Here is a 144179-nt window from a genome sequence, read left to right as displayed (position 1 = left end):
CTGACAAATGAGCATGCTGGAAAGGCAGCAGCTGATCGGCATCCAATTAGTGCTGGGGGGGCCCCCCAATGGCTGATTGCATTGAACCGTGCTGCAATGACATGCATGGGAGCGATGTCCTTGCATCCCAGCTTTTCAGGCGGCTTGAGCCCAGAAGGAAGACCGGGCAAAGATGAAAGTGCTGTCAGCACTGAAGGGTTCCATTTGACAGGTAAGGCAAGCCATACAGGGTATGGATCAATAGTCAAACCCTGTATGGGCAGGCTAGATGTACCAAGTTGACCGCTCAGCTACAACCAGCATGTGTAGTTTTTCCTGGGATTATCACTAGTGGTTGCAGCTGCTAGCGTTATTCATTAGTCTTCAGTTGGCGGGGATGGCTTCCAATTCTTCAGGCAAAGACCGTGATCCTGCAGGAGGGGTTCCCGCATCGGCGCTGTGTTGAGGGGTTCCCGCATCGGCGCTGTGTTGAGGGGTTCCCGCATCGGCGCTGTGTTGAGGGGTTCCCGCATCGGCACTGTGTTGAGGGAATCAAGCAAATTTCCTTCCTGCATTCCATGGTTGCAGGAAAGAAATTTGCTCCCTATGGCTGGCCATGTGCTAGTGTGGCAGGGTGGATTTGATTTAAATCAAGGCAATTTAAATTCCGATTTAAGTCATGATTCTTAATGAGGCTTGACTTAAAGCAGAGTTCCAACCACAATTATCTTTTAAATGTGTCTCCTTTCATCCTGCGTTTTTATAATATAAATCTGGTCACTTACTATTTTACAATCCGCCGCCGATCCGCATAGATATTCAAAAAAGATAGTTTATAAAACTATGTCTACACCGTTGTCGTTTTGCTTGTGGGCATTGTGAAGCCTACAGGCACTTACTTCCTGGAAGTCTTGGATGGGGAGTGATAATTGGACAGCGCACTGCATCCTGGGAAATGATGACACACATTTCCCAGGAGCATTAGAGGGAGATGGTGTCAGAATCCTAGGTGGTTTCAAAGGCAGATTTCATGGGACTGCATAGCAACAGGCATTTCCAGATGAGTAAAGCTACAGTTTAAAGCAAAATTGTTTTTTTTGATGGAACCTCCACTTTAAATCAACTCTTCTTAAAGCGGAGCTCCATCCAGAAGTGGAATTTCTGCTTTAAAGCAGAGGTTTACCCTAAAACAATTTATATACCATTACATCCAGCATACTGCTGACATCTACAGTATGCTGGTATTTTTATTTTTTTTTCCGCGCTACATACCTTCTTATATTTCTTTTCACCCGGCTTCCGGGTTCTCATTGCCCCGGGGAGTAGGCGTTCCTATTAAGATGTGTAGATGATTGACGTGCGGGTAAGGCGCATCACGCATTCCTGAAAATAGACGATCTGGGACTCTGCATTATACGGCACCTGCGCAGTCAGCTCTACACGGCAGGCGCCGTATAGCGCCGAGTCCTAGTTCGTTTATTTTCAGAACGCGTGACGTGCCTTACCCGCATGTCAATCACCTACCCCTCATAGGAACGCCTACCCCCCGCGGGAGTGAGGAGTCGGGTGAAAAGAACTATAAGACGGTAGGTACAGCGAAAAAAATAAATATAAGCATACTGTAGATGTCAGCAGTATGCTGGATCGAATGGTATATAGATGATTTTTAGGGTGAACCTCCGCTTTAAGTACTCCTCGCCCCCTGACATGCCTTAATTGGACCTCAGGTAAGTATTAGAGAGGCTGCTGCACACAGAAGGGTTTTTATCTTGACGCATAGAATGCATTAAGATAAAAAAACGCCTTTACAACCACTTTGTTTGGGTAGAGCTATCTGTGCCCCTATTAAAGCAGAGTTCCAGTCTTTTTACACTTCCAATGTTTCCAATGCCCCCCCAGCTGCCCCAAACTCTTGAAAAAGAGAAGTGGGTTTCAGATGTCCTCAAAGGTGGCCATCTGCCTGTTTCTGAGATCATGTACATTTTTAAAGATTTAGAATTAATCGGCATGACTAGTGTTTTAACAGTATTCTTATTTAAAGGGGAGGTTCACCCTAAAAACCACTTTCTCTAATTACACTGGCCCCCCACATTACAATACGATTATGCCTGTTATGTTTTTTTTAATGCTGTACATACCTTCGTACAGCTATTCACCCGTGGCTTCGGGGTTGCGAGTCCCGCGGGAGTGGGCGTTCCTCACATGCTGGTGATTGACGTTTTGACAAAAAACCAGCTCCCCCCCGTCGCGTAAGCCACGTCACGATTGGCGAAAGTAGCCGAACGGCGATGCGCAGTATAGCGCCGACTCGCTGTTCGGCTCCTTTCGCCAGTCGTGACGCGGCTTACGCGATGGGGGGGGGGGGAGCTGTTTTTTTGTCAAAACGTCAATCACCAGCATGTGAGGAACGCCCACTCCCGCGGGACTCGCAACCCCGAAGCCACGGGTGAATGGCTGTACGAAGGTATGTACAGCATCAAAAAAAATATAACAGGCATAATCGTATTGTAATGTGGGGGGGCCAGTGTAATTGGAGAAAGTGTTTTTTAGGGTGAACCTCCCCTTTAAATGTACAAGTAACACCGGGGCAACTTTAAAAAAGGGACATTTTTCTAGTTCTAATGACCTGGGTATCCCCAAGAAATTCCCTTATTTTGCAGGGATTTCCTCACTTCCTGTTTGACTATGGGACAGGAAGTGAAGGGAAATCTCTGTAATGGGACACGGTTGGTGAAAATGACAGCTATTATAACCCTCACTTTCTCTATCCAGAATGAAAGCTTTGCCCATAGTTCTACATGCAGCACAGCTGTGGCATGCTTTTGGAAAAAAGTGCAGGTGCTTTGGTGCACTCGTAGCACTTTTTCTAACCCATCGGCTTCAAATGCACCGTAAATGCGATAGAGAATTTTGAATGGACAGCCACACTCCAAAAAACCTTGATGGTTGTCTTTTTTTTTTTATTGTAAAACAGATAAAAAATGGCACTACAAAACACAGCGAAAGATGGGGATAGCAGCCTATGCGTTTCACACTATCGAATAGTGCTTAATTATGGCACTAATCGATAGTGTGAAACGCGTAGGCTTCTATCCCCATCTTGTGCTGTGTTTTGTAGTGCTATTTTTTTTTTATCTTTTACAATAAAGACAACCAAGGTTTTTTGGAGTGCGGCTGTCCATTCAAAATTCTCTACTTGCTTTGTGCATTGCTGGCACCCTTGATCTCCCGAGAAGACATTGATTGTAGGGTTGTCCCGATACTTTTTTTTATGTACTCGCCAATACCGATACTTTTTTAAATGTCCCCCACATATTGCAGCCATGTCCTACATACCTTGATGGTGCCGCCGTTAATCAGCGTGTGGGGAACATTACAGCTTTCGTTTGAATAGCTGTATCCCCGCCGCGTATAGACACTCCCCCTTGCGCAGGATTGGACAGATCATCCGTCCAATCCTGCGCAAGGGGGAGTGTCTATACGCGGCGGGGATATAGCTATTCAAACGAAAGCTGTAATGTTCCCCACACGCTGATTAACAACGACGGCGGCGGCTTTGCGGTTTGTGGCGGCGGGGGGGGGGAAAACAAGTATTCTATTTCAGTATCTGGTATCGGGACAACCCTAATTGATTGCTAAGCATACCCACCTGGAGCGGTAACTCCCTTTTCTCGCAATGTCGCAGTCCTGCTAAAAATCACATCGCTGCCATTACTAGTGAAAACAACAAAAAAAATTCCCTAAACCTATCATAGTTTTGTAGACACATAACTTTTGTGCAAACCAATATTGTGTTATTTTTGGTAATACATATTGGCCTAAACTGATGAAGTTGTTTACTTTTGGATATTGTAGCAAAAAATTAACTGCAGAGGTGATCAAATGCTGTCAAAAGAAAGCTCTATTTTCTTTTACCTGATTATCCTGCCAGTAAGTCTTTCTGTCCTAGTGTCTATACCTACTCACTGTACTGTTATGACGGAGCAGTGTTGTCAGCCTAGGAAAAGGTTACAAAACTCAACTGGCTGTAGGACAGATGGCTTGGAATAATAGCTGATGAGAGTGCAGCACATTAAGTTTTCAGTTTTCTGGCAGGATCAACAGGTATAACACTTTTCATGGAATGTTAACAGACCAATAAGTGTTTATTTTTACACTTAAAATGCTAATGACATCACCTTCATTTGCAGATCAACCCTTAAGTCTGTCGTCTCCTCCTTCTATCTCACCATGAGACATGTACGTACCTCTCCTCGGGCCACAGTTACTGCTGGCAGCGGGGTGAAGAACATAGTCAAGGGACATCAGCACTCAAGGGTTGTTGGAGCGCACAAGCAGCGAATCCCTGAGAGAGAGGTTCCGGCAGCCAGGACTAAGGTGGCAAGGACAATCAGCCTCCAGCCTCATGAACGCCAGGCCTTCTATCAGCTCTTGGGTAAGAAACTGTTTTATCAGTCTTCCAGGACAGTAACCTGAGATGAGCTGTAATAGGATTCTGATTGGTAGCCTGCTTTTTGGTTTCAGTGGTAGAATTTGTCATGCCTTACCTGCAGCCAGTCTGTTTTAGCGTTATGGTGTCTTATGTTGCCTTAAAAGTATGGATACATACATTTCCTTTGATTTGCTCCATGTTGTAGGGCATGTGCAAATGTCAAACCTTTAGTTCCTGAGTACTCTGCAGATGCTTTGTTCCATCTGGAAAATATCTGAATTGTATAGGCCTCTTGATGTACACACAGATACAGTAAAATCAGATTGCAAGTAACGTGGTTTACAAGTGTATTGGATTAAAAGCCTTCTGGAATGGACCATGCTTGTAATCCAAGGTACTACTGTACCTATCATTCCAGTGGATCTATGCTACTGGTGTTCTGCTATGAGGAGACACCACTGTTTTTTGCCCTTTCCTTTTTTAGTCTGTCCACAGAATCTTGAGTATTCTCTAGGTTGCTAGCTTATATAATTTTTTTTTTTTTTTTTTTTTTTTACAATGCTAAACTGGTAAATTGTATTTAATCTGCAGATTGTGACATCATTCAGCAGTTCCTGTCAATGGATATTTGCCTTCGGATCTCTGACAAGGTTGGTTTAATTATGGTAGCAGAAAAGATCATGTTTGTTTCCATACAGCAGGGGGTCTCAAACTGGCAGCCCTCCAGCTGTTGCAAAACTACAAGTCCCATGAGGCATTGCAAGGCTGACAGTTACAAGCATAATTCCCCCAGGCAGAGGCATGTTGGTTTCGCAACAGCTGGAGGACCGCCAGTTTGAGACCTCTGCCATACAGCCTTTTATGGTAACATGTCTGTCTTTCCAAACTGAAATGGCTGAACCACATCTTTGTTTTCATGCAGCTGGGATGTAAGGTCTTGCCATTCATTTTTCTCAGTAAGCATCCCACAGCCATAGCAGTGCTATCTGCATAGGGTCTACATGCCCCCTTCTGAGCTCCAATTTGCAGAGATAACAAAGCAAGGGACCTGCTCCAAGGCATGCAGGCTGGGGCAGTTCTAAAGACTGCGGCTGCTTCTTGGACACTGAAGCTTCTCCAGTTTTGATGCAACTAAAGTATATATTTAACAGACTTAAACTGTACAGTTGGGCTTTAGGATGTGCTGCCAGCCCATTTAGAATGAATGGGCTGTTTACACAGCATGCCTTAAAGTATAGCCAAAGCTTTTTTGGCAATACTTCTATATCTCTCAGGAGTGCAGTTTGTTCTGTTGGCCAACAGCAAACTGAAGCCCACTGTCTGTCGGACCAGGCTCAGAAAAGGCCCCAACCATATGGTGGCTCTGCCCAGAAGGCTGGATTGACAGCTGGCCATTTTGACAGTCCTGGCTCTGCTTACAGAATGCTGAGAACTGAGCGATCAGCTGTTTGTGCAGGTAGGGGACAGATGTGGCATCAGATCAATGCAACATCTAATTATGTGAGTAATGTTAAACTGTCCTAAGGAGTATGGGGAGGCTGAAGTAAAAGTGTTATACACTTGATTGTGCTGGCTTTGAGATTAAATAAAGCTAAATTGCCAGTTAAATTACTTTTCTAATGTGCTTGTTCACAAACTATATAATCTTTTATTCTGAACTGCTTTGTTTTACATGCAGTATCTAATAGCAATGGTTCTTGCATACTTCAAACGAGCAGGCCTGCGAGTCAGAGAATATACAGCAATGAATTTCTTTGTTGCTCTGTAAGTATATATATTTTGTCACTTGTTTTTTTGAAAATGGATAAAATACCTATGCATTGTACAGAATCAAATCTTTTTTTTTTTTTTTTCGGCGAGCCTAGAGAATAAAATGGCGGTTCTTGCAATATATTATGTCGCACTGTATTTGCAAAGTAATCTTTGAAATGCATTTTGGGAGGGGGGGCGTGGGTACACTTTAATAAATTAAAATGGCCTGTAAAGTGTGTGTGTGTGTGTGTGTGTGTGTGTGTGTGTGTGTGTGTGTGTGTGTGTGTGTGTGTGTGTGTGTGTGTGTGTGTGTGTGTGTGTGTGTGTGTGTGTGTGTGTGTGTGTGTGTGTGTGTGTGTGTGTGTGTGTGTGTGTGTGTGTGTGTGTGTGTGTGTGTGTGTGTGTGTGTGTGTGTGTGTGTGTGTGTGTGTGTGTGTGTGTGTGTGTGTGTGTGTGTGTGTGTGTGTGTGTGTGTACCCAGCAGTTCAACCCCAAACAAAAACCTGACTGCTCAGCTTGGAGCCACTGTACTAACAATCTGTTAGGGATATCATCTGCTGTTGCAGGGGGACCTAAATCTTTTACTTGCCTTTTCACCTTGGTGATGGTGCTTCTACTGTTGGCTGCTTAAGTATTGCTGCTTGAGCTGGTCTTTTCATATATGGATCAGCAGCAGCTTCTCAGAGGCTGTACAGTGACGCTGCTTGCCGAGTACAAGGCTAACATGGCATGTGACTTTTGGACACTTGGCTATGCATTTGCCACTTTTCAGACCAGAGGTATGGTTGGTAAAAGCATTTGAGGCTGTAGCACTGGGAGCTACCTTGCTATTGCACCATTTTAAGCTTTTCTGTGGCCACCATGGTAACTTGGTAAGGGTTAAAGGGGTTGTAAAGGTTTGCTTTGCTTAGTCCATACTTTCCTCCCCTGTGCAGCTCGTTTTGCACAGTGGCCCCGATCCTCATCTTCTGGGGTGTCGGCTCCTCCCTGCATCAGCTAACCCTCCTGAGAATCGCTCTCCCAAGCGGGTTAGTTTGCGGTTTGTGCTCCCAAGTCCTATATTCAGCGTCCATAGCCGCCAACTACAGGACTCAGCCCTGCCCCCCCGGCCCTCTCGTCATTGGAGTTGTTTGACAGCAGCACAAGCCAATGGCTACTATCAATCTATCCAATGAAGAGCCAAGAAGCCAGCGTGTTCAACACAGGGCTTTTGAGGGCTCAGGTAAGTGAACAGGGGGGGACGCATTGGAAAGTTAAGTGTTGCAGCTTCACGGCCTGGTTCCCTACTGCGTGTGTGCGTCCTCACTGGTCCCTGCTGTCTCCTGGGACCCAGTGTTTCCCAAAAGACAGCAGGGGGGATGGGAAGGGGAGTGACTCTTGCAGGAGTCTATTCCTGGAGGTGGGACAAAATGTGACAACGGAGGGGGGTTATGAAAAGCATAGGTTCACTTTTTGTGTGGACCTCTGCTTTAAGGTTAAAAACGAGAAGCTTTACAACCCCTTTAAGGTGTGACTAAAGGCGAACAAATGTCCCCATTTTGTGTTTATAACATGTCGGTTTTTGCCATCTTTGTCCCATAGTGGATGTTTTCTGTCCATAGCAAAAACAGGAAATTTGAGAATTCCTCCATCCAAAAGTATCACCAGAGCTAGTGTCACAATTTGAAGATTTTCCCCATTATCACTGTTCTGGTGTTGACCCTAAGCCAGGGGTTCACCAGCACCGGTGGCTTTCCCTGCTCGCACCTGTACACGTTCAGCATACTGACAGGCAGCGCAGCCCCAGACCGGGTGCCGTTAACTTCACCCACTTCTTCTGACTCGAGTCTCGGTGCTGCTATTGCACTCCTCCTGCCAGATGGAGGGCAGAGAGACACCCTCATCTAGAAGACCCTGCCCCCCTTCAGCCCTTGAGGTAAGGATTGCTGGATCAGCTGCAATGACAGACTTGATTAAACTCCAGTTCAGCAGCACACAGACCATTGCTGACCTGGAGAGCGTGTGATGAAAGGTAGCTCAGAGAGGAGCCAAGGCCAGCAGAGGGCCCAGGAGTAGTGTGAGTGGCACAGGTACTACCACAAATGAAGATCTCACCATACCATCTCTATGGAAGGTAGGACAAGTAAACTGCTTTTAGCTTTATGGTGTCAGAATCTGGCTGTGAATTATTGTACCAGTCCTGCCCTTGTGCCATGCCTGCACTCGGACCAACCATCTCTTGTGCCATGTTCAGTCTCTGCCCATCTTTTACACCATGCCCACATTAATCACTACTCTCTGAATACGGTCTTTTAGACAGTTTTCTATCCTTTTACTAACAGATTTGTCCAAACCTGTAGACTTAACCTTACACTTTAGCTGTGTAAAGTTGTCCATAGGTACAAGCAAGCCGATACACTGACATATTTGCATGGCAAAAGCAATATGCTGATCACTGGTACAATGCTTTACAGGCTCCTGCAACACAAATTGCCCTTTTTGCAGAAAAGTGCATTTATGTTTTTGAAAAAGTAAACTTATGCTTTGAAAGACGTACAGATTATCCCTTTAGGCTTCATGTACACGGGCGTTTTTACAACCTCTCCTGAAAGATTTAACATTTAAAACATCAGTTTTTCTGCGTTTGGCTGTGTTTTGCTATGTAAGTGTTTAGAAGCGTTTAAAAATAACCAAAAATAAAAAAACCATGTAAACCAAATGCTTCTAAACATGAGTTGCCGTGCTTGTTACTTGAAATGCCTCTAAACTCAACTTGCTAAATACCACCCTGTGTACATGGACAGATAAGATAACATGGAGAGTTCAGGGGCAGTGGGAAAAAAAATGCCCAACTGCTCCTAAGCATGCATTTATGAGCAGTGTACATGAGGCCTAAGGATCAAGAAGTCCCTGATGGAAATAGTAGTACTCTTGTGCTATCTGGGGGGGCACTGCTGCAATCGCCTTAAAGTCTGCCTTACACAGAAAAAAATGCAAATATGGAACGTGATGGTGAAGCGCTGTGAACTAATAGAAGGGGGATCTCAATGCCTAACAAGTAACCCTAAAGTGAAATGCATAAATAAATTGACACGAATGTACCAGGCTGGATAAACCAGAAACACAGTGGTAAAGGTGCACGGATGTGAACCAAACAGTAGCTTACACAAATAACTGTACAGAAATACGTGAAAAAGGGTTTATTTAAAAGTGACATCCCAGAAGACCATTTTAAATGTGAGTTTTTACTTTGCTGCTACTTGTACCCTAATAAATTTCATAAGATACTGCACCATGGGCCTTCCTCTCTTTTCTTCCATCTTGTACCCCCTGAGCACTGGCTGATACTACGGACAGGAGGTGGAAGATACAGAGAAGGTGGAAGTGAGTTGTTTGGTCTGTCAGTGATCCTCCAGCATACCAGTTCCGGATACAAATGCGGTGTTCGTGGAGATGGGTCCACTATCCACAGCCTCAATGTGAGTGCGTGTATATGTGATATATAATTTCCAAGGTTTCCCACAGGATTATGCTATTATCCATTTATTTTTGCTTCCATGTTTGTATGAATATTTGATGAGGAGCCCCCTTCATCTCAACCTCAATCCGTGTGACTGCACCCCTAGGGAGACATTGTTTGGTACTTTGAGCCATCCGTGCTATGGCTCTGAGGTGAGCATCTAGTACAGAGATAAGCAATTGGCGGACCTCCAGCTGTTGCCAAACTACAAGTCCCATCATGCCTCTGTCTCTTGGTGTCATACTTGATGCTGTCAGAGTCTCGCTATGCCTCATGGGACTTGTAGTTTGGCAACAGCTGGAGGTCTGCTAATTGCATATCCCTGATTCTAGTACCACGAGGTGTGCGCACCAAAGTCTGCCAACTTTCACACTGGGCTGTCTTCTGGGACGTCACTATTTTAAATAGACGTTTTTCACGCATTTTTGTTATACATTGTTTTTGTACACAGTTATTTCAGTTTGTGTAAGCTACTGTTTGGTTCACATCCGTGCACCTTTACTACTGTGTCTCTGGTTTATCCAGCCTGGTACATTCGTGTCACTTTATGTTCACATTATATGTTTATTCACCTTTCTTTCCCTGTAATAGTCACCTAGTATTTATTTTATTTATGTATTTCACTTTAGGGTTACCTACTTGTTGGGTATTGAGATCCCCCTTCTATTAGTTCACAGCGCTTCACCATCACTTTCCATAAGTCCCTGATGTTTTGCTATACTTGGCTGCGTGGCATCACGCTGAATGTTTGTCTGCTGTGCCTCCGCAGATCCAAATTTTCCACCTGCATTGGTTGATTTCTTAGCGTCGGTTAACTATAAATGAGGGACCTAGGATTTTTCTCGCACTGTTCAATACCCAATGTGTTGCACACATGGGTGTGTGAGGAATAAGGGGTGCTTTAAACATTGTAATGGAACTGAGAAAGTGACGGTAATGTTTTATTGGAAAATAAGAGTCGGCAGGGAAACCTTCCCACAATAGTCGTGTAAAAGCGATTTTTAAACAGCTCTTCAGCCCAGATTTTTATAGGAAAACACACAGCCTGCTAATGCAGAAAAACTCGTGTTTGCTACTTTACCTAGGAACTTGTTAAACTCTTTAGACCGGGGGTAGGCAACCTACCCACAGATCAGATCTTTACATTAAAATATTTCCACTATATACCTTTTTGGCTGATCTGTATATCACTGACCATGGTATACAACTGCAGTTTCTACAGTGCTTGAGAGTTCAGGTAGGGGGAGATTTCTGCTTCAGACTGTACTAGCCCACATGTGTGGTGCAAATATCATGTGACCTGGCTATCTCTAAGTAAATATTCTCTCCTGCATAAGACAAAACTGAGCATGTGCAGGTTGGCTACCCGGCCTGTTAGCTGGCTTTCCCTACATAGACTGTGAAGGAGCTGTGCATACAGGATAAAACTGCATTTTTACACAATGCAGAGATTAACACCTTCAATTCCCAAGTGAGTATAACCAGCATGCTATGCTGCAAATGCAGATTTTACTGATGTGGGTTTAGTAACACTTTAATTTTGATATTGGAGAATTCAAATATACTCAAATAAGGCTAAGAAAAAAAAAAATTGCATTTGGATTTTTTTCAAGATACCTTGCAAATGACATGGAGGAGGATGAAGAGGATTACAAATATGAAATATTTCCATGGGCTTTGGGTGAATCGTGGCGAGACAACTATCCCCAGTTTCTACAGCTCCGAGACCACTTGTGGGCCAGAATGAAATACAGAGCAGTCGTGAGCAGGAAGTGTTGTGATGAGGCAAGTTTGTAATGCAGCTTTTAGGTGTTCTGATTCACAAGGATAAAAAAAATTATTTTATCTTCTGCCTTTCAGGTGATGTCTAAAGATCCCTCTCATTGGGTATGGCTCCGTAACCGTCCAATACACCATAGTGGGGCACTCAGGAGTTACCTTCGAGATGAAGATCTCTTTCCTAGAGGTCCTGGTGTGACTCCAACCAGCTGTGTTCTGTGCCGGAGGTCCAGCACTGATGAATCTGATACAATGACTAGCAGCAACTCTTCACCAGAATTAAGTTCATTTGCTTTTTCAAATTGTGAATGGTCTCAAGACCTCATCTTGTCCCCACCTATGCTTCTGGATCCAGAGTCTGTCTACGATATCAACAGTGAGTTAATTCTTTGAACACATTGCCTGGCCTAGTCTAACATAATCCTTGAATTGTGCAAAACACATTTGAGGCTTTGTAATTGGTGATTAAACTGAGAAACGGCCCACCTATTACTGTGCCATATCGGGGACAAGGAAGTTCATCACGGCTTTCTTCAACAGACAGATTGTGGCGTACTGTCTAGCACAGGGGTGTCAAACTGGCGGCCCTCCAGCTGTTGCAAAACTACAAGTCCCATGAGGCAATGCAAGGCTAACAGTTACAAGCATGACTCTCACAGGCAGAGGCATGAGGGGACTTGTAGTTTCGGAACAGCTGGAGGGCCGCCAGTTTGACACCCCTGGTCTAGCACCTTGCCTGGGTGTCTGTCAACAGATGCATCCTTGCTACAGGAACAAGGTATTATAGCTGAACTGCACCCAAGAACTAGCTTGTGTGCAAACAGGAGCTACTTTATTGAACGTGTGTGTGTGTGTACTTCAAAAATGGGGTGGGGGGTGTTGTCACCCTAGAACAATGCAAAATTTAGAATATCAATACATCTAATAAATGGCTAATTGTGATCAAATAACAGTAAGCTAATCAGCCAGGCACCCAGACGAGTTTGGATCAGTCAGGGAGCACATTGCAGACAGTCTGGCAACAGCAAGTCCACAGTCCTGGATTCACATGTACATTAAACATGCTGTCTTTCAGCTGTTTGGTTGTCACATGTGTAATCTGTCGACTAGAAGTCATTAAACAAAACTATGTTCCAGCAGTCAAAGTAAAATGTATCTTGTGTTTTTTTTTTTGAGGGATATTAAATATTTCTGTCCCAAGTAGAGGAGCTTCTCAACCCATTCTGTAAGGGTGCCACCATATTTTGTGACCATTAACCTGTACAGGATTAATACACATTTCCATCCACTTCAGGAAGGGAAGCTTTATTGTCTTCGGAGAATTAATCCAAGCCTCGCTCTCATTGTTAATCACATTGTTAATCACATTGTTCATCACATTGTTCATCATTTGGAGAACAATCTGCACTTTTTCCATTCTGACTGGGAGAAGTGGACAAAATCCCTTGTCTTCATGGACCATCTTCAGTGAGTTAGAAGGCTGGCCCCTAATCCCATTCCAAAAGACCCTGTCCCAAGTCTACTTGATATTGGAATAATGGACTGAGCAGCTTAAAGCACATGTAGATATTTAACCACTTGAGGATCGCCTAACGCCGATATGTCAGCAGAATGGCACGGCTGGGCACAATCACGTACCTGTACGTGATAAATGCCCAGCCGTGGGTCGCGGGTGTGGGACCTGATCGCTGCCGGAGTCCTGCAAACGGTCCCCGGAGCTGAAGAAAGGGGAGAGGTGTGTGTGTGTGTGTGTGTGTGTGTGTGTGTGCATTACACACCTTCCCCATTCTTCACAGTGGCGCTGTCATTGATTGTCTGTTCCCTGATATAGGGAAAGGCGATCAATGATGACACACGTCCAGCCCCCCTACAGTTAAACACATATGAGGTCACACTTTACCCCTTCAGCGCCCCCTAGTGGTTAACTCCCAAACTGCAATTGTCATTTTCACAGTAAACAATGCATTTTTCCCCTCCCGTCTTTCAGGACAGCCCACAATTGAGAGATACTCCTCCTCTTCCTCTAGGAAACACTGCGCCAGCCCATAAATTTCTCACTCCCCCTGCCAGACCTCAGTATTAGTGTTTCCTCCGGTGGGGAGACACTGTGCATGGGAACCTAGGCCAATTCAGGCAGAGGACTGAGGCCATCTATTTTACCTTAAGGAAGCAGAGGCTTCCAGGTGAATCCTGGTGCGGTGCAGGCCCACCATTAGCCACCCCTTCCACGCCGAGCGCGGCTCCTGGTTGCGGGGGACCCCTATCTTGTCCAGCGGGGCGCAGCGGGGGGGACATCCAGGCTCGCCCTGTACTACAGGCCGCAAAGAATTTTTTTGAACCGAGCGGGCTGGACGGCGGGTGACGTCATTTCCGGCGTAGAGCGGATGTCTCCCCTTTGAACCGCGACTTCCGGTTCCGGGTCGCGGTGCTGATAGGAGGTCCGGGCGGACGCTGGAGGGAGTCGGATCTCGCACAGGCGAGGAGAAAGCTCTCAGCAAGCAGCCACCTGCAGTCATGTCGGCAGCATCTCCACTGACAACTGACGCTACCTCCAGCGAGCCTAAGGTAAGAGTACCCTGGGGAGGGGCGCTCTCTAGCTTAGGTTTGCCTCTCCATGTAGGGTTCAATGCATGGGGAGGCAAGCCCCCTGGGTGGCCAGGGGAGGGGGAGTCCTTAGTCCCAGGGTTTATAGGGGGCTAGGTGCACTCCCAGGGTTGTAACTAAATTTTTAAAAAATTTTAAATTTTTTTTTAAATTTTTTTATTTTTATAACTGTTGTTTTCTGCCCTTTCTGTGTTTCAGAAAGCCATTGAAAAAACGGGTAGTGGAAGGCATAGCTCAAAGAGGAAGTGTGCCTCCTGTAGGGATGTCCTTCCAGAAACATGGACTAAGGTCCTGTGTAGGGATTGCATTCAATCCCTGGTCAGGGAAAATGAATTAGAACAGGAGTCAGGACTTGCAGCCTCTGTTAAAGAACTGTCATCCACGTTCTCCTCATTCAAATCTCTGTTTGAGAGATTACAGCCTTTGGCTGTCCCTACCCTGGTTACAACCCAGCCACAGGCTCAGGGTCCTGCTCCTGTCATACCCATTGCAGCAGCTATGGCAGATGTTTCCGCAGGCCCTTCCCAAGAGGAACAGGTTCCTCCAGATAGTGCCACCTCTGATTCTCAAGAGGGGTCAGAGGGAGAGGACCAGGACGGGGAGTCCAGGAAGCCCTCTAGGTACAAATTGTCACTGGATGAGGTAGAGGACCTCTTAGGGGCAGTTTACACAACCCTTGGTATCCAAACCGACAAGAAACCTCTTACCCTCCATGATCGAATGTACAGGGGTCTGGAGGAGCAAGAGAAAAAGGTCTTCCCAGTACATGATATACTGGTTGAGACCATTAAGAAGGAGTGGCAGGATCCTGAAAGGAAACCCTTTTTTTCCAGATCCCTAAAGAGGAGATTCCCTTTCTGAGGATCCTTTATCTGTTTGGAACAAAAGCCCCAAATTAGACGCCGCCTTCTCCCAAGTGTCCAGGAACACGGATTTAGCGTTCGAGGACATGGGGGTTTTGTCCGATGTTATGGACAAAAGAATGGATTCCCTATTAAAGAAATGTTGGGATTCTACTATGGGGAATCTTAAACCAGAACTTGCCGTCACGGTAATGGCTCGCAATCTGGAGCATTGGCTCTCTAAAATTCAGGAGCACATTGAAGCTGGTACGGATAAGGAAACTATTTTAGCCTCCTTCCCTACTATCCTGCAAGGAGTCGCTTATATAGCGGATGCCTCAGCGGAGTCAGTCCGCATGTCGGCCAGATCGGCGGTTCTGGCTAACTCGGCCAGAAGGGCCCTCTGGCTCAAGACTTGGACTGGCGACAGCGCCTCTAAATCCAAGTTATGTGGTATTCCCTTCACAGGGGACCTGCTTTTTGGCCCAGGCCTTGAAGCAGTACTAGACCGCACGGCGGACAAAAAGAAAGCCTTTCCTCCTAAAAAGAGAGTCACAGTACAGGCAGGAAGGGGGTTTCGTCCGCATAAGCAAAAAGGGGCCAAACCAGCAGGCCAAAAGAGGGTTTGGACCCCCAGGGGCAGAGGCAGAGGTGGAGCGATTTTTCACCCTCCTGTCCAGCCCCCTAAAAACCCATGACTTGTTAGTCAGGGTGGGAGGAAGACTGGGGACTTTTCTCCCACAATGGGAATCAATCTCCCCAAACCAGTTTGTCCTGGCGGTCATAAGAGGGGGATACCGACTGGAATTTTCATCACCTCCCCCCCAGAGATACCTAGTCACCCATCTACCCAGGGACAAGGAGAAATCCGAAGCCTTGTTGGGAGCTCTAAGGGAGCTAGAGGATCAGAGTGTCATCCTCAGAGTTCCAAGGGCAGAGGAAGGAAGGGGATTTTATTCACACATCTTTGTGGTAAAGAAGCCCTCGGGAAAATACAGGTTAATCCTAAACCTAAAACCTCTGAACAGATCCATTTCATACAGGAAATTCCGTATGGAATCAATTTATACAGTCAGAGCCCTCCTTCCCCTCAATTGTTTCATGGTATCTCTGGACCTCAGAGACGCATACTTACACGTCCCGATCGCAGAGAATTCTCAGAGTTATCTGCGATTGGCCGTGGACCTAGAGGGAACGATTGTACACCTCCAGTTCCAGGCTCTGCCATTCGGGCTATCCTCCTCGCCCCGGATTTTTACCAAAATCCTGGCAGAACCCTTAGCGTTTCTGCGACTTCAGGGAATATCCATCATAGCCTATCTGGACGACCTGCTACTTTTCGCAGCCTCGCCAGAGCAGCTATCCAGGGACCTGGAAGTGACCAAGAAGGTTCTAACGGACCTAGGGTGGTTACTGAACCTAGACAAGTCCAGTTTAATTCCATCCCAACAGATCACTTACCTAGGGTACCTGCTGGATTCTACTCTCTCAAGAGTGTTCCTCCCGGTAGAGAAAGTCAAGAAGTTGGACAGAGCAGTAGCTTCCCTCCAAAACAATCAACAGGTGTCACTAAGGTCCCTGATGTCAACGCTAGGTCTGCTGACATCTGCCCTCCCAGCCGTACAGTGGGCAGGGATTCACTTTCGCCCACTGCAGGCCTTCCTACTAAGGGTCTGGGATCACAGCCTAGAAACCCTAGACTCCTTGATTCTAGTACCCCTTCAGGTAAAGAGATCCCTCTGGTGGTGGAGAAAGGCCACCAACATTACCCAAGGACGTCTGTGGATTATCCCGGTGTCTCGGGTGGTAACCACAGACGCAAGGGCCTAGCCCTCAGGTTCTTTCAGGAGGAACTCCAGGGGCACCACATTCAGGTGAGATCGGACAATTCATCGGCCGTAGCCTATTTAAACAAGCAGGGCGGCACGAGAAGCGAAAGTTTGTCGGTCCTGACAGCAGAGATTCTGGGCTGGGCCGAGATCCACACCCTCTCCCTTTCGGCGGTCTTTCTGAGGGGAGAAAGAAACGTAACAGCAGACTTCCTCAGTCGGAGGCAGCTGAGGGAGGGCGAGTGGACCCTCAACCAGGAGGTCTTTCAGCTCCTGAACAAGAGATGGGGAACTCTGGAGGTGGACCTCTTCGCCTCAAGAGAAAATGCGAAGGCCCCCTGTTTCTTCTCCCTGAACAAGGGAGAAGGAGCAAGGGGAGTGGATGCCCTGTCCCAAAGCTGGAAGTTCGGAAGATGCTATGCATTCCCACCTCCGGTACTTCTTCCAGCAGTACTGAGAAAATTCCAATTAGAGCACACCTCTCTAGTCCTGGTAGCTCCTTACTGGCCCAAGAGGGCTTGGTTCTCAGTCCTCAAACAATTAGCGGCAGAACCACCCTTATTTCTACCTCAGCGGGAGGATCTTCTATCACAGGGCCCAGTCCTATGTCCACAAGTCCACAGGTGGAGGCTAGCAGCGTGGCTACTGAGGAAGCCATACTAAGATCCAAGGGATTTTCCGAAGGTTTAATTGCCACCCTCCTTAATAGTAGAAAAAAGGAGACCCGCAAAATTTACAAGAAGGTTTGGCTTCGTTTCAACGAATGGTGTGTAAATTGCCCCTGTTCTGTACAGAGCCCCACGGCTGTCTTAGAATTTCTTCAGTGTGGGGCAGATAAGGGTCTTTCGGTTAGCACCCTTAAAGGGCAGGTTTCGGCACTTACGGTGTATTTAGAAAAACCTCTGGCCACCAGTCCCTGGATAGTCAGGTTCTTTAAAGCACTATCCAGACAGAGACCAGCTCGAGGGCCACCCTTCCCCAGTTGGGACCTGTCTCTGGTATTGCGTACCCTAACGGGTACTCCCTTTGAGCCCTTAGATAATTGTTCTCTAAGGGATTTAACCTTAAAAACAGCTTTTTTGGTTGCAGTGACCACTGCTAGGAGGGTCAGCGAGCTAGAAGCTCTATCGATCAGACCCCCTTTTTGTGTTATTTTCCCGGATCGGGTCGTTTTCAAGACCGATCCAGCCTTTCTTCCTAAAGTGACTTCAAAGTTTCACAGGAGTCAAGATATAGTTTTACCCTCTTTTTGTTCCAACCCTTCGGGGGAAAGGGAACGACGTTTCAGTACGTTAGATGTTAGGAGAAGTATCCTACATTATTTAGAGGTGACTAAACCGTTTAGACGGTCAGACTCACTATTTGTTTTATTTTCTGGAACCAGGAAGGGATGCAAAGCATCCAGGCGCACTATTGCCAGGTGGCTAAGACTAAGCATTGAGCAAGCATACACTTTGGCTGGTAGGGATATCCCTACAGGAATTAAAGCACACTCCACTTGAGCGCTGGCAACCTCTCAAGCAGAAAGAGCGGGAGCAACGCCGGAACAGATTTGCAAAGCAGCAACATGGTCCAGCTACACCACCTTCGTTAAACACTACAGGGTGAACCTGGTTTCGGCAGGTGAGCAAGCCTTTGGACGAAAGGTTTTGCAAGCCATAGTCCCACCCTAGTTGGTAAGTTCTCGGTTATCCTCTCAATTGTGGGCTGTCCTGAAAGACGGGAGGGGAAAAATAGAGTTACGTACCGGTAACGTCTTTTCCAGTAGTCTTTCAGGACAGCCCTGGGTACCCACCCGAATAGAGGAAGTCTGATTTCAAGACCAGGACAGGATGTTGATATGTAATTGTATGTTATTAACATGTTCTTGTGTCTCCCCAGCTGACCGGAGGTGCTCGTATAAATACTGAGGTCTGGCAGGGGGAGTGAGAAATTTATGGGCTGGCGCAGTGTTTCCTAGAGGAAGAGGAGGAGTATCTCTCAATTGTGGGCTGTCCTGAAAGACTACTGGAAAAGACGTTACCGGTACGTAACTCTATTTTTTTGCTTGAAAATGACAATGGTCCCAAAAATGTGTAAAAATTGTCCGATGTGTCCGCCATAATGTCGCAGTAGCGAAAACAATCGATGATCGCCGTTAGTAGTAAAACAGTTTTATTGCATTTAAAAAAAAAAAAAAATATCCTTTATTTTGTAAACGCTATAAATCTTGTGCACTCCAATTTAACGCTTATTGCGTTTTTGTTTTTTTTTCCCCTACCAAAAATAGGTAGAATACATATTGGCCTAAACTGAGAATTTTTTTAATATATTTTTGGGATATTTATTTTAGCAAAGTAAAAAATGCATTTTTTAAAATTGTCCCATTTTTGTTAATAGCGCAAAAAATATAAACCGCAGAGGTGATCAAATACCACCAAAAGAAAGCTCTATTTGTGGGGGGGGGGAAAGGACGCCAATTTTGTTTGAGAGCCACATCGCACGACCACGCAATTGTCAGTTAAAGTGACGCAGTGCCGAATCGCAAAAAGGGGCCTGGTCCTTTACCTGCATTTTGGTCCGGGTCTTGAGTGGTTAACCATCACTGCTCTGGAAGCCACTTACCAATAATGGACAACATTTTTTACATTTCACACAGGTCTGTTTGTTTTATAATTGTGAATTTAAAGTGGTTGTAAAGGCTGATGGTGTTGCCTCCATGCATGAAGATAAAAAAAACTGTACTGTCCCACCCCCCCCATTACTCACCTGAGCCATGTCTTGATCCACTGATATGAACAAGGACCTACTATCCCAAAACTCCCTCTTGTCAAGGGCTCCCACTTGGCTGTCCTGTGCAGAAAGTAGTTGTTACCCATTGGCAGTGTTCCGTTATTGGTAGAAGTTCTCTGTAGGATGAATTTGCAGTGTGCAATGGCTAGATGTAATGAGAAATCCAGAATCCTTTAGGTGCCTCCCTCACACCGCAAAACAAGCAAGCATTGGTAATTGGTGACATGTAAAACCTCGGCCCATCATTGGTTGTGTGCCACTGAACACCAATCTCACACACTGGTGGTTGCCACAATTGTTCCCCAGGACACTTGTCTTGCAGGATGTACCTAGAGATCTTGGCTCAGTTCTAGTAGCAGCATAGAAAATGTGCTACTTGTGGTGTTCCAGGGGATGCATAATTTTTTTTTGTCTAGTTTTTGTCATATGCTTTTACATAAGTGTGGCCTGGAAAAGTCAGACAGAACTTTGCATTATTTGCCTTTTTTAAATACCTTGTACAACATTTGACTTTGGGTCAATGAGATCCTCCTGGCCCCTGTGTAACATCACACTCCATGTGGAGCAGAGGGGCATCATTTGAAGTACCAGGCATCCATCTTGATAATTTTATGTTTTTTGTTTTTTATACCTGCTCTGCAGTGGATTTGTAGAGTGGCCTGGATTCTCCTCTTTACGGGTGCCTCTTCTGTGCTCCTAGCCCCTCCCTCCTGTCAAGTGCACCCCCACAGCAAGCAGTTTGCTATGAGGGCTCCTGAGCCAAGTCGCAACTCCTTGTATCCATTCAGACACTGAGCCCCGGCCCCCTCTCCCCAATTGGCAAGCTGACTTTGACAGCGGTGGCAGCCAATTGGGAGGGAGAATCGTGCATGTTTGCAACACTCTTGGCCAGAGGGACCTCAGGTAAGTGTTAGGGGCGGTTACTACAGACAGATTTTTTTTTTTTTATCTTGATGAATAGAATGAATTTAGATAAACCTGCTGCCCTTAAACTTTCTAGTGTTTACCTCATGTGTCATAAACTAATTGTGTGGTGTTTTATTTTTTGTAGGACTGGAACCTGGAGGGACAACCCTGGAATGGTGCCTCTAGCGCTATGTGAATGCTTGATGATACTTTTCCCAAAGCCAGTATGCAAGAAACTTAAAGCACTTATCCTGTATCCTTCATTGCCTTGTGTAGAACTGGGGACCTAATTTGGGTCTATGAATATTTATCTAAATTATTAACATTATAGAATGTCTGTCTGTATTACAGTCTGTAAAAGTGGTATGTTCTGTGGGTTGGTCACAAATGATCACCAGGTGTATATTGAATTGGTTACTAAAAGGCATTGTAAAATGTTCCATAGTCACTATGGAGTCCCAAGTCTGAAGTATTGCACTTTTTACAACCTGCACTTTACAAAAAAACAAAAAATGAAGTCCATGTGATGCTAGCGATTCCTGCATTGGCAGTAACTGCAATCTTAAATGTGTGATTGCCACCAAGGTTGTGGAGAAGTTTTGCAGTAGTTTGTATGCTGTTCATGTATGTCCACTTTTAAATAAATGTTTAATGTCTTATTCTCAATCTTGTTGCCGTTAGTGTTTTGAAATACATCTGGCTTTAAATGTACAATTAAAGTGTGTGTATAAACACAAACATTTGTATGGCTCTGTCACTATATAGTGTTTTGTGTGTTTTATCTTGCAAGCCTTGGACCCTAAAGCACTCCAAGACTATCCAAAAGCCCCCTTCACATTCCCCACACTTTCCACATTTATACTGTATTTAAAATGGCACAGAACAAACTGATATAGCATGACTTTTTACACTTTGAAATTGTTGGCCTTTCGCAGCAATCTGTCACTCCCCCGAGAGCTTTCACACTGGAGCGGTGCACTAGCAGGACGGCTAAAGTCCTGCTAGCCGTATCTTTTGGAGCAGTTTGTATACCGCTCCTCCCTACTGAAATCGATGGGGCACCGCGGCTATACCGCCGGCAAAGCACCTCTGCAGATGCGCTTTGTTTTTAACCCTTTCTCGACCGCTAGCGACCAAATGGAGCCACAAAATTGACGGTAAAGCACCACTAAAAATGGCGACGCTTTACCGCTGATGCCGCCCCAGTGTGAAAGGGGCCTTAGGCCCCATTCACACCTGAGCCTTTTTTTTTTTTTTTTTTCTCCAGCTTGTAGCTCTAAAACACTCAAGCCGGATCTCATTCGTTTCAATGGTCCCTGTTCACATATAAGCAGACTTTCATCTGAAGCAAAGTGCCTATCGCTCAAAGTACATGAGCTTTTTGGCAGATTCATAGCACCAAAGATGGGTCCCATAGACTCCAATAGAAATGCCTGACCGTGAGCATTTTGTTGACCTTTTCTGCTCAAAGATGCAAGATCCAGCTTTAATTGTGTGAGCCCCAAAAAAAACATTGCATACTGCACATGAACGCTGCTGCCCCATGTATTTCTATGGGAAAACTGAGCAACTTAAAGCGGAGGTTCACCCAAAAATCCACTTTTTTACATTAGCTGTAGCATACTGCCAACATCTGCAGTATGCTTTTTTACTTGTACTTATCGTTATATGAGCCCTTGTTTTCCGGCTCCGAGCGGGAAATCCTGTGGGGAATGGGCGTTTCTAAGTGAAGAGGAGTTGATTGACGGCTGCTAAGGCGCGTTTTGGCCTCTGTTTAATCTTCAACTGCCATGATGCTGCACATGTGATCAGTTATGACACCAGCCATTGGATGGTTTGACAGTTTGGTTGAGAGCACAACCAATGTGACAGTTAGCATTCCCGGCATGCCAGGAATGTAACTGCTTTTTCAAACTGTTAAATTGATGGGTGAACCCCCGCTTTAAAGCGGGGTTCACCCTAAAAAAAAAATGTTGTCGAGCCATCCAGCATACTAGCATCGGCTACAGTATGCCTTTATTTTATTTTTTGCTGTACTCAGTTTAATCCATTAGTTAAGTTTCAGACTCCCTTGGGGTAGGCGTTCCTATGAAGAGGGAGTAACATGATTGACGGCCGGCTATGGCGCGCCAAGCTTCCCGAAAATAGCCGAAATAGGACTTGGCTCTTCACGGCGCCTGCGCAGTCAGCTCCTAGTCTGTGCGCAGGCTCCGTGAAGAGCCGAGTCCTACTCCGGCTATTTTCTAAGGGAAGCGTGACGCGCCATAGCCGGCCGTCAATCATGTTCCCCTCTTCATAGGAACGCCTACTCCCCGCGGGGACTCTGAAACTAAACTAATGGATTAAACTGAGTACAGCGCAAAAAAAATAAAGGCATACTGTAGCGGACGCTAGTATGCTGGATGGCATGGTAGAAAGCTGTTTTTTAGGGTGAACCTCCGCTTTAAGAAAGGCAGTATAAACTTTTCAGGTGTATTGCTCTGCAGCTCAGCTTTGAGCAGTTTCACACAGTGAAGATTGCTAGATCAGTAGGTGGGGAGATCCACAGCATCTTAATGATGCTGACGGACCGCATCAGGTATGTTGCATTTAGTCTTGCAGAGGGTTCCACTTTAAAGCGGAGTTCCACTCCTCACCTTGCAGCACTAATGTGCATCCTTAAAATAAATTGGCAATTTTTTTTCTGTTCACTTGCCCAATTAATGCCCATGCCGCATTGTACAACCTTTCTGGTTTTGCATTGGCTCCTGGGAGATCTTGGTCAACTTGGCACAGCTCCCATAACATTTAACATTGATGGCGATGGAAAATCTTGGTCAGCTTGACATGGCTGTGCCATGTCAAGCTGACTAAGATTGCACCACTGAGGTTGGCAGGTGAATGCTGGGTATCCAGCATGTAGACAGTCCAGGAAAAACACTGGCTTTAGATGCCCACACTGGAGATGGCCAGGCTGTCCAGGAACTTCACAAAGTAAGACAACAATGGTGTACAAATAGAAAACTGGGTGTTCAACTCAAATTCATCGGGGCCACATCAGCAGTATGGATGGTCTGAAAGGGCTAGTTTGTATCTGTAGGGCTGTGAAGGGAAGGTGCAGACCAAGACCACTTGCACTCCTGTAGCAGATGATGTACCCCCCCCCCAAAAAAAACCTTCCTTGCATCTATACTCTATTTCCTACCTTGCCCAGCTCTGGTACCTCCACCATTATAGCAATTCCTCAAAGCCTGCCCACAGGATGGGGAAAAAACATTGCTGCCCAAGCTGATGGGATTCTCCGCTGCTGACAGCTGTGCCGGGCCAACTGCACATGTGCTTCGAAAGCAGATCGAGTTCAGGTAAAAAGGGTGCTGCTGCACTACAGAAGCATTTTCAGCTTAATGCATAGAAGGTATTAAGGTGAAAAAACATGAGGTTTTAAACCCTTCCTGCCCAGGCCAGTTTTTGGCTTTTGTACAAATTGAGCTTTCTTTTGGCGGTTTACATCATGGATCTACTTTGTTGGCTGCTTAGAGTGTACCCCCAGCACGTGCCTGGGAGGATGTATGTGGACGCCCTTTTGGCAATTTATGCCCACTGTCAAACCATCGAAAGGCTAGTGTCATAGCTGATCACATGTACACCATGGCAACTGCAGAACACAAGCTAAAATGGCAGCCTCTTTGGCTGTAAAGTACAGGAGGATTTAGTTCTGCTTTAACTAAGCAGTGATCTGCAAATTCACAGAACATGTGGGCATGGCCATACAGGGCTCTAAGAAGGTCAATATTTAACAGCAAATTTTCTGAATTTCAATGAACAATATCTTGTTCGATGTCCCAAAATAACAGCAAAAGGTGTGTTTTTGTTTTTTTGTTTTTTAACTCACTCTTGAACCTTAATATGACAGAAGGTCAAAAAGTGCTTGGGAGGATACAGGTTTTTAATATAATGGCTCTTTTCCATTCATATCATTCATCAGCAACAGGAGTAATACACATGGAATCTACATAGAGTAAAGGCCCATACACATGATTGAACTTTTTGACAAACTTCAAAATGACCAGGTTTTCAGAAAATCCGACCGTGTGTACGCTCCATCGGACAAATGTTCGCTCTGCAAACAGACAAACTTTCCAGCAACAAAAGTCTGATGGAGCAAAGTCCGATCGTGTATACAGAAGTCCATCGGGCTTAAGTCCAAAGTACAAATACACATGCGCAGAACCAATGCAAAAGATCAATCAGCAATAGCAGAATTTGCCCAAAGGGTGGCACTAAAGAGCAGAAAAAACATATTACATCACTACGTTCATTGGCTGAAAAAGTCAAGTTCACGGCCAATGCCCTTTGAACAAAAATCCATGGAAAAAGTTTGTTTGAAGTCCGATCGTGTGTGTATAAGGCTTAATACTACTTGTAAACTGTATTCCCATAAGATAAGCATGCAACCAGCAAAGTTTTTGTATTATAGGACTTGCACACAGTATTTGGGCACTTTCACACTGAGGCGTCAGCGGTAAAGCTTTATCGGTGCTTTTACCTTTGCTTTTGGGGATGCTTTTAACCCTGCTAGTGGACGAAAAAGGGTTAAAATCAGCGCTGCCCATTAACTTCAATGGGGGGGCGCTTTAGGCATCGTATATGCGCGTCAAAGATGCTGCTTGCAGGACTTTTTTTTTTTTTTAAATGTCTTGCAAGCACAACCATCCAGCGTGAAAGGAGAGGTGCTATTTGTAGCGCTAAAGGGCCTGTAAAGTGTTGCAGTGTGAATGTAGCCTAAGGGCTTGTTATCACCTCAATCTTGCTAAACTTCACAAATCGGATGTGCTACACTTTGTGCACTACATTCCTTTGGGCTTAAAGCTAGGTGATCATGGCAGCATATAAACATTTACCAACGTTAACTGTATTCTTTGTAAAGGAAACCAGAACTCTAGTACATAGAATACTACCAAGCCTACCTATATATCAAGGGGGAAAAAAAATGGCAACAGATAATAGAAATTAACAATAATAAACCTAAAGGATATGATACTGTTAACCACTTCAGTCCTGGAAGGATTTACCGCCTTAATGACCAAAGGACTTTTTACAATTTGGTACTGTGCTGCTTTAACTGGTAATTGCGCAGTCATACAATGTAGTACCCAAACAAAAATTTGCATCCTAACCCCCTACGAATAGAGCTTTATGTTTGTGGTTTTTATCACCTCTGGGATTTTTTTTTTTTTGTGACGTAAACGAAAAAAGACTGAATTTTGGGGGGAAAAAAATAACTTTTCTATTTTGTTATATTAACAAAAATTCAATGAACTCCATTTTAGTCATACATTTAGGCCAAAATGGATTCAGCCACACATGTCTTGGGTAAAAAAATAATTATTCAATAAGCGTATATTTATTGGTTTGTGCAAAGGTTATAGCATCTACAAACTATGGTACATTTACTAGAATTTACACACAGCTTTTAGTTTGACTGCCTATCTCATTTGTTGAGGTGCTAAAATGGAAGTACAAAACCCCTCCAAATTTCCCCTTTTTGGAAAGTAGACACCCCAAGGATAGTATTTCTTGAAATCTGGGGCTGCTAATCCTCACAACCTTTTAGCTTTCGCTTGTGTGCCCAATAACCTTGGTAGAATATTCATTTTTTTTTTTAAAGCGTTAATTCTTGCTGTCCATGCAGGAGGCTTAGGTCTCAGGTTCTCCAGGTGTTCTTTAATCTTATTGAGTGCTGGTATATAATTGGCCTTGGATATGGTCCCTATGGATGCAGTCAATTTTATTCCCAAATACCCCAATCCCTCCTTACACCATACAAAGGGGAATTTAGGTTGGAATTGCCCGCTGTTCCTCCCTTAAGATAGTAATATTCAAAATTTCAGATTTAGACATATTTATTTTGAAGTTAATCAGTTTTCTGTATCTAGTTAACTCATCTAATATAACTGGGATCGTTATTGTAGGATTAGACGCATAGAAAAGCAGGTCATCGGCATATGCAGCTACTTTAAACTCCCTTTCCCCTACTTTTACCCCTCCTATATCTGGGTTTTTACGGATAGCCGCTAACAGGGGTTCCAATGCTATTACAAACATCATTGGCGACAGGGGGCACCCCTGCCTTGTCCTGTTTAAATAAGTCCAAAGGGGGGATAAGTTCCCATTTATTCTGATTTTGGATGATGGTAAAAGGCCAATATCCATTTCATAATTTTTACCCCAATACCCAGATGCTTTAGTGTTCCAAACATGAAGCCCCAGTCCACCCTGTCGAAGGCCTTTTCGACATCAATCGACAGGAATGCGACTGGGGTCTCCCCCCCCCCCCCTTCAGGCCGTTATCTTTTCCCTCTCTCCCTGATAGGGTTTGCCTACCTGATCATTATTTCCCAGCTTGGTAGTACCGTGTTTCCCCGAAAATAAGCCCGGGTCTTATAATGTGTGTGTTTCTGTAATATAATTGTGCCAAATACCTTCGTTATAGTGCAGCTCTGCGCTTCTGTGACCTGCCGGAGCTCTCTTCCCCGTATTTATATTACAGAAACACACATTGTACATTATATACTACTGTAATAGAGTGGATTATAGGATGTTACAAACATTTTAACTAGGGCTTATTTTCGGGGTAGGGCTTATATTGCAGCCCTCCTGGAAAATAACGCTAGGTCTTATTTTTGGGGTAGGTCTTATTTTCGGGGAAACATGGTAGGGACTTTAATCTTTCCGCTATTACTTTAGCAAAAATCTTTATACCTGTATTTAACAGGGATATTGGGTGATTAACTCGCTGGGACTGTTGGATCCTTCTTTTCTTTTAGGATGAGGGTTGTATATGCCACTAATGATTCCTCCCGCAGGGTCTCTCCTTCAGCCAGGGCGTTAAGATATTCACATAGTTTAGGGTTCAGAAACTTTTGAAATCTCTTATAATATAAGATCGCGTACCCGTCAGGGCCCGGGGACTTTCCCATTTATTACTCTTCTTACTTCTTCTGGAACTTCAAGTTGCTCCAGTACCTCCTTAGGCACCATGGGAAGGTCAAGGCCTCTCAGATACTCATACATATTTAAAGGAACGATTTTTTTCCCTTATTGCTCTAACCAACCACTTCCCGGATTTATTTCCCCATTGATACCTCTCTTTATTTACCATATGAAAGGCACATTTTTTCTCCTGTTCTAAAAGGTCCGCTAATTGCACCCTTTTTGTGACCAATTATTAAAATATTTTGCTCGTCTTGCAAAACGCTCTCAAACCAAGGTTTTACTGTATACCACTCGAGGGCTTATGCTTTAACCACTTAAGACCCGGACCTTGAGGCAGCTAAAGGACCCGCACAGTTTTTGCGATTCGGCACTGCGTCGCTTTAACTGACAATTGTGCGTTTGCGACGTGGCTCCCAAACAAAATTGGCGCCTTTTTTTTCCCACAAGTAGAGCTTTCTTTTGGTGGTATTTGATCACCTCTGCGGTTTTTATTTTTTGCGCTATAAACAAAAATAGAGCGACAATTTTGAAAAAAATGCAATATTTTTTACTTTTTTCTATAATAAATATCCCCCAAAAATATATAAAACATTTTTTTTCCTCAGTTTAGGCCGATACGTATTCTTCTACCTATTTTTGGTAAAAAAAATTGCAATAAGCGTTTATCGATTGGTTTGCGCAAAATTTATAGCGTTTACAAAAAAGGGGATAGTTTTATTGCATTTTTATAAATGTTTTTTTTTTTTTTTTTTTACTACTAATGGCGGCAATCAGTGATTTTTTTCGTGACTGCGACATTATGGCGGACACTTCGGACAATTTTGTTTACTGTGAAAATGACAATTGCAGTTTGGGAGTTAACCAGGAGGGGGCGCTGAAGGGGTTATGTGTAACCTCATTTGTGTTTCTAACTGTAGGGGGGTGTGGCTGTAGGTGTGACATCATCGATTGTGATTCCCTATAAAAGGGAACACACGATCAATGACAGCGCCAATTAATCTAATATACTACTAGAGGGCTTATGCATTAAAACTACCATAATACCAGTCTAAATGCACATTTTCTGCATGACCACTAGAGGGTCTCTTCACTTTCGCTTCTTTTTCATATACGAACATGGGACTTTTGTAATTCATGGTTTACATATTTCTTTGTTTGTCCTGCACATTTACATTTGTATCTGACTAATAACAAGCGCAGCAATTTATTTATTACTGTTCCAAGTTACCTCCAATTGTGGATAATGGCTCTCCACGTGGTTCAGTGGACTTCCAAAGCCTTAGAAATGGCTTTAAAACCCTTTCTAGACCGATATATGTCCATTTGTTCCTAATCTGGCTTTTTGTGATCTGTTAGCGTGCTTCACTTTGTCAGACAGCTTCTATTTATGTTATTTCTTGATTCAGCAGGTCTGGCAGCAATCAGGCCTGGGTGTGACAAGTGAAATTCAACTCGGCTTTCCAATAAATTGGGGTTAATCACAGTTCATTCATGTTTTTAGCATGGGAGGGGGCAGTTACTTTTTCACATAGGGCCAGGCAGGTTTGAACAGCTTTTTTCCCTTCATTTAAATGAAAAAAATATTTAAAAACTGCATCTTAAATTTACTCGGGTTATGTTTGTGTAATATTACAATTTGTTAGATCTGAATCATTTAAGTGTGAGAAATATGCAAAAAAAAAATAGGAAGAGGCAAATACTTTTTCACAGCACTGTATATTCCGCCTCCAAAACATTACATTTCCAATGTATTGGCTGTATTCCAATGTATTGGCTTCTTCCTCCCAATAGACCATGAACAGACTTGAGAGGTTAGGAGCAAATTTGGCTCACATAGCAACACCAGTCTGTTGCAAATAAAAATTCTGCCCATACAGTATTACAAATAATTGTGTTCCATTCCAAATTTAAGAAAATCCAAGATAAAGGATTTTTGTTGGGAGGGTAACCTATCGCCCAGATCCCAAAAATGCTTTGCTCCTTCGTACGCTTTGTAATGGGGAATTGTAGTATAAAGGGACCAGACATCAGCTGTAATAAGAAGAGCCTCTCCCTCAATGGCTATACCAGCTAATTCCCTAATAATCTGTGTGGTGTCGTTTAAAAAGGAGGGGGTAATCGTGACTAATAGTTGGAGCAAAAAATCAGGATTCTTATGAACCTTTGGAAAGTAGTATATGATCTGGATTCAGGGAGCCAAAGGAATCAAACTTCCTTATCTACAGTATAATTATGTTTTTATAACCACCTTTTGATGATCCTTTCAAGCAGTTTTTTATACTTACGGGTGGGATCTTGTTTCAGTGGCTCTATCAGTTGCCCATTTTTTCCAAATAGTCCTGTTTATTAAGGAGGACTATCCTGTATCCCTTATCCCCTGGGTGGATGATTTAATCCTTCTTATCACAAATGGATTTTTACTCCTTCTTGTAATCAATATTGAGGTTTGTGTTTAAACTGAGCTTTAGCGAGATCACGTAAAACCATTTTTTTTAAAACCGAAATATTAGAACTTGCGTTACCAGGGGATTGTACAAAGAGGCATTCCTTAGACCTGTGTGGATTGCCCCACCCCCCTGAGTCACATTGCTATTCCTAGTTATGGGATTAGATAGGAAATGTCTTTTGATTGACAATTTTCAAAATGAATTTTTGTATATCGCTGAAGATCTCAAATCTATTGAGAGGACGATCCGGTGCAAACTTGAGACCTTTATTGCAGGGGTCGACAATATCCGGGCTCCAGGTCGCAATTGCGACAAGAAATTGTGACCTGGCGCCCGTGACTGCCGGTAATTGAGGCTCCGGCTTTGCGGCCTACAAGGCCGCAAAGCCGGGGCCTCAATTACCGGCCGTCGCGGGCCTGCTGCGATCGCGCGGCGTGGGAGGTGAGGGCGCACGGAGGCACAGGATCCTGTGTCTCCGTGCGCCCCCACCTCCCCTGCCGCGCTATCGCAGGTAATTAAGGCCCCTGCTTTGCGAAGTCCCAAGCTCTCCCTTCTGTGAGCTGGTGCCATTTGGTGGTGGCCGTTGGCATTACATGTTAAACAGCAATTCTGAGTGAAAAATTACAATTTTCACTACCATCTCCTTTCCTCACATTTGAACCCCCAAACATTATATATATTTTTGATTCTAACACCCTAGAGAATAAAATGGCGATCGTTGCAATACTTTCTGTCACGCCGTATTTGCGCAGCGGTCTTACGAGCGCACTTTTTTGGGGAAAAAAATACACTTTTTTTAATAAAAAAAAATAAGACAACAGTAAAGTTATCCCAAATTTTTTTATATTGTGAAAGATAATGTTACGCCGAGTAAATTGATACCCAACATGTCACGCTTCAAAATTGCGTCCGCTCGTGGAATGGCAACAAACTTTTACCCTTTAAAATCTCCATAGGCAACGTTTAAAAAAAAAATACAGGTTGCATGTTTTGAGTTACAGAGGAGGTCTAGGGCTAGAATTATTGCTGTCGCTCTAACGATCGCGGCAATACCTCACGTGTGGTTTGAATACCGTTTACATATGCGGGCGCTACTCACGTATGTGTTTGCTTCTGCACGCGAGCTCGGGGGGCACGTTTTCTGGCTCCTAACTTTTTTAGGTGGCTCCTAGATTCCAAGCAAATTTGTCAAACCCTGCTTTATTGAGAACCTCCTTTTCTGATTGGGTAAGAACAACACAGCTGAGGTTAAAAATGCCTGTACAATTTAGTGCTTTCTTTTTTTGGAGTTTTCTCCTTCCTCCCCTACATTCTCTGATTTTCCTACTTTTGCCTTTCCCTTTTATGTGATCTCAGTAAAATTCAGTTTAACCACTTTATTACAGGGCACTTACACCCTTTTCCTGCCCAGACCAATTTTCAGCTTTCGGTGCTCTCACACTCTGAATGCCAATTACTCAGTCATGCAACACTGTACCCAAACAACATTTTTATCATTTTTTTCCACATAAATAGAGCTTTCTTTTGATGGTATTTAATCACCACTGGGTTTTATGGGCGAGATCCACAGCCAGCCACTGTAACTTAAAAATTCCCATTTAAGTTACACTGCCGAAAAATTTCTACCTAAGTGCCCGATCCACAAAGCACTTACCTAGAAATTTTCGGCTGTGTAACTTTAATCCGGCCGGTGCAAGGCGTTCCTATTCAAATGGGGCGAGTCCCATTTAAATTAGGCGCGCTCCTGCGCCGGACGTACTGCGCATGCTCCCGACGTCATTTTCCTGATGTGCTTTGCGCGGTTTTACGTTACGCCGAATTTTGTGAATCGCGCCGGGTAAAAAAAGTTGCGTCGGGAAAAAATAAGTTACGGGGGGCAAAAAAAAACAGCGTCGCGAGAAAGAAGGGTCTACTTTTACAAGGTGTAAACAGTTTACACTTTGTAAAAGCAGCCCTAATTTTACACATGCAACTTAAAACTTACGGAGTAAAAACGAAGCTGAAAAGCTTTGTGGATCTCCGTAAGTGCTAATTTGCATACCCGAAGCGGCATTTCGACTCGAAATGCCCCCAGCGGCGGATGCGGTACTGCATCCTAAGATCCGGCAGTGTAAGTCCCTTTCACATGTCGGATCTTCTGCCTATCTAGTGGAAACTGATTCTGTGGATCAGTTCCAAAGATAGAAACAGGGATACGCAGGCGGAACAGCAGATCCGCCTGCGTATCTCTTTTGAGGATCTGGCCCTAAATTTTTAGCGATTTAGGTAAAAAAAAGCGAAAATTTTGAAAAAAATAAAAAAGCGAAAATTTTGAAAAAAAAACTTTTTTTTTTTTTAGTTTTTATATAAAATTTTGCAAGTAATTATTTTTCATAAATTTGGGCCAGAATGTATACTGCTACACATCTTTGGTAAAAATAACCCAAATTAGTGGATATTATTTAGTCTGCGTAAATGTTACAAAGTCTACAAGCTATGGTGCAAATTAGGGTTGTCCCGATACCGATACTAGTATCAGTATCGGGACCGATACCAAGCATTTGCCCCAGTACTTGTACATGTACTGTCAGCGGTGATCAGTGCTTGGGGAAGTTCCAAGTTCCTCTTCTCTCTCTCCCCCCCAGCTTTCAGCTGCTTTAAAATCAGCGGTGATCGGTGCTTGTAACTCCCCCACACACGATCACCGCTGACTGTCCCGTGTCCTCCTCCAGCCCCCCCCCCCCCCCGTTTTGCTGCAGTCTCCCTCCATGTCCCCCGCCGTGTTTCTCTCTCCTTCCGTGCTCCTCCTCCACCCCCTGGAACTGTCAGGATGGAGAGCGGGGTAGGAGTCGGTAAATCCGGCTCCTTACTGCTCCGAATTAAAAACAAATTGTTAAAGATAAAAGAAAAAACCTACTGACACCTGTGCCGCTGTCACATGAGAAAAAAAGTATCGGTACTTGTACTCGGTTTTAAAAAAGTGGTATCGGGACAACCCTAGTGCAAATCATTAAAAATGTTTCAAGCCTTGTAAAACTTCCCATCCCTGCTGACGCCAATCATCGGTCACCCGGACTTTGTACCTGGCCTTACCGATCAGTCTTTTCACGCACAAGCCCCGCGGGGTCTCTTGAGGGCTTCCTCTTTCCTGCGTTCCACCGGTTGGCTCACTACAGAGAATTGGTTCTCAGGCCAGGCCCCACTTTCACTTGACCTCTGGAGGGTCAACCAGCTAAAAATCTTATTTTCTTCAGTGCCCCTCCCGAGACTAGACTCTGGATCCGCCCCTGAGAGATGTGTCCAAACATTTTGATCAATGCCATGACAGAAATCCTGTCTCCTTATGGGTGGTGGGCATTAAAACATATTCTTCTCATTGGAGGGGTAGCAATGTCAAAAGACAAATATCTCGTAATGAAACATGATAGATATTTGACCTAAAATCCTACCATCCTTGGGGGTCTCAATGTAGAATGGGATGTTAATTCCGTCAATAATAGTACATTTTCCACTTAGATCAGCTCATTATGTTTTTCCCTGGTGAATTATTACCATGGATTAGTTCACTCTATTTTATGTATTTTTGTCTATTTTATGTATTTTTGTCTTTTTTTTGTTTTTATTTCCACTAACATTTTTGCATACATATTTCTAGTATATTTATTCTCCCTTTAAAATGGTTGTCTATTCACATATACATGACGACAGATAACAACATATTCAATGGTGGCAGCACCAGTTAGTCACATCATTTTGGTAGTATTAACATTGCATTTATAATCTGTGTTTTTTTCTACATCTCATGTGTAATTATTTTTTCCACCTGCTAGGTGGCAACGTTATGTGCAAGGATTTTTTCTTCATTTTTTTTCTCCATTTTGTGTATAATTCATACATTATCCATTTAATATTTATTTCTTTATTTATATATATTTTTTTGTTTATTTTTGTATTTTATTTATATTTATTATTAGGGATGTGCCGAACAACACCGCACCCCCCCCCCCCCCCCCCCGTTCAAATGAAAGAAAGGGGGCACTAGCCAATAAACCATCTATGTGTGAACAAATAGATAATAATGTCAATAACAGTGATTCATTTAAGTGATGGGTGAATACAAATGTACATACTAAAATTGTCACAACAATATATTGATGTCCAATAAAGTGCCAACCCCCATTTGGGAGATAAATAAATAAATAATTAATGTGCAGAAAAAAAAGTCCATAAATTGAGGTAGATGAATAATATATTATTCATCTACCTCAATTTATTGACTTTTTTTTTCCTGCGCATTAATTATTTATTTATCTCCCAAATGGGGGTTGGCACTTTAACCACTTACCCCCCGGACCATATTGCTGGTCAAAGACCAGAGCACTTTTTGCGATTCGGGACTGCGTCGCTTTAACTGACAATTGCGCGGTCGTGCGACGTGTCTCCCAAACAAAATTGGCATCCTTTTTTTCCCACAAATAGAGCTTTCTTTTGGTGGTATTCGATCACCTCTGCGGTTTTTATTTTTTGCGCTATAAACAAAAATAGAGCGACAATTTTGAAAAAAATTCAATATTTTTTACTTTTTGCTGTAATAAATATCCCCCAAAAATATATAAAAAAAACATTTTTTTTCCTCAGTTTAGGCCGAGACGTATTCTTCTACGTATTTTTCGTAAAAAAAATCGCAATAAGCGTTTATTGATTGGTTTGCGCAAAAGTTATAGCGTTTACAAAATAGGGGGTATTTTTATGTCATTTTTATTAATATATATTTTTTACTAGTAATGGCGGCGATCAGCGATTTTTTTTCGGTACTGCGACATTATGGCGGACACTTCGGACACTTTTGACACATTTTTGGGACCATTGGCATTTTTATAGCGATCAGTGCTATAAAAATGCATTGGATTACTATAAAAATGCCACTGGCAGTGAAGGGGTTAACACTAGGGGGCGGGGAAGGGGTTAAGTATGTCCCTGGGTGTGTTCTTACTGTGGGGGGGGGGGGGGTGGCCTCACTAGGGGAAACACTGATCCTCTGTTCATACATTGTATGAACAGAAGATCAGCATTTCCCCCGCTGACAGGACCGAGAGCTGTGTGTTTACACACACAGCTCCCGGTCCCCGCTCTGTAAACGAGCAATCGCGGGTGCCCGGCGGCGATCGCGCCCGCCGGGCACACGCACGGGAGGCGGGGGCTCGCGCCCCTAGTGGCCGCTCGTAGAGCTGACGTTATACTACGTGCTCTCGCCCAGGAGAGCCGACCTGCCGCCGTAGAATGACGGCGGCTGGTCGGCAAGTAGTTAATGGACAATATACTGTTGTGACAATTTTAGTATGTACATTTGTATTCACCCATCACTTAAATGAATCACTCGTATGGTTACATTTCACTGTAATTTTTGGGGAGCAGCTTAGCATTTTACTTTATTTAATTACTTATATATTTTTTGGCGCGAAATTCTATCCCCCCCCCCCCCCCCCCGTTCGATTCGCACCAGAACCTTCGAACAGGCCGAATGTTCACGCAAACTTTTAGAACCCCATTGAAGTCTATGGGACTCGAACGTTCAAATTCAAAAGTGCTAATTTTAAAGGCTAATATGCAAGTTATTGTTGTAAAATGGGTTGGAGAACCCGGGTCTTGCCCCAGGGAACATGTATCAATGGAATTTTTTTTTTTTTTAAACGGTCGTTTTTTTCTGGAGCAGCGATTTTAATGATGCTTAAAGTGAAAAAAAAAATTGGAAAAATTCCTTTAAATATTGTACCTGCTGGGTGTTACTATAAGAAAAAAGTCATTTAAAACTGCTTGTGGCTTTAATGTAATGTCTGCAATATGGATGAAAATCATTGAGAAAAATAGCATGGGTTTCCCCGCCCCCCTCCCCCCAGGTCATTACCAGCCCCTTTGGACCTATATACTTTGAACAGCAGTATACAGGCGGTGGAAACAAGACAGGGGCTGTAGGTTTGTTGTTAAGTATAATCTGTTTGTAATTTTGAACTGGTACTTTTTTAAAGTGTAGCTCCAGCCAAAAAATCTATTTTTTAAGCTTTTTGGAAAACATAGAGAGGGGTTATCACCCCTGTAACATTTGTTTTGCTGTCTGTGCGCATCTCTTTAGAAGATTGCACCTCACTTTCTCCCAATGACAAATGATTTTTTGAAAATTCTTTTTTTTTGGTGCCCCTCGGCCTCCTGACTGTGTTTTAAAGGTTCAACTTCACATCTATGCGATGCATCAGAGTATGTGCCTTGCTGCAGAACAGCCTATTAATTTGAGAATGAACTGCCTGCCACCCCTCAATAGCACCAAATTGCACAGGCCTTTTTTTAATTTTATTTTTTAATGCCGCTGCATCAAAATGCATGGTGCTTTTGTTAACATGCATTTTTATTTTTGTGATTTTTTTTTTCTTTACACACATTATATATATATATATATATATATATATATATATATATATATATATATAAATAAAAAAAATATCATAAAAATGCATGCTAACAAAAGCACCATGCATTTTGATGCAGCGGCATTAAAAAATAAAATAAAAAAATGGCCCATGCACTTTGGTGCTATTGAGGGGTGGCAGGCAGTTCATTCCCAAATTAATATGCTGTTCTGTTTTTTGAGAATCGTGAGAGAATCCTGATCTTCATTCTAAGCAAAAGAATTGTGATTCTCATTTTTCCCAGAATCGTGCAGGTCTACTGCCCTTAGGAATTAATATGAGAAACACCAGCTTATCTATTGACGTAGCTTTAGGTGCACACTGTACAGAGGACACAGACAGTACACCACGTGAAAATACTGCAGCTAGCATAATCACCTGCCTGCCTGTCAGTAAATTAGGAAGAGCGGATCTAGCTAAACTCAATACAGTGTATAAATATATATACAACACCTGGGATGCATATATATCCTCTACACACTGTAACTCTAAGGTCGGACCAAACCGATGAGACTGGCCCGTCGGACCATTTTCATCAGTTCACCTCTGAAGTGGCCGTACGGCCTGATATGTGCACACACCATCAGTCCAAAATCCGATCAGGTCAGAACGCGGTGACGTCAAACACATGATGTGCTGAATAAAACGAAGTTCAATGCTTCCAAGCATGCGTCGACTTGATTCTGAGCATGCGCGGGTTTTGAACCGATGCTTTTCTGTACTAACCATCGGTTTGGTCCGATGGGGCAGCGGTCCATCGGTTCGGTTTTGAAGCATGTTTAGAAATTTTGGACCGAAGGAAACCAGACCGATAGCCTATACACACGGTCGGTTTGGTCCGCTAAAAATGAACTTCGGTTCATTCTCATCGGACCAAACCGACCGTGTGTACGGGGCCTTACTGACTAGCCTGCCTGCTCTATCTAACTCCAAAAAATGAAATTCTCTGTCTCTCTCTGTAAACCACCAACACACTACACAAGGCCCACTTCCAGGCAGCATTATATAGTGTGGGGCGTGTACTAAACCCCCTGAGCCATAATTGGCCAAAGCCACCATGGCTTTGGCCAATTATGGCTCTCCGTTTTTGCGCGCTGTGATTGGCCGAGCATGCGGATCATAGTGCATGCTTGGCCAATCATCAGCCAGCAATGCACTGCGATGCCGCAGCAATAACTCATCCATGTGGTCTTTTATTAAACGTTCCAGTATCTTCCCAACTATAGAAGTTAGGCTAACAGGTCTATAGTTATTTGGCAAAGACTTTGTTCCCTTTTTAAATATGGGCACCACATTGGCCCTGCGCCAATCCAGTGGTACTATTCCTGTCATTAATGAGTCCCTAAATATTAGATACAGTGGCTTTGAAATGACAGAGCTCAACTCACCTAGGATCCGTGGGTGGATGCCATCTGGTCCAGGTGCTTTATCCACCTTTATTCTGTCTAAATATTTCTGGACCATATCACTTTGAGCCATAGTTCTCTTGCCTTCTTTTTCCCCGCGCCTATAGATATTAATTTACCCCTAATATACACCTTATGGGCTTCCCATATTGTTGCCACACTCACATCTGGTGTATTGTTTATCATAAAATATTGTTCAATCTCCTTTTTTACTACCTTACTTACATCGATATCATCTATTAGTTCTTCATTCAAATTCCACGTCCCTTTTCTTTGCTCTATTTCATTAAACCGTATTTTTACTATTACCGGTGCGTGATCTGAAATTGAAATTATACCTATTAAAGTATCAATTACATGTTCCAAGACCCCATGGTCTACCAAAATATAATCTAGCCTTGAGTACGTACCGTGCACAGATGAGTAACATGTATAGTCTTTTTTATTTGGATGTGTAATTCTCCATGGATCTATTAACCCCCCTGACGGTAAACCCGAGCGTGACTCGGGGTTGGTTTTTCATGTTAGGATCGGTAAACCCGAGTCACGCTCGGGCTGGACGGGCTTACCTTTCGCTGGATCCACAGGCTTGGTTTACTTACCTTGTCCCTGGATCCAGCGATGCCACCCGCTGTGTGAGCGAGCGGGTCCTCCTCGCTCGATTCACAGTCCCCGTGTGACGCCGATCTCCGTTCCCTGCGACGTTACGACGCACGGGGGCGGAGAACGGCGCCAAATTCAAAAAAGTAAACAAACACATTACATACAGTATACTGTAATCTTATAGATTACAGTACTGTATGTAAAAAATACACACCCCCCTTGTCCCTAGTGGTCTGCCCAGTGCCCTGCATGTACTTTTATATAATAAAAAATGTCATTTCTGCCTAAAAACTGTAGATTGTCCAAAAGTGTCCCTTTATGTCAAAAATGGTTTTAGATCAGCTAGAAAACAGCGATAATAAATTATAATCACTTGCAGAATTGTGCGATAGCGATTTGCGGGGAAATTCGTCATAAAAAAAATAAAATAATGACAGCGACAATTCTGCAACTGCAAATTTCAGTGATTTTGAGTTGATTACATTATTGAATAATTTTTATTATAATTATATTATTATTTGTTATAATTATTTATAATTATTTATTATATTATAATTTATAATTTTGTTTTAAAAAAAAAAATCATACCCGGGATGCCTACAAGACTCTTGCTTGGTCAGATTTAAGTGAGTTATTTCTAAAAATTACAGGCCTACAGTATAAAACGCCAATTTCCTTGCAAAATAATTGTACCGCTTTTGGTACGTAATTCCAGACAGAATCATACCGCCAGGGAGGTTAATTGCTGGTTGAATTTTTTTTTCTAACCAATCGTAGTTGTTTAGTATCTCGGATCTGTGCACTGGATGTACTGTCAAGGTGGTGTTCCATTGAGGAATTAAAATCTCCTGCTAATTACGTAACCTTGTTTAAAGTTCATTAGGGCGTTCAAAATCCCCCTAAAATATTTTTGGGGGTGTCTATTCGGGCAATATATATTTGCAAGAGTATATTTTTTCCCTTGGAGGACCCCTTTCAGAAACAAGTAGCGACCTTCTGGGTCTACTTTCCTATCTTCTACCTTAAAGCAAATATTCTTCCCTACCTCTATGGCGACCCCCTTTGCTCTTCTCTTTGGAGAATCTCCGTAGTACCAGGTTGGTATTGCCCGAGAATAAAGTCTTACATTGGAGTCTAGCGCTATATGTGTCTCCTGCAAGAAGACTATTTCTGCAGAGTACCTTTCCATCTCTTTTAGTACCATATGTCTTTTTTCTGGGGAATTTAACCCTCTCACATTATATGTAATAAAATTTACGTTAGACATGTATTTCTCTCATTTTTTTTTTTTTTTCTGACCGGTGCTTTTTTTTTTCTTATTTATTTTTCTTTTTTTTTTTCCAGACAGATATATGTTTTTTGTTATAGAGTATGCCGATCCTAATCCCCTTCTTGCCCCCCCTTCCCACCCCCCTCCCTCCCACCACCCCTCCGACCACCCCTCTCCCTCCCCTCTCCCTCCCCTCTCCCCCCCTCCCTCCTCCCCCACCCCCCTCCCATGGTTAAACCTTGACCCTATTTTCTTAGTGTAGGGCGTTTTCTCTTGCGCCCCTCTTGTCGCTCTTATGCTCCTATCTCTAAGGTGGAGTTTTATTTGACACGATCACCTCTCCCCTATTACTAGGGCGTTAGCGCCAGAGCACTCCCCGGGTCCCCGGTCTCCATATCCCATTCTTCCGCTTACTTTTTTGATCCCTTATAGACCCTCCCAGCCTCCACCTTCCCCCAATCCCCAGTCAGCCGCTCAGTCTAAAGTCTCTTTTATTGACTATTTGTTATTAGAATGTCTAATTTATGACAGAATTCTGGTATTTCCTCCATAAATCTTAGTCTTACCATGACCCCGTTTTTCCTGCCGATCAGACACGCTGGGAAACTCCAGTTGTACTGAATTTCTTGCTCTTGCAGAGCTCTTAATAATGGTTTTAAATTTCTTCTTCTTCTCAGCGTCTCTTGAGAAAGATCTTGGTATATTTGAATATTATGCTCTTCAAATTTTATTGGCGACTTTTCTCTCAAATTTTTCCATAATTGATTTTTGTTCTCCCAAAATTCAAATCGCATAATGATATCTCTGGGATTATCCTGTGATATTTCTCTTGGTCTTCTTATCCTATGTGCCCATTCTATTATTGGTGGGGAGGTTATTTCTCTGTCTAATAATGGGTTGCAAATTTTCCTTATTATTTCTGGTAGATTTTCAGGCTGCGATGAATCTGGCACTCCACGTATTCTAATATTTTTCCTTCTGTCTCTGTTTTCTTGATCTTCTAATTTATATGTGTGACAGACTCAGATTCTCCTATGTCTAGGGTCACCTTATGTCCAATAGGGCCATAGGGTGACTAAGAAATTATATCATAAATTCTATGAGATGGGACATTACTGATACTGATAGTTCATATTCCAGGATGTCTTGAGACATAGTACAGGTGATTCCATGTGGACCAGAGTGACTCATTCCTCTGTGGAACAGACTGTTGAAATGTTAATGTCCCATCACCAGCCATATCTCTATTCTTTGTGCTAATTGCCTCTATTGTGTGTGTGAAGATGTCCTGTGTTTACGCTTAAGAGATTGTGTATTGTACAGCAGATGAATGAAGAGTCGGGGTGTCTAGTCACCTCGTCAGGCTAAATGATTAGATAAATTAGCTCATGTTAATTATTGTTCTGGCCACCTCCTCTTTACTGTATAAAAGATTTTGTTCTTGTTCCGATTAAAGACTCCATACTTAGCACACAGACAAGTGTCGTCTCGTTGTGTGTTAAAGGCAGCTAACATATCTGGTATCTATGTCCAGACTGGAAGGAAGCGCTGTATGACGGAAGCATTCGTTCTGAGTGCGGGGACCTTTCCTTGACAGTGGTGGCTAGCAGCGGGACGCTTTCTGCAGTCGGGGACATCCATCCTCCACCTGGATCCAAGGTCCGGATAGCAGGAGAGGAGAGGTACAGATACCAGCCGCCATGGAAGAGGAATTTGGAAGGAGGTTGCGAGAGAAGCAGATACAGCACAGAGGACCAGTATCAGAGCAGGTCCTACTTGGATGGTCTGATTCGATCCGCTGCGAACTCTGGAAGGAAGCGCTAGCTCTCGAGCAGCAACACCAGAGAAAAGGTCTCCCCTCCATCCATGTAAAGTACTGGTCGCAGTATGACGTACGAATGCTGTTATTGGGGGAACAGGCAAAACAGGAGTGGACAGCAGAGTTAAGCAGGCTGATCCGGGCAGAGATGCGTTTGGACGAAAGCTACAGAGCCCTTCGGTGGTATGTAGCCCAAGAGTGCCCGTGGTTGACAGCCCCACGGAAGGCTTTGACTATGATGGCCTGGGATTGTTGTATTGGAGGATGCACGAGATCCCCGACTTTGGGAGCGATCGGGAGTGGCGTTTTGAGGACATAATGGAGCACAGAGAGCGAAGACTGAATCTCTCGGAAGTGCACTGGGCACTGGAAGATATGGAGTTTCTGGCCGTTCAGGAATGGGAGCTGGAAATCGCCTACAGACGGCTGCTAGACTCTGCTCAGCGCCAGGGCTGGGCTCCCTTTGCCTGGCACTCTCAGGAAATACCAGTGGACAACGCTGAAATCCTGGCTGAAGAATCGGCAATGTGGCAGGGTAACAGTGTGCTTTGCCAACCTGCCCCTGCAGCTATGGACCCGGAGGTCTTATGGCAGATGCAGCAAGTGCTGACTGGCCTTGATGATCCTGCTTCTGCATGGGATGATCTTGAATGGAGGAATGTGCCTGTCCAGCAGTGTGCCAGTGAATCGGCAGTGGAAAATCTGGAGATTGCCATTCCCAAAGCTGAAGTACTGACCGCAGGGCTGAGCTCTGCTAAGCCCTGCGGTGTACCGATAGCATATTCTGGGTTTCATGGACAGGAGATGGTGAACCTCTATCCCCATACACCAGTTGCAGAGACAGAGGATTTGATAGACTTTTCTGCTGAGGAAGAACAACCTGAGCAGCCTCCAGCAGAAGAGCGGGTATCGGGGCCAAACTTCACTGTGCTCTGCTCAGCCCCAAGGGCAGTATCGGTGGAGTTGCAAGAAATTTCCCCAGCTGAAGCGCTGGTCACCGGACAGAGGGTTCAAGACCTCTGCCCCACCCCTGTGGCAGATCCGGAGGCTCAGGGTGAGAAGGTGGCGATCACTTCCCAGCAGCAGATACAGATACAGGGGGAGAAGGGAGAGGAGGTGTTCATCGTCCCTCCCCAACAGTTGGCCAGGGTGGAGAACGTGGTCTTTCCTTCCCAGCAAAGATCCGTGCATCTGGGAGACAGTACCACAGACATGTTGTCCCGGCAGCCAGATGAGGGAACGGAAAGGGAAGCAGCCAGCTCACCTCCCCAATGGCAGCTACACAGTTTGGGTGTGGAGGAATCCAGCCTCCTTCCCCAACGGTTAGCCGGAGCGGATGATATGATGTAAAGGCAGCTAACATATCTGGTATCTATGTCCAGACTGGAAGGAAGCGCTGTATGACGGAAGCATTCGTTCTGAGTGCGGGGACCTTCCGTGACAATACGCTTGTTCCTGTTGGTTCTTTTTTAGAGATTTAATCTCTTCCTCTAATTTTCTAATAGTGGTTACATTACAGTCTGTTTTTTTTTCTACTTCTTCCAATCTTTCCAGTATATGCCCCATGTTTCTCTCCATTCTCTGCATTTGTGATTTGAGTGATTTTTCTAGCGCCGCAAACATGCCTTGTATTTCAATTTTTGTTGGTAGTAGCGTCCTATCTTGCTTTTCCTCCTCCATTCTCGGTTCAAGATCTATTTCAACCTCCTGGTCTATTCTAGACTCAGACAGTGTATCCTGTTCTACAGGGTTTTTAGAAGTGTTTTTTTTCTTCTCCTTTTTCTTCTCCTTTTTCTTCTCCTTTTCTGTCTGAATGCCTTTAACACCTTGCTGTTTTTCCACTGCCTGTTTGTCTCCGTTTCCCCCATAGGTCACAAATTTACTCAGCGGGCCTGGGCTTTGACTTAATCTGTTTTTTTTTTTCAATTGCCCCCCTCACGCTCCCCTTCCTCAAGTAGTCATTTTTTGGGCCTAAACAGTTCACTCGCCTTTACTCTACTGAATTACTCAATAGTCAATAGTCTAATCCGTCCCCCCCCGGACCTTACGGGGGCACGGTAGGAACTATAGGGAAACTCCAGCTTCTGAGGTCCTTGAGTGAGGGGGTATAGATACGGAAAATACACCATGAGGTACCAAGGGTCCTAGTAAGAATGGTGTTTTGCTTTACCTTTGTTGTAGATTCCCCTTGATCCTTATTGGCCCACCAGACAATCATCCTGCTGCACTACTACGTATGGCTATTAAAAATAGCCGTACGGGAGGAACTGATCTTGTAAACCCTTTTTTTCCCCCCTTTGTGCTCCACGTTTGCCGTATTTTACTTTCAATCTACATATCTCAAGAAAGGTAAAGGAATTCTGGGTCTCTGAGAGAAGGAAAAAAGAAAAGAAAACCCCGGCAACTTCAATAAGAACAACCAGAATCAATGGGAGGGAACAGTCACCAGAAACTATTTATACTATTCATGGGGACCTAATTTCCCATGTTGTCCCCCCTGTTCCACATTTAAATTCAATTTGTACTTGACCTGTACGTCACCTGACTACGACACCTGCCACAAGTTGTGGATTGTCCACTTGCCACGTCACCTGCCTCAAGTTGTGAATTGTCCACTTGCCATGTCATCTGCCACGCCACCTGCCACAAGTTGTGGATTGTCCACGTCACCTGGCCACGTCACCTGCCATGTCACCTGGCCACGTCACCTGCCACAAGTTGTGGATTGTCCACTGGCCACATCACCTGCCACGTCAGCTGGCCACGTCACCTGCCACAAGTTGTGGATTGTCCACTTGCCACGTCACCTGTCACAGGTGGATTATCCACTTGCCAAATCACCTGGCCACGTCACCTGCCACAAGTTGTGGATTGTCCACTGGCCACGTCACCTGGCCACAAGTTGTGGATTTTCCACTTGCCATGTCACCTGGCCACGTCACCGGCCACGTTACCTGCCACAAGTTGTGGATTGGCCACGTCACCTGCCACAAGTTGTGGATTGTCCACTTGCAACGTCACCTGCCACAAGTGGATTATCCACTTGCCAGATCACCTGGCCACGTCACCTGCCACAAGTTGTGGATTGTCCACTGGCCACGTCACCTGGCCACAAGTTGTGGATTGTCCACTTGCCATGTCACCTGGCCACGTCACTGGCCACGTTACCTGCCACAAGTTGTGGATTGTCCACTGGCCACGTCACCTGCCACAAGTTGTGGATTGTCCACTTGCAACGTCACCTGCCACAAGTGGATTATCCACTTGCCAGATCACCTGGCCACGTCACCTGCCACGTTGTGAATTGTTCAATGGCCACGTCACCTGGCCACAAGTTGTGGATTGTCCACTTGCCATGTCACCTGGCCATGTCACCGGCCACGTTACCTGCCACAAGTTGTGGATTGTCCACTGGCCACGTCACCTGCCACAAGTTGTGGATTGTCCACTTGCCACGTCACCTGCCACAAGTGGATTATCCACTTGCCAGATCACCTGGCCACGTCACCTGCCACAAGTTGTGGATTGTCCACTGGCCACGTCACCTGCCACAAGTTGTGGATTGTCCACTTGCAACGTCACCTGCCACAAGTGGATTATCCACTTGCCAGATCACCTGGCCACGTCACCTGCCACGTTGTGAATTGTTCAATGGCCACGTCACCTGGCCACAAGTTGTGGATTGTCCACTTGCCATGTCACCTGGCCATGTCACCGGCCACGTTACCTGCCACAAGTTGTGGATTGTCCACTGGCCACGTCACCTGCCACAAGTTGTGGATTGTCCACTTGCCACGTCACCTGCCACAAGTGGATTATCCACTTGCCAGATCACCTGGCCACGTCACCTGCCACAAGTTGTGGATTGTCCACTGGCCACGTCACCTGCCATGTCACCTGGCCACGTCACCTGCCACAAGTTGTGGATTGTCCACTTGCCACATCACCTGGCCACGTCACCTGCCACAAGTTGTGGATTGTCCACCTGCCACAAGTGGATTATCCACTTGCCAAATCACCTGGCCACGTCACCTGCCACAAGTTGTGGATTGTCCATGTCACCTGGTCACGTCACCTGCCACAAGTTGTGGATTGTCCACTTGCCACATCACCTGGCCTACGTCACCTGCCACGTTGTGGATTGTCCACTTGCCACATCACCTGACCACGACACCTGCCACAAGTTGTGGATTGTCCACTTGCCACGTCACCTGCCACAAGTTGTGGATTGTCCACGTCACCTGCCATGTCACCTGGCCACGTCACCTGCCACAAGTTGTGGATTGTCCACTTGCCACGTCACCTGGCCATGTCACCTGCTATGTCACCTGGCCACGTCACCTGCCACAAATTGTGGATTGTCCACTGGCCACGTCACCTGCCACGTCGACTGGCCACGTCACCTGCCACAAGTTGTGAATTGTCCACTTGCCACGTCACCTGACCAAGACACCTGCCACAAGTTGTGGATTACCCACTTGCCAAATCACCTGGCCACGTCACCTGCCACAAGATGTGGATTGTCCACTTGCCATGTCACCTAGCCATGTCACCGGCCACGTTACCTGCCACAAGTTGTGGATTGTCCACTGGCCACGTCACCTGCCACAAGTTGTGGATTGTCCACTTGCGACGTCATCTGCCACAAGTGGATTATCCACTTGCCAGATCACCTGGCCACGTCACCTGCCACAAGTTGTGGATTGTCCACTGGCCACGTCACCTGCCATGTCACCTGGCCACGTCACCTGCCACAAGTTGTGGATTGTCCACTTGCCACATCACCTGGCCACGTCACCTGCCACGTTGTGGATTGTCCACTTGCCACGACACCTGCCACAAGTTGTGGATTGTCCACCTGCCACAAGTGGATTATCCACTTGCCAAATCACCTGGCCACGTCACCTGCCACAAGTTGTGGATTGTCCATGTCACCTGGTCACGTCACCTGCCACAAGTTGTGGATTGTCCACTTGCCACATCACCTGGCCTACGTCACCTGCCACGTTGTGGATTGTCCACTTGCCACGTCACCTGACCACGACACCTGCCACAAGTTGTGGATTGTCCACTTGCCACGTCACCTGCCACAAGTGGATTATCCACTTGCCAAATCACCTGGCCACGTCACCTGCCACAAGTTGTGGATTGTCCACGTCACCTGGCCACGTCACCTGCCATGTCACCTGGCCACGTCACCTGCCACAAGTTGTGGATTGTCCACTTGCCACGTCACCTGGCCATGTCACCTGCTATGTCACCTGGCCACGTCACCTGCCACAAATTGTGGATTGTCCACTGGCCACGTCACCTGCCACGTCAACTGGCCACGTCACCTGCCACAAGTTGTGAATTGTCCACTTGCCACGTCACCTGACCACGACACCTGCCACAAGTTGTGGATTACCCACTTGCCAAATCACCTGGCCACGTCACCTGCCACAAGATGTGGATTGTCCACTTGCCATGTCACCTGCCACAAGTTGCGTATTGTCCACTTGCCATGTCACCTGGCCACGCCACCTGCCACATCACCTGGCACGTCACCTGCCCCAAGTTGTGGATTGTCCACTTGCCACGTCACCAGGCCATGTCACCTGGCCACATCACCTGCCACAAGTTGTGGATTGTCCAATGGCCACGTCATCTGCCACATCATCTGGCCACGTCACCTACCACAAGTTGTGGATTGTCCAATGGCCACGTCATCTGCCACATCATCTGGCCACGTCACCTACCACAAGTTGTGGATTGTACACTTGCCACGTCACTTGGCCATGTCACCTGCCACAAGTTGTGGATTGTCCACTGGACATGTGACTGGACGGAAGGTGACAGTTCTCTTACAACCGCCTCGAAGGAGGCCACCATGAGGCCCAGAACTCGCATGCAGAAACGGAGTAACGACCATTTCTGGGACGTCAACTGCCGCACCGCAGTCCTAAGGGTCTGCAATTTTTCCACAGGGAAGAACACCCTTGCCACTGAGGAGTCCAGGATCAATCCCAGATACACTAGGCGTTGAGTCGGTATCATTGCTGATTTCTGAATGTTCAGAAGCCGCCCAAAATGTCTGAGGGTCTGACATGTTATAGACTCTCCTCTATGTCTGAAGCTGAGGCTGCAGGTCGTCCAAGATAACGATGCCACGTTGTCTTGGAAGGACGAGAATTGGGGCAAGCACCTTGGTGAAGACCCTTGGTGCCGATGCCAGGCCAAAGGGGAGAGCCACAAACTGATAGTGGTCTTCCCCGACCGCAAAGCGCAGAAGTTTCTGATGCTTTGTGCATATGGGGACATGTAGATAGGCATCCCTGATGTCCAAGGATGCCAGAAAGTCCCCCGGATGGAGGGTAGTAACGACAGAGCGGATTTATGCCATCCGGAAGCCTTGTACCTTCACGAAGCAATTGAGGGCCCTGAGGTCCAGGATAGGACGAACGCCCTCCTTCTTTGGTACAATGAACAGATTGGAGTAAAACTCCTGAAACCGATCCTGTACTGGGACAGGGATAACCACCCCGCGTTCCAGCAGGTCTTGAACTGCCCCATCTAGGGCTTCCCGACGAGCCGGTAGTAGCTGGAGGTTGGAGGAAAAAAATTTGTTTGGTGGGCAAGATAGCAGCTCTATCTTGTACCCTGATGAGACTACCTCGCGAACCCACCGGTCGGGGACCCAAGATGTCCACCGGGTCGCAAATTCGCGAAGATGTCCCCCCACCCGAGGGATGGGTGGGGGCACACCTTCATGCAGACGTGGTCTTGTTAACGGGTTTGTTGGGTTTGCGAAACCAGGGACGTCTCTGTCCCTGAGCAGGCACTTTATTGGCCTGTGGTTTTCTTCCCGCAGCGCTGGGCGGGTGAAAAAAACGCTTGGGTGCAATAAAGAAGGGCCCCTGTCGGCGACGTGGCTCCTTCCCCTTATAGGTCTGTGGGAGCAAGGTGCTCTTACCTCCTGTGGCATCCTTAATAATGTAATCGAGGCAAGCTCCAAAGAGTCTATCGCCTTTAAAGGGCAGGTCCATTAGGGCCTTCTTGGAAGCTTGGTCCGCCGACCAATTGTTCAACCACAGTAGACGGCGTAACAACACAGCCTGAGCAGAGGCTCTGGCCAGCAGAGGAATAGTGTCCAAGGCTGATTCACACACAAATTTTTGGCCCTGTACCAGTTGTTGCGCTAGGGCTACCTCGTGGGTGGAAGTGTGATGTGTTTGTAACCCATTGAGCAGTAACTTTGCCCACTTCGTGAGTGTCTGGGACACCAGCGCCCCAACTATGGTTGGGCGTACCGCTGAACCTACTACAGTGTATAGGTTACGGGATATCGACTCTGCCTTCTTGTCCACCGGGTCCCTGAAGGCAGGAGCCCCCTCCACCGGAAGGGTGGTAAGCTTGTTTAGTCTGGACACAGGAGGGTCCACTATGGGGGGCGAGGTCCATTTCTTTAAGAAACTCTCCTCCAGTGGGTAACGTACCGCTAGGTTTCTAGGTACAAAAAAGGTCTTTTGTGGTCTATCCCATTCCTTGTATAAAAGTTTGTCTAAATAAGACACACAAGGGAACACTTTAGCAGTGCTTCTGTTGTTTCTACAGACCCCTCTATCTTTAGGGTATCTCGCACTGCGGTGATAAGGTCACTCACCAGAGCCTTCTCGCAAGCTGACCTGGGTCCAGAGTCATCCTCACTGTCTGGCCGCTCTAGGTCTGCACCGTCAGATACCTCAGAGTCAGGGTCCTGAGTGGTAGCTAGACCTGGCTCCGAGTCTGAGTTGTCCCCAGAAGATGGCGGGGGGAGGGGGCGCTTTCTAGCCCCCGTTTTTCCACGTGCTGATTTCACCTTGGCAATGAAGGCATCTAGGATTGCCGACATAGCGTCCACCGATACATCGGGTACAGGGGCATCAATTGCCAGCTCAGGTGTTTCAGGGGAAAAAACGTCTGTTTCTGACGCCATGCTGCCCACACGCTTGACACAGGGATTCCAAGCAAGGTGGACAACCCACCCTCCTAACTGCAGCAGAGATGGGGGTACCCCCCCCCCCCCAGAGGACTCACAACCCTGGAACCAGCAGTGCAGTGCCGTTTAGCTGAGCTGTTTCTTGTCCGCTGAATATAACTGTCAGTCTGCTGAATGGCTGCAATCTACAAGGCTGCTGTCCTTATCAGATTGTTTGCTAGTCAGCAGCGTGTGTCTCGCTGCTGATTTATAAGATGGCCGCCGCTCAGGCGCTAGAGGTCAAGCATACTGAGGCCCCAAAAGCATGGCCGCCAGTGCTGTAATACTTGCATGGGCTACAAAAAATTGCCACCAAACGGGACGCTAGAGGTCCCAGTTTCATGGGGAAATGCTGCCGGAGGACAGCCGCTCTAAACGCCCTTCTTGGGGCGCACCGTGCAGGCAGCTGATCGGCCGGGAGACGCGGTACAGCCCCCCCCTTGGGCGCCGTGTGAGCAACACCTCCAGCGCTGAGCGGCTACAAGAAAATGGCCACCGTAGTGCATATAGACCCCAGAAGTATGGCCGCCGAGCTATGAGTAGAGGCCAACAGCGGCTACAAGAAAATGGCCGCCAGGTAAACAAACAATCCAGCATGGTCACAGAAAAAATGGTCGCCAGACACAGCAGCAGAATCTCTTATGCAGCTCTCTACATTGAAAGAAGGAAGCAGCAGCTGACAACATGGACACAAGTAAGCAATATCTATGCACTTATACTTTATAATGGTTCTCAGGTGGAGCTCCCCAGGGCAACCCCCACCTCAGCAGTCTAGGGAGGAGGGGAGAAGGGAAATATAAAGCCCTACTCACTTCTCCAGGGATGCCCAGCTTTGTTTTCTTGCCTAAGCAAGGTAGTAGTACTTACCCTCCTGTGGTTTCATGCTGGAGCATCCTGGACAGTGCATCTTACGCATGGTAACAGAGATGACTGTCGGCCAGGCTACTGCGACTCGGCCCTGTAGACTGGTCTTTATGCAAGCCCTGGAGCGCATAGCTCACCGGCCCCCCGTAGATCGACAGGCATGTCGTGGACGACCCAGCGCGCAGCTACGGTCGGCACACGCTCGATGGCCGAAACTGGGAAGAATACAAGGATCTAGGATCCAGCCTGTCGTCCAGTCGGCAGTTGATCGAAGATTGCAGGAAAAAAATAAAAATCCAGAATCTTGAACTAACAGCCTTCAAGCCATGGGCCTGAAGGGAGCCATGTCTTCTCCTGAAACTAGGCAGAAAAAAAATGATCTGCGAGATGCAGAGAGAGGGGTTATACCCAGGGAGCCCGTCCCCTGGGCGGGGCTATAGGGTGTATTATAAGTTAACCTTTTATATATAAGTTTCTTCCTAGTCAACTCCTAAAGGAAGGGTAATACCCACTAAGTCAAGATTAAGGCTGTATCTGTCCATGAACGAAAGAGAAATGCTAGTTTTCCTTTAAATGAGAATTTGAGACAGAATGTTCTTCTATGTAAAAGCCTAGGGCCAGATTCAAATGAATGGCTTGCAGTGAAGCATGTACATGTTGCATGTACCCTCTACTTAGGTAGGTGCTAGCGTTAAGCTTTGTACACACGGTAGGATTGTTGGCCAACCGAGTGTCTGATTTTTGTCAAAAGGGCGTTTGCCAATATCTTGTCTTGCATACTAACGGTACACAATTGTCGTGCCACAAACGTAGTGAATTTCAGTTCTTGAGTGCCACCCTTTGGGCCCCTTCTGCTAATTTTGTGTTTGGTGAGCATTGATTCCGAGCATGCGTGTTTATACTTTCGACTTTTGTGTGATGGATTTGTGTACTGACCGTACGAAAATCAGACGTCAAACCGTTGTCCGCCAAAACTTTACTAGCCTGTCATCAGGGGAGGGCTGGCAGCCTTAGGCCTGGGGGGCAAGTCCAGTCAAGTGGCCCATAAACACCTTGCCGATCAGCCGCCGTCGTTATACGGCAGCAGGTTGGTTCCCCAGCGCCCACTGCATGGAGCTGATGCGCGTGGCCAGCGGCTGCGATATCCACCGGCGACCCTATGGAACACTTAAACCCTTGATCGCCCCCTAGTGTTAACCTCTTCCCTGCCAGTGACATTTATACAAAAATCAGTGGGTATATTTAGCTCTGATCGCTGTATAATGTTCACTGGTCTCAAAAAAGTGTCCAATCTGTCCACCCCAATGTCGCAGTCTTGCTAAAAAAAAAAAAAAATCGCTGATCACTGGCATTACTAGAAAAAAAAAAAAATAATAAAAATTTCAAATCTATTCCCTATTTTGTAGATGCTATAACTTTTGCGCAAACCAATCAATACACGATTATTGCGTTTTTTTTTTTTTTTTTACCAAAAATATATATATCTTGGCCTAGACTGATGAAGAAATATATTTTTTGGGGGGGATAGTTATTATAGCAAAAAGTTAAAAATATTGGTTGTTTATTTTCAAAATTTCTCTTTTTTGTTTATACCGCAAAAAATAAAAACTCTGACCAAATACCACCAAAAGAGAGCGCCATTTGTGGGGAAAAAAGGACGTACATTTTGTTTCGGTACAACATCAATTGTCAGTTAAAATTATGCAGTGCCGTATCGCAAAAAATGGCCTGGTCAGTGCCCATCAATGCAGCCTTATCAGTGCAGCCTCACAACTGCAGCCTGATCAGTGCCGCCTCACCAGTGCAGCCTGATCACTGCCACCTCACCAGTGCAGACAGTACCCATCCATGCAGCCTCATCAGTGCAGCCTCACAACTGCAGCCTGATCAGTGCCGCCTCACCAGTGCAGCCTGATCACTGCCACCTCACCAGTGCAGACAGTACCCATCCATGCAGCCTCACCAGTGCAGACAGTGCCCATCAGTGCAGCCTCACCAGTGCAGAGAGTACCCAGGCATCAGTGCAGCCTGATCACTGCCACCTCACCAGTGCAGACAGTACCCATCCATGCAGCCTCACCAGTGCAGACAGTGCCCATCAGTGCAGCCTCACCAGTGCAGAGAGTACCCAGGCATCAGTGCAGCCTGATCAGTGCTCATCAATGCAGCCTCACCAGTGCCTATCAACGCAGCCTGATTAGTGCACTTAAAGCGGAGGTTCACCCTTTAAAACATTTTTTGACATCACACAAAGTCGAGCCATCCTACCGACAGAATGCCGGTGTTTTTTTTTTTTTTTCTCAGCACATACCTCTTAATCCCCTCACGGCGATCCCGCGGGAGTGGGCGTTCCCAAGCACTGCCTGTGATTGACAGGCTTCCGAACGGCGCATAATGCGCGTCACAGGTTGCCGACAGAACTCGAACGTCCATGCGCAAGCGCCGTATAGAGCCGCACCGACGTTCGGGTTTTTTCGGCAACCTGTGACGCGCAGTATGCGCCGTTCGGAAGCCTGTCAATCACAGGCAGTGCTTGGGAACGCCCACTCCCGCGGGATCGCCATGAGGTGAAAATCGGGATTAAGAGGTATGTGCTGAGAAAAAAAAAAAAACACCGGCATTCTGTCGGTAGGATGGCGCGACTTTGTGTGATGTCAAAAAATGTTTTAAAGGGTGAACCTCCACTTTAATGCAGCCTCACCAGTGCAGAAAGTGCCCATCAGTGCAGCCTCACCAGTGCCCAGCTCCTATGCGATGCATACTACTGAAGGGGATACAGACTATACAGTAATAATGTTTTTAAAGAGGCAGGTCATCACATCTTACCTTTGCAGCCTTGCAGTCTCAGTCTCTCTCTCTGTCATGTCTCTCTGTCATCATGTCCCCCTGCAGCCAGCCCCAGCAGGCTCGTACCATGTCCCTCCCCTGACGTGCCACATGTCACATGACCTGCCTGCCTGGTTGCCTCTGAGACTCCTGGGAGGTGGGAGTTGTAGTTTGCTGTGCTGATAACTTCCTTAACTTCAGCGCGGCCAAACTACAACTCCCACAATGCAGCACAGTCTGTGCAGCAGACAGCCAGCCAATCGGCGGCCGCGGTGGCCGAACTACAAACTACAACTCCCACGATGCTGTGCAGCAGCCAGCCAATCGGCGGCCGCCGTGGCCGAGTTATAGTGAAAAAATAAAAATACATTTACAGACAGCCAGCGCCGCGGCCTTTTTTAAAGCCAATGTAAGCGGCCCGGGGGGAAATCTCCACTTTTCCACCTGGGCCAGTCCGCCCCTGCCTGTCATCCAACATTTGTTGGCCGAAAGTTGGACAACAATTGTCAAAAGCAGCGCACTAACGGTAAGATTTTAGGACAAAAGTCTGTCAACAGACAATCCCCTGCCAACAATCATATCGTGTGTATGAGGCTTTAGGATCTTTGTGAGTGCAGGTAAATTTAGGCAGGCCTAGCTGGAAGTTTTTAATCTGTGTAGGCTGGGAGTGGCTCAGAGTAGGCTGGTGACTCACTTCTCGGTTACCTCCCTCTGGCTTCTAGGGGATTCTAGAAGATAGGAAAGGAAGAGAGGTGGAGCTGCCTGGAGTGTTCTAAAGAGCCCTGACCAATCCCCAACTTGGATTGACAGGGGGCAGGCCTCCTTATTTACCTAGAGTCAGCCCAGCTGGGTAGGAGTTGTCGGGTGGAAGAACTGAGGATGGAGTGCTAGGCTCTCGGGGCCTTTGAGGGTGCCCCCCAGTCTGGGGGGGTGGGTGACCTTGGGCCTGGGATTTTTGTGCAGAAAGGATGCCTTCAAGAACGCATAAAGGATCTGAACAGGAGGCACAGAGAGGAGTCAGAGAGAACAGCAGGAGATAGCACTGCCAGGCAAGTCTTCAGGAGGGAACCATAGTGTATGTGGCCAAGAGGGTCGGTGAATGACAGGCACAGTCAGGAGGACTGAGGAGGAACGCCGAAGAAGACTGTGTGGTATGGGATGGGTGCAGAGCCAACGGTAAGGACCATGATGTCATGGGCAGTGGAGTCGGGCAGCTGCTGACAGGAGGGCTGGCAGGGCCTGAAGAGGGATTGCTGGGAGCAGTAGCCCACCATAAGTCAGCTAGCACTAAAAGACTTTCTATTCTATTTTTTGCTGCACAGAAAAGGACCCACGGTCTCTGCCTACAAATGACAGTTCCTGGGGCCTAACTGAGTCAGTGTTAGGCCTAACCATGTGCCAGCTGTACCTGGAAGTGAAGTGTTGTGCAGGAGGAGACTGGAGTTGTAAAGTGTATATAGTCGTCCCAACTGATTAAAATACAATCAACCAATTGTTCGTTCTACTGGGCATCCCATATACTCCTATCCCTATTCAAGTTCAAATCCTTCAATAAAATAACAAAACAAACATTTGCACTGTTCATTGTCTCCAAGGTTATTGGGAAGTGAATGCCGGGCTGGCAGGGTGACAGGTAGGCCACATCTTTGAGCAGCCCCTACTGGGGTACTGCTACATACAGTATATTAATGCAGGTTACCACAATGTACTGTACAGTAAATTGCAAATCATGTTGTGCTGACATGGCATTAATTTTGAATGCCACCCCAATGCCCTGTTACAATAGCAAGCAATGCACCCACACACCATAGTGCAGCACACCACATGCCATGCATTGTGCTGTGCTCTGTTAAACGAAAAAGGGTCACATCCATTTTCTGTGTGTTAAGTTGGGCTGTCAGCTTATTCAAAGTTAAAGGGCTACCCTGATGCAGCACACAATAAGGCAATGCAACGTGTTGCATAGTGAATATGTAACGTATGGGAAAAAAATACATTCCAGCAGAGCACAGAGATCTGTAACCAGGAGTGTGTAATATTGTTGGAAAAATCATGTTTGTGTACAGATCTGTATTGGAAATCTGTGGTCACTAATGAGTTTCTGCAACGTCTTCAAACTGAAAAATGCATTTTTTTTTTTTTTCTACACTGCATTACTACATCCAGTAACAAAACACTGATGAATATCTATTCACATAGCAAATATCTTACTAAATCTGGATCTTCGTTTTCTTCATCTCAGCGTTGGCTGTTCTTGAGAGGCGCCCACAGAGTCAGCACTAATATTTGTGAATGGAATGTCATGTGAAGTATTTAACTTGCGCATTAAAACGTGGCTTGTTTTATGGGATGTAAACCTTCATTGCCCTGCCACGCATTTTGTAGCGAAATGTACAGATATAATAACACAGAATAGGAACCTGGCAGATTTATAAACACAGGACCAGACCGAGTCATAAAAGGTGATTGAAATTCATACGGATAAAGGGCTGTGCCTAAAATAGCCCTGTATCTTAACCCTTTTCCACCCATATAAAGCATATCTGGCTATTGTTTATACAGGCAGTGTTATTGCAGAAGTTACACGATGAGCATACTGCATTATTATGGTAGTTCACTTTAAAAAGAATCCATCATTATTATGTTAAAGTGATACTAAAGTCTCGTTTTTTTTTTTTTGTTAAAAATAACAAACATGTTATACTTACCTTCTCTGTACAGTGCACAGAGCAGTCCGGATCCTCCTCTTCTCGGGTCCTTCTTCGGTGCTCCTGGCCCCTCTCTCCTGTTGAGCAAGCAGCTTGCTATGGGGGGCACCCAAGTGGAACCACAGCTCCCTGTGTCCATTCAGACACGGAACCAACCCCACCCCCTTTCTCTCCTTATTGGCTGACTGACTTTGATTAACAGCAGGGGGAGCCAATGGCGCCGCAATACTGTCACAGCCAATGAGGAGGAGAGTCCCAGGCAGCCCGAGACACTCCTACAACACTGCTGGATCTAGATGGACCTCAAGTAAGTATTAGGGAGGCCGAGGGGGCTGCTGCACATAGAAGGTTTTATATCTTAATGCATAGAATGCATTAAGATAAAAAACCTTCTGCCTTTACAACCACTTTAAATGTTGCCTATTTTTGTATTTTTATCACTTATATGTAAGTTATACAGAATATGTGGACTAAAAAATTATTTTAATTTAGTAACATTGTGTCAGTCTTTCTCAGGCTCCATTAACACGTATGCTGCGGCTGTGGTTCACAGCATGGGGTGCAGTGCCTCCCTGTTCACAGATTCAAGTGCTGATCAGGTCCGAATTTGCACCTGAATCGGAACCAAGGGAGCACAGGACACATTCAGAGACAGTCACACTCTCCTGTCATGCGAATTGGATGCAGAGAAGCCTGCATCCAATTCGCATATGTGTGAACCCGCCCTCAACCTTTTTACCTTGGAGGAGCCCTTGACATAAATTTCAGGACCACCCATTTATGAAACGCGGTAATAAAAATACACCTTACATTGGTGATCAGTGAGAAATCTGCTTCCCATACAGTCATAATAAGAATGTCATCCTTACAGACAGCTGAAAAGATCATTGGTTTCATGCCATTGGCCAGAACCTTTAAATGAGAGGTCAGTGAGCCACAGCTCAAATAACCCCTAGAAACAACTGAAGGAAATGTACAGGGCCATGGAACCCTGGTTGAGAATGGTTGTACTATGTCCATTAGGTTGGCCATTCACTATACAATTTTTATTTAGGGTTACCAAAAGCATATATTATGAGGTCAAATCTGTCAGGTGCTTGCACTACATAGTTAAAGGAAATTAACCACTTAAGGACCGCCTCCTGCACATTTACGTCGGCAGAATGGCACGGCTGGGCACATGCACGTACAGGTACGTCCCGTGCTAGTACCCAGCCGTGGGTCGCGGGCACCGAAGCTGCAAACTGCAATTGTCATTTTCACAGTAAATGTATTTTTTGCTGTGAAAATGACAATGGTCCCAAAAATGTGTCAAAAGTGTCCGCCATAATGTCGCAGTCACGAAAAAAACGCTGATCGCCGCCATTAGTAGTAAAAAAAATAGTTTTTTAGAAAAATGCAATAAAACTATCCCCTATTTTGTAAACGCTATAAATTCTGTGCAAACCAACCGATAAACGCTTATTGCGATTTTTTTACCAAAAATAGGTAGAAGAATACGTATCGGCCTAAACTGAGGAAAAAAAAATTTTTTTTAAATATTTTTTGGGGATATTTATTATAGCAAAAAGTAAAAAATATTGATTTTTTTTCTAAATTGTCGCTCTATTTTTGTTTATAGCGCAAAAAAACAAACGCAGAGGTGATCAAATACCACCAAAAGAAAGCTCTATTTGTGGGGAAAAAAGGACGCCAATTTTGTTTGGGAGCCACGTCGCCCGACCGCGCAATTGTCTGTTAAAGCGACGCAGTGCCGACTCGCAAAACCTGTCCGGGTCCTTTAGCTGCCTAAAGGTCCGGTCTTAAGTGGTTAAATAAGAAAATTGTATAATGTATGGCCAGCTTCATACAGAAATAATCTGGTGATGTTTCAGTATTCGATATAGGAGGATTCACCTAGCAAGTGTTTATATGTCTCATGAATGCTCCATCTGGCATGACCATTATTAGAGAAGCCACTTTCCCTGTTGGATTTATTTTTTATTTTTAAAAATTTAACAGAATGTGCGAAACATTCAAAGTTGGAGGCTCTATATCACTTTTGAGTGCACTGACGTTTTAAGAAGAGCGTTAAAAATTTTTTTTTTTGTGTTTGGATTTTTTTCTGCTGTTCTACTGATTCCGCTGAAAACATTGGGCTGGATTCAAGAAGCAATTGCGCCTGTGTAACCATAGTTACACAGGCGCAATTGCTTGCTTGCCCCAGCGTAACGATTGCTCCTGATTCAGGAACCTCGTTACGTTGACTGCAGCCTAAGATATGCGCGGCATAAGGCTCTTATGCCCGCATATCTTAGGCTGCATTCTTGCGATGGCCGCTAGGTGGCGTTCCCGTTGTGCTCAGCGTATAGTATGCAAATTGCATACTAACGCCAATTCACAACGTTGCGCGAGCACCTGCGTACGCAGTTTACGTCGTTTCCGTACGGCGTCTTTCGCGTAAGGCTGCCCCTGCTATTAGCAGGGGCAGCCAATGTTACGTATACCCGTCGTTCCCGCGTCGCGAAATTTCAAATTTACGTAGTTTGCATAAGTGATTCGTGAATGGCGCTGGACGCCATTCACGTTCACTTTGAAGCAAATGACGTCCTTGCGACGTCATTTGCCGCAATGCACGTCGGGAAAGTTTCCCAACGGAGCATGCGCTCTACGATCGGCGCGGGAACGCGCCTAATTTAAATGATTCCCGCCCCCTATGGGATCATTTAAATTGCGCGCGCTTACGCCGGCGCGCCCACGCAATTTACGGAGCTACTGCTCCGTGAATCAAGGGCAGCGCAGTAATTTTGCGGGGGCGCAGGGCAAAAACGTTGCCCTGCGCCTCCGTAAAAAAAGCGCAATTCTACCTGAATCCAGCCCATTGACATCGAAGTTGTTTGCAAACTCTTTGAGTCCCCCATGCACACTTGGGGGACTCAAACATGCATGTTCATGCCTAATTGGCCTACTGTATGTCCAGCGACCATTATCAACTGCTTTCGGTACAGAAAGTTACTGATTTTACATGGTACATGCAAGGTTTTTTTTTTGTTTTTGTTTTTTAAAGAAAACCTGTAGTAAATACGATTTGTTAGGAAAGTTAGGAAAACGATTTTTTTAACAAAATATAATATATTGCAGCTTAACAGTCCTTAACCACTTCAATACCAAGCACTTACCCCCCTTTCTGTCCAAGCCAATTTTCAGCTTTCTGCGCTGTCGCTGTTTAAATGACATTTGCACAGTCATACTACACTGTACCAAATCAGAATCTTATTATCTTTTATCATTTTGTTCCCACAAATAGAGCTTTCTTTTGGTGATTTTTGATCACCTCTGCGGTTTTTATTTTTTGCTAAACAAATAAAAAAAGACCGAAAATCTAGAAAAAAAGTTTTGCTTTTGTTTCTGTTATAAAATTTTGTAAATAAATATGTTTTCTCCTTCACTGATGGGCACTGATAAGGCAGCACTGACAGGCACTGAAGAGGTGACACCAATGAGCGGGCACTGACGAGCACAGACAATGGGCATTGATATGCGGCACTGATAGGGACTGGTAGGCGGCACTGATGGGTGGCACTGATATGCAGCACTGATGGGTATTGATAGGCGGTACTGATGGGCACTGAAAGGCTGCAAAGATGGGTACTTATGGGTGGCACTGATAGGTGGCACTGCTGGGCACTAATAGGTATTGATATGTGGCACTGATACGCGGCACTTATAGGCATCCCTGGTGGCACTGGCAGTAGTAGGCATTGTGAGTGGGCACTGATTGGCAGCTGCCTGGGCACAGATTTGCATTTCCCGGTGGTCTAGGGGGGGCATACCTGGTGGTCCAGTGTGGGTGGCCATCCTGGTGGTCCTGGGTGGGATCCGAGGGGGGGCTGCCCTGATTATCAATCAGCACTGACCCCCCTGTCTCAGGAGAGCAGTTGATCGTCTCTCCTCTATTAGCGTCTGTCAGACGCGAGTGAGGAAAAGTCGATCAATGGCTGTTCCTGTTTACATCGTGATTAGCTGCGATTGGACACAGCTGATCACATGGTAAAGAGCCTCCGTTGGATTGACACACCGCACCACCAATCACCCCAATGTGCGCCCCCACGGGCGCACGGCGGCTGTTATCCTGCTGGATGTCATATGACGTCCAGTCAGGATAACGCAACCACCGCCTGCCCGTCATTTTGCTATAGGTCGGGCGGGAAGTGGTTATATGTGGTGGCTGCATTCATTTTCTTTTTTCAGGTTCGTTTTTCTTAATTTTCACCTGGTGATCCTGTCAGTAACCCGTATTCACAGCATTGTCACTATGAGGTTTATTTACTAAAGCTGGTGCAAAATCTTGCTTACTTCTGCATTAAAACCAATCAGCTTCAAATTTTTATTGACAAAATTCCCTTGCAACATAAACAGTTTTGTAGCGCTACCCCCGAAGGAGACGCTGATTTTTTGTTGGAATCGGCATATTAAAGCTGGAGTTCACCCATTTATAAAAAAAAAAATTTTCTCCCCTTAGCTTCCTGCTCGTTCGGTCTAGGGGAATCGGCTATTTGTATTAAAATATGAGCAGTACTTACCCGTTTTCGAGCTGCATCTTCTTCCGTCGCTTCCGGGTATGGGTCTTCGGGAGCGGGCGTTCCTTCTTGATTGACAGCCTTCCGAGAGGCTTCCGACGGTCGCATCCATCGCGTCACTCGTAGCCGAAAGAAGCCGAACGTCGGTGCGGCTCTATACTGCGCCTGCGCACCGACGTTCGGCTTCTTTCGGAAAATCGTGACGCGATGGATGCGACCGTCGGAAGCCTCTCGGAAGACTGTCAATCAAGAAGGAACGCCCATTCCCGCAGCCCATACCCGGAAGCGACGGAGAGGATGCATCTCGTAAACGGGTAAGTACTGCACATATTTTAAAATAAATAGCCGATTCCCCTAGTAAAAACGAGCAGGAATCTAAGGGGGAAAAGTGCCCTCTAAGGGTGAACCCCCGCTTTAAGTTACCTTGATGTGGCCCAGGGGTGCAGTTGTAGAATCAAAGTAGTGAGCGAAGGTCCAGACAGTGAATAAGGGTTTTCCAATGCTTTATTTCCAGGCCAACACGGCCAACATCAATTGGGGAGAAAAGGGTGTTGAAGAGAAAAGAAGAACTTTGCGGTATCAGGCCTGGATATGAACCGAGCAGTCCTGCTCTCAGTAGTATCAAATTGTGATTCGTTGCCACTCTTTCTGAGTGGGTGAAGTGCCCCCAGACAGACCCCTCTCACAAGCCTGGCAGCCAAGGTGTCACTTAGATTTGCTGGGAGGAACAGATCTCTCTCTCAGACCTGGCTCTGGGGCCTCTGCCACAGGCCAATTACTTTAAGTGAGCTAAATGGATGAATGGAGCGAATCCTCCCAGTAGGTTTTTAGAATAGGTCACCGGATGACAGCAAAGCGTACTTGTCAGCATTCCGGTCACCAGATCCCTGATTGGTTCGTTCAAGCTCTGTTGGACAACCTGCCTCCGGGTTCCCCTCAAGCCGACCCCCCAATCAAGCGGGAACCCAGCATGGGATCCTCTCAATAGAACTGGGGACCCAGTAAGTCACTGGAGTCCCCTTTTACCTCCGGATGAGGTTCTGTGTAGTCTGCAACTTTGGCCAGGTGGGCCGCAAAGAGATTTTGAGCACATGACACCTGTCACAGATATACCCTTCCCCAGCATGCCCTGCGAGGGAAGAACTCCTCTGATTGGCTGCTGGGGAAAACTTGCTCTGCCAGAACCCCTCTGGTGCCAACTGCTGGCAAGGGATGGTACCGCATCCCTGGAGCGCAGACTGACTCAGTGGACCTTTCTGAAATGACAGAAGTTCAATTTAACCAATTGCGAATGGGAGCAAAATAACTCTCCCATTCCCCACTAACTTTAGCGTAGTGCCCATACTGAAAGTAAAGGGGCGCTACAGTTTATTTATAAAGAAAAAAAGCACTGTGCTCAGAATAAATGATTAAACAGAGCCGCTAGCACTAGGAGTCCAGATACAACAACTCCAATATAAATATACAGAAAAAAGTGCAGCGATACAAACTCAGTAAATAAAAAAAGAGATATAAACTTATATAACTGAAAAACATTAGTAATAACAAGTGATATAGAAAAAGATTGTAGTTCAAAAAGAGATTTATGAATTTTAAAAGTCTGCCATAAACAGAAAAGAAAATCCGCGTCATGCTCATTGTTGTGAAAAATCCTTGATGGCTAGTAGAAACAAATAATGTGCAGTGATCCCTGACCAGAAAGTATATTGCAGCTGCTTATAGGACAGTATTGACACTGTGTTACAGATGGTCAAACTGCACATAGGGTAATCCCCTCCGACCATTCCATCCCAAGTTCCTCCAAAATTGCTCAGTAGCAAAAGAAGCACTTTCCTAGTGTAGTAATATAACTAAAAACGTAACGTTAATAGAAGCAATAACATATTTCTCTAACACAGTAGCAGAGTAAAATTGCCTTTACAGTCGTGTATAATGCTGAATGGCATTCTTGCGGGCTCACTGGGCACAAATCTGACCATCCAGTTAGATCAGACAAGTGTGGTGATGTCACCATTGTAAAACCCACGCTATGCGTTTCGTCATAGATGACGTCGTCTGGGCAGTGTTAAGTTCTGCATACTCCTTTAAGCAAGAACGCTGATTGTTTTGTCTGACATGAAGTTAAAGTGATTGTAAAGTCTAATTTTTTTTTCTATAAAAAAACAAACATGTTATACCTACCTGCTCTATGCAATGGTTGTGCACAGGCAGCCCTGATTCTCCTCTTCTCTGGATCCTGCTTCGGTGCTCCTGGCCTCTCCCTCCTGTTGAGTGCCCCCACAGCAAGCAGCTTGCCATGGGGGCACCCAAACCAAGCTGCAGCACCATGTATCCATTCAGACACAGAGCCACAGTTCGGCCCTGCCCCCTCTCTCTCCTCATTGGCTAACTTTATTCACAAAGCACTTGCCTGTAAAGTTGCGGCGGCGGAATTCAAATTTGGCGAGTAGGGGGCGTGTATCATTTAAATGATGCGCGTCCCCGCGCCGAACGAACTGCGCATGCGCCGTCCATAAAATATCCCAGTGTGCATTGCTCCAAATAACGTCGCAAGGACGTCATTGGTTTCGACCTGAACGTAAATGACGTCCAGCCCCATTCACGGACGACTTACGCAAGCGACGTAACTTTTTAAAATTTCGACGTGGGAACGACGGCCATACTTAACATTGGCTGCGCCTCATATAGCAGGGGCAACTTTACGCCGGGAAAAGCCTAACGTAAACATCGTAACTTTACTGCGTCGGCTGCGCGTACGTTCGGGAATTCGCGTATCTAGCTAATTTGCATACTCAACGCGAAAATCGACGAAAGCGCCACCTAGCGGGCAAAAAAAAATTGCAGTTAAGATCCGACGGCGTAAGAGACTTACGCCTGTCGGATCTAATGGATATCTATGCGTAACTGATTCTAAGAATCAGTCGCATAGATACGAAGGGCCAGATTAGGACTTACGACGGCGTACATGGCGCTGCGCTGTCGTAAGTCCTTTGAGAATCTGGTCCAGAGAGATTGTTACCTCTGTACAGAGTTGACAATCAACACAGGGCTCTGGGCTGTCATTGGACAGAGCCGATAAGCAAGTTCCAACACTAAACCCAGAAACGGGCAGCCATGTACCAGTACGTAATTTTGCCTGTACAGGGCACCCGTTCACAGTACATTGCGGGTGGGCAGCCATTAAGTGGTTAACATATAGTCATCCAAATATTTTGTTTAGCATAGTGAAGTGAAATGACTTATGCAATGGTGGCGTTTACTTTGATTAGATGCCATATGAAGTCGTATTATTTTAAGACACCTGCATTTTGTCTAAGCACATGGGGTTGTTTACGATGCGCGCCTTGTGTCTGTTTTATGTCCTCTTCCTTTCAATGAAGTTTCTCATCTCCAAGATTAATTTGTTTTATGTCACGAGCCCAGAAGGTCACATACAAGAGGCTGTTCCGACAAGCTCTTCTTGCGTTAGAAGATCCGACACTTGTTCATAAAAAACAGCATGCAGACGTTGGAGCAATGATTTCTGCAATGTTCTATCTACATAATTAAATGTATGTTCAACATTTCATTAAATATGTGTTATAGAAGGACATTATAGAAGCAGTTATAGCTGCACTTTATTTTAATCTGGACAGGATGTAGAAAAGTCAGAAAATAATCGGTGAAGCTGATATATAAAAAATAAAACATTAGAACTGACATGCTCAACATGTGTCACTGGGTGGCGGATGTGCGTTCCCATCACAAAGACTGAGCTGTCAACAACAGGACCAGCTCCCGATCATGTGACCACTGTGACAGCCAATCGCAGCGGTCACATAATCACTGATCCTTCCTGTCCCCTGTTGAAGGGACATCAGGGATGTGACTAATGCAAATGCCCAAGTATGTCTTGATATCACTCTCCTGTAAACGCTGTACTGCAGTACTCCAACTGGGAAAGGGAGAGTCGGTAATTTGAGATGTCAGACTGTATTATACTGACAAGGAGCATGCTGATAGGAGGAGAGAGTAGCGGGATGACTCATCCTTCTGCTTCTTAGTGGTCCAATCACACACTGGGGTTGGGAGGCTGTCCACGCTCTATTGCTGTCACCAGGCTAGTGGTGCTGTCTGGCAGGACTCTGGACTGGCCGGGCAAAATTACAAATGCTTTGGCATATTAAACAACTCCTATATATGAATTTGATCTTAATATTTAGCTGTTTCATTCAGATTCAACTTTAAAATAGTAAATTGGGCAGCAGTGTGAAAAAAAGGGAGAAAGTGGGCAGAAAAGAAAAAGGCCTCCATTTTTTTTAACACAGCAATGCATGGGTGTGACAGAAGGTGTTTGTACATAAATGTAAAGGGGTCCAGAGGTGCAGTTGTGGAGACCTAACCTACCTAAGACAGTGTTGTGTCACAGTGGCTTAGCTGTGTTAACTGTCTGACGTTTTTACTTCTTGGGGGAGGGGGGTTAATTTACAATGGTATTCAGCAATGAGGGGGTTAATGTACTTCCACTGATGCATTGGTGACCAGTGTCAGGTAATTAACCCCTTTGTGCTGCATTAGCGACACCAGTGTCAGTGTTTATTACCCCTATTTGGTGCAGCATGAAAGGGTTCATAAACATTGACACTGGTGTCACTAATGCAGCACAAAGGGGTTAATTACCTGCCACTGGTCACCAATGCATCAGTGGCCAGTGGTGTATTTGATACTACCCACCCCATACACTCCGTACCCCTCTCATCTACATACCACCCACCCCCATAATTATTTTTTTTGGTGGGAAAGTGGATCTTGGGTGGGAGTTCCCCCACTTTCTTCCCCAGGACTTGACCCCTGGAAAAGACCCTGATGCTGGCAAACATGGAAGGAAAAAGGAGAAGAGGATGACAGAAAACAGGATGGATAGATAGCACAGTCAAAACAATGAACATGAAAATAAGCAAGCTTCGGGAGGCAGAGGAGGACAGAAAAGCCTGGCGTGCTATGGTCCATGAGGTCACGAAGAGTCGGACACGACTAAATGACAATGACTGAACAACAACAGATATCCATGAAAATTTACTATTCAACTACTAAAAGAACTATTCTGCACTAAACCTTTATCCTATCTCTTAATTATCTTGTTTGTTATTTTGAAAAGCCAGTGTAAAAAAAAGGGATTGGTGTTAAAAAACAAAACAAAAAAAAAACTATTCTGATATAACAGATTTTTTGGGCAAATAACTTCTTAATGATTTCCATAACTTAGTATGTAGAAGGGTTGTGTCCATTGCCTAAATACATTGTCCAATAAGGTGTCTCTCTTTTTCATCTCAGAAATGAGGTAAGATGTTCTGGGTCAATTTATAGCCCAAAATATTTTAACTTGTGTGCATAAAAATGAAAAATTGCTTTAGAGGGGAACTGGTTAATGAGCAATAATTCATTCAGAGAAGGGGGAAAGTGTGAATGGCCTGTAATGGTTTATGTTGTGTCAATAATTGTCAAAGAACTATACAACGTAACAACATAACAATAATAGTCGTTTGTAAAGTAGGACAATATGTTTATTTAGTTTACATATAATAAAACAACATATTACTATATATTTTGTTGTTTTGTAACATAAATCTCCAAATACTGAGCTGAAATTAGATAGCTTGAAAAAGACACAAGTTCATCTCGTACACACAATTATTAGTAATGTCTTTCTGCAATACTTTGTCCCTGCTCCCACTCTCATTGTCTGACCTGTCTGTATCTGTCACCTTTCTCCAAACAATTTGCATTACAAGATACAGACTAGATTTAACACTTTCCTTTAACTTATTTATTAATATCTTGTTGAGTCTGTGTTCTAAGAATATATTTTTTAGATGTCTGGATAGAAATAAAATGATTTATAAATGATCCTTAAACATTTTGTGCATTTTCTTGGACCAGAATGCCTACAGACGTCCCCCAACTTTGATAAGTGGTGACACCCCATGACTGTGAGTAGGCCTTGGTGCCAGAATTAGCTGACCCGGAGGGCCATGACTTCTTACAAAAGTATGTCCCTGTCTTATGCCGCGTACACACGGTCGTTTTTCCAACTTCATCATTAAAAACGACGTTACCCACACACCATCGTTTTTGAAAAATGATGAACAAAGCGCGGTAACGTACAACACGTACGACGGCACTCTGAAGGGGAAGTTCTATTCGCCTTTGGGCTGCTTTTAGCTGATTCCGTATTAGTAAAAGGCGATTTGCGCTTTTTTGTCTGTTACAGCGTGATGAATGTGCTTACTCTATTATGAATGGTAGTTTTACCAGAACGAGCGCTCCCGTCTCATAACTCGCTTCTGGGCATGCGCGGGTTTAAAACGTCGTTTTAGCCCACACACGATCATTTTTTTCAACCAGAAAAACGACATTTTAAAAAACGACATTAAAAAATGCAGCATGTTCGAATTTTTATTTTCTCTTTTTTCAGAAGCCGAAAAACGATGTGAAGCCCACACACGATCATTTTAAATGACGTTTTTAAAATTGTCATTTTTTTTCATGCCGAAAAACGACCCTGTGTACGCGGCATTAGATTTGGTATTACCCACAGTTGGTATTCATCTGACTGAACTTCAAAGTTAGATAGGTTGAAAAAAGACACAGGTTCATCTAGTTCAACCAATAAAATGATAGTGAAACACACAACAGTCATACAGTTAGTATTAGTACTTACAGTACTGTTGACTGTTTACAGAAATCAAGGTAAACAGAAATAAGTGCAAATAGCCCTACCAACCAATTAGATTTAGTCTTTTTGTTTTGCAAGCCAGAATGCTAATTACAAAATGGAGAATAATAATAATTTAAAAAATGGTTGATTTGCATTTATTATATCTGATAATTACATAAACTGTAATATATATAGTTAAAAAAAGCATATATATAGAAACTATCACAGAGAGCGGGCACACATTACGCCGCCGTAGCGCAAATAAAATATGCTACGCCGACGCAGCGCAGAGAGGCAAGCATGAAATTCACAAAGCCACTGCTCCCAAAACTGTGCTGGGTTTCGAAGGCGTAAGTCGGCGTAGGTGGAAGTGGGCGTGAGCCATGCAAATGAGGCGTGACCCCATGCAAATGATGGGCCGAGCGACCAGACATATACGTATCACCAACTGCGCATGCACCAGGACGTGGACGCATCCCTCTGCGCATGCTCAAAACCACATCGAAACAACTGCTTAAACTACGCCGGATCACTGCCTACGGCGTGAACGTAACCTACTCCCAGCCACACACACGTCCAACGTAAACTCCGTAAAATACGCCGGCTTGAGTTCCCTGGTGCAGACCTTTGCATGTCTGCTGCTGGGTTACACCTGCTTTATGGGGGTTAACTTTACGCCGGACGTACAACTTACACGCACATCGCGTAGCCTGCGTCGGGCGCACGTACGTTCGTTAATCGCCGTATTTCCCTCATTTGCATATTTGAATGGCTAAACAATGGGAGCGCCACATGCGTCCAGCCTAAATGTGTGCCTACGCTACGCCAGCGTAGGCAAGTTACTTTGGCGGGTTTAAGCCTGTTTTTAGGCGTATCTTGGTTTGTGGGTCCGGCGCACAGATACAACGGCGCACATTTGCACTTACGCGGCGTATCTTGAGATACGTCGGCGCAAGTGCTTTGTGAATCCGGGCCAATATAAGCAACCTATAAATATAGCCTGTACCAATTTGGCTAATTAATCTATTTTAGCTTTTCAAAATCAGCACCTGACTGAGAAGTTAAAGTATAAGTCAAGGCAACACTTTTTTTTTATAGTTTTGGATAGAGTGGAGTGGGATTAGAAGCTGTCAGGTTTTTAATACTGGGAACATTTCCAATAGGGACAGTAGTTCTAGTGACACCAAGGGATTTCCTGTCATCTTCAGTTTTTGGTGTTGGGAAGTGAAGGGAAATCTCCTCAATAGGACACCAATGGGCAAAAAAAATAAAAAAAACTGACAGGGGTAATATCCCTCCCTTATTCTATCAAAAATGAAAAAACAAAATGCTTTTATAGTGATACTAATTGCTTCAACAATACATATTTTTTTGTATTTATTTGTGTCAGCAACTCAGTGGTCTCTGTCTTAAAGCGGTTGTAAACCGCGGCTGGTAAAAAAAAACACCTGTAAGGCAATTGTGTAATGTGCTAGTATGCATCGCTGGTATGGAATACTTACCTTAGAACGAAGCCCTCCTGCGACACTCTGTCACTGCTGAGAGGGCTGACATCTTCCCCCAGTCTTTCTTCTGGGTTTGTGCACTCCAACTGCGTGATTGTCCAGAGCCACGATGACATCACTCCTGCGCATGCACACAGGAGCCCTTGGCTCTGGCAAGGTAGGCTGGACCTTCAGAGCGCATACGCCGGTGATGTCACTGGCGGCATGTAGGGTAAATATCTCCTAAGTGGTGCACTATAATAAGGTTTACCTGTAAGTAAAAATCACAAAGTAGGCTTTACTACCGCTTTGTGGTGTGTAAAGCCTAATCTTTTTTTACCCCAATGCATTCCTGGCATTGAGGTAAAAAAAAATCCCCGAAGCAGTATCTTTCCATCTCTCCGCTTATTCTTATCTAAGTCCTCACGCGATCCAGTGGTGTGCCCATCTGTAGTGTCTCTCTTCTCTTTCCCCACTCTCACAGGTTTGCTGAAGCTTTCATCCAAATCCTGTGAGTGGGGAGAGGGGCTGAGATGTGCTGTCAATAGATGCAATCTGGATCGAGCCCTCACAAGTGCCCCCATAGCAAGTGGCTTGCTATAGTGGCAATTGGAGAAGAGGAGGAGCCTAAATCGCTGCCGGGGACCTCAGAAGAGGAGGTTTGAGGACTTTTCACACAGAGTAGGTAATAATAACATGTTTGTTATTTTAACCACTTAAGGACCGCCTCATGTACATATACGTCAGCAGAATGGCACAGGCAGGCACATCAATGTACTGTATATATACGTGCCCTGCTTGACGTGGGTCGGGGGTCCGATCGGGACCCCCCCCGGTACATGCGGCGGTCCCCGTGGCTTCAGGAGCGATCCGGGACGACGGCGCGGCTAATCGTTTATAGCCGCTCCGTCGCGATCGCTCCCCGGAGCTGAAGAACGGGGAGAGCCGTGTGTAAACACGGCTTCCCCGTGCTTCACTGTGTCGGCGCATCAATCGCGTCATCCCATTTATAGGGAAGACACGATCGATGACGTCATTCCTACAGCCACACCCCCCTACACTAGTAAACACATACACAGTGATCCCTAAATGTTACAGCGCCCCCTGTGTTTAACTCCCAAACTGCAACTATCATCTTCACAATAAAGAATGCAATTTAAATGCATTTTTTGCTGTGAAAATGACAATTGTCCCAAAAATGTGTCAAAATTGTCCGAAGTGTCCGCCATAATGTCGCAGTCACGAAAAAAATCGCTGATCGCCGCCATTAGTAGTAAAAAAATAAAATAAATAAAAATTTTGCGCAAACCAACCGATAAACGATTATTGCGTTTTTTTTTACCAAAAATAGGTAGAAGAATACGTATCGACCTAAACTGAGGAAAAAAAATGTTATATATGTTTTTGGGGGATATTTATTATAGCAAAAAGTAAAAAATATTGCATTTTTTTCAAAATTGTCGCTCTTTGTTTATAGCGCAAAAAATAAAAACCGCAGAGGTGATCAAATACCACCAAAATAAAGCTCTATTTGTGGGGGAAAAAAAGACGCCAATTTTGTTTGGGAGCCACGTCGCACGACCGCGCAATTGTCTGTTAAAGCGACGCAGTCCCGAACTGTAAAAACCCCTTGGGTCTTTAGGCAGCATTTTGGTCCGGGGCTTAAGTGGTTAAAGAAAGCCTTTACAATCACTTTAATCTTCAATTGTTAAGGAATTAGCCATACATCAGATCATAAAACATCCATTCTAAACATGATGCTGGCTGAGAAGTTGTATGATTCGGACCTAATAGATGGTCTACTGTGCTAATGTATTGAAAATGCTATACAGATTATATAAAAACAAAGCATTCATCCTCTCTTTGGTGTCCAAAAGCTAAGGTACCATCCCCACAATTTTGTCCTTGTACTTGTCTCTAGTTGCTTTGGTTTCTTGTAGACTACATACAAATTGTGTGTAGCTTAACAACAAGCACCACTTACACCATGTGCACACCACCCAATTTGCACCAAGTAAGCTACTTAATGGAGTGGAGCCTTAGAAGTTGGTGAATATATAGAAGACACGTTGGACACTAGCTACCAAATTTGGAAATAAGCTTAATGCAAGTACATTGAACTATGTTTGTATATAAAAAAAACAAAAATATGTCTGTTTTTATGCTAGCTATAAGAAGCACATCTGCTTATATACTAGCCCATGTAAAAGGTTCCAGTGTCTATACTAACTAAAAAATAGTTCTTGAATTTCTGTACTGGCCACTGGAGAGGATTGAGATCAAATTGCAAAAAATAAATGGTTGATGATGAATCCTTAGGCCCCTTTCACATTGAGGAGTTTTTCAGGCAGTAAAGCGCTAAAAATAGCGCTGCTATCCCGCCTGAAAAACTCCTGCCCAGCTACCTCAATGTGAAAGCCGAAGGGCTTTCACACTGAGGCGATGCGCTGGCGGGAGACAAAAAAATCTCCTGTCAGCAGCATCTTTGGAGCGGTGAGAGGAGCGGCATGTATACCGCTCCTTCACCGCTCCTTCCCATTGAAAACAATGGGAACCACGGCAATACCGCCCGCAATGCGCCTCTATAGAGGCGCATTGCGGGCGATATTAACTCTTTATCAGCCGCTAGCGGGGGTTGATACCGCACCGCTAGCGGCTGATACCCGCGGCAATTCCGGCGGTATAGCGCCACTATTTTTAGCGGCGTTATACCGCCACCGCAGCTTCCGCCCCAGTCTGAAAGGGGCCTTATGGATATAGACAGACTCTAATGCTGCGTACACACCACCGTTTTTCATGACGTGAATTTTTTTTTTTTAAATGGTCAATAAAAATGATCGTGTGTAGGCTCCAGAGCATTTTTCATGACGTGAAAAATGGGCTTTAAAAATTTAGAACATGCGCTAATTTTTTGCATCGTTTTTCACGTTCGCGCTTTTCACGTCGTGAAAAACGGTCGTGTGTAGGTTTTAACGACGTGAAAAAAACGCGCATGCTCAGAAGCAAGTTATGAGACGTTCTGGTAAAACTAGCGTTCGTAATGGAGATAGCACATTCGTCACGCTGTAACAGACTGAAAAGCACGAAGACTGAAAAGCGCAAATCGTCTCTCACCAAACTTTTACTAACATGAAATCAGCAAAAGCAGCCCCAAGGGTGGCACCATCCAAATGGAACTTCCCCTTTATAGTGCCATCGTACGTGTTGTACGTCACTGTGCTTTGCTCGAGCATTTTTTTTTCACGATCGTGTGTAGGCAAGGCAGGTTTGACAAGAACCACTTCGAAAAAAACTTTGGGCCAGATCCACGAAGCGCGGCGCTTCTCTCCGTCCGACGTAGTGTATCTCAGATACACTACGCCGCCGTAACTTACTTTTTTTTTGTATCCTCAAAGATTTCCCGCTGTAAGTTACGGCGGCGTAGTGTAACTTAGGCGGCGTAAGGGCGCGCAATTCAAATGTATGTGATGGGGGGCGTGTTTTATGTTAATACGTCGTGACCCAACGTAAATGATGTTTTTTTTAACAGCGCATGCGCCGTCCGTGGGGGTATCCCAGTGCGCATGCTCGAAATTAAACCGGAACAAGCCAATGCTTACGACGGTGACGTCATTCTACGCAAAGCCCTATTCGCGAATGACTTACGCAAACGACGTAACATTTTTAAAATTCGACGCGGGAACGACGGCCATACTTAACATAGGATACGCCTCATATAGCAGGGGTAACTATACGCCGGAAAAAGCCAAACGCAAACGACGTAAAAAAATGCACCGGACGTACGTTCGTAAAAAAATGTGCCGGCCGGACGTACGTTCAGTTAGGAGGACTGGGGAGGCATGCCTGAGAGGACTGGGAGAGTGCATTCTGGGATGGGCGCAGAACCAATGGAGTGGACTATGGTGGCACGAACATTGGAAAGAGGCAGCTGCAGCGAGGAGGGCTGGCAGGGCCTGAAGATGTGGTGCTGGGATCTGTAGCCACATGGGCAGCTAGCACTAGGACTTCCTACATTTTTGCTACACCTGGCTGTGCAGGGTGAAAGACGGACCACAGCAACCAGCAGACCCTGCTGTGTACCGCTATATATGCTTTCACATATGACTGCTGCAGACTATCCACTAATTGTGATTAGTAATATACTGTCAAGCGACACCAAAATGTATGTGGATGTGTTGTGACTGTTTTTTTCCATTTTCCCAGTACCATCAGTAAAGTGCAGCAACCGTGTTTGTGTGTGGACATGCCTTTCTTTGAGAATAAAAAGGTCAACGGACGGGTATGTCGTGTGGAGGCCTCTGGCAAGGAGTGGAGCACAATATTGCAGAGGGTGTAGCCTCAACAGGAGGATTAGTATTCTAGAAAGGACAGGAACAGGGTAGGGACTTTCCCTTGGCACCGGCATCCAGCCAATCACAGATCCCCTTTTACAAGCATTCCTGTCCCTTTGTTTCGCACGGCTGCACCTCATTGAATCGGCAGCCTGCTATCATGAAACTGTTTCCCACAGGTTCAGGCCAAACTGAGTTTGGCCCAAACCTTAGCTCAACCCTAGTTTAGATGGTTGAATAAGTAGTAGTAAAGTGCATCCAGCACGAAGGGTACCACCTTTCATTTTGAGTTTCTTTGGGTGCCATACAGCAGATCCACAGCATCATGTATCATTCATGTGGAGGTGTCTTCTCTCTGGTGTGGGTGGTGTTTCTTTTTTTTATGAAGAGGGCTATTGTACTAAGTTTCTAAAGCCTACTGAAAAGCTAGGTACTGCTGAAATATCAAATAATTACTAGGCCATCTGGGGCTATTAATACTCCCTAGTGCCAGTGACTTGAATAGACTGAATTACACTCTTCCTGCACCTTGGAGAAAATAAATTAAAACTTTAAGAAGTAATAAAGTAAATAAAAAAATAACTGTGTACATTTTAAATCAGTTAATTGTAAGGAAAATAATGGGAGCCCTTAAAAATGAACTCATTTCCCTACTATTTGGTATTAAGCCTCGCTCTATTTCCTTAGAACAGCCCGTACTTCTGTCTTGTCTATCTCAGCGCACACAAAAGGAAAAAAAAAAAAAAGCTTTTGCACAGGATGAGCCTGGAAGACATCTTCTGGTATAATTATCTGACATCTGCTTACATACTGCCCCCTTCTTAATACTGCAAACCACCAACACCTTTCTAGATACATCACTGATTGTTTGTGGTTGGGAAGCATTTTCCATTATGTGCTAGCATCCTAAATTTACCTGGAAGAAGCTGTGTCCGTGGATCTAAAATTTAATGAGTAATCACACCAGGGTTCCTAATTTGGCATCTGAAAGGTTAAGAGCCTCCTCCCTCTGTTGTACAGACAGACCATTATTAGATGTGTTTTATCTAGACCAGGGGTAAAGGTATCTTAGACTGTAATCTTCATAGAAGAATCTGAACTAATATACATAAGATTGTACAGCAGTACACAGGATCACACGGCACGAGACTTCCATGGACCTCTGGCTTTGAAATGGATCTGCACAACTTTACTGGAGCATGGATTTTACATTTGCTGTCACTGTTTTATGGATTGGCCATTGTTGAGAATACAGAGAGGACACAGCCCAGAAATCACACCCAGGTAAGTACCAGCCTTCCTATCTTCTACTTACAAAATTTGAAACAGGTGGATGAATTAACTCCACGACAGCTGATTAGCAGCAGTAATAACTACTTTTATAGCGATAACAATTTACATGCATTTTAATTACCGTATGGTTAGTATAAGTACCTAAATCTGTCTGTCTTTTTATGAGCTCCCTCTAACAGCTGCCCAGCAGCAACTTTAGGATTATTGTACACAGGGGGGCAGATTCATCAAAGAGATACGACGGCGGATCTCCTGATCCGCCGTCGTACCTAGAGTTGCCACCTCATCCCTTTAAAACAGAACACATATGAATTACACAGGTTCTGAGGCTAATTTAATGCAAATAAGGCACCAAGTGAGTTTAATTACCTCCTTAATCAGCCACAGAACCTGTGTAATTAATATTAATATGTGTTCTGTTTTAAAGGGATGAGTTGGCAACCCTAGTCGTACTTCTGAGTCCAGCCGGTCGGATCTATGAGGCTGATTCATAGAATCAGATTCCTCATAGATCTCCCTTAGATCCGACTGGTGTAAGTGACTTACACCAGTCGAATCTTAGGCTGCAATCTACCGCCGGCCGCTAGGTGTCGTCGCTTTTTTTTATGCGTCGGATATGCAAATGAGGAGAACCGCCGATTCAAGTCCGTACGCCCGCCCGTCGCTTTTTTCTAACGTCGTTTGCGTTCGGCTTTTTCGGGCGGATAGCTACCCCTGCTATATGAGGGGTAGCTAATGTTAAGTATGGCCGTCGTTCCCGCGCCGAGATTCAAATTTTTACGTCGTTTGCGTAAGTCGATCGGGAATACGGATGGCCGCAATTGACGTCCTAGCGACGTCATTTGGAGCATGCGCACTGGGAAATTTTGCCGGCGGCGCATGCGCAGTTAAATCGGCGCATGAACGCACCTGATTTAAATTGTACACTCCCCCTAGCCGCGGAATTTGCATTCTGCCGGGGGAGTTACGATCCGACGATGCAATTTTCGAGGTAAGTGCTTGATGAATACTGCACTAGCCTCGCTAAATTGCACCGGCGGATCGTAAAACACGTAGATCGAGCGGATCTAAAGATCCGCTGATCTACATGAAACTGGCCCAGGGTGTTTGTGTGTTGTCTTTTTGACATTTGTGAAGCTTTTTTTGAAAGATCTAAAATGCAATGTTTGAATGTGATTGTATAGAGCAGTATTTGTCTAATTTTATTCATTTTACCATACTTCACTTATTCACGTATTCTTATTATACAAAACAATGGACATATAACATAAAACCCAGGTAAATGCATCTTAAAAATATTTTTTTTAAGCAATTTTTCCCTAACAGTATGCAAAGGGGAGATATCACAGTATTCTTACCTGCTATGTGCTGGGGTGCACTGCTTTGCCCCCAAAAAATGCTGCAGGTCTGTTTTATTGCGCACCGTACTCAAATTAATGGACAGCTTTAAAGTGGTGCTAAAAAGCAGAAGGCATTCTCTGCATTAACCACTTAAGGACCGCCTAACGCCAATATACGTCGGCAGAATGGCACGGCTGGGCACAATCACGTACCAGTGCGCGCGCGCGACCCGCTCCGTGACCACGGCCGCGGGACCCTTGGACCCAATCGCTGCCGGAGTCCCGCGATCGGTCACAGGAGCTGAAGAACGGGAAAACACACCTTCCCCGTTCTTCACAGTGGCGCTGTCATTGATCGTCTTTTCCCTGATATAGGGAAAGGCAATCAATGACATCACACGTCCAGCCCCGCCCCCTACAGTTAGAAACACATATGAGGTCACACTTAACCCCTTCAGTGCCCCCTAGTGGTTAACTCACAAACTGCAACTGTCATTTTCACAGTAAACAATGCATTTTTATAGCACTTTTTGCTGTGAAAAAGACAATGGTCCCAAAAATGTGTCAAAATTGTCCGATGTGTCCCCCATAATGTCGCAGTCGCGAAAAAAATCGCTGATCGCCGCCATTAGTAGTAAAAAAAAAAAAATTAATAAAAATGCAATAAAACTATCCCCTATTTTGTAGACGCTATACATTTTGCGCAAAGCAATCGATAAACGCGTATTGCGATTTTTTTTTCACCAAAAATAGGTTGAAGAATACGTATCGGCCTAAACTGAGGAAAAAAGTTTTTTTATATATTTTTGGGGGATATTTATTATAGCAAAAAGTAAAAAATATAGATTTTCTTTCAAAATTGTCGCTCTATTTTTGTTTATAGCGCAAAAAATAAAAACCGCAGAGGTGATCAAATACCACCAAAAGAAAGCTCTATTTGTGGGGAAAAAAAGGACGCCAATTTTGTTTGGGAGCCATGTCGCACGACCGCGCAATTGTCAGTTAAATCAACGCAGTGCCGAATCGCAAAAAGGGGCCTGGTGCTTTACCTGCATATTGGTCCGGGTCTTAGGTGGTTAAGGTCAAAAAACTTCAGCAAGCAGCTCCCCTCTTATACATAACTGAGCCAGATCTCAATCCAGCAATGTGTACAAGAGCGCAGGTTTTCTCAGCTCTCTCTCCTCATTGGCTCCTGCTGCTGTCAGTCACAGCCAGTGAGGAGGAAGCGGGGCCAAGCTGTACTCTGTGTTTCTTATGGAATTGGGAGTGAGCACACCTGAGTGTCCCCATAGCAAGCAGCTTGCTATGGGGGCACTCAGCATGGGAGGAGCGCCTACAGAGGAGCCAAAAAAAAAAGGATCAGGGTTGCTCTGTGCAAAACCACTGCACATAGCTGGTAAGTGTAACCTGTTTGTTATTTTTTTTTTAAAGTATCCTTTACAAGCACTTGAATGCAATGCACGTTATCGAACAGCGTAACATGCATTATCATACATTTGTCAACACAACGCACCACTGTGAATGGGGTGTAAGTATTAGGATTAGTTTAAAGGCTTTTTTTCTTTATTTTCATCTGGTGATTTTTTAAACCAAAAATAGATAGAATGTCCTTAAAAATGTATAAATCTTAATAAATAACGTCATGTCACATGAAGGCACATGTACAGTCAGGCCAATGAACATCTAAATGATTCAGAGAATTAGATGAGACCAAAATTGAGCTCTTTGGCATTAACTTGACTCGCCGTATTTGGAGGAAGAAAAATGCTGACTATGACCCTAAGAATACCATCCCTACAGTCAAGCACAGAGGTGGAAACATGAAGCTTTGAGGCTGTTTCTCTGCTAAAGGTATAGGCTGACTTTGCCACATTGAGGGACCATTACACGGGGCAATGTATTGTAAAATCTTGGATGAGAACCATCTTCCCTCAGCCAGAACACTGAAGATGGGTCGTGGATGGGTCTTACAGCATAACAATGACCCTAAACATACAGCCAAGGCAATAAAGGAGTGGCTCAAGAAGAAGTTTATTAAAGTGATTGTAAAGTCTCAGTTACATGTTATACTTACCTGCTCTGTGCACTGGTTTTACACAGGGCAGCCCCAATCCTCCACATCCCGGGCTCTCTTTGGCTCACCTGGCCCCTGGCTCCTGTCGAGTGCCCCCACAGCAAACAGTTAGCTATTGGGGCACCCGAGCGGAGCCCCAGCTCCCTGTGTCCATTCAGACATGGAGCTGTGGTTCGGCCCTGCCCCCTCTCCTGATTGGTTAACTGACTTTGATTGCCATTAGCTCCTGCTACTGTATCTCAGCCAATCAGGAGGGAGAGTCCCAGGTAGCTGAGGCACTCTTGGACATCCCTGGATAGAGAGGGGGCTCAGGTAAGTATTAGGGGGGCTGAGGGGGGTTGCTTCACACAGAAGGCTTTTTATCTTAATGCATAGAATGCATTAGGATAACAAAGCCTTCTGACTTTACAATCACTTTAAGATCATGGAGTGGCCTAGCCAGTCTCCAGACCTTAATTCTATAGAAAATGTATGTATGGAGGAGCTGAAACCTTGAGTTGCCAAGCAATAGCGAAGAAACCTTAAGGATTTAGAGAAGATGTGTAAAGAAGAGTTGACCAAAATCCCTCCTGAGATGTGTGCAAACCTGGTAACCAACTACAAGAAACATCATAACTCTGTGCTTGCCAACAAGCGTTTCTCCACCAAGTACCAAGTCATGTATTGCTTGTGGATCAAATACTGAACTGCAAAATAATTTATAGCATTTGTTTTACGTGTTTTTTTTTTCTGGAATTTGGTTGATATTCTGTCTCTATCATTTATAATACATCTATGATAAAAAATGATAGACCCTTTATTTCTTTGTAAGTTGGCAAACTTACAAAATCTGCAAGGAATCCAATAATTATTTTGGCTTTGGCTTTGTTTAAGACGTAAGATAGATTAAGTGTTAGTAATAGGTTATGAGCTAAAGGTTAATTTAAGGTAAGGGACAGGTTAAGTTTAGGGTGATGATATGCATTTGGGATGGTTAATAACTGGGAAGGCATGGGTAAATGTACCTAAATCCAACCTTGCTTTGCCCATGCTGGGAAGAGCAAAAGGCCACTATAATGCTGACCCCACCATCTGCTTATATTTACCTTCCCTTTGCTTGCCCATCTTGTCCTGGGTACAAACAGAAGGTTTATTGGAGATTCTACAGCACTGAGAAATCTCTCAGTGAACATGTAATTGCACTCTTTGCATGAGTGTAAGTGCCAAGCACCATCACTAAGGCCCCTTTCACATTGAGGCGTTATTCATGCGGTACAGCGCTAAAAATAGCGCTGCTATACCGCATGAATAAATCTTGCCCTGCAGGCTTCAATGTGAAAGCCCGAAGGCTTTAATACTGAAGCCGTGCGGTAGGACGTGCGGTAGGACTCCAAAAGTCCTGCTAGCCGCATCTTTGGAGTGGTATAGGAGCGGGGTGTTTACCGCTCCTATACCGCGCCTTGCCATTGAAATCAATGGGAAACCGCGGTAATACCGCCCGCAATGCGCCTCTGCAGAGGCGCATTGCGGTTGGTATTAACCCTTTTTCAGACGCTAGCGGGGGTTAAAACCTCACCGATAGCGCCCGAATATCGCGGAAAATACGACGGTATAGCGGCGCTAAAAATAGCGCGGCTATACAGTCACCGCACCTCCGCTGCCCAATGTGAAAGCAGCCTTACACATCAGAGGAAGGAGTCACACGCTCCCCTTTCTGAAAGTAAGTCACTTTACTTCCTCGGGTGAGGGGAGTAGTGGGGGATCAAAGGTTGTTATCTGCAACTGTGTGGGCCAGCAATAAAGTAAGATGGCTGTTTTGCCCTACACGAGGGAAAAGATAGGTCCACTATAATGTCACATTTCCTTATACAGAAATGTCCTGTGTTGGGCTGCCAATGCTGTAAAATTAAAGTCCTGAGTGGAAACTATGCACTGAATCAGTCTAATTGATAATGAGAAACATTCCCTCTTTCTTTGCTCTACTTTTAATAAATCAACCCAAATCAAACAAACCTAAACCTGGATAATCCATTGCTGGCAACTTCTAACTCGGCAACATCAACAATTTTTCCTACTTAGCTAATAAACAAAGATTCTGCACCACCATATTTAACAGTGCTTGTAGTGGATCCTGTGTTTATTAACTACTATTAAATGCTTGTAAGTATGTCAGAATAATTATACTCTGACAATAGGTATTCTCAGGGTACTTACATACTACAGTAGATGCATTGTGCAATGTAGAACAGATGTTTGTAAGTTAGCGTGTATGGGAACTGCATACTGAGCACAAATTCATGCAGTCAGGAGCACAGCCAGCCCTGAAAATAGGTCTGTGCAGCCATATTTCATGGGCACAGGAACATGTAATAATAAATATTCACAGTGAAATAATGTAGACAAATATAAATATATTGTAACTTTAGCCAAAACTTTTTTTTAGGTGTGGATAGAAAGTGGAAGGTTAAACCCTTTGTAAGGTTTTTACTGCTTTTTTGAAGAAAGAGAAAACATAGCACTAGACCCTAAAAGTGATTCTAAATAGTTTTTTTATTAAAATAACAAACATGTAAAACTTGCTCTATGGGTTAATTTTGCACAGAGCATCCACGATTCTCCTCCTCTGGGGTCCCACGTATGTGCTCCTGGCTCCTGCCCCCACCATTTGCTATGGGGGCACTCATGTAGGTTTGCTCCTGAGCCTGGCTGTCTGTGTCTATTGACACAGACAGCAGGACTCTGCTCCGCCCCCTGCTCTCTTGTCACTGGCTGTGATTGACAGCAGCAGGAGCCAATGGCTGCTGTCTCTGAGCCAATGAGGAGGGAGAGAGCAGACAGTGCTTTTGCTCTCATGCACATTGCTAGTTGTTATAAGGGGTGGATGGGAAAGAGGGTGGACTGCATGCAGAAGGTTTTTTAACCTTAGGCCCCGTACACACGACCAAACATGTATGCTGAAACTGGTCCGCGGGCCAGTTTCAGCATACATGTTCGGTCGTGTGTAGGCGCGAGCGGGCCGAATTCCAGCAAACATTTGCCCGCCGGGCCTTTTCCCAGCGGGCAAATATTCCTGGACGTGTTTTAAAACCGTCCGCTGGAATCCTGCCCGCTCGGACATGTACAGTCGTCAGTACAGACCTACCGTACATGTCCGAGCGCCCGCCGTCCCTCGCATGCGTCGAATGACTTCGACGCATGCGTGGAAGCCTTTAAATGGCAGGCCCGCCCACGTCGCCGCGTCATCGTCACGGCGACGACGCGGACACGCCCCGCTTAGTGTTTACGCGCGGACTTCTGTACGATGGTTAGTACAACCATCGTACAGAAGCCCTCTGGCAGGCATGTACGGTGAAAACGGTCCGACGGACCGGTTTCACCGTACATGTTTGCTCGTGAGTACCCGGCCTTAAGGGCATATAATACATTAACCACTTTCATGCTGGGCTAAGTCTGGCATTCCTACATGCAGCACTTTTTCAAACATTTTTTTTTTTGTAAGACAAACACTTTAATGAATAACAAAAAAACACAATATTTATCCCACTTTTTTGTATAATGTGAAAGATGAAGTTACGCTGAGTAAATAGATACCTAACAACAAATAGATCCATAACTCATGAAATGGCGCCAAACTTCGGTACTTAAAATTCTCCATAGGCTACGCTTTAATTTTTTTTACAGGTTACCAGTTTAAAGTTACAGAGGAGGTCTTGTGCTAGAATTACATATGCGTTCATCTCTGCATGCAAACATTACAGTGCCCCCTTTACAGAGCAGTCCCCATTACATTAATATAACAGGGACTGCACTCTAAAGTGGCACTGTAATGTAAAGGGGGGCTGTGATGTAAAGGGGAACTGATGATGCTGTGGGCCTGCTTTAAAGGGGGAACTGTAAGGTAAGGGGGACTGTGCTGTAAAGGGGGTTGTGGTATGAAGAGGGCTGAGGACAGACTGCGTGCATATCTAATCCTCTGACCACCCACACCCCCCATCCACCACAACCACCCCTCCCTCAGTCCCTGGGAAAATTGGCTAAAATAAACCAGTCCCTGGTTTGGACCAGTGCAATAGAGTACTTTTCCTTCATTGGCTATAGATGTAGGATGATGAGGTCATAAGCTATCATTATTTATCAACCTTAACATTTGTTTTAGAAGATGCTTTTAGTACCCGCCACACATTCTCACCAGTCTTATTGATTTGAGACCAGGTCACACACTCTAGTTACTATGTAGCTTCTGAATTTATGTCTGTAAACAACTCTACAGGTTGATATTCATTCATAAATTTTGCTTTTAAAAATCAGAGTTGAGTTTACATTCTGAATAGGAAATACACTGTTCTTTTCAGCAGTACATACAGCTTTTGACATAGAAGCGTGAACTTAACATTTTACAGAAAACACTGAAATATACACCTTCGCCATTGACCAAAAGGAACATACCAAAACAAGGTGCTACCACTGTCATACCAGCTTAAATTTTGGGATCAATTTTAGTGGAAGCCAGGTAAACTACCAGTATGTTTTGGGGCCATGGGAACAAGCCAACCAGAGTACTCAGGGGAAACTTTGCCAAAAATTGGGTGTACTTTCATGGGACTGTATGCAGAATGTTTTACCTGAAATAACGACTTCAGAGGCAGGAGGTGGAGTAAACTTGGCCGCAGGCCTTTATTACTGGTATTATTTGTTTAAATTGACCATATTTATTGAGCAATTAACCAACTCAATATATACACCATATAACACATCACTTATTTACTTAACCACCACCATTCATCAACCCAGTCACTACGACTCAGGTTGGATCCACTTTATTATTAACTAACCCCACTAGCCGGGATTGTTTTCAATCTGGCCTCCTAAACAAGACCAGCCCAACCACCCCGCCTCGCGGCCAACTCCACCATATTCTGAAGGTTATTGTTGAAAATGTCGAGCCCAATTTCAGAAAGATGAACCCCATCCGATCTAAAAAGTCCCGCAATTCCCCCTTCTAGATCTACGTGCCTAAAGCACAAACCCCCAATAGTGGGCATGAACTTTGCTATTGCCCTGTTCAACCTTTTCCTGACCCTCTCAAAATGAGTCCTCGACTATACCAGTCTCGGAAATATTTCAGACAAAAAAACAAACATAACTCAGGGAAGGACTGACATAACTGGCCCAGATCATCCTTAATCTGGAACAACAAATCCAGGGACTTACTACGCCCTATATCGTTCCCACCGAGGTGGATGATTAAAACATCTGGGATAGGCATGGACTGGAACAGTAAACCCAACAGTAAACCCATACCATACCCCTCCTACCATGCCAGATAATGTTCACCAACTTGGGGTCGAAATTCAAACTCTCGGAATACACTCTTCGCAGAGCTCTCCTTTCGGCCCAGAATACGAAGGAGTGCCCTACTATCCATACTGATAGGGCCTGACCTGAAAATTAAACACAACAATGAGGACGAATGTACAATTTATAAGTGTCAGATTACCATCTACCTATCCGTTTGATGTTAACCACGTCAAGACCCAACCTAGCTGCCTCTGTCGCCGCACCATTACGAAATGAGTGCGAGGAGAGGGGCAACCTCTCCATATCCAGTACAATTAAACACTTGTGAAAAACCGAATTGAATTGGTAACTGGTCAAAGGAAGGCCGTTGTTGTGTATAAAGAACGACCCCCCTTTTGAACCCCTTACCTGCAGGAACTGACCTACTAACTTGACCGGGCAAATGGGGGAGCCCGGGAAAGCCTGTAGTTTCATCCACGCTCCCTTCCCGAACTGGTCTGTTTTTGATCTGGGGACAAAAATTGTAAGACGAGAACTTTCAAGAAAAACATGAGACATGTGCATATTGGACTCGGCCTTCTTATTGAGGAGACACGATCTCAGATATCCTAAACGCACCGAAAAACATTAACGAAAAAAACGCCCGGAAAAGGATTGCCTTATAACGCGAAAAAACAAACGAATTCTGTTGCCGAGCACAATTTTGCGAGGATAGCCGGGGTTATGGCCATTCTGCTGTCCTTGCTGCCTGCACCTTTTCTGTAGCCTTTCAGGGCCTGCTTTACTGAAAAGAAAGAGGAGCATGGGGGGTGGTTGTTCAGTTTTCCGAAAAAAGAAACCCCCGCTAAAGTTTTATTCACCTGAGACCAGGATACAGAGCTGGCCAGTAATTTGTTTAAAAAAGACAAAACCAAACCTTCGGAAAATGCAAATTCATCCTCTCCCATAGAAGATACGTGAGCCAGCCACATCCGCCAGGCCGATGAGTACGCTGCCAGGGTAGCGGGGGCGACAGACTTCATAATATTTGAACGAAGCAAATCTAGATCAGTTCCCATAAATGGGCCGGGCACTGGAACCCCTCCTCGTCCGCAGCTGGGAAAAGCAGCTTGAACCTCCTCATCTGTAAACGCGCGAGAGAGTCCGCAATGACATTCTGTTTCCCAGGCAAATAACGAGCCTTTACCCAAACATTTAGACTCAGACATTTGAAAACCAGGTACCTAATCAGCGAGATGACAGGAGGAGATTTGGGTGATAAACAATTTATAGCGAAAAACACCCCTTTATTGTCGGTGCTGAAAAGTAATCTTTTATTTACAAAGTACTTACCCCAAATCTCTAATGCGACCAGAATGGGAGACAGTTCTAAGATTACTATGTTCTTGAGATAGCCTTTTCTCCTCCAGCAAGAATGCCATAGCGAAGCGCACCAGTGGGTTCCCCATATAGCTGACAAACCCACTGATCCCGCTGCGTCTGTGTATAAACAAAAATGTTCGTCTGTTACAAACTCTGACTGAAAAATTGCTCTGCCATTGAAATTAACCAAAAATTGTGACCAGACCAGCAGATCCTCCCGAATCTCAGCCGAGATTCTGATATGGAAGGAAACCCAAAATAGCCAGATAAAGGCGTCTAGAAAATATCCGCCCCACAGGCAGAATTCTGGCCGCAAAGGCCAAAAGACAGAGTAATTTTTGGATTTCTTTTAATATGACCTTCTTTTTCCTTATTATGATGCACAGATGTTCCCTCAATTGGGAGACCTTCTCGGCTGGAAGCTCAAACACCATTGCTACTGTGTCAATGGTAATGCCTAGAAAAACCAACCGTGTTGTCGGGTATATCGTTTTGTCATGAGCCAAAGGGATGTTAAACGACTCGCAAATTTGTAAAAAAGAAGACAACACGTTTGAGCAATCGGCCGACGAGACCCCCAAGAAAGGGAAGTCATCCAGATAGTGTAACAAAAAAGATGAACCAGAGTGGCTCTGCACCACCCATTCCAGAAAGGTAGCGAATGATTCAAAATACCTGCAGGAGAGTGAGCAGCCCATTGGAAGGCACCGATCAAAGAAAAAACAGTCATCAAAAACAAAACCTAAGGAACTGAAAGACAAAGGGTTAATGGGTAACAAACGAAAGGCTGACTAAATGTCGGTCTTAGCAAGAAATGCTCCTTGACCTAGCAAACCAATTTTAACCAATGCATCGTCAAAAGTTGAATACTTCACTGACGACATTTCCTCACTGATTTGATCATTCAGAGAATCCCCTTTTGGCGAAGACAAGTGATGTATCATCCGAAACGATCTTTGTTCTTTTTTAGGAACGATCCCCAAAGGGGATACTCTCAAAATTCTCAAAAGGAGAGTAAGAAAAAAGGGCCAGCAATCCTACCTTCCTGCAGTTCCTTAAAAAAAAAAAAAATTTTCCCTAACCACCTCAGGTAAGTCTAAGGCTGACTTTAAATTTCTACCTATGTCACAACCTTGACCGTCAAAGGGAGGAAGAACAAATCCATCCCTAAACCCTTCAAATAGCAGCTGGGCCATCTGCCTGTCTGTGTAAATTTGCAGCCACGGCCGCATTCTTTCCAGGCTCACCGGGATAGTGCTTTTTGGAAAGGATTAGAAAAAGATTGAGCCATAGACCGATATCTTTTGATCCCCACTCCAAATTGGGGTGCACTGCTAACTTCTGTCGAAACGATTCGTCGTATACAAACCATGCAACCCCCCCCCAAAATTCTTGTATGCTTCCAGCACGATGTCCACATGCTGTAGGAGGCCCACACTTTTCTCAGGACATTTCTCACATATAATACTAGAGTATATCAAAAATGCCTGTAACCAATTACTGAAGCTTCTGGATAGCCTGCGCCTATCCTCATCACCTCTCTCATCCTTTTTATCTTTAAACAAAGACTCCTTCGCAGAAGGTAAGAGTGACAGTAAGTCCACAAACTCACCTCTGAAATTTTTTTCTTTCATAGCTGCTGTCAAATGGTAGCCTAAAGGGGAGAGCATGCATGGCAGCGCTTCCCTGGCGCAGGTTTCTGGCACATTATTAGGATTATGATTAAAAAGTGATTAGCGCTACAGTATATGTGAAAAAACACAATAAAAAATAAGTGAATGGCTAAGGAGCCAACACTCAGTGAGCTGTGTAGTAATCAGATGGGCTACAGCAGCAAAAACACCCAAAAAGTGTACCTATCGGATGGGCTACAGCAGCCAAACCATAAGGGTGATTTCCTCAACCGAGAGAATATGAGGAACAGTGTATCAATAAACAATAAATTACTGAAATAATATTGAAATATTTGAATGATAAAAAATATTTTGCAATAAAAAAACATTATTAGGAATTTCAACACTATTTACAGTCAGTCACCTTTGGTAAGACAGCCGAGGGGGCTACATTACCCCCCATTCCTTGTCCCCCCCGTACCTCCTCGGGGCTAGCCCATACTGAAGCTACAGAGCAAGATACATTCTGACTAGCTGTAGACAGATTAGGCGACATACCCGCAATCAGGGAGGACAAAGAAGCAGTTAATGAGGTTAATAAATGTAATTGAGTCAAATTCTCGTTACCTGGACCTGGTGAAGTCGTCTGGGAACACACCACAGGTATCTGCTGTGCCTGAAGGGATGACTTGGTGTAAGCACCCTGGCCGCCTCCCCTAGCTCCAGCTGTACTTTGTGGCCTGGTGGCGCTGCTGCCGGGACCGGCCGGCAGCCCGGGGTCCTCTGTGCTGCTACCTGCTGCTTGCGACACCTGCCCTGGAACCTGTGGGAGAAAAGAAAACGATGGTGCAGGCTGTCCTCTAGGGGGAGCACCCGACCCCTGCCGCGTCCCGCGCGCTGTCCTCCGCTCCTCCCAGCCTTCTGTGCCCCCCTTCCCGACGGTGGCAGGCTGCCTGTGGGCGCAGGGGAGAGACGATTCAACCTCCTGCGTTTGGTCGGAAGAGGCTCCGGAACATCAAGCAGAGCTGGGATGGTAAAGTCCGCCTTCTCCTCCCTGCCGCCAATAGGAACGACCACCGCTGGAGTGGCAGCTCCCTGGTCCAACGACCATGCAGACGCCAACAAAGGCTCCAATAGGCAGGGAGAGATGAATGGGGAGGAGAGAGTGTGCTGAGGTGATGCCAGGGGGGACGCTGCGATGGCCTCAGGGGGAGAGGCAGCAGCAGCTGACCCAGACTGCTCAGCTGAGAAGGATCCCAGCAGATAACGTCGCTCTGTACCTGGGGATAAAGAGAGGCACTGCTGCAGCCACGCCTCGCCATCCTCGGCCCCAGCTCTCTCCAGGATATGGCAGACCAGGCTCTTCATGGCAACAACACAGGAACAAGTTCACAGGTAGGGATCACCTTGCGTTCTGGCTGCTGCAGCCTGTTGCCCTGGCTTAAAAAACCTTCTACCCTTCCAGAAGGTTCCCCTGGGACATGTGACCCGCTCCTAACCATCCATTGGGCCCTGGCTAATCCACCTGGGATTTTACCTTTCAGGTGTGCAGGGGAGGGGCCACCCTCCCCGCCCACCAAGGCCAAATTACCTATTAACCCCAGGTGTGGGGGAAGAGGGAGACATAATCTTTCCCTCTGCAACATCCCCATGTGCTCAGGGAGCTTAAAGCAGCTCCCTTCACATTCAATCTGCATACAGATAGCACCCCTGTTAATAACTGAGCCCCTGGCCCTAGCTCTGGAAGGAGACTGCCTTCTTCTTGCCTCCAACAATCTGCTAAAATCTCTAGTTGACCTTTTCCTATATAACGTGAATATATTTAGTTTTTGCTGGATTCAGCGATGGAAATCTTGGCGTCAGAATATTTACGTCTTAGAATGCAGAGTCCGGATGCACCCTAAATCACCAAGTTTATCTATAATTTATGTTAGATGTAAACATGGAGTGGGGCTGCTGCGCTTTACTTCCATAGTAGAAGATTTAGAGTTTGTTATCATGGATAAGTCATTTCCAGCTGTCATTGCTATGTGAAGGCAGTGAACACTAATGTGGTGCAACATTGCTCACATTTACACATATGATTGCATTCCTCACTCGCAGGGGAGGGCAAGACAAGTCAATGGCTAATGGCAAAGTAGCATGACCAACTCATATTTACAATAACAGGCTATTATGGGAAGGCATGGAAGGGTGCCAACTGCCAAGTCCTGCTGGATGTTGAGAGCAAACTTATTCTAGGATGAGTTTTATAAACTGAGGCATGTGACATTTTCTAACTGGATACACTTTACACATTGATAGAGTTTATGTGCTTTACTGTATGTAGTCACTACTCCGCTGATTGCACATAATGTACGCGATTTACTGTAAAAATGGAGCTTAAAGTTTACTGACACTTTGGAAGAAGAGATTCAAGAATGAATGCAGTATGTTTGTAAAGTGCACCCTGCTAAAAAAAACAAAACAACAAACTAATATTTAGTAATCTCCTCCACGTTAAGACAATAGGTAAACGCACACAAAAAAAAATACTATTGCATTTTCAAATAAATTTACCTCAGATTTTGGCTACTGACAAGATCTTTAACCTCCCCAGAAGGCCACAGTAAAGCTGATCATTATTGCCAGTGTCTAAGTCAGTCTTTCTCAACATTTCTACCCCAGAGGAACCCTTACTTAATTATTTAAAGGAACCCTTTAAATAATTCTTCGATCACGGGAAACCCTTACTCAAACCAGTTCTCTTGGAATTAGTGGAAAAAATGCCCCTAACATTGGTGGCCAGTTAAAAAAATGCTCCGAGTTGTGGTCAGATTGCCAACTTTGCAAATAGCTAAAAATATAATTTTCTAGTTGGTTTACATGTGGAGGTTTTTTGATACTAAGTCCATTTTGAAGGCTAATGCTGGCCAAACATGGAACAATCATTCAAAGTTACTGTAGTTAAAAGTGGTTAGAGCAGTTAATTACAAAAATACTCAAATGGATCATGAGAACCTACCAACAACTATTTATATTCAGGTTACCTTTATCTTTGTTATTTTTTATTTCTTATTATTTTATTCATATTCTCTATAACATTGACTATGTAAAATGTAGACCATCAGTAATGTATTCTGTTTGCCTTTGCAGGATAAATTGAACCACGGCACAGTATTTTCAAACAACACTAATCACACAGTTGCATTGTTGGTACAGCCTTTGTGTCACAGTCTTCAGCAGACAAATTTTGTGTGGACAGACTCAATGACGGATGGTCAGTTCGAGAACTTCCGATTTGGCATTGGCCTCAGCATAGCTAGTACATCCAACAACAAGATTGCTAAAGAGACTTTAGCATCCCTCCTGAAGGTGCGGGGCACAGACCAAGTATATGTTACAGTAACTGCAGAGACCAATCAGAGTGGTGTTGCTCTGGTCACCACCTCATGCAAACTTTTGAGCAAGAGGAACACTACTAGGTTATATGTTATTCAAGATGGGTAAGAGCCTGAAATTCCATATTGAGGACCTTTTCACAAATCATTGATATATCAAGTATTTAATAACTTATTTGGTTGAAATTATGGTTTTACCCAAAATTAAGGTAAAATGAATAGCGGATAGCCACAATCATATCTGGCTTATTTGCAATAATTCAACTATATGGTATCTATCTCTAATGATTGAATGTAAAAGTTTTGTTTCATTGGAAGTAATAAGTTGAATATTGTAGTTTAGTTAATAACAAGTAAGGCCTCATGAACATGGGATCTGGGGTTGCACAATGTAATAAAATGTAAGAGTATACACCGATACAGGCATAAACACATCTATGTGTATGGATGTACTGTATGCCCCTGGAAGCAGTTACATTCCAGGGTCTTACACCCATAAGTATGCACGTGAATACACACGTTTCAGCATATACCCATGAACAACCATTGATTTCCATGAACAGCAGCACCTGTGGCTCCCGGGAGGCAAACTACACCCTAATTTTATGCTGTATGGCCAAAGGTTCCTTTTTACATTAGGCCTAAATGCGGGGTAAACTGTTATGCCGCGTACACACGATCGGTCAAACCGATGAGAACGGTCTGAAGGACCGTTTTCATCGGACCAAACCGATCGTGTGAGAGCCCCATCGGTTATTTATCCATAGGTTAAAAAAAAACAATCTTGTTTTAAATTTAACTGATGGATACCTAACCGATAGAAAAAAAAACGATCGTTTGTAGGCACGTCCATCGGTTAAAAATCCACGCATGCTCAGAATCAAGTCAACGCATGCTTGGAAGCATTGAACTTCGTTTTTTCAGCACGTCGTTGTGTTTTACATCACCGCGTTCTGACACAATCGTTTTTTTAACCGATGGTTTGTAGGCACGACTGACCATCAGTCAGCTTCATCGGTTAACCGATGAAAACGGTCCATCAGATCGTTTTCATCGGATGGACAGATCGTGTGTACAGGGCTTTATGCCGTGTACACATGATCGGTTTGTCCGATGAAAAAAGTCTGATGGACTTTTTTCATCGGACAAACCAATCGTGTGTGGGCCCCATCGGTCTTTTTTCCATCGGTGTTAAAAAATAGAACATGTTTTACATTTTTCAGATAAAAATTCACACATGCACTTAATTTTTCTCAGCACGTCACCGCGTTTTGGACGGTCGGAATTTAGTCTGATAGTGTGTGTATGCAAGACTGATGAAAGTCAGTTTCATCGGATTTCGGATGAAAAAATCCATCGGTATTCGGATCGTGTGTACAGGGCTTTACAGGTCACCAAAATAATACTAAATATTTATTAGGTGGTTTACAAAACAGCAACGTGATGTGACTGTGGGCTGACCTCGGTAGTCCTGTCACCTCATGTCATGGCCTTTGTTGGCTAAGCAAAAATCCAGCCTTGTGTAGGAGTGATAATTACATTTTTTGAGCCATATCAGTCTCTTTAGTTTTAATTTTTAGGCTGAAATAACCAAATTTGCACAGCCTCAGACATTGCTGAATCTGACTTACATTTTCAGGTTGCGCTAAAGTCAATATTACTGCACAAATACCTGAAAGCTAGGGCTCGCTTTGTAGTGGACCTTTCAGTAAATGGCTAAATTCTGCAACAGTATAATTTAAAAATAAATAAAAATTCAATGCACGTAGGCACATGTGTTGACAGGCATAATTTGCCACAAGCTTCTGCCAAGCTGGCTAGGGGCACCTCCTCTGCTCTCCAAAATGCAGAACTCAGGCAAGGTATGCATATCCAAATATTAGGAAGCTATTCCATCATCTTGGCTGCCCCAAATCTCCTACTCTGAGGCCCACACACCATATACCCGAGGATCTCTTGTAATAAAGGATTGTCAACGCCACTTGCTTTTCAGATGCTCTTTTCCTTTTTCTCCATCATTTTAAAGAAACGCACAGACTTTCCATATCTTCAAATTTCTCTAGTAACGAAACTTAATTTATGTCCCTTGATATAGGAGCACCCAAAGGCCTACCCCAGGAGGGGTTTCTTCTTTGCTTCCCATTGGCCTTTATGCTGATCACTAGAGATCATTCCTTCCCAAATGTGTTTGACACTCCACACCAAGAAGGCATTATATATATATATATATTATATATATAACAGGATTACCTACCCCATGATCTCTAGGTGGTGCAGGGGCTTAACATCTGCCTACACACCTCTGCTGGTTAGAGTGACAACTCTGCTACTGATACACCATTACTGTTTTTTGTGTCAACTTTAATGTTTCTTAGGAAGGCACAAAGCTGAACTGCTGAACCAGGATATGTCACTTATCTTCACGTTTATGTAACTTTGTCACAATTTAAAAAAGGAAAATTAAAGTGTTCCTACACCAGCTTTTGTCAGATACCTCATCCCCCTCTGTGTTGTCTGGTTCCATCTGCCAATAGCCAAACTGCAAAGGACATAATAGTCACACAGGGACCGGCAAAAGGCAGCACAAAATGCAATGGAGGAAAGGCATCTGACACACCGGGTATAGGATGGCTACAGGGAAGGTAATTAGAAATACAAGGGTGCTTACAATGGTCATTTTTTATGAATTTATGTAAAACCTTTTATCCCATCCCTTTTATGACAGATGAATAAAGATTTTTAACAGGATCTGCAGTTTTAAAAGGGTGTAGAGAGAAGTTTGCAGATAAACAAGTAAACCCTATGTCGGAAGAATTGTTACATCTCTGTGTATCATTTAAAGCTGTTAATTTTTTATTTTTTTTTCATTTATAGGTTTTTATTGTCAAATTTCACATGAGACAAAGTAATGCATACATTTAACAATCAGCTGGAAATGTTCACAGTATAAGCATAGTATGCATCCATTATGAAAATAAAGGGTGTCGTAGTGACAGTATTGCAGCATCATTAGCATTAATATAACTACCATCCAGCTAGCATCATAAACGGTTAAAACAGTGGAGTTAACGCAAGAGTGCATATCGTTGCGTAAAAAAATGGAGGGTATAGGAGGGACGGAACCACCCGAGCACCCCCCAAGGGGTGCAAGACTGTGCTCGGGTGGGCCACCCCACCGGACCTCTCTCGGGGGACCCCAGGTAAACAACTAAACATAGTGAAAGATAATATAGTTATCTTAAAGCTGTTAATTTTGACGGGTGTAGAATTTGTACCGTATGTGCTGCAGATTTACATAGAGGTCTGAGGACCTTAGGGTGGGAACAAGAAGTAGGAAGTTATAAAGTGAAACTAAAAAGGGCTTAGATGTAGCTCACTGTTAACTGGAAATAAACAAGTTCTTTGCAAGGTTAATCTGACGATTCATCATTGCTTCCACAAAATCTACAACGGGGTATATGTGAGGGTTTACAACCATTTTAATGGATCTACTACCAGAAATCTGTCATTTTCCAAATAGTATTTTTATGATTTTTGTAAATGTAAATTATATAAATAATAGTAATAACAAATTTCGTTTTACACACCATTAAACATGATGACAGCCACACTTGCTCATGACATACATGGGCTTTGCTTCTTCCTTTGTAGTGATACACAATAGTTCTGCTCTCTGCTCCTTGTCACAGGGCCAGTCTATGAGTGTGATGACTCATTGAAAACAATGCAGCGTAGTGATATCCCATCTCAAAAGTATATATCTAGCATATTTTAGTTTTGGATAGAGTGGAGAAGGAATACAGTCTCTGTCAGGTTTTTACTGCTATCCGGTACAGTGTTAGATCGTCCATCATCTTCTGCCAGTGTCAACAGTCTCATCACCAGTGGCGGTGCGTCCATAAGGGCTCACGGGCACCGCCCCCCTCTCTCCAGCCACCCTCTCTATGACCAATGGATAGATTTATGCATAGTGGCGGGGGGGTGTTTTTGAAGCACATGATTAAAACCATAGGCTCTAATAGGCTTCAAAATAGGTGAACTGCAAGCACCATGCTTGGCGCTCGCAGTTCACCCAGGTGCGTTAGAAAAGCGAATGAATATTCACTTTACTAACACTGAACCGCCTCTCCACCAATCAGGTGCTCGGGTCTGTTGCCCAACATCTGTTTGGCTGAAACGAAAGGCGCTGCTATTAGACGCCTATCAGGAGGAGAGGACGTGAGGGGATGCATGGAGGACCCCGCTCGTTGCTGTCACTCGCTTCCCTACCAAGACAGGGTAAGTGCTGGGCAGACGGCGAGCGTGGGGGGGGTCACAGTGTCAGCATTCTATGGCACAGTGGCATCATTAGATGAGCACATTGGCAGCATTTGATGGGCACACTGACAGCATTTGATGGCCACAATGGTGGCATTTGATGGCACAGTGGTAGCATTTGATGGGCACACTGGCAGCATTTAATGGACACAGTGGCAGCATTTAATGGGCACAGTGGCAGCATTTGATGGGCACACTGGCAGCTATTGATGGGCACAGTGGCAGCATTTGAGGGCACAGTGGTGGCATTTGATGGCACAGTGGCAGCGTTTGATGGGCACAGTGGCATCATTTGATGGGCACAGTGGCAGCATTTGATAGGTACAGTGGCAGTGTTTGATGGGTACAGTGGCTGCATTTGATGGCACAGTTTGATGGGCACAGTGGCTGCATTTAATGGCACAGTGGCTGCGTTTGATGGGCACAGTGGTTGCTTTTTATGGGCACAGTGGCTGCGTTTGATGGGCACAGTAGCTGCGTTTGATGGGAACATTTATGTTTTTTTTCAGGATTTTTCAGTTTGGTTGAGCACCAGCCGCCACTGCTCATCACACAAAAAATTGAGGGGAAATCTAGAACAGAGACATCGGCTAAGAGCTGACAGAGGTCCTAGTCTTCATCTACTTTACTAAACAATCCACCTTTGTTTATGCCTGTGATGCTGATGGAGATTTTCTAAGAAAATATTTGTCACTTGGACAGCAAGTGAGAAATCTCCCTAACAGAATCCAAGTACATTTTTCAACAGAGGCGCTAAGAAGAGACTAGTAGATGTAAAGGGGTGTCTTGAACTCCACCTACTGGTTGAAAAGTAAAATACAACAGATTAATATACACTGCTCAAAAAAATTAAAGGAACACTTTTGAATTTAGAACTCCTGGGATATTGATCTGGTCAGTTAAGTAGCAGAGGGGGAGGGGTGTATACAGAGGGGTTTCAGCTACTTTTCTGTTAATTGAAATTAACAACAGGTGCACTAGATGGGCAACAATGAGACAACCTCCAAAACAGGAATGGGTTTTCAGGTGGAGGTGTCTGGCATTTTTTTTCCCTATTCTTTTATGACTGTTTTTCACTAGTTTTGCATTTGGCTATGGTCAGTGTCACTACTGGTAGCACAAGGCAATACTTGGACCCTATAAAGGTTCCACAGGCAGTCCAACTTCTCCAGGATGGCACATCAATACGTGTCATTGCCAGAAGGTTTGCCATGTCTCCCAGCACAGTCTCAAGAGCATGGAGGAGATTCCAGGAGACAGGCAGTTACTCTAGAAAAGCTGGACAGAGCCATAGAAGGTCCTTAACCCATCAGCAGGACCGGTATCTGCTCCTTTGTGCAAGGAGGAACAGGATGAGCACTGCCAGAGCCCTACAAATGACCTCCAGCAGGCCACTGGTGTGAATGTCTCTGACCAAACAATCAGAAACAGACTTCATGAGGGTGGCCAGAGGGTCCGGCATCCTCTAGTGTGCTCTGTGCTCACTACCGGACATTGTGGAGCTTGATTGGCATTTTTCATTGAACACCAGAATTGGCAGGTCGGCCGCTGGTTCCCCATGCTTTTCACAGATGAGAGCAGGTTCACCCTGAGCATATGTGACAGACGTGAAAGGGTCTGGAGAAGCAGCAGAGAACTTTATGCTGCCTGTAACATCGTTCAGCATGACAGTTTGGTGGTGGGTCAGTGATGGTCTGGGGAGGCATATCCATGGAGGGACGCACAGACCTCTACAGGCTACACAATGGCACACTGACTGCCATTAGGTATCGGGATGAAATCATTGGACCCATTGTCAGACCCTACGCTGGTGCAGTGGGTCCTGGGTTCCTCCTGGTACACGACAATGCCCGGCCTCATATGGCGAGAGCATGCAGCCAGTTCCTGGGGGATGAATAAATTGATACCATTGAATGGCCCCCACGCTCACCTGACCTAAATTCAAAAGAACACCTCTGGAACATTATGTTTTGGTCCATCCGGTGCCACCAAGTTGCACCGCAGTCTGTTCAGGAGCTCAGTGATGCTCTGGTCCAGATCTGGGAGGAAATACCCCAGGACACCATGCATCGTCTCATTAGGAGCATGCCCTGATGTTGTCAGGCATGCATACAAGCAATTGGAGGCCATACAAACTACTGCGGACCATTTTGAGTTGTTGCAATGAAATTTCAGCAAAATGGACTAGCTTGCTGCATAATTTTTCACTTTGATTTTCGGGGTGTCTTTGAATTCAGCCCTCTGTAGGTGGATAGTTTTCATTTCCATCAAAATATGTGCCATCCTTTCATTCCTAACACATTACCCAGTCCATATTAGTATAGACATCCAGCATGAGATTTTTGCCCGTTGAGATCTGATATGTTTTCAAAGTGTTCCTTTAAGTTTTTGAGCAGTGTATACTATTGCATTTTAGTTGAACAAAAGAAAAAAACAACAACAGGAGATGTTATTTTTTTTTTTACTCTTGACTATAATAAATGAAGAAAGTATGAATGTAAAAATAACAATAATAGCTTAAAACAGGGGTGCCCAACCAGTGGCTCGGGGCCTCCTGCTCTAGGATGGAATAGAATAGAATACTGTTATATTAGATCAGTTTATTACTAAAATCAGAGGGCCAGATTCACAGAACAAATACGCCGGAGTATCTACTGATACTCCGGCGTATTTTCAAATTTGCCGCGTCGTATCTTAGTTTGTGATTCACAAACAAGATACGACGGCCTTTGGCTAAGATCCGACAGGCTTACGGCTTTGTACGCCTTCGGATCTTAGGCTGCAATACTTCGGCCGCCGCTGGGTGGAGTTTGCGTCGTTTTCCAGTGTCAGGTATGCAAATTAGCATTTATGGCGATCCACGAACCTACTCGCGTGCGTAACGTAGTTTTTTCCCGTCGCAAAGTTAAGCAATCTTTTTTCATTGCTTAACTTTACACCAGCCATGTTAAAGTATGGCCGTCGTTCCCGCTTCGAATTTACACTTTTTTTTTTCGTCGTAAGTACGTTACGCACGTCGCCATTCACAAACACGTCGAGGCGCCGTAATTTTGCGCAAAGCACGTCGGGAAAATTGCGAACGGAGCATGCGCAGAACGTTCGGCGCGGGAGCGTGCCTAATTTAAATGGTACACGCCCCATTTGAATTAGGCGGGCTTGCGCCGGACGTCTTTACGATACACCGCCGCAAGTTTACAGGTAAGTGTTTTATGAATCAGGCACTTACGCTGAAAACTTGCGGCGGTGTAACGTAAACACGATACGTTACGCCGCCTGAGTTCTACGAGAATCTGGCCCACAGTGTATATATGGGCATATCTGGAAAAAGGGGGGGATAAAACTGCGCTAATAGAGTATCAATGAAAGAACAATTAGTGAAAAAAGTAATAAAGCTGCGACACAAAAAACATGTGATAATCTTGTGGACAAATGTGGAAATAGTGTTATAGTCGCGCTAAAATGGTAAATTTAAATGTGAACTAAATAGTATAAATTTAAAATTTACCAAATATACAAAATAAGTGCACCAGAATTAGTGATATAAAGTGTTATGCCGCGTACACACGGTCGTTTTCTGCGATGTAAAAAAACGACGTTTTCTGTGAAGTAAAAAACGACGTTTTTAAAACGACACTTTTCAAAAACGATGTTGCCTACACACCATCGTTTTTTCACAGTGCTCTAGCAAAGCGAGGTTACGTTCACCACGTTTTTCTATTGAAGCTCGCTTCATAACTAGCTTCTGGGCATGCACGGGTGTAAAAACGTCGTTTGAAACGTCGTTTTTGCTACACACGGTCAATTTCTGTGAAGTAAAAAATGACGTTTTGAAAAACGACACATAAAATTGAAGCATGCTTTAATTTTTTTTGGTCGTTTTTCAGAAGACATAAAACGTCGTTTTCTCCCACACACGATCAATTAAATTGACGTTTTTAAAAACGTCGTTTTTTTACATCGCAGAAAACGACCGTGTGTACGCGGCATTATAAACAGTGATATAAATATCTCATATCCTCTAAATGCAACCAGAGGTGGGTATAGATTAAACCTCTAAAGTATTATTGCATATGCAGCACAACATATCAAGGAAAACAGTGTCCGTAAGCAGAATAAGTCCAATCCCACAGGAAAAAGGAGTGTAAGGGATCAAACAGCCATCCGCCGCCACCGCATTGGATTCTTCCACGTGTTTCACAGGTGAAGAAAAGGGGGGGAGAAGGGAGAACCCTTACCAGATCTGTTGGACCTCAGGTGACAAGGTCATATAGGCTTGGCAGGTATACCTCTGCGGGGTTAAGGTTAATAGTCCCCTCTGTGGCATCTCATCTCCATCCTCACAGATGTCAAACGAGGCATAGAAGGGGCACTCTCTCCTGAATAAACCACTCCGTGGGTAGTATAAAGATTTAAAAAGATAGAATTTGCGATAGTGCAATATCTTTTTAAAAACAGATAGTTTATTGCTGTATGACTACAGGGAAAAAGACGATACAGGCAAAAAAACATACAGCAGCATAAAAACAGCCGGCACTGCTAAAAATTTCCATACACCCGTGCTTCCAGGGTCACGTGGGGACGTGGTGACGTCGGTACGTAGCACCGCCCTGGCCAGTTTCGCCACAAATTACTTTATCAAAGGGCACCTTAAAATGTGTACTCACTGAAAATCTGCTATGCTTTGTCCTTAAGCTAGAACTGATATTTTGGAAAATCACCAATATTGGTCAATTGTTTGCTTTAGAATCATTATTGTATTTGTATAAGGTCACTGTAAGAATCTGCAAATATCCATGAAATTCTTTTATAAACAAATTTAGCTTAATTGTTGATTCCTTTGGGGCTTCTTTTGTTCCCTCACCATAAGCTTACTGCTTATTATGTCTTGTTGCTCTTAAAGTCCTACTCCATAGCAGCGGGTTTCCACAGCTTGCACTAGTGATGGATAACAGACAAAAGACGTGGAACAAATGGCTCAATAATTTTTGTATCTGTGTTATAAGTCAGAGGCTCTGGATGTTCTAAGTGTGTGTGGAATGACGCAAAGCAGACTCCCAAAATCAGAGCTTGTAATTAGTTATACGCAAGAAAGAATGAGAGGTTCTGGAGATACAACCTTTTGTAAAATTTAAGGCATCTGAAGTGTCCTTTCACACGATACTGATGTATGAATTCTGAGAGAAAGATCCTGCCCAAAAAAATAATAATCACGTATGGTGTGTATATGAACTTATATGCACTTACATGCACACAAACTCTTCTGGCTCCCACAATGCTAAATATAGGGGAGTTGTGATTAAGGCGCATAAAATAGTGACCAGTAATGTACATTTTTCTATTTTTTTTTTAGTTATGTGGTGCTGGTTTACTAATATTTATGCACCTGTGTTTATAGGTTTAGAGGTTACCCCTCATATAGCAGGGGTAACCTTACGCTTACGGAAACGACGACGATGCGGCGTGAATTCGTTTGAGAATCGGCGTATCAGGCTCATTTGCATAGTCAAATGAGACCTGAACGTAAACGCCACCTAGCGGTCAGCGTTGTATTGCATTTAGGATCCGACGGTGTAAGTGACTTACACCAGTCGGATCCTAGCCTAATTCCGGCGTATCTTGTTTTGCTCCAGAGCATTTTTCTTGAGAAAAATGGGCATTAAAAATTTAGAACCTGCTCTATTTTTTCTTGTTGTTTTTCATGTCGTCGTGTGTACGCTTTAACGGCGGGGAAAAAACGTGCATGCTCAGAAGCAAGTTATGAGAAGGGAAATTTGAATAATCAGCCCAAAGGGTGGTGCCATTCGAATGGAACTTCCCCTTTATAGTGCCGTTGTACGTGTTGTACATCACCGAGTTTTGCTCAAGCATTTTTTTTCACGATTGTGTGTAGGCAAGGCAGGCTTGACAAGAATCACGTCGAGAAAAATGTTGTTTTTTCCCATGACATGAAAAATGGACGTGTGTACGCGGCTCAAGAACTGGTTATTTTTAAAATGCTCAATGACGCCATGAAAACTTTTGAATATATTTGGTCTACTATAAGATGCAGTGGGAAGTTGTGCTGTCACATAGCCCAATATTGTGGATAGATGAGCACATACAACTGGTGACCAAGCAGGGTACTGGGTTTGTATTGTTAGATGCCCTCCCACTGCAAAAAAGAAAAATGATTTCAAACTGACAGTTGCTGGTATTTTGTGGCACCAAAAGCTTACAATGCCTGTTTGTTGCTCTGATTCCAGGTGCTTAGATAAGAAAACAGCGCAGAAAATAACTATGGAAGACAATAAGATGGTGTTTACATTGAGACTCTCAGGAGTAACCCATGCTCCTGGCTCCTCCATGGTAAGTGGGACCACTTGTATTCGTCACTTAAGCCACAACATTTTTATTTTATAATTCTATTGTGAGAAAGGTTAGAGCCTCTGTCATATGTTATTGCCTATGCCCTCTTTTGAGAGATGTTCTGGTGACCACAAAGAAAGGAAGGTGAATCTCTCCATTGGGGACCCAGAACAATTAAAGGGGTTGTAAAGGTTTGTTTTTTATTTTCTAAATAGGTTCCTTTAAGCTAGTGCATTGTTGGTTCACTTACCCTTTCCTTTGATTTCCCTTCTAAAAATTTGTTTCTTTGTCTGAATTTCTTGCTTCCTGTTTCTCCTCAGTAAGCTTACCCCCATCATCCAAGCCATTCTGGCTGGGGGTTAGTCAGCCAGAACAGGTTATTGAGGAGGAACAGGAAGTGAGAAATTCAGACAAAGAAAAAAAAACATTTAGAAGGGAAATCGAAGGAAAAGGTAAGTGAACCAACAATAAACTAGCTTAAAGCGGTAGTTCCCCCCCCCCCCCCCGACACATTTTACCATCGAGACAGGCATTGTAGCGCGAGCTACAGTATGCCTGTCCCGATTTTTTTAACCCCGGACTCACCTTGTAATCGGACATCGTAGATTTCGGCTCCCGCGGGGAATGGGCGTTCCTTTCAAGAGGGAGGATGATTGACGGCCGGCCCTGGCACGTCACTCTCCCCGAAGACAGCCGGAGTAGGTCTCGGCTCTTCACGGCGCCTGCGCACAGGCTATGCGCACGCGTCGTGAAGACCAAGCCTATTTCGGCTATTTCCGGAGAAGCGTGACGCGCCAGAGCCGGCCGTCAATCATCCTCCGTCTCCATAGGCACGCCCATTCCCCGGTATCTTCGATGGACGACTACAAGGTGAGTACGGGGGTAAAAAATTCGGGACAGGCATACTGTAGCTCGCGCTACAATGCCTGATTTTAAGGTAAAAGAAAAAAAAAATTTTTTTTTTCGTCGATAGGGTGAACCCCTGCTTTAAAGGAACCTATTTAGAAAAAAAAAAAAAAAACTTTACAACCTGTTTAAAACCCTGAGTATGTTCTAACCTCTCCCTAACATTTTTTCCCTAATCCCAATGACCACTCAATCAGTTAGAGGATATCCCCTGAAGTGTACACAGACTATATTGTTGTCAGGTCACCTGAGGCCAGGTGACAGATGCACATCGCTGGGATCGGGAGTGCACCGCTAAGGTAGTGGACCCTATGGCTGATTGCTGCGGATGGAACTCTGGGTGGTACAGGAAAGCAGGTCCACTGGAGCTCCAACACAGATCCCACTGGGAGCTAGAGCCAGCAGGTGTTCACCAGAGTCTCTAGTGGTGAAGATGGACTGCGCTGCAACTGGCTCCAGGTCGCGGCCCCCAGCTCACACTTATGGTAGGCTACATGAGGATAGAGAGGAAACAGCAGCCCAGGACAACAATGGAAAGTCAGGAGATAAGCCAAAGGCCGGGGGCAACTAGCAGACAAGGAAAGAAATTTGATCATGTGCACTTGATAAGCTGAATAAAGAGAGAGTGGGTAATTAGAACTCTCTTTCACATTGAGTTCATGTAGAGGGGTACATTTGTGGCACAAGGACAGTTGAAGTGTTCTTAGATATGCTGACTGTGGACGGCTGCCAACTCGTGACAGGCTACAAGTAACTTTGGGGAAGGCAAAGACAGAAGGAGAGCTGGGCCATCTAAGTGCAGCATTATTAAGACATTTTATTCCATAAAAGACAATTGGTAACTCCCAAGTTGTATGAGATCAGCACATGTGGAATTAATAATATGGTTCATCCACTCATGGGAAAGACGATCTTCTCACTGGTGAAGAGGCTGATGGGTCCAGGGACGCCGGTGGTTCTCAGCACTTCCAGACACTCAGGACAGCTCACTGACAGCGGTGTACATCACTTCCTGTTGGAGATAGAGCAGGGAGGAGCACATGTTCAGAGCATGCTATCAGGCTATGAAGGAACACGCATGCTCCGAACGCACGCTCCTCCCTTCTGGTGGATTTTGCCCTCGATTCCAAATCTCTAATCGTGAACAGGGCCTCATTTCTACCAATGTGTCCCCATTGAAAACAATTTAACTACAGGGCTTTAGTAATGGATAATAAAACAAATCCTACTATTTAGATAAGTAAATTAGCCCTGTCACTAGTATACTATTTCTCCCTCTACAGGTGTTTTTTTTTAAAGGGGGATGAGGGCCCCAAAAAAGTTACATTTTATATGTAAGTTCAGCTTCAAGTATTTCCTTGATAAAATATCATCCATTTGGTATATTATAGTAGGGTATTATATATACTGTATTCCTAAATGGGAATATATTGCTGTCCTTATAAGTATATAAAACAGTTTACACATACACTATGTATATTCCTTTTTAATATGTGTATTTTTTTTTTGTTATTTGTATTTATTCTTTCCAAATAATGAATGCTAAATGAAAAAAAAATCCTTTTTCTATGTACAGTATAATACAGTTTGGGATTTTTATTTTATATTAAATATTATTGAAATTATTTATATTTATATGAAATTTATTTTAATTTTGATTACAGGAATGTAATATTCATTTTTTTTTCTTTGAATTGACCTTCAGACACATTTATTCATTTCCAATACAGGTATTTATAAGCTGTGAAGTAAAGTTGTGTCTGAAGTCCAACTACTCAAACTCCTGTGGGTCTAACTGTTCATCAACATTCTTTTCCAAACAACCAAATGAATCTCAGCTAGAGACCAGGACGTACCATGTGACTGCAGAGCCTATCTATGTGATCTGGGAGAAAAGAAAGGGTCAGTATGCGCTAGGATAAAACCGCAAAACAGAATACTGCATTGAAAAAGACATGCTACATTGTTATTGAAAATGGGGGGGCAGCAATTTGCAGTGCTGTTTTATACATTATCTGCTGTTCTTAAAATTAAAATGTGTCATAAAGTATTTATAATAGCATTTTTTTAAATGAAAACAATGAACATACTTAACTGCTCTTCTAGGGTCCCCCTGGCAGTGCTCTAGGCTCCTCCTCTTCTGCATGCACCTCCATAGCAAGCTGCAAAGTGCATTCATAGACACACACAGGGTGGCTCAGCCCCGCTGCCCAGTCCATCCTCACAGGATTTGATTGGCAGTGGCAGGAGCCAATTGCTCCCGCCGCTGCCTCAGTCCCTGTGAGTAGGAGAGGGAAGAGAAGGTGCAGCCATGCACAGCGCTGCATCGGCCTAGGACTCATTTTAAGGAGGTGGGGGAGCATAGCAAGTTGTAAAAACATTTTTTACCTAAAGGTAAAAAAAAGTTGGGGCTTTAGAACGACTTTGTTTGTTAGAAGCCTGTAAAGCATTGCATTGAATCTGATATGATCCTGATCATGATGTGGCAGAGGTACATCTGCTAGAAAGATGAGTCTATGCAAAACTATTGTCATCGAATGCTCAAAACACAGAGTAAAAATATTGTTACAGGAATATTTCCAGATAAAAACATGTACAATTTTCACAATAATATTTCCACCCATATAAAGCTACACTGCCCTGAAAAAGTATTCATACCCCTTGAAATTTTCTAAAAATTTCATGTTAAACCAAAAACGTACATTTATTTTATTTGGGATTTTATGTGATAGACCAACACAAAATGGCACATAATTTTGAAGTGGAAGGAAAATTATAAATGTTTTTTTCCAAATTATTTACAAATACATATGTGAAAAGTGTGGCGTGCATTTGTATTCAGCCCCCCTGAGTCAAACCACCTTTCACTGCAATTACAGCTGCAAGTCTTTTTGGGATGTCTCTACCAGCTTTGCACATTCTTCTTTGCAAAATAGTTCAAGCTCTGTAAGATTGGATGGAGAGCGTCTGTGAACAGAAATTTTGCCACAAATCTTTCCACAGATTCTCAATTGGATTTAGGTCTGGACTTGACTTTGACTGGGCCATTCTAACACCAGTTTATTTAGCTCTGGCTGTATGTTTAGGGTCGTTGTCCTGCTGGAAGGTGAACCTCCGCCGCAGTCTCAAGTCTTTTGCAGACTCTAACAGGTTTTCTTCTTGGATTGCTCTGTATTTGGCTCCATCCATCTTCCCATCAACTCTGACCAGATTCCCTGTCCCTGCTGAAGAAAAGCATCCCCACAATATGATGCTGCCACCACCATGTTTCACGGATGGTGTGTTCAGGGTGATGTGCAGTGTTAGTTTTCCGACACATCTCGTTTTGCTTTTAGGTCAAAAAGTAAAATTTTGGTCTCATCTGATTAGAGCACCTTCTTTCACGTGTTTTCTGTGTCCCCCACATGGCTTCTCGCAAACTACAAACAAGACTTCTTATGGTTTTCCTTCAATAATGGTTTTCTTCTTACCATTTTCCCATAAAGACCAGATTTGTGGAGTACATGACTAATAGTTGTCCTGTGGACAGATTCTGAGCTGAGCTGTGGATCTCTGCTGCTCCTCCAGAGTTACCACGGGCCTCTTGGCTGCTTCTCTGATTAATGCTCTCATTGTCCAGCCTGTCAGTTTAGGTGGACGGCTATGTCTTGGTAGGTTTGCAGTTGTGCCATACTCTTTCCATTATCGGATGATGGATTGAACAGTGCTCTGTGATATGTTAGAAGCTTGGGATATTTTTTATAACCTAACCCTGTACTTCTCCACAACTTTATCCCTGACCTGTCTGGTGTGTTCCATGACGCTGTTTGTTCACTAAGATTCTCCAACAAACCTCTGGGGGCTTCACAGAACAGTTTTGGATATTTATTTGTAAAAAACTTGGAAAACCATTCATCATTTTCCTTCCACTTCATATCTATGTGCCCCTTTGTGTTGGTCTATCACATAAATTCACAATAAAATACAATAATAATGTTTTTTGGTTGCAATATGACAAAATATAGAAAATTTTCAAGGGGTATGATTACCTTCAAGGCACTGTAAATCATGATAATGGTAAAACTATCAAACCCTCTAAGGCCCCGTACACACGACCGGATCTATCCGCTGGGATTGATCCGCTGATCAGTTCCAGCAGATAGATCCGGTCGTGTGTACGGCCTAGCGGACAAATCTCGGCGGATAAAAATCCAGCCGAGGGATTATCCGCGGATAAAATTTTTGTAGCATGCTACAAAATCTATCCGCTGGAATCCAGTCCAGCGGATTGATCCAGTGGTCTGTACAGACTCACCGGATCAATCCGTCCGCTCCCCTTCCTCGCATGCGTCGTAATGATTCGACGCATGCGTGGAAGTACTTACCTTCCAGCGCCGCGCACGTCGCCGCGTCATCGTCGCGGCGACGGCGCAACACGTCACCGCGGATGAATTCCGCGCGGATTTTGATCCGATGGTGTGTACAAGCCATCGGATCCAAATCCGGAGGAGGAATCTCCGCTGGAAACGGTCCGGCGGACCGTTTCCAGCGGAGATCCCCTCGTGTGTACGGGGGCCTAAGGCTACATTCACACCAGCGATTAGGGCCAGTGCAAATAGTAATGGTCGGAAAAAAATGTCAGGTCCCATCTGAGCAAAAACAGTGCTCAAACTATAGAAAATGTCGATGGGAGAACCTACAGTGGCCGGTGGAGATATGTTATCCGACACACAAGGAAATGTCAGACCGCAACAGCAGCCAGTAGTTTTCAACAGAGTTTCAAACCCCTGCCCAGATACAGATAAGCACTACATGCACATAGCCATAAGAATTTTAGAAGAAATCAGTTTCTGAAAGATAGGACTCTTCTATGAGAACAGATGTATTAGTATGTTGGCTCTATGTACACCTGTATTTCCCCAAGAACAATCAGTGGGGAGACATCTGCTGAGCATCTCTAATGTACTGTATCTGGTAGTTTTGGATAAAATGTGGAAGTGTTAAAAAAAAAAAAAAAAATACTTGAATTAACAATTCCTTACTTTATCCAAAACAAAAATGATATAAAACGACCAGTAAACTAAAACAGTAGTTTTAATTGAGATATGCATCTAACTGTAGACTCTTTCTTTGCAGTAGCTGTTACAAATTATCCTGCGCTGGTGATCGGAATGGTCCTGGGTGGCACTGTTGTTGCCGTGGTGGTACTACTGGTGAGGAAATCATTCTCTGGAGTGCGCCGCAGGAATATTCTAGTAGATCTATGACCAGAATACTGTATCCATATGGACATTGCATAAATAAGCACAAACTGGAGGGATGGGAAAAATCTTTTTCCCCCAAACAAATTCTTTGGTGTCACATACAGAAATCTACATTAACAGTGTGACGAAAATGGTTTACAGGCAATGTATTTTCCATTTAATTTATAAAATCTAACACTATGGATTGAGTCTTCAATATAGACAATAAATGGGGGCTTTTCAGATGGTTCATTTAAGAAGTGAAAAATGTATTGGGTATTAACAATTGTTACAGACCTGGATTATTTCATCTGACCATCCTTTAGCATAGGAGGATATACACGCTCCGTTGTACAGGACTATGTAACAAGCATGAAAAGTATAAACTCTACATGTGTTGAGCATGCAAAGCATCTTTTTACAGTTAGCTTGCTGATTAAATTCATTCTATTGCAATGGATGTTATAAAAAGAACCTTTCTGTATGAATGTGAACACAACAGGGCTAGGAGGGTAGGGCTAGAGAGTTAAGAGTGTCTGACACTGGCCTTCGCTTCACAAGTAGGCCAGGATAAAGTGTAAAGTCAAAGGCCCGGATTCAGATACGAGTTACGACAGCGTATCTCCGGATACGCCATCGTAACTCTGAGTGTGCGGGGTCGTATCTATGCGCCTGATTCTTAGAATCAGTTACGCATAGATTTCCCTAAGATCCGGCCTGCGTAAGTCTCTTACACCGTCGTATCTCAGGCTGCATATTTATGCTGGCCGCTAGGTGGCCCTTCCGTAGATTTACGCAAGGAATATGCAAATTAGGTAGATACACCGATTCAGAAACGTACGTCTGCCTGGCGCATTTTTTTACGTAGTTTACGTAAGGCTTTTTCCGCCGTAAAGTTACCCCTGCTATATGAGGCGTATCCTATGTTAAGTATGGACGTCGGGCCAGCGTCGAATTTTCCGTCGATTACGTCGTTTGCGTAAGTCGTTTGCGAATAGGGCTGTACGTAAGTTACGTTCACGTCGAAAGCATTGCCTATTTGCGGGGTAATTTGGAGCATGCGCATTGGGATACGTTCACAGACGGTGCATGCGCCGTTAGTCAAAAACATATAGTTTACGTGGGGTCAGCCTTCATTACCATACAACACGCCCATTGCATGGAGAATTTGAATTCCGCGGGCTTACGCCGGACTACATACGCTACGCCGCCTTAACTTAGGGCGCAAGTTCTTTCTGAATACGGAACTTGTGTCCTAAGTTATGGCGGCGTAATGTATCTGAGATACGTTACGCCCGCCGATAGATACGAAAATGTATCTGAATCCGGGCCAAAGTGTTTCTAAGGCCGGGTTCACATCGTCCCCGCATGCGGCTCACAGCAGGGGTCCGGTGCGTGCTGGTTCACTGGTTTAGCCAGATTTTTTGGCTGAAATAGAACCTGAAACGCACCAAAAAAAGCACACGTTTTTCCGGCACACCGCAATGGACCCGCTGCGGAGATATGTGAACCCGCTCCATAGAGAGGCAGTCACATTCTCCTGCTATGCGACTTGAATTAAGGTAAAAAAACCTTCTCTGTGCAGCTCCCCCCAGCCCCCCCTTATACTTACCTAAGCCCAATCGTGATCCAGCGATGTGTACAAGAGCAGCGTCGCTCTCTCTCCTCACTGGACAGAGGCGTAGCAGTGGGAGCCATTGGTCATTGCTGTCTATCACAGCGAGTGAGCAGAGGGGGGTGGACACACAGCGCAGCTTGGAGGCATGAGTGCCCAATATCAAGCAGCTTGCCATGGTGGGCACTCAGCAGGGGCAGTAGCAGAGAGTCCCTGCGGGGGACCCCAGAAGAGGAAGATCAGGGCTGCTCTGTGCACAGAGCAGGCAAGTATAATATGTTTGCCATTCTAAAAAATATCTTTTAGAATCAGATGATGTCACCTAGAAACAACATCTTAAATCTGTTATCAAACCAAGGTTTTCTCTTTAGATCTCGTTCAGGTTCATTTACTAAAGGCAAATAGGCTATTTTTCTTTGCAAGGAATTTTTCCCTTAGCTTAGTGAATGAGACACTCTGCTGATTTTTATCAATTAATTATACACAATCAAAAAGTTGTTTTGTTATTATTATTATTATTTATTTCCTTTAATGTGATTGGGTATGCCTTGCAAAGTCAATTTTCACCATATTCGTTAAGCTAAGGGAAAATTCTCTTGCAAAATAAACAGCCTATATGCCTTTAATCAATCAAGCCCTTTGTCTCATACCAGCTACTCAGAGCATTTGTGCCTGTTAGGCCTCATACACGCGGCCAAGTTTCTCGGCAAAAACCAGCAAGAAGCTTGCTGGGGGTTTTTTTTTGCAGAGGAAACCGGTCGTGTGTACACTTTTCGCCGAGAAACCCGTCGAGGAACTCGTCGAGAAAATAGAGAGCATGTTCTCTATTTCCTCGTTGGGCAATGGGAAAATTTGGCTTGCCGAGATCCTCAGCGGGTTCACAAGGAACTCGACGAGCAAAACGATGTGTTTTGCCCGTCGAGTTTCTCGGACATGTGTACGGGGCCTTTCATCTAAAACTCCTCCATGCCAAAGGCACAATCACATCCAACAGCAATGTGCCAGGATAATGGGCCAAGCTTAAACAAAACCTGCACTGTTCTGATATGCTTTCCAGAGTTTTAACTCGTAGGTCAAATTTTCATTATTGCAATCCATATGTACAAGAGTGATATTTAACAGCTTTTCAATGTGCGTTTAATTAGCGTGCAATTAGCCTCTTTGCAGAGGTTCAGTTCTTATGCTGCGTAGACACAACCGTTTTTAATGTCTCTACGTGATTCTTGTCAAGCCTGCCTTGCATACACACAATCGTGGAATAAAATGCTCGAGCAAAGTGCGGTGACGTACAACACCACTATAAAAGGGGAAGTTCCATTCGAAGGGCGCCACCCTTTGGGCTGATTTTGCAAATTTCCCTTCTAATAACTTGCTTCTGTGCATGCGCGTTTTTTCCCTGTGTCGTTAAAGCCTACACACGATCATTTTTCACGATAAAAAAAATGACAACGTGAAAAACGTTGATAAAAAATAGAGCATGTTCTAAATTTTTAATGCCCATTTTTCTCATCGAGAAAAATGCTCTGGAGCCCACACACGATCGTTTTTAATGACCAATTTAAAAAAAATCATTTTTCTCGTCATGAAAAACGGCATTAGACAAGCTGCATAGAAAGCATATTTTGTGGGAAAAGTCTTTCTCCATACCTCTGCCCCTTATGGTGGCCATGAACATAACAGCTGATTGACTGATCATAGCTTTGGACACTTTTAGCCGGATTCAGGTAGACTTACGACGGCGTATCAGTAGATACGGCGTCGTAAGTCCGAATGCGCGCCATCATATATTTAAGCGTATTCTGGACACCAGATACAGTTAAATTTGGCTAAGATACGACCGGCGTAAGTCTCCTACGCCGTTGTATCTTATGTGCATATTTACGCTGGCCGCTAGGGGCATGTACGTGGATTTACGCGTTGAATATGTAAATAAGCAAGATACGCCGATTCACGAACGTACGTACGCCCGTCGCAGTAAGATACAACGTTTACGTAAGACATACGCCGGCGTAAAGATAAACCACCAAAAAGATGGTGCAGCCCATGCAAGGTATGGGCGACGGAATAGCAGTCGTATTTTACGTCGTTTGCGTAAGCGTACGTGAATGAGGCTGGGCGTAGGTTACGTTCACGTCGAAAGCATTGAGCCAACGTCGTGACGTAGGAAGTATTTGCAACGTGATTCTGAGCATGCGCGCGCATGCGCCGTACCAACGGCCCTCATTTACATGGGGTCATGGGTAATTTACATGGAGCACGCCCCCTACCTGCCTATTTTGAATTAGGTGGGGTTACGCCGGGCCATTTGCGCTACGCCGACGTAACTTAGGAGGCAAGTGCTTTGTGAATACAGTACTTGCCTCACTATGTTACGTTGGCGTAGTGCAAATGAGATGCGTTACGCCGACTCAAACATACGCCGCTCTACCTGAATCCGGCTATTTATTCTTTTACTCAAAAAGACGGATTTGATTGAATTTGATCAACCTTTCCACCAAGACTAATCATTCCAATCAATAAAATCTATTCATTTGTTGATCATACTGCCCATTTTTGGAATAACATTTCTAAAAAACATGATTTATACGGAACAGCTGTATTGTTATGCTGGATTATGCAGACTAATATTTATTCATGAATGATGGGTGGATATGGAGATGATCTCTAATGTAGTAGTTTTGGATACAATGGGGGTTATTTACTAAAGGAAAATCCACTTTGCACTACTAGTGCACTTGAAGTTGCACTGAAAGTGCACTTGGAAGTGCAGTCGATGTAGATCCTAGGGGAACATGCAAGGAAAATAAAAAAACAGCATTTTAGCTTGCACATGATTGGATGATAAAATCAGCAGAGCTTCCCCTCATTTCAGATCTACCCCTCAGGTGTACAGTGACTGCACTTACTTGCAGTGCAAAGTGGATTTTCCTTTCGTAAATAACCCCCAATGTGTAAATGTTAGATAAACCTGATGGGTGGCCTTAACTGTTCCCTACCTTTATTCAAACAACAACAAAGTTGTGGCTAGAGATACTTTAATTTTGGCACTAATGACAGGGATGTTTTACCAGACAGGAGATGACGGAAAATCTGTAATGGTGAAACAGACAATAAACTAAAACGCTACCAGGTTCTAGCATCCCTCTACTTAAAGGGGAGTTCCAGCCAATTTGTATGTTTATTAAAAGTCAGCAGCTACAAAAACACTTACCTGCTCCAGCGACGCGCCGGCCGGGGCTCCGCTCCTCTCCCCCCCTCCCCGGCCGGCGTCTTCATTCTCAGTGTGGGCACCCGGCCGTGACAGCTTTCGTCTTCACGGCCGGGCACCCACTGCACATGCGCGAGTGGCGCGGCCCAGCGCTGCGCCGCGTAATTGGCCAGGAGATCGCCTAGGACCTGTGACGTGTCCTAGGCGATCGCCTAGAGCAGCCCCTTCCTGAAGGCGATTAAGCTTAATCGCCTACAGGAAGGAGGAAGTGGGACAGGAAGTCCCACTCTTCCTGAAGCCCCCACTCCCCCCCCAAAAAAATTACATGCCAAATGTGGCATGTAAGGGGGAGAGGAGTGGGTTAAGAGGAAGTTCCAAATTTGGGTGGAACTCCTCTTTAACATAAGAAAAATCATTTTTACTTCTGACCATATTGCGATTGGAGAGTTTCCGGTCCAGAAAAAAAAAAGTTGTCCTTGGGACAGGAAGTCAAGAAAATTATTCTGATGGAGCCCCAAATAGAAGAAAAACCCTATTAGGGTAAAAAAGCTGTTATTGTGACAAAGGGTGGGCCAACTCAATATTGAACCCTACGGATTAAGACTGGGATGCCATTGAAAGTTCATGTGTGTGTAAAGGCAGGCGTCCCAAAATTTTTGATAATATAGTGTATATAGCAAATATATCGGTTAACCTCCCTGGCTGTATTCTTGATTGACGCTCTGGGTTAAATTTCAGTACCAATAGCGCTAACCCCGAGCCACACTCGGGATTGCATTGCAGAATCCTGTGCAGTGTACTTACCTTGTCAACAGGATCCTGTGATGCCCCTCTGCTGTGCCTGTGGGCAGTGTCCTCCGTCTGATGTACTGGGTGCCGGGCTCCTTTCCCTGCGAGTGTTGCGACGCTCAGGTAGCAGTGTCTCACTCAGTTCAGTCAGTCAGTTCAGTCAGTGTCAGCGGTGGAGTAGGGCGCTTCGGACCTTCCGCATACGAGCCTGCTTCCACCCAGACCTGGCAGTCAGAGGCTAGGCAGCTGCTAGGCTAGACGCTCCTTGAAACAGCTCCCTGGAACCAGGAAACAGCACCTCGCTCTCCACAAGGACTCCTCTTTACCTCCGCAGGTAAGACCCTGTCTCTCAGGGCCCGACATCCTGGGGATCCACGGACGGCCGTCCTTATCAGGGCAGCCGTCACTCTGACCCCACACTGCGGCTCTCTATACAATCTCTCGCCGGCATCATCGCCCGCACGGCCACCCGCTCTTGTGGTGATCCCAAGTCACCCCCCCTGGGTGTATTTCCGGCGTTTTCTGGTGCTTTTTCACCCCCGCGCCAGCCTGCTCCTTCTCGCGGCCGCCGCACCTTAGGAAAGTCCGCGGCTTCAGCCGCGGCCTACCGGCGCGCCGTTCATTTCTCTCTTTATTAACTTCCTAAGTATAGATTGCTCTAGTTTTTCAACCCCCACACCCCCAGAGGCCCCCTGTTCAGCAACTTCATCGGTAAATATTATTTTTACCAAGCTGACAGCCCCCCCCCCAGCCCGGGTCCTGTACTTTGCCTGGCGGCCAGTATTTTGGTTTACCCCAGCAGCAGTGACACCCAGCATCCCCCCCCCTTTTTTTCCCCTCCTTAGCCGTCTGTCTTTTGATCCAGGGTTTTGAGCCGATCGCCTTCAGGGATCAGGAAGGAATTTTTTTCCCTGCCGCAGCACATTGGCCAGCTTGCCAAGGGTTTTTTTGCTTTCCTCTGGACCAAAAAACCTAAACTCCCCTTGAGCTAGGATTCTCGAATCCTCTCTCACCTTACGCCCGCACTCCAGCCCTCGGTGACGGGCAACAATGGTTAAGTTGCGATACTCTGCAGAAACCATTTGGGGTCTGAGACAATTCGCAACTACAATACCTGCCGCCACCACAATAGCCTTAAAATCAGATCAACTTTTGAGGTTCGATCATCGATCGATCATCAAAAATTTCAATCATTCAATACAGCTCAGGCACATATCTTGTGCCTTGCTTAATACTAGATCAGCAGTTAAACACCGATCAGAAATCCATGATTTCTTACTACAAAACGATCTAGACTGCCTCTTTATTGCGGAAAGTTGGCTGTCGGACGATTGCAACACCATTCTTGGAGAATTGGTGCCAGCAAACTATCGTATCTTAACGGAAAATAGAATAGGGCAAAGGGGAGGAGGCCTGGCGGTGATTCATAAGTCGCATATTGCAATCACTAAACCGGTCCTTCAAAATCCTCTACCTTTTATGGAAACCCTTACGCTTCAACTTCAAGCTCATTCTCAGGAGACCGTTCACATTCTCCTCTGCTATAGGCCCCCTGGGCCCAAATCGCAGTTGATTTCAGCATTAACGGAGTTCATTTCCACTTACTCCCTTAGCAGCAATCATCTTTTGCTGCTCGGGGATTTCAATTTGTGGGCTAACTCCTCACAGGATCCCATCGCGGATGCCTGCATCGACCACCTGGAAGGATTAGGACTTCAACAACTTATACGCGGACCAACTCATGCTTCAGGTCACACACTCGACCTAATTTTCAGACAAAATCTGAAAATAAACATTTTGGGAAATGAACCTTTGCCATGGACAGACCACCATGCAATTAGCTTCATAATCCCCAGAACTCTTTTAGTCATGAAAGTACCCAAGCCGGTGACAATACACTGGGCTAGATCTCACAAGAAGCTCCACTCGGAACTCTTCAGATCTACCCTGGGAAACCGAATTGGGGCTATTCCTCCCCAGCTAGCAGCCTCAGATACTTTGGATGCCATTAATGCAGCTCTGCTACAGTCAGCCGACTTAGCAGCACCAAAGCGCAAACTCCGCAGCCGGGAAAAAAAGTCCAGCTGGTTCAATAACGAGCTGTCGCTATTGAAGCAAGAGCGCAGGAGGGCGGAAGCCGCCTGGAAAAGAAGTCCGTCAGAAGAGCACCTCAACTTCTACAAAGCAGTAACAACGCGTTACCACAAGGAAATTTTCAAAACCAAAAAACTTCACTTCTCCAGGGTGATTAACAGCGCAATGAATCGCCCACGCGAACTCTTCAGGATGGTCACCCAGACCATGAATCCGGGATGTCTTGAAGTCCCCACTTCAGACACCCAAGAGTTCTGCAACGAACTATCGGATTTCTTCATCAACAAAATTGAAAAAATTCGGGTAAGTATTCGGCAAAACAACTCCACTCAGCCCCGTCTTCAATCAAAACAACGACAGAACGCCTCTACAATCAACTAAGTTCACTTTGGAACCCATCTCCATTGATACAACAAAAAAATTCATTGGTGTGCTGCGCAACAGCACAGCACCAAATGACATCATTCCCACTAAGCTACTGAAGGAATGTGCCGACATCCTGGCGCCTCCGATCACGCAGCTTATAAATCAGTCATTTAAGGAAGGCATAGTGCCTTCCCTGTTGAAAGAGGGCACAATCTTGCCGATCTTGAAAAAACCTAATTTGGATCCTATGGACCCAACTCACCGCCGTCCCATAACAGGTCTAAATGCTCTGTCCAAGATAATGGAGAAAGTGGTGGTAAATCAGCTGCAACAGCATCTGGACACCCACAACCTACTCGATCCATTTCAATCCGGGTTCCGTCCCGGACACGGGACAGAAACGGCCTTACTGAAAATATGGGACGATGCACTCGAGGCCGCAGACGAAGGAGAATCCTGTCTCCTGGTTCTGCTGGACCTAAGCGCAGCTTTTGACACAGTAGACCATAAATTGCTACTGAGACGACTAACAGAAGTCGCCGGAGTCTCAGAAGATACCTTACCATGGTTCTCCTCTTTTCTTGGAAACCGATCACAAACAGTGAAACTGGGATCCTTCACGTCAGAAAAACGCACGGTGCCATGTGGGGTCCCCCAAGGATCCCCCCTATCACCAGTGCTGTTTAATATCTATCTTCGTCCTCTCTTTGATATTATCAGTAGCCATGAACTACTTTATCACTCTTATGCAGACGACACGCAGTTGTATTTTCGCATCTGCCATAAAAAGGATCATCATCTCAGATTAGAGAAATGTCTCTCTTCAATAGAAAACTGGATGACTAAGAGTTATCTCAAACTCAATAGTGCTAAAACAGAACTCTTTATCTTCGATGCCAGTCGGAAGAAACCACCGACAACAAACTGGACACCATCTCCCATCCTGGGACAAATCATCGCCCCTAGCTCCAAAGTCAAAAGTCTGGGAGTCACGTTTGACACCTTCATGACAATGGACGCACAAATAGGGTCAGTAGTCAGCGGGGCGCACCATTTGATGCGCCTTCTACGCAGACTAATTCCATTTATCCCCAAAGAAGACGTAGCAGTCGTGGTGGGAACTATCGTGAATTCCAGACTGGACTATGCAAATGCCCTTTACCTCGGGCTACCCAAGTACCAAATCGCTCGTCTTCAAGTCGTACAGAATACGGCCGCTAGACTGGTGACTGGGAAAAAATCTTGGGAATCAATCTCACCTTCACTGAGATCCCTTCACTGGCTGCCAGTGAAAGACAGAATTGCATTCAAAGCACTCTGCCTGACACATAAGTGCATCCAAGGGAAGGCTCCTAGATATCTATGCGACAAGATCAAACCGCACAATTGCAATCGCATGCTGCGATCCACCGACCAAAATCTGGTCAAGGTTCCTAAAACCAAATGCAAGTCCAAAGGAGAAAGAAGGTTTGCTTTCCAGGGCCCCAGGCTTTGGAATGCTTTACCAACCAGCATTCGGTTGGAGCAAGACCACCTGTCTTTCAGAAGGCAGATCAAAACCCTGCTTTTCTGAAAGGCATGAGACACTAACAACAAGCGCCCAGAGGCGATTCAGTTCGCATGTGCCGCGCTATATAAGTTTTTCATTCATTCATTCATTCATAGGTCGAAGCCCAGTGGCAAATTCAATAAGTACACAAATCATAACACATACAGTACACTGTAATCCTACAGATTGCATTACTGTATCAAATCATTTCACATCCCTTTTGTCCCTAGTGCTTTGTCCAGTGTCCTGCATGCACTTTTATATTATATATACAGTTTTTTTCTGCCTGGAAACTTGAGATTGTCCATGGCAACCAAAAAGGGTCCCTTTATATCAAAAGTGGTTTTAGACCAGCTAGAAAACAGCGATAGTGAATTAGAATCACTTGCAGAATTGAGCGATAGTGAATCGTGGGGAAATAAATTTGATTATTTTTTATAATTATTTATTATGATTTTATGTTTCAAACTTTATCATACCCGGGATGTCTACTAGACTCTTGTTTAGACAGATTTAAGTGAGTTATTACTAAGAATTGAAAAATGTGTATGAATCTCGCGCCTGATAAATAAAAAATATTAAATAAAAGCTGCTGTCCCCAACTGACCAAACTGGATATATATATAATATATTAATGGGGGCGCTCAAAAAATTTATAATACAAAAACATTTGATTATTTAGTGATATAAACACCAGCCTGCCCACACCATCTGAATTACTAAAAATGGTGTGTGAACCTTTTTTTTTTTTGGAACGAGTGCACTAATAACATGTAAACCACGGGTAATTGTTGTGAAACAAATGTGAACACAGCTGTGTAAACCCAATTATTAGATTGACTCTATACCCAACTGAATGGGACTAGAACCATAAAGTGATGCTGCTTGGAAAGCAATAGCCAAAACAAAACAAAACGGAACCAGTCCTAATAAAGTTCTTAAAAAGAAATTTGTGCATAAACACAATAATAATGACAATCTTAGTGGTGGTTTTCTTGAAAAACATCCATTGAGGGAACCAATCCAAAACTTAAAGTGACTTGCTACATTCACCTTCACCACAGTTGCAAACAATAAACGGCACCCAAAAAGACGCTTCCTGATGACGTGCATAACGAAACAGCTGTCGAGGCGCAACTTGGTCACGTGATTACGTCACCTCCGGTCCCCCTGGTTCACCGCCGTCACAGGTGGAACGCACGCCAGGCATATCCATTACGGGACTTTGTGTACTCAGCCATAGTAACTGCTATCCAGCCTCAGTGCCGGGTTCGAGGCACCTACAAATGTAAGCGCCCATTTGGCATGTTATTTAAATTTTAAACTTTTTTTATTAAATGGGATTACACTTATGTTCGGTCTATCTTGTTATTTGCATATGCAGATTTGAGCATGCCAGTGTATGAGAAGTTCTGATCGCGTCTGCATCAATTCCCTCTATCTGCCATCATCCAATACAACAAGCACATTAGACCTTTTTTTAACCACTTCCTGACGGCCGTACGACCTTATGCCAATTGCCGGGAGGCCGTCTATATACAGCCTCCAGCCACTAGGGGGGGGCACGCGCATGCCCGCCGCATCACTGAGATGCCGATGCGCGTGCCTGGTGGCCGCGATGTCCGCCAAGCACCCGCAATCGGCGGTTACACAGACAAGGAAGTGGATCTGTGTGTGTAAACACACAGATCCACATCCTGTCAGGGAGAGAGGAGACCAATCTGTGTCCCTTGTACATAGGGACACAGATCGATCACCTCCCCCAGTCAGTTAGAAACACTATTCAGGGTACACATTTAACCCCTTCCTCACCCCCTAGTGTTAACCCCTTCCCTGCCAGTCACATTTATACAGTAATTAGTGCATATTTATAGCACTGATCACAGTATAAATGTGAATGGTGCCCAAAAATTTGTCAAAAGTGTCCGATATGTCCGCCATAATGTCGCAGTCCCAACAAAAATCGCAGATCGCCGCCATTACTAGTAAAAAAATAAAATAAAATTGTGTCCCCTATTTTGTAATCACTATGGGCCGGATTCACAAAGAATTGCCCTGGCGCAGCGTATCAGAGATACGCTACGCCGCCGTATCTTACCTGGCGGAATTTCGAATCCAGGAAGATTTTGCGCCGTAAGTTACGGCGGCGTAGTGTATTTCTGGGCGCGTATTTCAAATTGGGCGGGTAGGGGGCGGGATTCATTTAAATGAAGCGCGTCCCCGCGCCGATTGAAATGCGCATGCTCCGTTTCGAAATTTCCTGCCGTGCTTTGCGCGAAATGACGTCGCACCAACGTCATTTTTTGAACGTAGACATGAGTTACGTCCTTTCCTATTCACGGACGACTTACGCAAAAAAAAAACAATAATTCAAAATTCGACACGGGAATGACGGCCATACTTTAACATGGCAAGTCTATCTATACGTCACGAAATAGCAGCTTTAACTATACGCCGGGAAAAGCCGACTAGCGACGACGTTAGAGAATGCGACGGCCGCGCGTACCTTCGTGGATCGACGGAAAAAGCTAATTAGCATACCCGATGCGGAAAATGATGCGAACTCCACCCAGCGGGCGCCGAAGTATTGCACCTACAATCCGAAGGCGTACGAAGCCGTACGCCTGTCGGATCGAAGCCAGAAGCCGTCGTATCTTGGTTTGAGGATTCAAACTAAAGATACGACGCTGCAAATTTGAAAGTACGCCAGTGTATCAGTAGATACGCCGGCGTACTCTCACTGTGAATCTGGCCCTATAACTTTTGTACAAACCAGTCGCTTATTGCGATTTTTTTTTGTTTACCAAAAATATGTAGAAGAATACGTATCGGCCTAGACTGAGAAAAAAAAAATGTTTTTTTTTTTAAAAAATTAGGCCATTTATTATAGCAACAAGTACAACTTATTGAATTTTTTTTTCCAAATTTTCGCACTTTTTTTGTTTATAGCGCAAAAAATAAAAACCACAGAGGTGATCAAATACCACCAAAAGAAAGCTCTACTTGTGGGGAAAAAAAGGATGCCAATTTTGTTTGGGAGCCACGTCGCACGACCGCGCAATTGTCAGTTAAAGCAACGCAGTCCCGGAAGCTGAAATTTCACCTGGGCCTGGGTATATGTGCCCAGTAAGCAAGTGGCTAATTAAAAGGGTCATTGTGTTCTGGTAAGCTGCCATCCTTACCTTGAGCACCTTCACCACAACTGTGGTGAAGGTGAATGTAGCAAGTCACTTTAAGTTTTGGATTGGTTCCCTCAATGGATGTTTTTCAAGAAAACCACCACCAAGATTGTCATTATTATTGTGTTTATGCACAAATTTCTTTTTAAGGACTTTATTAGGACTGGTTCAGTTCTGTTTTGGCTATTGCTTTCCAAGCAGCATCACTTTATGGTTCTAGTCCCATTGAGTTGGATATAGAGTCGATATAATAATTAGGTTTACACAGTCGTGTTCACATTTGTTTCACAACAATTACCTGTGGTTTACATGTTATTAGTGCACTCTTTCATTAATTTATTCTATTCGTTCCAAAAAAATAATAATAATAATTTCTATAGGTTCACACACCATTTTTAGTAATTCAGATGGTGTGGGCAGGCTGATGTTTATATCACTAAATAATCAAATGTTTTTGTATTATTAATTTTTTGAAGCCCCCATGAATATATTTTTATTACTAAGAATTACAGTCCTACAATATAAAACGCCAAATTTCTATGCGAAACAATAGAACCGCTTTGAGACGCAAAAATCTGATATAATCATACCGCCAGGGAGGTTAAACTAGATGAGTTATGTTGCTTTGTCTTTTCTAGACTACTGAATAAATAATGAAAGGCTAAAATGGATGATAAGTCCAGTAAACTATAACTCTCTAATGAACATGATCAAAGGGAGACATCTGGTTATGTGTGAATCATTTTTCAGTTTCTGTAATCTAATTTAAAAAATTAAAAACAGAACATCAAGAAAATGGATAACAGACATACATGTTTAAAAGCACCGTTTACCAAACTGTCATCTGCTACATCCAGTCTGTGTGTTACCAGTTATACGGCAATTTACAATGCAGAGTGGACTTCTGCACACTGCAAGTATCGGCTATTTACAAAGTGCCAGTTTTGTGCGACAACTTTACCTTCCAATACTGGGGGAGGCAAAATCTACTGCAGCAGTGCATGGTAGCCAATCAGCTTCCAGGTTTTATTGTCAAAGCTTATGGGCCAGCTCACACCATAGAAACGCAGTCTGGACCGTTCCAGATGCTTTTCTGCATGTGCGTTTTTGATACGTTCTTTGGTACATTTTTTTTATGCATTTTTGATGCAGTACAGTGCTTTCTTCCCCTTTAACCTTAAAGCGGATGTGCCACTAAAAAAAATATATTAAAAGCCAGCAGCTACAAATACTGCAGCTGCTGACTTTTAATATTAGGACACTTACCTGTCCTGGAGTCCAGCGACGTCCGCAGCAGATGACGAGCGATCGCTCGTCACCCTGCTGCTCCCCCCTCCATCCACGGTAAGGGAACCAGGAAGTGAAGCGCTGCGGCTTCACTGCCCGGTTCCCTACGGCACATGCGCGAGTCGCGCTGCGCCCGCCGATTGGCTCCCGCTGTGTGCTGGGAGCCGAGTGTTCCCAGCATACAACGGGGGACAGACGGGATGCCAGGAAAAACCCGTCTTTTGCCTGTGTCGTGTGGCCGGAAGTGGGTGCAAATACCTGTCTGTAGACAGGTATCTGCACCCCCCTCCCCCCTGAAAGGTGTCAAATGTGACACCGGAGGGGGGAGGGTGCCGATCAGCGCGACTTCACTTTAGGGTGGAGATCCGCTTTAAATAAGGACAGTTGTGTTCCAGTGAGTTTTTGATGCATTTTACAGCGTTCCAGTAGAGCCCAGTGCAGGTAAAATGCAACATGTTCTACTTTTTTTACTGGAACTGGTGTGAACTATGCCACTGAACACCTTATAACCTATTTTCCATGCGTTTTTGATGCAGAAAAAAAAAATGCACTGGACTGCATGTGGTGTAAACTGGCCCTAATTGAACAAGCTGAAGCCGATTGTCTACTATGAACAGCTACACCAGACTATGTGTGCACCAGTTTTCTGTTTCAATAATTTTTATTAGTATTTTGAAAAAATGCAAAAAGTAAAATGAGTACTGTACAGAGCAGCAAAAAATTCTCACATTCTCTGAAACATACAACAAGAATTGGTACAAAAATTAGGGGGGATGATCTTAGTAAACGGGTTATGCCCCGTACACACGATCGGGCTTTAGCCCGGCCAAACTCACATCGGAAATTCTGAAGGAATTCCATCGGAGTAAAAGAGAACATGTTCTCTATCTAAACTCTGATGGAATTCTTTCTTGTGAAAAAAAAAAACTCTGATGGAATTCCTCGGAAAAAAGTGCGGTGGGGCACACACACGGTTGGAATTTCCAATGGAAAAAGTCTGTCTGACTTTTTCCATCGGAAATTCCGATCGTGTGTACGGGGCTTTAGGTCTTCACTAAGGCCACAGGTGAACATATGGACATCAACAGAAATAAAGAAAATAACCTTTTGGTTAGGAGCAGAAAATATTACAAAAACATGGTTATCACTGGGAGGTAACTGTCAGGACTATTGCCCTGTAAGTCAGTGTAAGGACCAATAAGGCATAAAGATCCTGAAGTCGAGACCTTACTAAAATGTAATCACTGTGAGTAGGCCTCCAAAAAATAATAAAAAGGACTTAGTCCAGTGACTATAGCTTCTAACAGGGAAAGAGCAGTTAGAACAGGAAACCTAGATCAGCTGAAATCAGAGGAACAATAGAAGAGGTGGAGAGCGAAAGAGGAAAGAAGAAGCGAGTCCTTCCGGGGATCCTCCAGTCATTATCGACTTTGTTCTGGGACCTGCAAATAAGGCAGCCAAGGGGACCATATTTTATCAAAGGTTGGTTGCTTATCTCGTAAGACACTCATTACCTTTTCATTCAACATGATCCATGCAAGTTTTAATTTCATTAAGGCAATATCTATGACAGAGCTTTTCCACGCTGTTGCTATAGTGATTTTAGCAGCTAACAACATAAAGTGAATTAGGGTCTGGGTATGTCGGGGGACATTTTCAACAACTTTATTTAATAAGGCTGTACTTACATCGTCAGTGATATTGACCATCGTGACAGAAAAAAATAAGTGAGTGGACCCTTATCCAAAAGCGGCAAATCTTAGGACACGCCCACCACACATGTAATGGTGTACCTATTTGGCCACAGCCCCTGAAGCATGCAGCTGAGGGTGTGTGCACCAGTTTTAGTAAATCTCCCCCTAGTACTGTGACTTGAATCTATGCTTAGTATCTACCCCATACCCCACTCTATAAAAAAGGTGTTGCGGTTGGGTCCATTTTGGAAAATGTACCACAACGATCATCACTGAAAGCGAGGGAAAATCTCTTCAATATACACTGATAGGAACCCTTGAAAAAAAAAAACTTCCAGGTTTTAGGAAACCTTTAATAATTACTATATCTACAGCTCACAGGACATTAGCATGAACAGTAGGTTGAAATAAAAGAATAAAAATTAAGTAATGTGGCATACCTAGTGTATTTGACACCCAGGACTGCTCAATATAACAAAAATATTTTATTAATAAATAGGATAAAAAAAAAAAAAAGAATGTTCAGAAAAGAATGCAGACAGTGACAACTGTAGTGCCGTTTACATTGGTGGTCCCTGGAGAAGATCTAACTTACACTGGTGGTGTGTATATTGTCCTGCTTACACTGAATGCCAACAGGAGAAGAAACCCCTTATATTGGTGGTCAGCGGTAGAAGGGATCCTTTACATTGGTAATTATTGGAAAGAATGCATCTTGCATTCAGAAATAGCTTAAAGCGGAATTCCACCCAAAAATGGAACTTCCGCTTTTCGGAACCCTCCCCCCCTCAGGTGTCACATTTGGCACCTTTCAGGGGTGAGGGGGTGCAGATACCTGTGTAATACAGGTATTTGAACCCACTTCCGTGAGAGACTCCCACAGGAGTCACTCCACTCCCCCCCCCCCCCCGCTGCCTTCTGGGAAACACACTGGTCCAAGGAGACAGCAAGGACCACTGGGAATGCGCCACACTACTCGCACATTAGGGAACCGGGCAGTGAAGCCGCAAAGATTCTCTTCCCGATTCCCTCACCGAGGATGGCGGCGGGGGCAGCAGAGACACGAAAAAATTGCTCGTCTTCTGCTGCCGACATCGCGGGACCTCCGCTTTAAGGAACCCCTGGAGGAACCCATTTTGAGAAATGCTGAGTTAGGACAAATGCTACATCTTACACTCTTTGGGAGTCACAATTTTATGAGTGTATTTATTGAAATGTTTTAAATATACACAACAACAACTGCATTGAAAATAGGAGGAAGTGTTATAAAAGAGTCAATGGGGATTTACTAAAGGAAAACTGACTATGCACTTTTCAAGTGTTGTTGTATTAATTTTCTCCAGAGCTTAGTAAATGAGATGAAGCTTTACTTTGTGAAGAATACCCCAACAAGTGCAAAAAAAACTAACAGCACTTTGCTTGCACATGATTGGATGATGCAAATCAGCAGAGCTTTACCACATTTACTAAGCTCTGGGGAAAATTATGGCACTTCCAAAGTGCACAGTCTATTTTCCTTTAATAAATCTACTCCAGTGTGCTGACGTCAATTTAAGGGTAGTGAAATGAGGACTTTTTACCACTTTGGTGACGCCAATGAAATGTCAAAGACAAGAGTCGCTGGCTCATATAAAAAAAAAAAAGGGAGTACAGACCAAAAAAGTAAAAGGCGTTTGCCCATAGCAGAGAATCAAGCTTTTATCCTCAGCACTCCAATAATGAAAAACAAAGATTATTGGTGGCTACAGGTCACACCTTCATTGCAGTAAATTGGTGCTGTACATTAGAATAGTAGTCAGAACACTTCTGTGCAATCACAGTATGAGGCTGAATAGATTTACAGTCCACAGTACAGCTCATTCCTGCAGTGATCCAGATGCCTCCCTTCTGTGGGTCCATGAGCACAATGCTGCAACAATGGAATGGTTTGTATCTCTCTATGATGCTGCTCGTTACATCACATCAGACTTCAGTTCTTCCCACTGATTGTTCACTTGGGTTCAAATAATTATGAATTCTCTGCCGCAACCTCATTTCCTAAACACAAAGAAATGTAAAAAGCATTCATTTATTGCAGATAAACATTTAATGTAGTATTGCTCTGTTCCATTTATCGGTGGACTTTCAGTCATACAGGAAACTGTGGTTCCTAAATATGATATTAGAGTTGTGGTCTTCATCATTACAAATATCATTTATTCCTTTATTTTCCTGTAATACTGTGTCCACTAAATACATTTGTTACGAGAACCCAATCAGTGCTACTTCCCTACATCTTTTTTAAAAGGTTTTACCCCACCTTAGATTATTGTTGATCTCACATTGCCCCTTGAAACAAGTGCTATTAGTCAATTTCTTTATTCAGTTTTAATGCAAAAGACAGAATACCTCTCCACCTTTTTTATTTCCTTAGAAACAGGAAACTACAAAAAAGACTTAATTTTAAATAAAGAAAAGGAACTTTGTCTATATCATAATGGAATATTATGAGTAATGCAAGCTTACAGATGGAGCCAAGCTACCCAATCAGAATATGTTGGCCCAGATTCACAGAGAGCAAGGCGCACATTACGCCGCCGTAGAGCAACCACCGTACGCTACGCCAACGCAGCGCAGAGAGGCAAGCATTGCATTCAGCAAGCCAGTGCTCCCAACGCTGCGCCAGCGCGGCGTGGGTTTCGAAGGCGTATGCCGGCGTAGGTGGAAGTGGGCGTGACCCATGCAAATAATGGGCCGAGCGCCAGACAGGTACGTATCACGAACTGCGCATGCGCACACCCCCCGCGCCTGCCCACAACCACGCCGGCACAACTGCCTAAGCTACGCCGGATCACTGCGTACGCCGTGAACATAACGTACGCCCAGCCAGTCCAACTCACAATACGCCGGCTTGTGATCCCTGGTGCAGACCTGAGCATGTCTGCTGCTGGGTTGCACCTCCTTTATGGGGAATAACTTTACACCGGACGTACAACTTACGCGCATCTGACGTAGCATGCGCCGGGCAACCGCAGGTTCGTGAATCGCCGTATTTCCCTCATTTGCATGTTTGAATGGCTAATCAATGGGAGCGGCACCATCCGCCCAGCCTAAATGTGCGCCCACCCTACGCCGGCGTAAGCAAGCTACGTCGGCGGGATGTAGCCTGTTTTTAGGCGCATATCTGTTTGTGGGTCTGGCGCACATTTGCACTTACGTCGGCGTAACTTGTTATACGTCGGCGTAAGTGCTTTGTGAATCTGGGCTGTCGAGTCTGCCTAGTTACTGGTTATTTTTGAAGGTGCATCTTTAGGGACGGTCATCCTTATCTGCAATTAACTCCTTTCTGAGCCACTGGGCTTGATTTATTAAAGTAGTAGAACTTGCACACTTTGCAAAAGGGAACTTTCACTTGGCTTTGCAAAGAATACTCAACCATGTGCAAGAAAAAAAAGAAAAAAAACAAGATTTTGCTTGCACATGATTTGGTGATGGAAGTAAGCAAAGCTTTACCTCATTCACGTCGCTTTCCAGTTTTAGTAAATCAACCCCACTGTGTGGTAAAAAAAAAAAAAAATCAGGTCATTAGCCTCATGATTGCAATTTAAAAAAAGAAAAGTGGAAGCTTCCAAATGTGTGTGTATGCATGCAAATTGTCATTTATAATGGTGATTTTTATAAAAAAAGAAATCGTACTTCCCATGAATAAACATATAAATATCAGTATGACTGAATCACATTATTCACAGTCTAGCCTTGGTGAATATCAGATGGTTTCTGGCAATCATGTCATTAGAAACTGCTGAAAGACATTTGTTCTCAGACCATTGGTGTGCGCAGCCTATTGTATTAGGGTGCGCACCCCAGAGCACAAACACACATGAGTGTATATCAGCAGAGCAGTGGACGGTGTCAGTAGTTTATTATTCTTTTTTAAAAAAAAATTTAGGAGCCCTGTTGGGGGGCTTTGGTGAATCATCAAGGGTCTAAACAGACCTCTGATGTCTCACTTTTGAGACAGAGAAAGGGACTGAGGACAAAGTTTACCCAGTCCATTTTTCTGCAGCCTCAGCTGCACTGGACAGTGAACTAATGGGAAGTGCTCTTTGCTAAGTGGCTTCCTGTTCATTCACAAAATTGAGCATTGTAAACATAGAAGCAATCCGTACAGATCACTCATTGTGTTCATTCACAAAAAGAAGGGGCCGGTAAATACAATATTTACCGACCCCTTCCCCCACTCTACATCCTGAATCATCCCCGCAGCAGCCAGTAGGAGAGGAGGGAAGCTGGCAGGACTGCAGGGGTAAGACAGGGGGTGCCAGGAAGCAGGGGATATCGGCACCGCAGAGGGTGATTAGGGTGTGCCCAGGCACACCCTGTGCGCACACCTATGTCTCAGACAGAACCCATCTATAAGACTTACCAATAAGAAGATCAGCAGCTCTTATTGCTGCCCCATGTGCATATAGAACTCATGCATAAATATTTTAAACACACAATGATTAAATGTATGATTCAATTACATGTATTTCTAAAGGACAGTAAAAAGACTATTTATCTCAAATGCTTGATTTCATAGAAAACATCAGCATATTGGCATGAGCAGAGACAAAACACTGGCACCCACCTTCCATTGCAGAGCAAGATCAAATTCTGAACAGCAGCCATTGTGGAGTCATCATTCTGTCCCGTTATCAGATGTCTGTCCAGAACAACATGAACAGCATCTGGCTCGCTTGCTGAATGCAGATAATCAGTCAGTTAGGATATTCACAGAGATCATTTTCAGCAAACATCTAATTTGCACTATTCATTTATAGGCTTCGCACTTGAATGTCTAAGTATACTGGTAAAAGGTAGTAGATTTTACTGAGATATAAGCAAAAAATTAATGTACAGATCTACGCTGAACCAATGATAAAAGCATGCTTGGACGCTGGATCAAATGCCAAATTGCACCCAATTACACATTCTAATGCTAGCTAATCCAAATGTTTTGGCCCCAGCAGTAAAAGATTATCATGAAAAGTTACAGACCCAGCTTGTACTTAGAACAGGATACACTAGATTTAGCCAATATGTTCATACACCTAATACTGCTAAATGTTTTCCAGCTATATGATGATCACATACATGCACCCATGCAGTCATTGTACAGCTCGTCCAATAATACAATAATAATTGGTGTTTCACGTAAAGGGGTGAGTGGCTTTGTTAGCGTCTCCCGCAGGGATGTAGTCCCAAGGGAGGGGGCGAGCACGCTGACTAACCCCCAGCCAGAACTACTCGGATGATGGGGGCAAGCTTACTGAGGAGAAACAGGAAGTGAGAAATTCAGACAAAGAAAAAAAAAACATTTAGAAGGGAAATCAAAGGAAAAGGTAAGTGAACCCACAATGCACTAGCTTAAAAGGAACCTATTTAGAAAATAAAAAACAAACCTTTACAACCCCTTTAACCGTCTTCAACCCAAGCTGTACATAAATTACTTTGTTTTGTACCCCCAAAGCCATTTGGGTGATGGGAGCAAAGTGTCAAAGCTGACTGCTCTCTCCCTGCCCCAATGTGATACTGCTGGGTACCCGATTAACCAAGCACATGTCATGTGAAAGGAAAATGAGTGAGTCACATGCTCCCCATACCCAGAAGTACCAGGTATTTCTCTTTGGTAGCCAAATTTATCAGCAAGGGAGCAAACAAGTATTTGTAGCTGGGGATGGTAGCAGGTACTTGAACCTGCTGCTTTGCCATTCATAACCAAAGAGTATGATCACTTCAAGCAGGATCTTTTAGACCTCTGTCAATAACCTGCCTGTGTAAGGGACTGCAGCTTCCTTCAAGGGTGACCTTGCTATTAAATGTGTCGGATATGACATGCCATTATTAGAGAAACACATCTGTATCATGCAAACACAACAGCTTGCATGTTCAAGCCTGGGATTGCCTCATCTCCAGCCATTGGCCACTGGCACTACCATTCATATTTGGTGGCCATAGGAAATGTGCAAGGGCAGAAGAAAGTGAGCCAAGCATCAACCATGAAAACTGTTGTGTATATCTGTATAACAGGACACCCACGTTTTCATACCCAAATGATCTGAAGATAGCACAAGGTGCTTGTTCTATAGTTCTAAGAATATAAGGTGAGCCCACAGGTATACTATATTAAGCTTCAATGTGTTTCTATTCTTACCGCTAAATGTTGCTCCAGCATCTTTAGCAAAGTCTTCTAGGATAAGAGGCAGGCTGCCATAGTCAGGCTGACGGACCAGCTCATATACAGAAGGCTGATGTCACAATATTAATAGACCAGGAGAGAAGAATAGTAACATGCATAAAATTATATAAAATATTAAACAATATACATAACAAGTTGCGAAAAACATGATGGGTGTCATGATCAAAGGTGTCTGAAGGTAATAGTGTTTCTAACAGATTGTGTTCATGGGAGCAACTCCAGCTTATTCCATCAAGCTTCGATAGAAAAAAACATGGGCCCAGATTCACGTAGGAGAGCGCATCTTTGTGCGGGCGTAACGTATCCTATTTACGTTACGCCTCCGCAACTTTCACAGGCAAGTGCTGTATTCACAAAGCAAAGTTGCGGCGGCGTAGCGTAAATAGGCCGGCGCAAGCCCGTCTAATTCAAATGTGGGCGTGTGTTATGTAAATTTATTGTGACCCCACGTAAATGACGCTTTTTACGAACGGCGCATGCGCCGTCAGTGAAAGTATCCCAGTGCGCATGCTCCAAATTAACCCGGAAAAAGCCAATGCTTTCAACGTGAACGTAAATAACGCCTAGCCCTATTCGCCAACGACTTACGCAAACGACATAAAACGTGAAAAATTTGACGCTGTTCCGACGTCCATACCTAACATTGGTACGCCTCATCTACGCCTCATAGAGCAGGGGTAACTTTACGCCGGAAAAAGCCTTATGTAAACTGCGTATCTGTACTGCGACCGCCGGGCGTACGTTCGTGAATAGGCGTATCTAGCTGATTTACATATTTCTAGGCGTAAATCAGCGTACACGCCCCTAGCGGCCAGCGTAAATATGCAGTTAAGATACGACGGCATAGGAGACTTACGCTGGTCGTATCTTATACAAATTCTGGCGTATCTGATTCTTTAAATCAGGCGCCAAGATACGACGCCTCAGACTCAGAGATACGACGGCGTATCTGGAGATACGCCGTCCCATCTCCTACTTGAATCTGGGCCATGGAGGCCGATTGGTTTCTGTGCAGCGCTGCACCAGATTTTGCACTCTCCAGTTTTAAGAAATCAACCAGTGTCTCTCATGAGGATTTACAGTGTTACTCAACTTCAATGTAGTGTGCGGAGGCTCTGTGTTCAGATCCGTGGATCCACTTCAATGGACTCTGCCTCCACGCAGCTCAGAGATGCTGAAAGGCAGCGACTGCACAGAGGATTGGCATAATTGCCCATCTGAATGAGCCCTTAGGGTGTGCAGGACCCCAGATGTGCTGTTTAGCACAGGTGTGTGAATCAAAAAACTTGTAGAAAAAGAATTACAAATCCTTTGGCAGGTAAAACAGCACACATTTAAGAATTTCCTTTGCGTAATTAGTGGTGCGTTTGGAGACAAGCGATAACTTTTTTTGTAAAATGTCATGAAGATAATTCAGAAAATGTTTGTTAAACTCAGCTTTTAAAACATCATATAAAACATGTTTCAGGTTACCCCAGTAAGACTGTAGTCTTGAAATATCCAAGATTTATCCTCAGCGACAGCACAACACAAGGCAGTCACACCATGACCAACGGCACAGACGGGTTCTATGGAAGAAAACCATAAATTAGCACTTAAGGCTCTTTCACACGGGCGGACCGCCTGCCAGTTTTTTAGGCGGACCTGAACGGGCGCTCCATGCTCCTCTATGGAGCCACGGATGTCAGCGGTGACATGCCCGCTGACATCCGACCCGCCAAAGTGTGACGGAGGAAAACCCTATTTTCCATCCGTCGATCGGATCGGCTGACAACGAACTCTACGGTCCGTCATCATCCAATCCAATCCAAGCGGCGCTCTGACAGGTCGGTCAAAATATGTCATTCTTGTGGTTCTTCTAGTCTGTTTTCAATATGCAAGATGCTGTCATACTTACCTGGAAATCTTATTTTTATTTATTTATTCTTATTTCTATCTTTTTATACTGGTATAATTACCACTTATTGACTTCATGATACTACCTCTATACCTGTGCAGACAAAGACCGCTATTTTTGTATTTTTCGTGAACTGCTCAGTGAAAAGTGATAATACAAACAAATAAATTTTTTCATTTTCCAAAAATTTGTGGCAAAAGCATTAAAAAACTCACCATGCCTCTTACTAAATACTTTGGATTGTCTACTTTCCACAAAAAGGTCATTTGGGGGATATCTGTACTGTCCTGACATTTAGGGTCTCAAGAAATGAGGCCATCAGTACATCAGGACTAATCGATTTTCAAATACGTTTATACCGGTATATCATAGACTGTAGACTATAACTTTCTCACAGACAAAATAATAAACTGTGGATTTGGGTTATTTTTACCAAATAAATGTAGCAGAAAACATTTTGGCCTAAATTTATGAAATAAAGTTTTGCACAATTTTCTAAAAGAAACTAAGAATGTTTTTTTCAAAATTGTCTTTCTTTTTTTGTTTATATAGCAAAAAAATTCCAGTGGTGATTAAACGCCACCAAAAGAAAGCTCTATCGATCCCATAAAAATGATAACAATTTTATTCAGGTACAGTGTTGCATGCCTGAGTAATAATCATTCAAAGTGTGACAGTGCTGGAAACTGGCCTGGACTGCAAGGGGGTGAAAGTGTCTGGACTTGAAGTGGTTTGATCTCTTAAACAGGACAAGTGATTAAAAAAAAAAAAAAAAAAAAAAAAAAGAAAGAGGGGGGGGGGGGAGGGGAAGAAGAAGAAGAAGGACCTTTCCTATTTTATCTATAGTAAATAAAAGGTTTGACTTTAGTTCTATACTTTAACCCAGTGTTTATCCACTTTTTTTTCAGTCAATTCACAATCTGGAGGCACCCCATTCTAAAAACGGTTTTCCGACAAGAAAACCGTGGATTTTTTTCTGACGGAATTTTGGCTCAAACTTGTGTTGCATACACACGGTCACACAAATGTCTGAAATTCTGATCGTTAAGAACGCAGTGATGTACAACACTACAGTGTTCAATGATTCCGAGCATGCGTCAAATTGATTCAGAGCATGCGTGTTTTTTTGTGCGTCTGAATTGTATGCAGACGATCGGAATTTCCGACAAGAGCTTTTCCCGTCGGAAAATTTGAGAACCAGCTCTCAAATTTTTGCTGTCGGAAATTCCAACAGAAAAAGTCAGATGGGGCCTACACATGGTCGGAATTTCCGACCAAAAGCTCACATCAAACTTTTCTTGTCGGAAATTCAGATTGTGTGTACGCAGCATAATAGTTTTACAAATTGCAGCAGCATCCATACATGTAGGACACCGAACATTAAAGGTGATTTATTCTTCCTAGGCAAATACACCTTTGCACACTGGTATTGACTACAATTCTAGAGCATCTCTTCGCTCTCAGTTTCTCTCCCTCGCTTAACTAACTCCATTGCTGACAGAGAGAAGCAGGGGAGGGCCAAACAAGATGCTGTACAGGTGCCTTACGTCCTCCTTCTCAACCAATGACGTCACTAGTTGCTAGAACGCTGGCATGGACAACAGCCTGCTCTCAGCTGACCCTGGGTCACAGAAGAGCAAAAGTAAGTGCACTCCTGTGACCCACAAGGCAAGTATAGCCAAGAAAAGTTTTGGCCATACTTCTTTTACGTAAGTGTAACAAGGAATTTTAAGCATGGGAATGATTTCCAAATCTCTTAAATACATAACTGTTTCCTTTGCTCAAGAACAGGTACCGATTAATTTGCCATGCAAGTAGCTGCACTAAGCATTGCTCGGGGCAGGAGGAAAAGTAGGCAACATTGTTGCATCTATGAATATGGTCACAAAATGATCTGTTATAACCCATCACTACCGAAGAAAGATCTGACTATCTAGCACAGGGGTGCCCAACCTTTTAAAGAGTGAGGGCGACTTAAACGACTTGGTAACCTGATCGTGGGCTGTAATGAGCGGAGCGGGCGGATGACAGATCTGTGTCCACTTTACACAGTCCGCTCTACTCTATGGGCCCTTCGATCTGATCCCCCCAGACAGAGGGGGACGGATCACCTTCGTTTTTTTTAGTGGATCGGATTGGAGGTAGAAGGGTGTAAATGGACACAAGTCAATTTACATCTGACGCTCCATAGAGGTGAATAGAGGGTCCGATTGGGTCACCTCTTAGGGGCCTAATGCTGCTTTCACACTGAACAGCTGTGGTTTACCCACACTGGGGTTGCAGTGCAGTGCACCTGTGGCTTTGATGCGGGTTAGCTTCACTTTGCCATATACTTATATTATATCCTGCAGGTATGGAGCACTTTCTGAAAGCGCACCAAACTCGCAGGTAATAACAGAAGTCTATGGCATGGCACAGTGCAGGTAACTCGCAGGGACACTGCGCTGCACCTGCAAATTAGTTTGAAAGCAGCCAAGTAACCACTGCGGAACAGATATGCTCATTTGAGTAATAAACTTACCTTTAATCCAGGTGGAGAGCATTCCATATCACTCCACTTGTGAAGCCGGCGCTATACAGAAAGCATTGGCTTATGCGGCTCTTCTCCCCAGCCAATTACTTCTTCTACCGCTGGCTCCATCCACCCCAGAGAAGAATGTCTCTGGCCACATCAGAGAGCTCTGCGGGCCACTGGTTGGGCCCTCCCTGAACTAGCATTAGCCGATTTCTTCTTTTGTACGCACAAAATACTGCCTGAACCAGGTACTATAACCCCCACCCCTTTCCTCTCAACTGTGCGCCAGTTCAAAGATAGACAGGCAGAGTAAAGACAAATCAACAATTGTACTATGCAATGTTCTACTTTCCCTCCCAACTTACTCTTCTCTGCTTTAAAGTGCTGCAAAATTCTAGCCAGATAGCCACTGTTTGCCAAGTCAGTCATAGCCCCGGGGCAATGTGGGATTAACAGTGCATGATAACGAGAACCTAATAAGGAAACAAAACAAATTTAGATCAAAATTATTTCTTTTTAAAAAAATGACCATTAAATCAGTCCATACACAGAACAAATTTCTTTCCTGCATCCACCGTATTGACAGGGGAATCCCTCCCGCCGAGCCATTGTGTTCTCCCAGCGGGGGAAGCTGTCTCCACTGGGCTATACTAGCCGCTAGTTATAATCGCATACAAAATTCTGCAGGCTTGTTGTACGCAAGTTGATCAATCAACTTGGTACATTCAACCTGTCCGTACATTTTTGAATCTTGGCCAGTTCCTGTTGAACTGGCCAAGATTCTACCACTATGGCCACCCTTAGGCTTCACCAACATTAGTCAGAAAGCACTGGTTGTTAAAGTATAGTGATAAGGTGTCCTAGGAGGAAGTTAAGAAGGAAGTATTTGTAAACTGCTGCATGCAGGAGCCAATGTGTGCTCAGCCACAGTACACCACATGTTAAATATGGTGTGTGGATGTGGCAAACTGCACTCCAGTGTGGGTAGGCAAAAGGGCCTTTAAATAGTATATCATGCATGTTTGGAGGAAGGGCATTTTAGCATTCTTCTGGTCAGTGGCGGTGCGTCCATAGTGGGTGCAGGAGTGCTGCCCCCTCTGTCCCCTGTCCCCGTCATGCAAGTCAACAATACATAGATTCATGCATTGCATGAATCTATGTATTGTCGCCGGCGCCGCCCACTCTTCAGATGGCCGGCCCCCTGGTGAGCGCCGGCCATCTGAATAACAGCAGTTGGTTGGTTTTGTAAGTGTCTATCAGAGCCAACGGCTGTGCGTTTCTTGGTTAACACCGACACGCGTCTCAGCCAATCAGGTTCACAGGGTCTGGTTACCGGTAATCTGATTGGCTGAGGAGACATCGAGGGCGGGAGAAGACATAGAGGGAGCGTGGAGGGAGGATGGCTGACCCGAGAAAGGAAATCTGGTGGCATTTTACGGGGAAAACTGGCGGTTTTTGAGGGGGCAAACTGACGTCAATTGATGGGCACAGTGGCGACAATTGATGGGCACAGTGGCTGCGTTTGATGGCATGGCACAGTGGCGACAATTGATGGGCACAGTGGCTGCGTTTGATGGCATGGCGACAATTGATGACAACCGATGGGCACAGTGAGGCTGCAATTGATTTTTTATTTCGTTTGTTTGCACCCCCCCAAACATTTTGAGCACCAGCCGCCACTGCTTCTGGTAACTGCATCAGCTCATCCCTTATCAGAATCATTTCTTATTTTTAGACTACTGGTTGCCGATTTAGATACTCTGAGTGGGTAGAATACATTTATACAGTTTACAAAGTAGGAAAGCCTGTGACTGGGGGATAATTTTGGCCACAAATAACCTTTTAGTGGCTCATTTCAATATTTCTGGCCAATGTTCAAGTGCTACGTTATGGTCCCTGCTAAGGCCAATGAAAAATTAACAGTGCAATATCAAAATTAAAAAGTAAATGGCCAAGATCGCCATGTTCTTTTATCCCTTATTGTATTGATTCAAGCCAATGCTCTTAAAATAATGACAGGCGATGTCTTACATCTCAGAGCCATTTCCATTGCATAAGCACTTTACCAGTGCAATGTTACTGGCTGTGTATGGTTTGTATGACATCTGCTAAAGATTGGGGGACTAAAACGATTTCAGTAACAATTGGAGTGGAGCTTCTTCTCTCATTTTTTTTTTCCAAAGATTCCAATATAATAAAATAGAGGGGCTGCTAAGTGCTATTTTTTTACTTGGTTCCGTTTTCAGAAACTGTTCTGTGTAAATTCATTGTATAAGGTGATACCAGCCCATTACACTTCTAACCATCTATAGATTCCAGTTTTGCTGGGTTGGCATACGGCTTCAACTGAAACTCCTGGAACCATCTTGTGTCCGATTCATTGATTCCCAAAAAATCCAGTGCCTTTCCCTGTAAAGGAAATCACAATTATGGATGATTGTAATAGCATCCTAATTTTAGAAAAAACATTTTAATTATGATAAAATATCACAAAAAGAACGAATCCAAGTATTTTATAGATTTCTTCTGCTGTAGCCTACCATACTTTATAGCCTGGAAAAAAAAACACACACATCGATAAAAAAAGACCTCCCCACCTCTGTAACAAAAGCACTCATCTTTTAGCTGTGTGACCTGCTCAGAGCCTTCATATCAGGTGCACCATGCCAGAAAAATTCCAACCGACAGCCTGGTATATACATTGAGGTACTGGGAAAGTGTCACAGAGAAAAATGACAGTCAAAACTGACAACATTTGGTGATACATATTGTGTGTGAAGTTTAAAGCAGGGGTCTCCAACCCCCGGGGCTGTGGACTGATACCAGTACGTGGCCTTTCACACACCATGCCGTACAGCCCCGGGAGTAGAGAGGCTAACATAGCAGCGCCCGCATGCCAGATTCTGTGAGCCAGGTTGCCTCCTGTGAGATCAGTGGTAGGAAGGGAACCCTACTGTCAACTGCTCATGCACCAATTGTAGGTTTCCTGCTCTTTGAAAATCTAATGCCAGGATACATGCTGATCTGGCTGAGGCGGTGGCGCTGGGGAAAGGCTGCATTGTCATATGTAGATATAGAGTTTCACTCACTGCACAGAGAAAACACTGACAGGCTGCATCTGGTGGCAGGCTACAGTGGCAAGTGACAAGCTTTATCTCTTGTAAGGCTTTATAATGGCAAGCGACAAGTAAGCTGCATCTGGTGGCAGGCTTTAGCAGCACCTTAGTGTTGACCTTTTCACTATGCTAACACTCCAGCTTACTGCATCACATATATATGCACAGTGTTTTGGCTATTATTTAGCTTTTATGTGTATTTCACTAATACTTTAGCGTTTATCACTTTTTACATATTTTTACTGGCTCAGTGGTTTTGTGTACCCGTTTTAGATATAGCTGCTTTAGTATATATTTACATATATATATATATTTTATTAATTATATATATTTTTATTTTGACTCTGTTCACATTCCGTTACTCGCAGTAGCGCAATAGACCTTTATCACTTATTCCGAACAAGCTGTATAATGTGTGGTAAATCAGTGATTGAGCGCTAGAAGGTACTCTTAATCTTGGCACAAGCACTCTGAAGCCCCAAGGGCTGGAATTGATTGGGGACACCCCTGCCAACCTACAGGTTGATTAGAATGAATTACAGCCTAAAGCACTATAGGGCGTACACCAGCTTTTGCATCAGAAAGAGTTTTTTAATCTAAAAAGATCGGAGAAGTCCAGCAGTAAACATATTTTATGTCCAATCATACACTCGAAGGGTTCAAAAGCGTATCATAGACGCGCCTTCCATCGTAAGTCAATGGGAATGCCTCAAAAGTGCACCAGTCTGGAAAGGCCCTCAGGCTCAATTCTCATCTATGGATGTTCCTTTTGAGCGTTTCTGCAGTGCTTTCCAATGTTTTTTTTATTTCTAAACCACATTTTACGCTTTTTATGTTTTTTTTTTGCCTTGAACATTTTTTGTTGAGCAGAGTTAAAAACACAAAATGCAAATTGCGGCTGAATTCCAGTAAAAACGCACTATATGTTTTTCTGCAGCTTCTCCGTTGAAGTCAATTGAACCACAACAATGCATTGATGTGAACGTGTTCCATAGGAACCCATGTTAAAAATAAGATAAAAAGAAGGTCCCTTTCACACGGACGGATAGAATGGTGCTTTTAGCTGCAGATTTTCTAGTTTTCTACCGCAGCTAAAAGCACACAATGGCCCCATTCACACACAACGTTTAGCTGCGATTTTGTTGCATGCGGTTTGGTGCGAATAGAAAAAATATAATTGAATGCGTCCAGGCGCGATTTAGCGCAGCTATATGCACTTAACCGCAGGTATTCACAGTCTTGTGTCAACTGCGGATAGCAGCGCGAGAAAAAAAAAAAAAAAGAACAGGAAGCACATCATAATAAAAAAAAATAAAAAGGGTTGCTATGGAAATGACTACCGCAGCTAAACGCGGCCGCATGTAACCGCACGTAATCGCAATGAACAAATGCAGCTAATCGCAGTTCACAGAGCCTTGAATTTCACTGAAAAAGTACATGCTTTTAATTGTGGCAAAACTGCCGTCCGTCTGAAAGGGGCCTAAATGTCCTGCATTTCTGCAAAAAGCATGAAAAAAACACATAGGTGTGAATAGAGTCTAAGATATTAGTTCTATCATCCAATATAGCTGTCCACTCACCCCAGGAGAGGCCACTTGAAGATTGAACGCTGAGCTTGCTACAGTGAATGTCTGAAGAAAGGACTGCGCTGAAACACCTTCAAGAAAAAAATTAAAAGAAACATTTTCAGGTAGGTTTATTAATTGCAGAAGTACATGTCTTGAAGGGCCTGTGTTTTACACCTGGCTTGCTGGCCCTTCCATTCTAGTATTGGAGAGACTCCAGCCTGCTGCTTTTACCTTCATTCAGCCCTATAAGCACACTGCTGGGGTGACCACTTTGTATGGACGTTTAGAATGCATTGATAAGGTGTGATGAATGGTGACATTTCCTGAACACAGGCCACACCCCCCACCGCCTTCTATACACAGGTCAGCTGAGACCGTACAGACCGGCAGTCACATGACACAGCCCTCTCCATACACACACGGTCACATGACCCCCTCACCTCCGCTCACAGCGCTGCACACGATCAGACAGCTGGGTTTAGTGAGCCGGTCAGTGGACGCCCCGGAGCCCGGCATCCCCTGCTTCTTCATGTGTGGAAGCCTCAACGCCGCTCCTCACTGCACGCATGCGTGTTGGACCCCCCTAATGTATTGTCAATAAAGATTGTTGCATTGAACACTGAAGAGGCGGGGCAATGATGTCCTGAGGAGGGAGATTTAAAGAGAAACTGCAGTCTCTTTTGGTCACATAATTTATAATAAAAACATATTTGCCATTTTGAAGCTTCCCTTCAATCGCTTTGCATATTATTTATATATACTGTGATGCTGTACTTGCCGAATATGCTTCAGAAATCTCCCTCCACTGAGTCTGATTGCATCCATTTTAACTGTGGGCAGCTGAAGCTGCTGCCTGTTCACTTCCTGGATTTACACAGAGGCACTCCTCCAGCTCTGCAGCTCTCATTGCCCCTCTTATGACTCACCCCCTCTCCCTTCCTGGCAAACTCTCAGGAGCGTGACAGAGAGAGGGCTGTGCATGATGTCATTAGCCTAGGCTTTTCTCCCAGACAAGAAACAGGAAGTGGGCTGTACAAGGAATTTAATGGCAGGATTTTTTTTTGCTATCCAAAGTTAAAACAACAAGTGCAGAAGATTTAATAGATGGAAAGATGAAAACATGACTGAAGTTCCCCTTTTTTAAACGTGAACCTCGGCCAAGTACATAGACATGGAGGGGAATTTACTAAGGCTGTCAGAGAGAGAATCTGGAGCAGCTGTGTATGGCAACCAGTCAGCAGCAAGCTTTCATTTTTAAGGCCTAACTGAACTAGCTGGAGCAAGAATCTGATTGGTTACAGTTCACAGCTTCTGCAGATTCTTTTTGCTCCAGTCTTGGTAAATTCCCACCAAGTATCCCATACAACGATCAGCTAAAACATTAAGGCCGGAATCACACTAGTGCGTTGCTTTTTTGAGCTGCGTTGTCATTGCAGATTTCTCTAGAGGGTGTTCTGCAGATCAACTGCGGTTTAGCTGCAGATCAGGTGCGAATTTGGAGACCTGGGAGAACTTCCGGGTGAGAGGAGAGTGGGGGAGAATTGTATTGAGCTGAATGAGAGAAACTCCTGCAGAGAACTGAACACATGTGCGAATTAGATGCGTACCCATAGAAGATAATGGGACTGAATTCGCACCTGAGCCGCACCGCAAGACATAAAAACCGCATGCGGTTTGGAGGCAATACGCAGTGCGAATGCATCGCACATATGTGAACCAGCCTCATTGAAAACAATGTATTTTGAAATGTCCTGCGAATTAGATGCGGTTTAAACCGCACTCAATTCGCATAGGTGTGAACACACTAAAGCAGAAGTAATGCTTTTTTTTCCTCTATTAACCCTTTTGCTGCTAGAGCCATTTTTGCACACAATTAATAAATAATTTTAGCCCTCAAGATTGCATAACCCCCCACAAAACATATTTTATATATTTATATATATATATATATATATATATATATATATATATATATACACATATTTTTTTCCATATACAAGCCCCTACAGGTCATCAGTTTAGAGTTACTTAGTTCTGGTGCTAAAATGATTGCTTCCACTCTGGCATACGCAGCAATATGTAACATGTGTAACGCAAACAAAGTTTTGTGCGTAGGTACCCTTGACACGTGTGTTTATGTTTCTACATGCGGGCGTGGGGGGCCTCAAATTTTTTTTTTTTTAGGTGGTATTTTATGTGCTTGGGTGTAACTTACATTTTTAACATTTTCCCCAAAAATTTGCGCTTAAGGCCCCTTTCACACAGGGCACGTATGTTTTGACGGACTCCGCTTTGCTCAGCAGTGATTGTTCAGTTGATCTCCGCTGAGCCGGCGGATGACAGGTCCGTCTTCACTCACTGTGCAGAGATGGGCCTGTCAGAGCCCCGCTGTTATCTATGAGAAGATCGGATGAAAACGGATCTGCCAGTCTGTTTTCATCTCATCCGGTCCGCCAGACAGATGGAAAATAGGGTCTCCATCCATTTGGATTTGGCAGACCAGATCGGATAGTGGCGGATGTCAGCGGACATGTCACACCTGACATCTGTCAATCCACAGAGTGCACAGAGCCCAGGATGTATGGCAGGGCCGCATGGGCGTCCGCTCCATAGGGCAAGGGGGGTCGTTTGCCCCCCCTGGAATAGCCAGGGAGAGCCAGGAGCAGGGCCGAACTGGCCCTGGGGCCGCTTTAAGCGGCGACTGCAGCGCTCCCCTCCTTCTGTCCTCCGGCGCTCGTATCGTATGTGGGTCTGTGTGCAAGGTCCCGCCCCCTAGTTTGGCTCGTCTGATAGTCTTCTAGTGTTCTGCCTATCACAGGAGCCGAACTAGGGGGGCGGGACCTTGCACACAGACCTAGCTCTGTGACATACGATATGAGTGCCAGAGGACAGAGGGAGGGGAGCGCCGTTTTATATTGTTTACCAGGCCTGTGCTTTGTTTGTTCCAACATCTGTTGCCACAGGTAACACTAGACTATTTTCTGATGTGTTTTTAGCAAGTCTGGAAACGCAGAGCAAACACAACACAGAGTTGTAGCGTACGGCATCGTTTCTAGTTGTCCCTTATTTAGAGTGCCTGTCCCTCTTCTGGAATCAAATCCATTTGTCCCTCATTCCAAAAGGTTCCTCTTTCAGACCTGAAATAAATATGCTGTCAATATAGTGTAGTGTTTCAGTCAAGAGAAAGGGGTGATTTGTAATGTAAAGGTGTCCAGTGATGCAGGGTGCTGTGTAAAGTAAAGAGGGCAAGGGGTGCATGATGCTGTGTAATGTAAAGGGGGCAAGTGATGCAGGGTGCTGTGTAATGTAAAGGGGTCCAGAGCTGTGGGGTGTTGTGTAATGTAAAGGGGTCCAGAGCTGTGGGGTGCTGTGTAATGTAAAGGGGTCCAGTGATGCAGGGTGCTGTGTAATGTAAAGGGGGCCAGTGATGCAGGGTGCTGTGTAATGTAAAGGGGGCAAGTGATGCAGGGTACTGTCTAATGTAAAGGGGTCCAGAGCTGTGGGGTGCTGTGTAATGTAAAGGGGTCCAGAGCTGTGGGGTGCTGTGTAATGTAAAGGGGTCCAGAGCTGTGAGGTGCTGTGTAATGTAAAGGGGTCCAGAGCTGTGAGGTGCTGTGTAATGTAAAGGGGTCCAGAGCTGTGGGGTGCTGTGTAATGTAAAGGGGTCCAGAGCTGTGGGGTGCTGTGTAATGTAAAGGGGTCCAGAGCTGTGAGGTGCTGTGTAATGTAAAGGGGTCCAGAGCTGTGGGGTGCTGTGTAATGTAAAGGGGTCCAGAGCTGTGCGGTGCTGTGTAATGTAAAGGGGTCCAGAGGTGCAGTTGTGGAGAGGGGGTACACAATAGTGACAAAGAGATATTGAAAGATGCAGGGGGCACAGTGGGGTGTTTTTACATTTTAACGTAGGGGGTGCTTTTAACCCCCCCCGCTAGCAGTCGAAGAAAGGGTAAAATGCGTCTGTGTATCGTTGCTGCCGAAGCGCGCCCCTCCTCTGAAAAAATTTCAGCGGACGCCCATGGGCAGGGGTGAATGCACGGGGGGTGATTGGGTGGCTGCCCGATTGCCTCTAGTTAACAGCCAGTTGCAGCCACCAGGAGTGTGTGTAAAATCTCCAGCTGTCTATCACAACTTATGAACCCAGCAGTAATAGAGTTAGTACAGTGGCAGCTGGTGCTCAATATTTTGAGGGGGGGTGGCAAAACAATGCCAACCCCCCTCCCCACGGGAGATGGACAGGAAGGTGGCGACCCCCCTACGGGAGACAGAAGGGAAGGTAGCGATCACCATCCCCCTCGCGCTGGAAACAGATGGGAGGGCGGCGATCAGAGGCCTCCTTACCTTAGGAGGCAGATGACGAGGATCCAGGGCTGCTCCTTGCTCCAGCTACTCCTCGCTCCGGGGTCATTGCTTCTCCTCCTGGCCAGTCGGGTCTCAGGACTTGCTTCCTGATTGGTCAGGAGGAGAATCAGGAAAACAATAGCAAATATTAATTCGCTATTGTCAAACAACAGGGTGGGCTCAGGGCACATTGCTCTGCCCCCCGAGCCCACCCTTTTTAAGACAGTTAGAGCCTCAGGCTCTAATCATGTGCTTCAAAAAAAAAAACATTGAAATTAATGCGTCCGGCACTGTGTTGCCAACCATCCGTTAATTTTCCGTGAAGTCCGTTATGGGCATCGGGTGCCCGTAAAAAAGATGGCCGCGAGCCGACCATGCAACGGCGCATGCGCCGCTCTGAAGTCGGCCGGGCTCGGAAAAGCTTGTATCCGCTCGGCCGGGCGGCGCATGCGCAGTTAACGGACTATACAGAACATCTGACCGAGATCGCACTACAGTGACCTCCCCAGATGTCTGTGACACACGCTTGCGGCGGGAGTGAAGGATGCTGGGATCCGAACTGATTGGCTGATCGGGAGTGTCGCACAGACTTCTGGGAGTTGTAGTCTCCAGGGCTAGTTTCCATGCTGGTTGTGTTTATGCGTACAGGACGCAATGGAGCCATAGAGAGGACGGAATAGAGCCATAGAGAGGAGGGCGGCTAATGATGGTATCGAGGAATGGATGGTATTTTATTTATTTAATTTCTCCATATTGGAAGAGGACCAACACTATATATAATACTATAATTACATGTGTCTTGCCTGATTCCAGGTGATGGCAGGAGCTGGTGGGTGCAGGTGGTGGGTGCAGGTGGTGGGGGCAGGAGGTGATGGTAGCAAGAGCTGGCAGGAGGTCATGGTGGCAGGAGCTGGTGGGGGCAGGAGGTGATGGTAGCAAGAGCTGGCAGGAGCTGGTGGAGGCAGGAGGTGATGGTAGCAAGAGCTGGCAGGAGGTGATGGTGGCAGGAGCTGGCAGGAGGTCATGGTGGCAGGAGCTGGTGGGGGCAGGAGGTGATGGTAGCAAGAGCTGGCAGGAGCTGGTGGAGGCAGGAGGTGATGGTAGCAAGAGCTGGCAGGAGGTGATGGTGGCAGGAGCTGGTGGGGGCAGGAGGTGATGGTAGCAAGAGCTGGCAGGAGCTGGTGGGGGCAGGAGGTGATGGTAGAAAGAGCTGGCAGGAGTTGGTGGGGGCAGGAGCTGGTGGGGAACAGAAACCGATGGACTATTATAGCGAAAATAACAGAAATGTGTTTTTTTTCCTTTATGTACCTTAAATTGTATTACTATTTGAATAGTGTACTTGTTTGTAGCCTAAATACTGAAATTTGCACTTAAAACTGTAATTTTGTAACTTTTGTAAAATGTCCATAAAAATTTGCCTGTGCCAGTAAATTTTGGGTGTTGTGCCAGTAAATTTTAATCTGGTAGGTTGGCAACACTGGTCCGGCACCCAGCATGTAGATTAGGGGCCGGACGCATGGATTAGGAGGGCGGCGTCCCTGTGCCCCTTAAAGCGGAGGTTCACCCTAAAAACAAGTATATACCATTCAATCCAGCATACTGCCGACATGTACAGTATGCTGTTTTTTTTTTTTCGGTTTACATACCGTAGTATAGGTATTTCTTACCCCGGCTTCCGGGTAGTGAATCCCGCGGGACTGGGCGTTCCTATTCAGAGACTAAGTGATTGACGTATGACAAAAGCTTCACCCCCGGCGCAAAAGGCGTGTCACCAGGTTCCGAAAAAAGCCAAACGTCGGTGCGCAGGCGCCATATAGCGCCGTATAGAGCTGACATGAGGTGAAATCTCTTTTCCTCTAGACGTAAAGAGTGCCCCCTTGTCCTCAGTGTTGACCGTAAAGTGAATAACTCAACACCAAGTTCACTGTATGGACCTCTTATATATTTGTACATGATGATCATATCCCCCCTTATTCTCCTCTTCTCAAGAGTGAATGAATTAAGTTCCTCTAATCTTTCCTCATAGCTGAGCTCCTCCATGCCTCTTATTATTATTATTATTATCAGTTCGGTTGCTCTTCTCTGCACTTTCTCCAGTTCTCCGATATCCTTTTTGAGAACTGGTGCCCAAAACTGAACTGCATATTCCAGATGAGGTCTTACTAATGATTTGTACAGGGGCAAATTTCAGTGTAGAATTTAAAAAAATTATCTGAATTACACACCCCTGCTCTGCCGCTCCTACTAGCATAGGGGGTGTATTTTTTCCATTATCTGTGCCCCTTTTTGATGATCATGTGCTGGTTGAAGCGGAGGGAAAATTTCTTCAGTTTTGGGTGCATGCCCATTCAGCTCCGCTTGCATGTTCTTCTGCCTTGGCTCAAGTCCCGGGCAGTCGCCTGCCTGCCTATCTTCTTGCCTTCCCTGGCGGAGTGATCTTCCTCTGCTCCCCACCCAGTAGTAGCCTGGGCCGGAGAGTATGACTTGACAGGCTGTGAGGCAGGCGGCGGCGATGGACAGAGAGCCGCTGATTGACGCCATTACTAGTAAAAAAAAAAATGTCCCCAGATTTCATAAAAAAAATCTTGTCACCTTAGCTTTGGTGAAATATCAAGGGTCTAAACAGACCCCTGATGTCTCACTTTTGAGACAGAGAAAGAAACTAAGGACAGAGATTCATCAGTCCCTTTCTCAGTAGCCTGCAGTAAACACAGTTTACTACTATTTAGTTAAGAATGAAGACAGGAACAATTAGTACAGTTCATTCAAGAAAGGGAAGGCCAGTTAATGACATATTTA

At 44.6% G+C, this 144179-nt stretch overlaps 3 protein-coding genes across 5 annotated transcripts in view; 2 read left to right on the top strand and 1 right to left on the bottom strand.

The window, feature by feature from the left end:
- SPDYC (speedy/RINGO cell cycle regulator family member C) overlaps positions 1 to 21060 on the top strand; it is a 24003-nt gene extending 2943 nt beyond the window's left edge. For both annotated transcript variants that reach the window (XM_040328537.1, XM_040328538.1), the window contains exons 2-7: positions 4170 to 4414; positions 5003 to 5061; positions 6090 to 6175; positions 11276 to 11447; positions 11523 to 11817; positions 20540 to 21060. In XM_040328537.1, coding sequence (XP_040184471.1) covers positions 4210 to 4414; positions 5003 to 5061; positions 6090 to 6175; positions 11276 to 11447; positions 11523 to 11817; positions 20540 to 20580 — 858 coding nt within the window. In that variant the 5' untranslated portion in view covers positions 4170 to 4209 and the 3' untranslated portion in view covers positions 20581 to 21060. The remainder of the gene's footprint in view (positions 1 to 4169; positions 4415 to 5002; positions 5062 to 6089; positions 6176 to 11275; positions 11448 to 11522; positions 11818 to 20539) is intronic.
- A 52396-nt stretch (positions 21061 to 73456) lies between these two features.
- Positions 73457 to 106404, top strand: LOC120917322. 2 transcript variants are annotated; one of them, XM_040328536.1, is made up of 5 exons: positions 73457 to 74103; positions 88914 to 89263; positions 99718 to 99820; positions 102457 to 102628; positions 105845 to 106404. In XM_040328536.1, the coding sequence occupies exons 1-5, from the start codon at positions 73993 to 73995 to the stop codon at positions 105970 to 105972; spliced, it is 864 nt and encodes a 287-aa protein (XP_040184470.1). In that variant the 5' UTR covers positions 73457 to 73992; the 3' UTR covers positions 105973 to 106404. The 2 variants fall into 2 exon arrangements, with proteins under 2 accessions (XP_040184470.1, XP_040184469.1); XM_040328535.1 differs by having other exon boundaries at positions 105842 to 106404.
- A 16503-nt stretch (positions 106405 to 122907) lies between these two features.
- On the bottom strand, positions 122908 to 137628 carry GATD1 (glutamine amidotransferase like class 1 domain containing 1). The gene is made up of 8 exons (XM_040328534.1): positions 137486 to 137628; positions 137058 to 137134; positions 134665 to 134770; positions 132727 to 132834; positions 129423 to 129517; positions 127905 to 127998; positions 126339 to 126450; positions 122908 to 123766 (listed from the first exon to the last, which is right to left on the bottom strand). Exons 1-8 carry the CDS (start codon positions 137574 to 137576, stop codon positions 123760 to 123762), a joined length of 690 nt encoding a protein of 229 aa, XP_040184468.1. The 5' UTR covers positions 137577 to 137628; the 3' UTR covers positions 122908 to 123759.
- Between the last annotated feature and the right edge of the window lie 6551 nt (positions 137629 to 144179).

This window comes from Rana temporaria, chromosome 11, assembly GCF_905171775.1.
Source record: "Rana temporaria chromosome 11, aRanTem1.1, whole genome shotgun sequence".
Classification (NCBI taxonomy): Eukaryota; Metazoa; Chordata; class Amphibia; order Anura; family Ranidae; genus Rana; species Rana temporaria.
The sequence above is the reverse complement of the archived record's forward strand: the minus strand, read 5'-3'. Positions and strand labels throughout refer to the sequence as shown.

What these genes read in the sequence shown, in the direction of transcription:
- LOC120917322 (XM_040328535.1), top strand. Translation starts at nt 73,993, where the DNA reads ATGGATCTGCACAACTTTACTGGAGCATGGATTTTACATTTGCTGTCA. An exon ending in AGCCCAGAAATCACACCCAG is followed by an intron (nt 74,104 to 88,913) that starts GTAAGTACCAGC and finishes TTGCCTTTGCAG; the next exon opens with GATAAATTGAACCACGGCAC. An exon ending in ATGCTCCTGGCTCCTCCATG is followed by an intron (nt 99,821 to 102,456) that starts GTAAGTGGGACC and finishes TTTCCAATACAG; the next exon opens with GTATTTATAAGCTGTGAAGT.
- GATD1 (XM_040328534.1), bottom strand. Translation starts at nt 137,576, where the DNA reads ATGAAGAAGCAGGGGATGCCGGGCTCCGGGGCGTCCACTGACCGGCTC. An exon ending in GTGCAGCGCTGTGAGCGGAG is followed by an intron (nt 137,135 to 137,485) that starts GTGAGGGGGTCA and finishes TTTTTCTTGAAG; the next exon opens with GTGTTTCAGCGCAGTCCTTT. An exon ending in TTCAAGTGGCCTCTCCTGGG is followed by an intron (nt 134,771 to 137,057) that starts GTGAGTGGACAG and finishes TTTCCTTTACAG; the next exon opens with GGAAAGGCACTGGATTTTTT.